The sequence below is a fragment of the Vanessa tameamea genome, chromosome Z (assembly GCF_037043105.1).
Source record: "Vanessa tameamea isolate UH-Manoa-2023 chromosome Z, ilVanTame1 primary haplotype, whole genome shotgun sequence".
In the NCBI taxonomy this organism is placed as follows: domain Eukaryota; kingdom Metazoa; phylum Arthropoda; class Insecta; order Lepidoptera; family Nymphalidae; genus Vanessa; species Vanessa tameamea.
The window spans coordinates 264,651-408,829 of NC_087341.1; the positions used below are offsets into that span (position 1 = coordinate 264,651).

Here is a 144,179-nt window from a genome sequence, read left to right on the forward strand (position 1 = left end):
CGTTTATCGACACTCACACAAGAATATGAGCGTTAAAATGGGTATATACCATATGTCGAAATGACGAAATACCAAGTTACGATTCGCCGTTTCATCCGCGACTGTTGACGTGACAAGCGTGAATTTCCTTGATCCTTTTGTTATACTCGGTCTTTCTAGTGTATGTATATATTGAATTGGTCAAATAAATACGCGAAGAAATATTTGGCTAAGTAGATGTTTCATTGTTATAGGAGTTTCTTTTGGTCGGTCTGCGATCAAAATATATATAAATAAATATAGACAAGAACCTGTTTTTAGACCAAAACAGAGTAATACGCTTGTTTAGATGTTTTATAAAATCAAAGTTCTTATAGAATATACAACTGACCGACAACACTTTAGATAATATATTAGAATATATCTATTTGTTTGAACTGATTTAAAAATAAGTAACTCGTATCGCCGTGTCTGTCTTGGTTGAGGATGTGTAGATAAAGTTTTTCACGACGGGGAACTCTTTCGTTTCCCGGAGCACGGTTTGTGTTCGACGTACTCCGCGGCGTTCATATTCACTACACACGGACTGAATTTTAAGTATTCTATTTATCGATTCTGAATAACTTACCGCAATATTTGCTTAATTATGTTAATTGCACGACATATTTACTGGCATTTTCTGTAAAAAACACTGAAATCAAATAAATATATTATGTCAAACTCGTGTCAAAATAGCTTGATACAAATATTTTGATGTTCTTTAAAACATTAATGTTTATAACAACAAAAACTCTGACTTGAATTATTTTTCTACAAATTTAGGTGAGGCCCAATGGAGAGTATACGAGAAATTTGTTCTAAAATGACTGTCGGATAACCTGCTTCCTTTTTTAAATTGGTTAATATTTATAATTCACAACAGCGACTGTCTATTAGTATCTATTATTTGGGCTATTCATAGAACTACAAAGCCTCGAGAAATACAAAGCCGTATACGGCCGATGAGCGTAGGATTACATAGTACATATGTATGGACGAGCGATTTACTTTAAAATGCGATAAAATTAAACGTATGATATAATATTTAAAAAAAAAAGTAACGTAGAACTCTGTTGAACATTTATTTGAGATGTATTCACAACTGTGTAATTAAGTTTTGGATTATTTAGACAATTGTCAATTTGTGCCAATTATAAACTTAAATATCATTTACAAAAGAAGCAACGACAAAGTTCTATTTTCATTGCCGTACTCTTCCTCCAGACGTTGTGGCGTGTGGTGCCCACACCTAGGTCTAGGCACATGCTACATAGGTGACTATAACGAGGTACCTTTCTTTTGACAAAATTCTCTAGAAAATGTTCGCGTAATATTACGATAGTGATTTCTTCGAATATCCTCGTGATTGACGCTGTACCTACGAATGTATGTAAGTATGAAGCGGTTCTAATTATGTTATTTAAGTTGATAAGTAGTTCATCTATGGAAAAAAAATTGAAAACTCGCATGAAGTCGTTTATAAAAAAATGTCCATAACAATGTAAAACAAAAACATTAAAAGTATCTACCGGTTCATAAATAATATAAGATTATTTTCTAAAACTTAAAATCAAGTCCTCCTTACTGAGCTTGCGTCATGCGAACAGGTAAATATGTATAAGCCGAGATATCCATAAATCGTTCAAGTTAATTAACTATATAATCAGTGACTTGGTTAATAGCATTAGATGTGGTAGTTTTTCCACTCGAGCGCGAATGCTGAATCAACGATCATTCCGACGTCCATCAATAGACATCAGTCGCTCCAAGTGCTTTGTACTCAATACATGCCCATTGATAACACGTACCGTCTCTATCTATCTATTTGGAATTTATTTTTAATTTAAAATGGATAACTATGGTTTCGTGTACGATGAACTACCGGTCCAAAACAGGAAGTTGGAGGTGCGGGATGTGGCTGCTTATAGGACGAGGTTTGCGAACTTTCCGAGCCGGTCCACCGTGCACGCGCCCGCCTCCAAAACAGTCATCTGCTTAAGAACGTAAGTATTTCATGGATTTCTAAACAATACTTATATTTATTACACTTGCATAAAATGTTTTCTTTATCATATAAGACTCGTGGACGTGTGCATAACTCATATTTTATACGTCTACATGTACATAAGCATTTACGTCGTCTATGAGAATAGCTCCCCACCCTGCTGCTTTTGTCCAGAGATATAATTTATACTGTGCCTTGATATAAGACTTCTACATATAATTTAATGACTGAAAACCCAATGATTCACACTGTCCAACCGAACCAATAGCTGGAACCCAGGACCGCTAGAACAACATCGCAAAAACATGTACCAATAAAATGTTTTACGATTAATTCAATATTTTCCGTCCACGATGAGACGATGACAATTACGATTTTGTCTTATCACAAAGACTCTATCGTATCACTTTGAATGTTACCTATATCAGTTGTTAAATTTAAGTGGTGAGTGATAATTTGATAGTGTAAATATTTCAATATATAAATATATTTTAAGACTTTAATATGAGTTTTAAGAGTGTCTAGCTTAATATCTCGGCAATAAATAAGTAATTAAGACTCAGTAATTTGTAAACTTGTTTTGTAAAACCAAAAGCATCAATAATTTGTTGCTCTAGTTTATTTATTTTTAGTTATTTTAGTACTCTGATTTATTTTTCTTAAGAGGTGCGAGATCCCTAGGCCGCGCCCGGGCTATATGCAGGTTGCCTGAGTCGCCTATATTACTTGAGATAATCCGGGACTGATATCGCCTGACGTAAGCGAATCGTTTTTGTGTCCTCTGGGACATTAATACAACGGGAACTTGAGTAAACATGAGATACTTCTTTCTTAGAGTAACAAAATAATTTTAAATTATTGAGGTTACATATTAATATGTATGAATGTTCTGGTCTCATTTCTACCTAGTTTTCACAATTTAACATTTAAGTAATTATTCGTCAAGTCTGTATGACGGGCAATTGCTTGATTATGAAAAGTTTTCGTAAGTGTTTTATAATGATTTGTTCTAATTAATTAATGATTACACAAATTTATAGCTAACTTAATAGCATTTGGGCGTATGAGCTTCAACTAGGTTCCGATCATCGAGAGTCCAATGTGAGGTTAAAGCGGTATTATTATATAGTATTGTTGAGTGTCACTGGTCATTGTTCTTGATGTTATGCAAATCAAACGCTTGCTAGTCTATACCGAAACAAATAGTAGATACTGTTCTGGAGATCGTTGGTGACTGAGATCAGATATTTTTACATGAGACGATCTTGTTATATTTTTCTAAAAAAACCTCAAAATCTAAATTTAAACTAATCTCTCCCTTTATGCATAAAGTTAAATTCAAAAACCGCACTCATATTTTTACCTCCTATGTTTATACCTACAAATATTCTGCAAGTATTATTGATCTCTGTTTTTATTATTAGTGTAGATTGCTGGTCAATCATTCTCATTTAAACGGAAATTATTGATTACTTAGTACGACACAGATACCTACCAACTGCTCAGTGTTTATAAATATTGATCGACGTAGTCAGTATATCATATTATTCAATCTTAGAAACTAGAGCGTTACATTTCTTTTAAAATATTGCTCTTACGTGTATCATTACGTGTTGTTTTTTTATAACAACACCATCTATGTATATGGTTTGTAGTGTGATGTGACCATAAAAATTAACTTGTACCTACACCGTTTGAGCAGTACCTATGTATATCTCTACATTGTATAAAACAAAGTCGCTTCCCACCATCTTTATTCTGTCCGCTTAAATTTTTTTAAGATTTTTTTTAAGATTCTTTTAAAATACATAACGTATTTTAATGCGGTTTTTATCAAAAAGCAGAGGGATTCAAGAAAAAATACATGCGTATTTTCGTAGAGAAAAACCGAGAATTTCACAACAAGATGAAAAAAAGGGTATTTGAGTTTGTGTTTGTTCTGTTGTTCAATTTAAAAGTTGTATACATACTTTTATTGTACACGTATGAAATAGCGATAGGTAATAGTCAACTATAATATTGTCTAGGTAAGTAAGTAGGTATTTATTATTTGTAGTGACATTTACTATATTAATATAATATGGCATCAATAAAAGTCAATTAGTTCAAGTAAATTATATAATCGACTTAAAATTACACGATAAAGTAAAAACTTTACAAAATTTCACTTATTTTCGTAATGTTAAATTACCTAAAGTTTCACAAACTACGCCATCTGTCTTTTTATTGAGAAAGTATTTAAGTTCTATATAAGCGGAAAAACTAACACGGTAACACGGAAAAGCTATCATGTTGTACTAGATGGCGTTACAAGCCATAACTTGTCTGGAATAGGTTTTTTAAACGTTTGTATTATTACAAGCGTGTTTATGGCTAAATTAAAAAAATAAATCTATTAACGATATTTAAAAATAAATTAAATGAATTATTATAAAATAGACGTCTGGCCGCAAAGGACAAACTTGTTTGTTCGTAAAAGATTTTTATTATTACAAAATTCTATATTAAATTTTATTTACACTTTTGTCATAAGAAAATACAAAGATTATATTCATAATATTGAAACTTATATTCATTATTGTATATTTCAAAAACTTACATCTTAAATCGTCATAATTAACTTAAAATAAAATGAATAATGGTAACACACAAACAGTGAAAAATATAAATATTGTATTACTGGCAATATGAACATTTTATCATAATATAAGATTACTTGTTTTGAAAGTTGCAATTTTAAATTTGTAGAAAAATATTGTTATAAAGTTAAGATTTTGTTCGAGTCATTTATATGACCTGTTAATACTTCATATCATACTATTGTATTTATATCGTGCAATTAATTGTAAAGTCATCGAGTTCAAAATTATAACTTTAGTTAAAACCAGCGGTAGTGTTGACTCGAATTAGATAGCCGATTTACTATTTTGCAATGTAATTGTCGTAGGTTTGTTATATCTCCCGGGCTTAGATTGAATAATTGACGTGTCCGTACGCGCATGCGTCTTTATTACGACCAGAAGTGAGCTACGACTGTTCGAAGTCTGACGAAGGTGTTTCTTTGGCACTCGCCGTCGGCACTCTCTAGTGATCAGTGTTTAGTTAAATAGTGCACTTTATACGATCGTGTGCAGTCGCCGGGCATCATATTTTAGTCTAGAAACTACTCAAAACAGTTTAAAAGTTCCGGTAAGTCTTGAAAAGTACAAATATAAACTTTTTGCGTAAGATATTTGGCTGTATTTAACCCGCTTCGCGAGCGACGAGTTCACGTAACTTAGTATTTGTGGAGGGATAATTCAAACTTTTCTCCGAGTAGTGCTTCGTTTTTATGTTTTAACTAGTAACAGCATGCTTTATTTTTGTTCAAATAATTTATTTTTATTTCTTATGGAATGTTAAGTTGGCATGGAACGGGATTGGCTGAAAGATGGTTCTTATACATCCCTCGAACAGTTATTCAAAAATATGACAATATTGAAAAAAAAGAATGCAAAAAGAGTAATCCGGTTCAGAGGAAAAGCTCGGAGGAGATTAGAACCTTTTCTTAATCAGTATGTAAAGAACACACACAAGGCTTTTGCAGAGTGAGTAAAACATTGCACTATTAAACATTTACATTCAAATGCACATTTTCTGCATGTCGATACTGACTAACACCACTGACTAACTTACACCTGTCCATAACTACATGTGGCAATTAGAAGGAATTTGTTGTGACTTATTCAATTGCTGAGCAAAATTGGCAGTAGTTTGAAACACAATGTGCCAACCTCAAAGTGTGCATTTTGTATATCATACACTGCACTATTTCAGAGAGAGGACTTTTGACGAGGCGTTTAAGCAATTCCCAGCAATAATGCCTACCGTCAACTCTGAAGAAACCGCTCTGTTGAGGTGAGATGCTTTCCTAGATATTATTTCATTTTAAGAATGTAAATTTTGTTTATTATTTCTTTGTGTATATTTTTTTTTATAATTTGCCAAATAGTGTACTTAGACCTTGTATAGTTGTGTATTCCAATGTAGTTTTACTGAATTAAAAAGGTGTTGTCATTAAATATGTTATCGAATAATTGTTTATAACTATCTTTTAATTTTTTCTCAAAAAACAAGATGTGGAAATTAGTCTCTTGCCAAAGTCTTAAAACAAAATTAAATATGTAATTATTTCAAATATTCATTTATTTAAAATAATACTAGGAAATTGGAACTGACTCCTGGAAAACCCAATAGTAAAAAAAATTTCAATAACCTACCGCAATTTATTATTTTTAATTAAGTACTATAATCATAAAAAATCATAAAAAGCAGACTTAGTAGTTGAAGTACTGCAGACAATGTTAAACTAATGATGATGTTTAAAAACTTCTGTCCTATTTACTGGTTGTGTTAATGTGAGTGCAAACCACACCTCCGAGAATACATTTAAAATGTTCACTCGTGACAGTGGCAAGCAAACCCTATCAGTAAGGATATTATTGCAAACGAAAAACACATTTCGAGGACGAGATGTCGTTTTGTATTTCATTTACATAATAAAAGATTAAAGTCTATAAAAATAAAAGATTAAAGAAAAAAACAGAGTAATTGAGGCGAGTAAGCCGCTGCGGTACACACGGCGCTGCTAACTAATTGTGTTAGCCACCCGACTGTGGGACGAGATATTTCTTTATTTTTTCATTTATATATAGATATGATTACAAAGTAACATTGTGACTGTCTTATTTGCGTAAAACAATTGACTTCGTTAAGATGCCGGCCACTTCGGCTTGCTTATGGTTTCGAATGGTTTACCCGCTGAACATTTTTATCAACAATTCTATAGATAAGTAACGCATATTCGACATTTGGTAAATTTACACCTTTGGTTAAGCAATAAATGAAGATAAGTTCGTGGCGTTTAATTTGAAAAAGTCTATAGTAAGATATAGATTTTACACGTAAACATAAGTTGCGAACAGAGCCAGATTTGCGGGATAGCAACTCGGGTGTTAGCATCGGGGCCCACCATTAGAAAGGGGCTTGGTAATATGAGTTTTGATTTTTTTAGCTAAGGATAACCAAATTTGTTTACTACTGACTCGAAAATTATTAAATTGATCAAGGGCATCAAAACGCTATAATCCTGGCTTTGGACTAATATTAAAAGTGATTAGTAAACGAACCTGTATATTAGTTGAAAAAATGTACAATTAGGGTAAATTGTAGTATATTTAGACTTACCTAATAATAGTATACATGTGACCGAGCACGAGCAAGCTTAAATACCCTCTAAGTGGCATGCCGCCTCTACTGGCATGAATAGAACGTACTGCGAATGAGTTCCCTCGGTAGAGGAGATGATAACATCGATTTGAAGATCCCGATGGTGTTGGATAGTTTGGAACCACTCGTACATTGACCCCCAATCGTACATTCGGATGCAACAAAATTATAAAATTTCAATCAAATGAAAAATTGATACGATTACTTTTTGGGCATCAAACAGCCGATGAAAATTCGACCCTCATGAGTCACACGTATGAGTCGCGTATATCTGTCCGTCCATCTGTCGTTTTGAAGTTCGCCGCCCTCCCCACCGATTAACGGAAACCGAAGCGAAAATACCATGCCTTTAAATTTTAAACGCGAAATAATAATTTTGATATGGTCGCGTACACACTTGAAAGACAGATCTCTAAATTGTGATAACTTTTACATATTATTTCCAATCTACAACCATATCTGAGTTTTAGTTATAGTAAAACTGACTTTTAAAACTAGAGAACTATAACGAGACATGTCTCGTGAACTTTCCATCTGATATTTCACGATCTTAGAAAATAAAAGGTAATACTTTATAATGAAAACGTTAATCCGATCTCCTGAGGCGCAGCGCACGCTCCACTTTATTACAAGGCGTAATTATGCACCTACGTGTCCACTGCAGACCTCGAGCAGCTTATGAATATATGATACTAAACTACCAACCTGTCCTTGCCATTATAAAAATATATCGAATAGCACGTCTGTTCAAAACGAATGTCTTTAATTATTTACGCAATATGTTGTTCTCTTGACGGGTTTAAAGTTTGGGCTTGGGCGAGTAGAACCTTCGTATCATACAGCAGGAGCGACTAGTACGTTTCTCAATATCTTGATACAAAAGCGTGGACTTCGTAGTTGTTGAGTTTCAGGCAGTATCTTTATGTTACTTCATTGAAACACACTGTAATTAAAATGCTGGAAAACAGTAACTACTGAGTTGCTTGCCGGTTCTTCTCGGTAGAATTTACTTTCCAAACAAGTGGTAGATTTATATTTAATTAAACACTGGAACGTAACGATTCAAAAGTGCTTTTATGAGCGTGCTTGAATAAAGTATATTTTGATTTTGAGTTTTCGAATTTCAATAATTCGAGAGCTTCTGGGCCGTGCTCGGCGTGCCACTGAAATAAGAGTGGAAAATGAAAAATGTCCGAGACATGCAAATGAATATTCTCCTTAAATTTTTATGATTATGGTCGAATTTCGACCAGTGGACGGACACCACTCGAAAGCGTGGCGCGATATAGCATTTGTTAATTTCTACGTAGAATAAAGAACGATTCTATTGTATTTGGTTGCGCATGAATTTTTTTGGAAAAAATAACTGTTGATTCTTGCTGTCAGTCTCATTCTTAGTATAATAATAATAATACATAGTTAATTTGATTACTATTATTAGTGGATTTACCGATAATAATATAGGAAATATATATAATTTTTCTAAATTGTCTATATGTAATGTTCGAGTTTAAATGAAATAGTGCCGAAGCATTGAACGCTGTAAAGCGGAAGGTTTAGAATGGTTTGCGGGGAATACCTCTATAAGCGCGCTTAATTGCTTCGACTTATGACGTTCCACCAGCTATTTCTCATTTCTAAGACTGTCGCTGCCTTAAAGGTTTATCTGTGGATTAACACACTGAAATTTCAAATCTGGAAGCTTTCAAAATGAAACAGTCAACATTTTTTTTAAAATACTTTTTATGCTCTCATCAGACACATCACTTGCGTACTAAAACACTAAATACTAAAATATGAACAAATCCAAAATTTTTCGATATCACGTATCGTATGTTCCAGCGAAATATTAATTTAAAGTATAATATAGCATATTTAATGTTAGATGTAGGCCACGTTAAAACGTGATCCATACGAAATGAGGTCGTTGCGAAACAAAGATTTCTTTCAAACACTCATATGTATTTGCGCCGTATTTTTTTAAACCTGTATTGAAATCACATGAAATTCTCGTGAAAATAATGAACTGCGGATGTATTTCAAGATATTTGAATCGGTTTTCTAATATGAGAGCGATTACCGATAATGGTTGAACGGATGGTCGCGCTCGCGCTGATATCAAGTTACCGGATGATTATTCGTCGTTACATATTGATCACATTTAATATCCAACCGGATTAAGAAATTATGATCACCGAGTAGACCATAATTTTTCGTAGGTCAGTATGAATTACATAAACGGCTTCATGCAATTATTAAAAAAAGGTTTAAAATCGAAGAGCATGGGTCGTGCTACTAGTTCACAAATTGAAAGTACTGTCCCCGGCCTCGTCCTGGCGGAGTGCCAAAGCGCGCGGTCGATTCCATCCCGTGAAAGCGGGCCACGGTTTGCGAACCCGGCTGACGGCGAAGGCTCTGTTCTATCAGATATACGGTGGCCCGAAGCGCAAACTTGTTCTTTGTGCTTATTTAAATAAAAAGACTAATTATTTTCCTGTTCCTGGGTATACTCGTAAGCGATACAAACCGAACACAATCTACTTATCTATAAATGAACAGAGCAAGTCTTTCTGGTTTATTGTACTTAAGTTTAAGCCTGTTAAAGGGTTAATCTATTCCAGAACGAACCGACTCGGATTTCAAAGTACGTACACAGGTTGAATGATCGATGCCTACTGCAAGAGAAGGGCACGTCTTGATGATACGTTTGTTTGTATTTTACTTAAACGTACATCAAAGTGCAGTATTCACTGCACATTAAAGTGACGCGTTAAAGAATAAGCTATAAATACCATGTCAAAGCAACAAACTTAAAATAGTAAATTACGTAGATAGTACCCGTTTCGCCACCAGATGACCTCGCGGTATCTCCACCCACCGACAGTGTTATAATGTTCTGCTGATCACAGCTCCGTGGTTCCAACGAAACCATAGTCCTATTTGTACTTCAGTCATTGCATGCTAATGCTCAATCGATATTGACCGAGTTTTACTCGGATAACAGTATCCAGATTTCATGTTCAACAAAGTCGCTGTGTTAGTGCTTGAAGCTGATTCAAAAACTCATGTCCATTTGGGATTTGACTAAATAACTCGTACAATTATTATTATCTATTAAAGACGGCTTTAATATTTTCTCAAACACTGGAACGTGGAATAAACCCTGCAAATTCTAAGCAATGAACGAGACAAACCTTTTCAGAATAGTTGTTTTTTTTCTAGGCACGATGACTAACTTCTAATTACTAAGTTAATTGGAATAGCGATGAGGTCTCGTTGCGCAACCGAAGCTGGCGTGTAACTGTGGCTAACTTGCTTGCTACCAGATACAGCTTCTGACCACATCACCGCATCCGATACTAACGATTAAATCGCACTATTGAATATCTTCTAAAGACATTTAAATTAAAAAAAAAAGAATATTTGATCATTTGATATTTCACTATACACACTTTTTATACGCGGCGATTGGACTCCGCGTGGGCCCGTCTGGGGAATTATTCAATCGATAAACATCAATATTCTGTTTTGCCTGTAAGATGAGTGGGTCAGTATAATTACGGGCACAAGGGATATCACTTCTTAGATAAACCGGTCGAGCCCGCGGTGCCAAAAATAAAATTAGTTCCTAAAACATCTGTACTTACATTCAGTGTAGTGTAAAGACGTTTCAAAGTCAGTACAAAATAACCAGTAGTGTCCGCGGCTCAGAAACATGCTCAGTGCTTGTGACCTACACAAACGACAAACTCCTGCAACGACTAATACAAGTACGAGCCGAGATAGCCCAGCGCAGAACGCGTGAATCTTAACCAACTTAAGGGCAACTTCAAACACGTGCAAGGATCGATGAGTTCTCATGTCCACCAATCTGCAGCGGAGGAATGCGGTGTAGTAAGCCTTAAACCTTGTCCTAAAGAGGAGAAGAGGCCTTTGCACAGTCGTGGAGGAAATTACGTTACATTTATAAATGATGAAATTGTAAGTTATGTAATACTTACTTGGAATCGCGGTTATCTGTAGTTTGTACTATGTACAGGACTATTTTAATTTTGTTATGACGAACCGGTCATGAAGTCGAGGCAAGTTCGTTTCGAACCTGTGAGGCAGCTGTTTATACTTAAGAGTATAACTAATTTATACTCTAAAGTAAAAACTAAGCAACGGCCAGGAGACATACCACCGCTGAGGAAGATATCTTTTTTGTTATTAAGAAGAGGGACAGAAGACTTGGCCTTAATACTTCAAAAATGATTTATCCCGTTTAATTTATTTAAACCCAAACAACTAACGAATACATCCTCGAAAATAAATTTAATCTACAAATTATTTGTCTAAATTGTTTACATTGTGAATCACAATGTATATAATATAAGCGTTCCTTAAAACTTCGTTGAGTTTGTTACACATAACCGAACCTTTTTAGCCAGAACTTCAATAATAAAATATTATTCGAAACATATTGTTGCTGAAATATTATGCAAACATTAAAACGCTTAACCCAATTTGTAAATTTCGAACACTCGAATAAAAATGATAATTACGTTTATTTAAACATTCATTAATTTCCCACTTTAATTAAAAACGTTTCTATTAACCTGAGTCAGCGTTGAACGTTAGTTAATATTATCCAGATTGCATTGTTTAATTTGCACTCGATGGTAAAACTGTCAGTAAAACGAAATATTTTTAATCCTCGGTCTGTATAAAAGACACAGGACGAGTTACTTTATGACGTATGAGTAATCATTGGCGCACAAGCCAACGAGTGATGTTTGCCAATGGTCGGCACCATTCCGATCTATGCAATCCCTAAAATAAGCATTTTTAGTTAGACCGGATGCAGGGACTGTCCGTTTACACCCCAAATATGAGCTCGATATAGTAATAATATTATAATAATAAATATATTTGCAGTAGCAAAGTTATTTTACTCTGGCAAATTAATTGGGCACCCTTGCCAACGCGTCGGTGTTAGGTCGGTAGTGGGTCTGCCTCGTCTGCGTCACAACCTGGGCTCACTCACCCTTGTACTATAACGCTATAATGCAGACTCGTTCATGGTCATTGGAAGTTCCCCTCCAGAATAATAGTTTTTCTATTTTTGGTCGTGATTTTTTCATTTTATTGATAAAATGTTATTTTTACACTCTTTATTGATCGTAATTATCTTATACATGAAATTTAATTGATTTTAATGCATGTATTCTTCATTATTATTTAACTTACAGAAAAGTAGTTGCACACGCGACCGTAAAGCCATAAAAACAAAGTTAATTAATTTACTCACGAAAAACGAGTTTGGTAGTCAACATCTGCGCCTTTATTTTGCATTTCAAAGCTGAATAAATTGAAAGAATCACTGATGTACATATTTTAGGTTTAAACTAAGCGGGAAGCTTGTATTTATTATCAAAACTCCGGTTAGGAATCGAACTCGCGACGCACGCTTGCGGCATCGCTAGGCGGCCCGTATACCGTTGAGCTATCAAGCGAGAGAAACATTTTATGAAAATGAACGAGTGAATATAGTTTTCTAAGTATATTTACTTGTAGCTATTTATATAAACAGCCGTAAACTTTGCATTTCATTAAAACGTAGTGTTCAGTCAGGCGGCGACCTCGGCCGAGTTATTTCTCAGCAAGCGTGTGACGTCTAAAGTCTATCTGCTTCCTTTCTTCTAATCAAGTTAAAAGCTACGGCGGAGCTGCACGATTTGTACAATTATAGCCTTTATTTTAATCGTATTAAGGTTAATTCAACTTTATCGAAGCGTTCATGCAGCTCCTTGTAACGGATGATTATTGAATACAAAGAGATTTTTCTTTCATTATTCCGTGCCTACTCCAATATTGCTAATAACTATATCTTTAATGTGATACGCCTACGATTTTAAAATATGTTATTGCTTGCGGATTGAATAGAGCGACGGAATTGTAATTTCATTCGGATCGACCAATTAAAATTTCCAGACCTCGATGTTTTGATTGTGATTGATCCATTGTTTTAAATTCAGCTTAACTCGAGTCTCATCTTCTATGCGATTTGTAAACTAATCATAAGTTGAAATAAAATTTGTCAGCGGGAAGTCAATGCTACACTCGAGTATTCTTTCGTGATCATGAGCTTGCCCAGATGCCGAGACGGCCCAGTGGTTAGAACGCGTGCATCTTAACCGATAATTTCGGGTTCAAATCCAGGCAAGCACCACTGAATTTTCATGTGCTTAATTTGTGTTTATAATTCATCTCGTGCTCGGCGGTGAAGGAAAACGTCGTGAGGAAACCTGCATGTGTCTAATTCCAAAGAAATTCGGCCACATGTGTATTCCACCAACCCGCATTGGAGCAGCGTGGTGTAATATTCTCCATACCTTCTCCTCAAAGGGAGAGGAGGTCTTAGCCCAGCAGTGGGAAATTTACAGGCTGTTTATATATGTATGTATGTATGAGCTTATGTTTGACACAGTTCGTGTGCCTTGATTTCATGACGGGCACGAGGTGCTCTTCGTCATCACCCAAAGTATAATAGCATATTACGACGCTTACTTTCATTAGAATGTATCATGTGGTGGGACATCGCTGGCAATATCATTGTAAATCGGTTTTTATAAATTAACAGCCAGGAAAAGTTCCCCGGCTGGACAGAGGAATGTTTGGAGTATATATATATATATGTGAGCTGCTCGAGTGGTAGTTGATATCATCATCACTTACATCAGTAAATGTTGTGATTTCTGCAAAATATTTCCTTCTCAGCCCAGATTGACGATATGTGTCATAAACGAGAATTGACCACGTGACTCCGTTGCTTGCCCGGATCTAAATCCGCTACACATACACGTATGTGGACAATGGGATCTCCCTCTCGGATCACTTTATCACAGATCTTTTGTTATTTATTTGGATAGGTATATATGTATCTACATCAAATATTTTTTTAATAAAATAAACCCCCAACCTCCTTTCGTCTTTCAAAATTTATAAGCGTGTCTTTATTAATAATACATTCTTAATTAAAAAGGGATTAATTTGTACTCGACGTCAATTCGTTCTCCAAACTTGCAATTTACTCACTAACGTTTATTGCGCAAATTTGTTCGAACGGCTAACTCAACTCACTTGGTGGTAGCCACCCAGTCACACAGAAATGCTTAGTTTTCTTGTATTCCGGTTTGACGGGTGTAATTAAGAAGAGAGCCGGTGTAAATGCAGGCACAATAGAGACAATATCTTTATTACTAAAGTGAGTGGCAGATTAGTGATGTAACAAATCTTACAGTGCAGATATCTATGGGAGGTGATGACCATTTTCTTTACGTATTAGGTGGGCGGAAGAACAAATGTGCCACCAGATGTTAAGTGGTCTCCGCCGCCCAAAGATATTGACGCGTTAAGCAATATGCCTTTACATTCCTTATATCGCCTATGTGGCATCGAGATTGTTGGAAACAAACATGTCTCTTGTGCCTGTAGTTAATCTGCCTCGCTAACCTACTGTACTGGGTGATACCTAAAGCCCTACCACCGAGTTAAACCACTGAGCTGCCATCAGGAAGCTAATATCCAGTCTGCCTACCTATGTTAAATAAAAAAACTAATCATCGGACCGTGAGCCCTCGAAACGATTCATATTAAAAATAAGCGCATAACGAACGATACCGCCTACATAATCTAAACTTATTATATTTCATTTAATAAATGGGTACAATACACAACTTCAACAATAGTGTATGTTTCAATTAATCATCATATTCGCTTTTGAAGGTCATTAATATAATAAATATATTTTACAAATAGGATGTGAGATTGACAGACTAAAATGAGAAAGTATTTTACACTAAATTAAATAGAACGTCCAGCGACGGTAAACACGTTAAGTCCTTTACGTTATATCACTTCGTGTCGTCTGAAATTGCGCGATAACGTCACAGAACAGCGACTAAACAATCCTTCCCCGGGGTCTTAACTTTGACCAAACGGCAGAAGCTACAATAACGTAACTACAGTAATATTGACTACTGGGTATCTAACTGTAATCCTTGTCGGAGAAGAATTTTCAATTCTAAGCAAAAGTTCCTTACTTACGTTATGGTTCCTCGTGTTTCGTTTTCTGGTCATTTTATACATTACAATAAGCTTAATTTTACCACCAGCCTGCTGCCAATCGACAGTATGGATGACATAGAGCTGAAGAACATCCAACTCCAGTTTCCGAGCGTACGTCGCTTCAGCGACAGCTCCTGCCAAGAGCTGCGCGTCCATACCGACCGCGGGGACATCATGGTGGCCGTGCAGGGCGACCGGTCCAAGCCCGCCATCCTCACCTACCACGACATCGGCTTGAACTGTAAGTCATTTATACTACGTTTCTGTCAAAGCGAATGTCCTTAACTGCTTTAATTGTTTGTTATAATAATAACTATTTCGCGCTAATTTATGACTATACTATAATATTTTAATTTAAATCTCTTAAGGCAAGATTTGTAGAGTTAGTATTGTGTTCAAGTAAATTGTGGCAACGCAATACAAAAATCATACATACAGAGCAGTACAAAATAATAAGTACTTTTGTTTATTCATATAAGTATTTATATAAATACATTAGTTACGGCGCTATTCGAAGCATTGACCATTTTTGAACCATATCTATCGCAAGTAACGCATCTTGTCGTGGAAGCATATGTATGTATATATTGTCCTACAGCAGGAATATGGACCCCAGCGATCGGCTAAAAGACGAAACTTCTAATTCTTCTGATCTTATACTTATTCCTGGCATGAACAGTACGTGCGTTACAATTGCTAATTATTTTTTACCAATATAGATTAAATTATCATAATTATATCGAGAAGCATCTTCAAATAAAGTCAAATATCGTGTCGTCGTGAATATTTGACTTTATTTGAAATTATTCTTAAACTTTACTTCCTTGATTTTACACAAAGATCGTTTATAAAAGAATAGTTCTGTAATCGTGACGTTTGTCAGATGGAAGAGACCGTTGTTTATGTTAAGTGCAAATTTTTATTCACTCACTAACCGTGTACCCAATCGGATATCCTATTGGGAAACATTGGTTTTTTACTTTTTAATACCGATTTCTAGATTTCTAACTTAAAATGACGAACTTCCATACAAACTTTCAGAGTCATTTTCACCCTCTTAAACGATGAATTAAATGTAACTCATTAACATAAGCCTACCTATTTTCGTATTTCCAATACCAGAAATGACGGCATCCTATACAAACTTCATCATCATTTTGAAAAATCCTCTCACCTAAGTTCTGTAAAGAATTCCCGTGCAATATTTCAGCGTGTTAGACCCACGTGTTTTTCATAATCACTGTATTTAGTTAATCAAAGTATTGGTTATATCCATGCTCTTTTGTCATTTGAATGGAATTTCATTGATTCCTCTGCTATAGAAATCCTGCAGATGGGAATCGATTGTCTCCAAAGTGTTTTTCATCGTCTCTTCAGATTTGAAATATTTCTTCTGTTAAAATATATAGATATAGGAAGTCGAAAGAAATGGAAATCAGTTCGAGCAATGTTTAATGTCTTTTACACCTTTAAAGACGTATCACTTTAAATGTTACCCACGTCAGTTGGTGATTTTAAGTGCTTAGTGAAAAGTAGATGGTGTAACATTTTCAATAAAAAAAAAAAAAAATAGACGTTGGAGTTCTAGTAACCCTGTAGTTTTGGAACGTTTCGCTGTGCAGTGTGCGGAGGAACATTATCGTGTCATAAACTAAAGCAATTGGCAATTCTCGGTCGTTCGAGCGCGTCCATCATCGTTTACAATCATTTTCTCACATAGTACCTCTACAGTAATTGTTGCGGTGGATCACAAAAATCTATTATGATTAAGGACTTAATTATCGCTTGACGCAGGTTTGCGTGGCTGCCTCCCCTGACCATCCAGTGCGAGAGACTTTTCCGATTGTCATACTGAATTAGCTTTTCATCACAAGAACCAATTTAGATCCCCGATGTTGATTCAACAAGTTAAGGCGAGGTACTTTGCGAATCAGTATCGTTTTATCACTCACGTCGGAGGCTCCTGCTAATTTCAGCGCGACTTATGGTGAATCGGCTTTTAATAATTCGAACCTATTTCTTTTTCAATCAGCCGCGTGACTCTTCGATCTTGGTCATTTCGATCAGAGAAAAACGTTCTCGGTATTCATTCTTCCATTATTCCAACAACCTAAAAACGCACAACCACTTACGTTTACGTTCGTAGTACCTGATCAATACGCGTCGTTGAAGTTGCGTGCCGTCTGTGGAGCGTTAAAGCCGGTGACGGTACTCGTATCCAAAAATAACGCGCTGTTTCGATTTTCCTCTAGGCTCAGAAACAGCGACATCAAAGCTAAATAGACCGCGGAAAAAATGCAAGTGTTTTTTTAATATCTATGGATGGTGGTGGACCGCACCATCACGTGGCTCTTTTGCCCGCCTACTAACTTACCTATTGCGAAATAGTATTACCTATTATATAAAAACTAAAAAGAGCTGACTCAATATTATAAAAAAAAAACAGTTTTTCCTAATGTACATATGTACTGTTATCAAATATATTTTGAAAACCGTCATTCATTGTAGTAATTTTACCCCAGAGTAGAATATCATGGGATTTGAAAGAACCTAAAATACACAAGGCTATCTATATCCACCTTAGTTAAAATATTTATTTTTTTACTTCGAATACTGCAGAGCTCGGTCTACTCGCCAATCCATTAATATGGGTGTCCCGAAGGAGCTTAGCATCAAAGGTCATATCAAGGAGTTCTTTTGTTTCTATGACGTCCAATGCTTGCCCATTTAGAAGTCGATTTGTTTTTCTTTTCATACGTTGGGCGTAATGACATTAATACTACATACATACATAAGATATGTTTTTTACACGTGTGAATGAGACACTTACAAAAATTGATTTACCAACCTTCCCCAAGCGAGCCTGTCTTTGGAGTTTTGATCGGAAAAGAGTTCTGTCTGTAGCATGTGTGCACTTAGTAATTCGAAAGGTGTTATATGAGGAGTACAATACCTCGTCAATATTCTATCAATGGCCGCGGGTTGCTACGTTACGGTTATCGACGTAACAAGCCAGTCGTCGGACTTTACCTAGCTCATTAATAGGTCATTTAAATTAATGGATCTGATTATGTTCTTTTTCTCTTTTTATTTCCTCAATGACAGCAATTGTATTAAAGCTCATCATATTTCTGAGACGCAGGAGGTCAATTTGAAACAAATATTTTTGATTGCCGATACAAGAATGTCAGTAAATCAGTTAACCAGCAATTCATTTACGAATCAAGGTTGTCCTCGATATACAGCCTACAGCGACTGATAGCCTTCTTGCGTTATCATTTGAAATCGATGCTCGTTTTACGTCGCTTTACATAATATTGTACATGAGAACGTATATATTTAACGGTATGTTTTTAATCATAAATCATGAATAAAATTTGTTGGCATTGCGTCGTTTCTATTAATATTCTAAGGAAGACCGATAACGGTTTTTTAAAGTAACGGTTCAGAGTTACTGACTGTTTTGATTTAAAGGATGAGTGAGCCCGTGTACACGTACAGGGTAACATCTGAGCGCTCCGACAGCGTCAGCTGTGCTTCGTTTTTCTTGCAGTGCCTTTATGTGTCTAAAGGCGAAGGTTCTGGTTACCCTATTGCTCGTCCAAAATATTTTACAAATTTATTCGAAAACACAAGATTCGCAACAGTCAGTTCAATAATGAAAAAAGTGCTGTTAAAACTTGAAGGGAAAACGGACCGGTATATGAGCACACGTCTTTATTAATATTTTGACTTCAATAACACCAACCCAAGTCTCTGCAGTTAGTAAGTATAGTTTGCGTCTGTTCGTGAATTCGCTTCTTTCTCATTTAAATAATTTATTCCGGGAGATTTTAAAGTAAGTTTGAACAGTCGTGGCGTGAAAACAATAGTAACATTCAATTAGGGCAGAAACGCTGACGCCGAATACATCATGCGGTACATCTACATATACGGTATACGAGTAAAGTAAACAAACGCTTATATCTTTATTATACATAAGCAAAGTTAATACACTTTTTAGTTGGTTAACTTTAAAATAATCCAGTAATAAAAGTTACCATTTACAATTTGATCGGCGCTCTTAGAGATATATTTAAACAAACCACTGTGAAGACGTGGGGCGTGTGCTAAGATGCATTAGCACAGTAGATACCAGATAAAGATATATTATATTCGAATACGGGTTCAGATATTGTCTCTTTATATATAGAATATGTATTGCACTGAAAGCATTTTCCGCGACAACGCTACAACCTTGAGAAGAGCAGAACAAAATACAAATATGCTCGACCAAGGTGCGAAGGTGCGAAGGTGTGCGAAAAAAATACACGATTAAATAGAAAACACACTCAACTCATACAGGAGTAAACTCACATGCTGAGCCATATATACGTGTCCGTGTGTGTAATATACCTAAAATGATTAGACATATTTTGTTCGTACGTGTATTTTATTATAATGCATACCTTCCAATGGTCCTTAATTGCAACCAATGCTTTAGTACAATTAAGCTTAAGGTCTGATTTAAACTCCGCCGAAACACAGCCTAGTCTAAAACGCTTTGGCAATACAAGCTTTTAGTAAAAACAAATTTACTCTTATTTCCTAGACTAATCCTACGCCCGACTCATTCTTAACATTCACCTACCGGGGATTCCAAACAATAATCCGGGTTTTTAATACACCGCCCTGGTCAGATTTTTCTAATACTGAACTCGGAAAAAATTCGAAAGCTTTTAGAGCATTTTATATCGACTTGCTCGGGTGCACGCGATTTTCTTAAAAAATCTTATAGACCATTTCAACTGCACTCTTTTAAAAGAGGGAATATAGACCATGCTCTTTACGCACTACAGTCTGACTATGCAAAGTCGGTCAATCGCTCCCGGCGCGCCTGATATAGAGCAGAATATCGGCATATATATCTCAAAACGTAGAAACAAGGTCATTCGATCCGTTTTTATATTTAGATTAATTTTAAATTGTACTTCGACGTCAATATAACGCTACGGGGGGGAGAGAGATTTCCGGTTCGCTAAACAGTAGCGGGCGCTAGTTAAATATTAAAACAACAATATATTTTATATAAAAAGCGCCGCATGAACGCAATCAATCGTTCAGTTCCTATTCATAAACCGACCTGACGTTTACCCTGGAGCTGGTCAGTGTAGTGTATATTTAGATCACAGCTTGACATATTATTCCTCAACCGTTGAATGGACGAAACCGCAAACAAGCGTCAGTTCACGGCGGACCGAATGAATACAATATGAAGTGCAGGAGTCACCATTATTGCATCGGTGCACACATCCCATTATGTGTCATTTGTCGAGTCATCATGTCTCGGCTACATAATTACGCCTTTCACGATGCGCGCTCCGTATCTATTTTTCTACACTGTTGACCTTTTCTCGTTCGATTATCATATAAATAATAAAAATCACCGACGAAATATCGCCTTATATAACATTGTAACTTCGGGCTTTAATTTATGGGCCGCCCCCGTCTTCGTTGTCGTGTTCGATTGCGGCTTAGGAAACTTATTATGTTTCGAATAAGCGCATTTTTTGTGCAGGTCGAGGACGTGGCATATCATAATATCGAATGAAAATCACGTTAATATTTCCCTGTCGGTTTCAAAGACGAGCAGAATGTTTTACATTGACATCGGTCCCGTTGCTCTATAGTGTTAGGTCCCTATCTACCGATCTTCAGACAAGCCAGTATAAAGATCAGTAATTTCATAGGTAAGATAAACTTAAAAAAGGCGCAGTCGATTATTCTCGACGAAGACTGGTCTACTAAGGTCATATTATGAAGCACTACCTTTGTATGTTCTCAAACAAAGATGCATACTCTATTCCTTCACGATCGTATTCCGATGGGAGATCAATCAAACACGACCGAAAATACTCCAGAACCGAAGACGAAACGTAATCACTGCAGATACGTTAGCTACTAAACCTAGTTAACCACCAAGTGAAGGTAGTACCGACTACAATGAACTACACGGAGTACTATCATTCGATAAGTACAAAGTTCAGATACTAAGGCATTAACCTGAAACGCATTGGAGCAGCGTGGTAGAATCTGCTCCAAACCTTCTTCTCAAAGGGAGAGGAGGCCTTAGCCCAGCAGCGGGAAATTTACAGGCTGCTAATGTAATGTATTGTATGTAAAAGTCGGTATTTATTTAAGAGTATCCTTTAATTACAAATTATTTCAATAATAATCAAAATTGATGTTTGAAATGTTTTTAAAGTAAACTCATAATCATAAGCCGCTTATAATTAAAATTTGACGAGTTGTTCATTAGCACATTACGCGTCGTGTGATATTAGTTCGAGTCAATATTAAGTAGATACTCAAGGACGCGAGACACGTTACGGTAACGCTATAGCACGATTCCTTATTTCGAATATGTTTATCATAAGTATTGAAAAAAATTGTTCTTCGCAGAATCGGAGCCATTACTGGCACTTTTAAATGGAAGTTGGAACAATTTTAGATTTGGGAATAAGTACAATTAATATTTCTACGTTCACCGCGCTTATCTCGGGTACGTTTTGTCAGGTAGCCTGTACATCGGGTGCTGATTTTCTGTTTAACAGACGGGTTGAGCGGTGGCACTGAGTACACTTATGTACCCCTGCCGATATCTAAACTATACAGCTGTGTATTATTTTTGTGGCACATGACAGACGCTCCTTCGTCGTATATTAGTGGAATACAAATTTAGCCCAGTGCAATATGAAGCGTAAGTTGTGATTGAATAGTGTATTCAATTTATTACAACTATTATCTCTGAAACGACTCGACATCGTATAGAATATAATAGAATGTATTAATTATTATTAAATGCTATTAGTTTCGAAATTGTTAATGAATCAAAATGGAAACCGGATCATTTGCTTGACCACAAATGCAAGAATAATAACTGTCAACGGTTTCGTTATATAATGTTCTGCAATCAATACATCGTTTTGCCGCATATCGGCTTAAAATAATGATTCACAAACCTAATGTTAGTGCTGTCACTAATATATATGTATATTATGGAAATAGAATAACTTCTGTCGCATTCCTTTTTATCTTGTAAAAAAGGTTTATTTTAAAAGTCAACTTGATAATGGAATTGGGCGCAACTCGCAGTAATCTTGGCTACCCACTCGTAGCGTGATAGATTTAGTTCGAAGATGTGCACTGAACTATTAGTTTAACCCGACGAAGGACCAGGGCTCCAACGACCATTAGTCAGTGTCAATTAGCTACAGTTTAGCCGCCATTTGCTCAGTCGTTGCGTATGTTCTTATTTAAACGTTTTATATAAAAAGTGGAAATTCAATTTAATAAACTAAATGACTGTCGACGTTGAGTTTATTCTCGATTTTATATACATTTCTGAGCGAAATTTGAGATCTGCGAGATCTTTATTGAACTAAGAAAAGATTCTTATCTGAAAACAGACCGGAGCGTTTCCCTGTCGGTAAGAATTTACTGGAACAGATAAAACCTCTTTGGTAGTCTAGACGCACGTAATAAGCGCTTTACTTCAAGTCTTTTCTCTACGCGTATGATAAAATTGTGAGTAGGAAGAAAGAAATTGCCCCGAGTGCATTCGACACAAAGACGCGTGGGACGTCTTATAAATAGACATCACACGGTTTGGTTTATGAATGAGACACTCATAGAATAAAATTCTATAAATATAAGAAAAACAAATAACTGAACTTGCCAGGCACGTATCCCAGATCCTTGGCAGACAGAAAATGTAGCCGAATTTGGTACTAGCGCCAGACTATGTATAAGACACGTGGCGACATGCTGTAGGCGCCACCGATGGCTCCGCCTCGCGGACTCCGCGATGGTAATGCGCCGAACTCGGAAACAAAAAGGCAGCTGGAGCACGTGACACGTTATGTGAAGCAACGAATCGTGTCGGAATAGTTAATTAATACCAAGACATTACAATTGGGTGTTGCTATACCTAACTACGTAATTGTTTTTTTACGTATAGGTGGCAAACGAGCAGGATGGTCATCTGATGGAAATTGCCTACCACCGCTCATGGAAATCTCCAAGACCTGGGGGCTTGCGGGTGCGTTGGCGGCCTTTAAGATATGTGTAAGCTCTTTTCTTGAAGGTTCCAAAACGTATTGGTTGGCAAAACCGCCCGCGAAAGCTGGTTTCTAAAACTTTTTTGTGCGAGGTAGAAAATGCCTTAAAATCGCGCTATTGTGGTTTTTGGACATCTAAGATGTGCGGATGAAACGAATCGAATCGAATTTTGACACGATGTGAAGTGAAATTTAGCAGCCGGGATTATTCCAAACAGCTCCTCGGACCATTCCCCATGTTATAAACGCTGTAGAGGATGCATAGTGATCCAACATCTCCGCGCAAAATCAAAGGATCAAGCCGGTCGGAAACAGCTTGATTGTCGATAATTCGAGCCTCTCTGCGTTGAATACGGTCAAATAGAAGAAGAAGGTACTGGGGAACACCCGCCCAGAGGTGAGATCAGTACTCCATATGAGGCCGAATTTGCGCCTTGCTTGCAGATCATGCACCTTCGACAACGATATTGATGCATGTTAGCACGTAAGAACAAAATATATTTTTTTCCATCCAACCCAGAGTCTAGAAGTTGGATGTGTGTAAATTCCCGTGTCTCGAGAAGCACGTAATGTCGTTAGTCTTGAGCATGAACTCTTTCCGATCCGGTCCGGTCCGGAATAAATAGTTCACATGTGTTTGCGCACACGCTTGTGCACTAGAATATGTCGCGGGTAGTTGGCTGGTCTTCTTTGAAAATGACCGCCGTGGTTAAAATCTGTCAGGAACGTACCATAATCCTGTAAGAAGACTATTCAATGGCGGGTGTAAGAGACTACTTAGAAGAGAGTATATTTTGATATATGTTAATAGTTAGTTCATTTCTTTTACAAATTATAGTTTTATAAATAACGAACCTTACAGTAGTCGCATATGATGTGTAATATAAACAAAATTATGTCGGGTCGGTCTCGTCTCTCACACCGACGGCCAACTCGAGCACCGCGTTGTTATTATTCAGATCAAATAGAGCGCGTTTCCCCGACTTCCTGTTACACACATCCGTCCCTTTTCACGGAATCACCTCCGCAGATTTCAGGTAAACGAGAGGAAAGATATTCCCCATTAAAAACTACAGGCTGTAGTTTCAGTTCTGTTATTTAGTAAGTTTCATTACCTCCTTTCCAAAAATACATTCTATAGAGGAATTAAAAGGTAGGTATAAGCAATGAGATAATGGGCTCTGGTAAATCGAGTTACTCGTAGGCGGTTATCGCTTGTCAATAACTGATAATTGACTTCGCTGCAGTAACGGCCGAGGCCCGTCGGACGAGTACTGAGCGACACTTGTTTTGATTTTATTAGACATGACGAGATCGAAATTTAAACGACGTCTTGATGATCTCTCTGTATAGAATGGGTGGTATGGTATATCTGAGATTAACAGACCGAAGCCGTTTGGTTTCGTTATCTTGGAGTTTGATACATATGAAATTTGCATGTAGATTTTTTTAAATATTCACTAATCGCCGTGGCGTTTTATCTTATAAACTATTCAACCGGTCGCCATAACAATTGTTATGTATACATAGACAGACAGGGCAAAGATTGCCGCGCTGATAATTTGCACATCGATAGTTAAAACATCTTGTTAATTTAAAACGCTGGCCTTTGAGCAGGACGAATTGCGAGTAATCAGTAATGCGTAAATACATTTCATACGAAATTTGGGAGACATTGATTTCGAAATGTTCTCGACCGATGCAAACGAAAGTCGATCCAATGACCAGATAAAAAACGCGTTTTATTAATTGTCTTATTTTTTATAAAAATACATCGAAGTATAATTTAATGTCGTGTTTATCAAACATGTACCTAACACTAGTCAGGTTACACTTCGAGAAAGGTACCGTCAAATGGACTCAAATTGCCGGCCCCGCTGCAATGTCTCTTTCGTTTTTTGTTCAACACTCACTCGTGTCCACAATAATTGTACAAAGTTACCACTAAGTCGGATGAATGGTGCTCTTACAGGATACGCACGGGACAGATAAACGAACATTTCTATGTGATGGAATATATTTCGTTCGTTGTTGATCATTCGCTAAGTCGGAGTCGACAGGAAGTAAGATAATGATAACTGTATACAATTATACAGCGCATGTAAACAAGGCGTTATCTATTGTTTAAAGCCAGTAATAAACGAGCATTCAATGTCAAGGACAATAAGCAAGTAGAATTTTCCTTGCTCGATGTAAGTGTAAAATAATGTGTTGTATTGCGAAATAGTGACGGTATTAACATATCGACAGTGCCTTTACGTATTAGAAATAACAACTTCAGTCCGGGACTAATCTGCGAAGACGACCCCGCAGCCTCCGCAGGGCAAGCGGTTATGGAAGTTATACAGTTAACTGGCGTTGATACTTCTCGATTAGTGTGGTTTAGTCATTTACGTTGTAGCACCTCTCAGTACGCTGGCGAGTTTGACAACTTTTTGTATGTGCTTCGTTGTTTGTAATTATTACAAGTATTGAAACAATACATCTTTCAAACAAAAAAGTTTCGAGCTTACAATCAACAATTTTACACGAGCATAATATAATAATATGCATTTTCAAAGAATTGAACACAGTTTGGCAGTGAGTGAGTTTAAAATTGTAAAACGTGGGTACTTGTCCTTTATTAAATTCGGAGTACTCAGTACCCTTATTTTATACCACAACTCAAACGATATCTTATGAAAAGATCTTCGGTCGCTAGGAAACGTATCACGACATTCGACCCGCAATCGAGAACGCGCCATTGCTTCAGAATATAAGCTGTCAGCCCCTACACAAAGGCCGGCTCCAGCCTCGCAGCGCCGGACACACGTCGTCTACGTATGTGCGTCAAATATTAAAAGGGTATTTGTTGTAGACGTTATCGACGCGGTGATAACATGTTATTTACGATGCCTTTGTACGCTCACGTTGTCACGCTAAACATTTTATTCAATAAATATAACTGTATTGTAGTCACATCTGCCGCTATTTTGTTGCACTGACAACATGAAACCCTATCATGGGTAAGAAACAACTTGGTAGGAAACATCATGGCATGCATATAAACTTCAGAAATTTATGACAAGATAAAAATATTGTATTAAAATCTATCCATCCTTTGTATAGATAAATCCGGTATCCATGTACTCTTCTATAATAAAATTGAAAACCAACATCTAATTAATCGTCCGTCCGTATATCGTCCTAATTAAAATACAAGTAGATGAACAAGACCCCAGTAAGTATCACCGAAAGAACATGCATCGAGATTTATGAAAATGTTTATACCGCTATATTAGTGGGCGTTTAATAAAAAGGGGGCAGGATCACCGGAACTAAAAAACTTATATTCTTAAATGGACTATTCGGCGTCAATTGCCAGTCTCATACCGATCCGTTAAGTAGCTTACAAGTGATCGACGCACAAACGCCTATAGAAACCAAATGCCACACCATTTCGTTTCTCATCAACGCCTATGGTGACGTCAATGTAAAATAAAATAATATAAAAGTCGGACCGCCCTGTATACAAGTGTCCTATACCTGTCGCGCGCAGTCCAAACCTTAGATCGCAATCAAAATATGGAAGTAAACAAAAGCTCAAATCCGTTTTCCAGTGGAGAGCGATTTCCTGGCTGCCGATTGTTTAAACTGTTCAAAGATTGATAATCTCAGCGCTTTGTGAGTTTTAATGAAGTCGACGGACGAACTAGCTTGCGAGATGCCGATTTTAATTTTATTATATCAGTCTGCATTTTACCCAACTTAGTTTTAAATATTAAACATTTCCTCTCAAAAACTTGCCCGGTTTGCTACGAGTAACCTCATCGTGCGTTTCAAACAAGTGTGCCCTTATCCAACAATTATCCGATTACACGTTACGAGCCGCAGCCTGTGACGTTCTTTGTTTTGTGTGAGAATGTAAAAAAATATTTAAACTCTGGCATCTTAACTTAAACCCCGGTAAAACGGTAACGGTTAAACCGCGGTACATAAGCTCTCGTTTCCTGAATATTCAATTTTGTTGTAAACAATGTCAGACACGTACTACTTATTGTTTTATTATTCGTATATAGTAGACTTGAACCAAATTAAATCAAATTATTCCCAATAATAAAAGGATAATCAAAGTGACATGAAAATAACGTTCCAACAAGATAGGAACTTCAAATTTATGGTTTCCTGAAATGGGTTATTTAGTTTATGTAGTTCTTGCCGTAGTGCAGTACGTACGTAACTATAACGAAATAATAGGTTTATAACGAGAGAGAATTAGAAAATGATAGTACGCATCTCCGGGCCGGTAGCCGTCGCGTCGCGTCGGTCCAATCACGTGACGTCACCGGGCCATCTCTGTCACACGAACAGCGAAGTCTAGCCAGGACCTATCTTAAGACTATTTCAGGAAAAAGATTTTAATGACTATTTTAGGAATCTTACAGAAATGAATATTTTTTGTTGATTGACTCTGAACTGGCATTTTTTTTGTTGTATGTTTTAAAAGAAACACTCGAGTATTAGCTGTTGCGTCTGCTGCGCCTGTCTCTTGTCTGCTTAAGCTGATATTTTATTATCATTGTGTATATTTCAAAAAGGTATTAGAATATAATTTTAACTTAACTCACGTGATTAATAGGAAGTTGTATTTGAGTAGGTAATATTACAAATAAAAATTAGTTTGTTAATTGCCATTAGCTTTAACCTCGCCTACCGGTGAAAGAGCCAGCTTCAGTCTCGTCGTGTTTTATCCACTAAACACACAAAGTAAAGGAATCGTTTGATATATCACTGCTCCATTTTATTGCGGTCGTCCCAGAAACGATTCCGACTTGGCATCCCTATTACGGAGTCTAATAGTTCGCGGCAACCCTTTTATCTATACTACTAACTGCTTTAAATAACTGTACACTCGAACAAATGCTGAACAAAATCTGAATAAGCCTGACTACTACGAGAGTTGAAAACAAACACGCATACATTAGAGCTGAAAGAAAAGCATCATAAATATTATATTGGTACTTTAGCTATTACATAACTGACGTAGAAATGCTTAGACACTGAATACATACCCATAATTTACGCGCGGAATGTAGACGAATGTAAACTATTAAACATTCAAATATAAAATAGCTGATATTAAATGAGGTCATCAATTCCGCAGAATTTTTATGTATATCAGTCGATACATACCATTATTTTAACGACTTTTGTATTGAATAAATATAATAATTAAAAAATTAATTAAAAAACATTAAAAAGTTGGTATAGCAGTCTGCTAAAATGTAAATACAAAACCGTTTCCACAGATTATTATAAGCCGCGGTATCTTTGAAATACATTCTATCCGTTCTGCTAGCTCATAGAAATAAATATGAGTAAACACGAATAAAAACAGGGAATGAGCTAAGGCAACTTCAATTACGTGGAGTATATTTATTTTAGTATTGAAGCAACCTAACTGTAATCGTTTGTATTTCCGTGTACGGGACAGAGTCTAATGATAATACTTCAATTTTTATAAACCGCTAGAAGGTAAAATGGTACCCACGTATGTAGGTGAACTACTTTATTTGGCAAGGACTGGATTGCGTGGTCGGTAGATATGAGAATCCCCGAAGAGGGGTTCAATTTACCGCCGTTAAACTAAAGGCCTATCACACCAGTTCATATTTTCTCCATAAAGGAAAAACTTACAACTTCAAGAATTTTCGAGGAATTTGTTTGGATTCTCTGCTGAATTTCATCTTCGAACATCGCATCAAAATTCCACTACTAGATGTCCGAAAATCCACAACAGTGTTATTTTTAAGACATTTTCTGCCTCGCACAACCACTTTGTGGAACCAGCTTTCGCCGGCAGTTTTTCCGAACCGATACGACTTGGGACCCTCCAAGAAAAGAGCGTACACATTGCTTAAAGGCCGGCTACGCACCGGCAAGCCCCCCGGTGTTGCAGATGTACATGGGCGGTGTTAGTCACTTTCCATCAGGTGAGCCTCCTGTTCGTAAAGAATAAAAAAACAAGCAATCATATCGTCGCGCATAGATTGGGGGAAGGAGTCCACAGGCTCGGATGCCAGCTACTTCCGCTTCAAGATCTCCACCCTTTCTGGCCTCTATGGTAGGTTGTTGACCAACTAGAGAGTGAAACGAACAAGGAATCTGTCGTCTCCAATGTTGGGATTTCTGCCGCGTATCGATGCCTCGAATACTCGGAAAAAGCTTGTACCTACCGCTATATCAGCTACCTACCTGATTGTACCTGACCCGGTACGGGTTTAATGCTGTCGGGCTTGAACTCGCCTTGAAAACTTGAATCTGGTTCTGAGGCGACGGTTTCGGCGACGCTTTGGATGCATTGGTTTTAGATCCAGAATCTCGGCTTTGTTTTGAAAGAAATGCTCTTTTCCAAACAAGTGTAATATACCGCAGGGTATAGATGATACTGTTACGACTATTCTATCGATAAATATTCGACAATCTAGATCATATTAAGAATTTTACTAGGAGAGCTTTATGCAAACCCATCATGATAATGGCAATGGCATGGCAATCTATCAATCATTCTACTGATAAACATCACTACTTGGTATTGCTTTTAGTTTTGGACGGTCGGTGTAATAACAGGCACAAGAAACAACTTCTTAATTCCAGACGTTGGCAGGGCCTTGGCGATGCATGGAATGTGAAATTTTCTATTAATTCCAATGTCGACACAGCCACAGTGGTAACCACTTACCATCAGCTCATTTGCGAGTCCGCCTTGCTGTTAGAAATAAAAAATAAAAAATCACAACGCAGTAGGCTAACGGAATGATTTTATAATTATTATCGCACAATTTATTCCCAACGGGACGAATACATAACCATATTTGTGGACCAGCACGTTTCATAATTATGAACAAGTTGAAATTATTCATGCAAATATCAAATTTGACATTTAAACAAAAATAAACACTACGGCTAGTAGTAGGAGAACGAAATGTATATTCCTAGAACTAGTGGTTGAAGCAATACTCGGGACATTTTATAATACACTTCCCTGACTGCCGTACTGTATAAAACACATTATAATCTAACGATATGCAAGGAAGCAGTTAATGAAGTTAATTAAATTTTTAATGAAAACCGGGACCCTTAACCTACTTCACATCGACAAGCTGAGCTGTCTCGGGTGTTCAAGTCGCAGACAAAAAATCAAATGATTCTCTTTAATTAAGGTCTTTTGTCTAGTTCCTATTAAACTATTTGTTTACATTTGTTCTCGTCGCTTTATTTTATTTGGTCAACACGATACAAATCTTTTGGTGACAATGATAATCCTGGTCAATTAAAATAACGGGGACCACTTTCAAGCATTAGGGTAAACCGTGCACTTTCCAACCCCCTATGCTACTGTGCCACTAATTTGTTGCCAAAAACAGTAGTGCCTTACAAGTTAGCCACTAGACCAATTATTCGGTTAATTGAATACTGCTAACAATTTTACGAGTGCTCAAGAATAATGCTGAAGTATTCAACTATTGAGTACTAACCTTATTGTAGTAATTAATTATTTAATTAAAGCAACCAACTATTGAATACGACACTGGAACTGACTTATTGTTGTATAGTTCACTCACAAAAGCTATTTTACTACAACGACGATAATTTAACACGGAGGGATGCGCCGTCGTGGGGGAATAGATCTATAATTAGCATTAAATGAGGTTTTACAAGTGGCAAAGGGCAAGCATTATTGCTAGCGAATCCGGGGTAGAACATCTCCCCCATAAATAAAACAAGTTTCGAAGTAAAAAAGTCTAAAACTACAACTTTATTGAAGGATAGGACATTGATCTCTCTATCGGGAAGTTGTGTCTGACGATGTAAACAGTGCCCTTTCACAAATGGTTTGTATATTGGTTTAGTGTCATAATTTTCTGTTGAATAGCAAAAATACTAAATGTAACAAATTTATTACTTCAATTGTCAACTGATGTACTACTAAATGGGAAAAAGCGTTGCACCTTGTTGACACTATAAACAATTTTGAAATCATTATGGATTCTAAACTGCAGTGGGCCCTCATGTTCATGGGTTGGCAAGTAGACGAAATGAGATTTGCAGTTTTCGTAGTTAAGAAGATTATATTTCTGCTTTATGTGGATACGACTAGTTTCGACTTCGTTTTTAGTTATTTCCTCAGCATAATATCCTATTCATGTTTTTCATCAGCATTCCGATGTTTATATTGCAGCGACAGTTCGCTTCCCAATATGCAAGCATATTGGGAAGCGAAAAATGTTTTGGTTTGTTTGTAAAAATATAAAAGAATTTCGTAGAAATTGTGACGCACATACCATATCAGTACTAGGAACAAGCATAAGCTAGTAAGGAATCTTGCCCGACTACACAGGGTTAATAATTCTTTTGTGGGGCAATATATACGCTTTTACAGCAGGATCCCGAAAACGTACAAATTTATTCAAATGCTAAATTCATTAAAATAATCAGGAACGAAAGGTTAATATAAAACTATTGGCTTCTTAGATGCTAACACGCCTTGGTATTAGAACGATCGCCTCCAGGCCGTGGCAAACTACTGTATTGAATAAAGCTTTTTGATTTTGACTTAGACCCCGATTTATCATGATCACGATCACGATCTGTATGCACTTTCACCATTGTGTCAGGCCGTCTAATAGGTTATACCGCGAGCATGTCTGCCATCTGCCTTGTAGAGTGCATAATGTGTCCGAAGAAGCGAGGTCTCGTCTTCGACTTAAAAAGGTACTATCGTATTAATATTGAGCTTTTTTGACATGGACAGTATATTGCATCTTCACTGAGTCCGTGATCGTTTTACCGTGAAACTGAAAAAAAATCTTGATTATATTTTAACAAAAACATGACGTATGTATTATATAATACTATATATAAGGCTAGCGTATATGAAACCTCATATCGCATTGCTTAAAGGGTTCCGAGGGTAATAATTGAATTGTATAAATTACACATGGACTAAACAAATAAAATGAGACCACAGCTCGTCAATATTTAAATAGTGGTGTAATGATTATTTCCGGAATTAATAATGATCGACTTTAATGAAACCCTGCTTAAAACAACACAACGAAGCCATTGGCTCAACATAACAAACGCAATTAATTAAAATTGTCGTTTGCACTTTAAAGTCATTAAAATGTAGTAAAAGTTTTATTTCACAATCAGCGTTTTATGTTCCGCGTCCGCATCGAGCGAGCGTCTTATAAGTGATTAGACACCTACGGTACGCCCTTCTGTGCGCTGATGTTACTGAGCTTCTATTTTCGTTAATTTGCGGGAACGGGACTTGCACTGCAATGCTTTATTAAAATTATACTTATACCATTGAAACTAACACTTGGTTTATTTCCCCTCGGTTTATGCAGAAAGTTGCAATCAAATGAATACAGAATTCATATTAAAACTTTATATTTCCAAAGATATACAGTTTATTTTGTAAATTTTATACATATTTAATTTCGTATTCAACGCGAGGTCGCGAGGTTGAAACGAGTTGAAAATCATAGCCGTTCGTCAGATTTGTACTGTTCGGTTATGTCAGATAGCATTCCACCGGTGATGGGGCTTGTGCAGAGCTGTCCAGGTGGGAGTATCGACTCACCGCTCATTCTATGATCAATATTTTGTGCTGATCCAGATTGTCTGAGTCACTCTTCAAACATAAGCACCGCCTTCGACCACTGAATTGAGGCTGAGGTATATTGACATTGTAAGAAGCAGCTCACAGTTATATGCTCTCAGTGTCGGCGACACTATAAGATACGATGCATTCGAATCCTAATATTCCGACGACCTGATTTCCTCTTACGAATTCGCTGATAAATCAAGTATTTTTGTGAGATTGACACCTAGTCACGCTCATATACATACCTACTTATAGTCGCAGAAACCAGACCAGTGAAATACAATATGTTTTTATTAAAAAGTAATAACGATGACTTCAGATAGCAAGTCACGTGCCCCCTATACGGAAACTTTTAGAATATTGTTTGAATATTTATCAAAAAACGTTACATCATTTTTGGCGTGAATGACGTTTATTGACGTCGAAAGCCATTTCGAGTCACATTTTAATATTTTTTGCAATTTGACGATCTTCGTGGTCGAGTGGTGTGTACGCCCGTTTTCATGGGTACACCCCACTCCGAGGTCCCGGGTTCGATTTCCAGCCGAGTCGATGTAGAAAAAGCTCATTAGTTTTCTATGTCATCTTGGGTCTGGGTGTTTGTGGTACCGTCGTTACTTCTGATTTTCCATAGCACAAGTGCTTTAGCTACTTACATTGGGATCAGAGTAATGTATGTGATGTGTCCAATATTAATTTATTTATATTTATAAATATATATGGTGCTGACTGCAACATGCGTAAAATACGTCACTCCATTATGATCACGAGCACAGAAAGCACCAGCTATTGCTCACCGAATAGGCTTATGTTAAATTACTCTAACAAAGTATAATAATAACTGTATGTGTAACGCCGTCTCAACGTTATCCGATACTACACCGGCTTCGGGTAGGGTTTATTAAATCACAGAACATAACATCTTGAGTTCGTATTTTGAATGGCTGATTTTATACATGAATTAAACACAAATTGTCTACATGCCTGACGTCGGCAACGTGGAAACACTTCAGGATATTATATTTCTTTCTGATCTACTATTTTTTGTTATTCTTAAAACTTGTACAAATGGCGAATTAACCAATACTTTTCGTCTTACGTTAACTTCTTATTGAGTACATTCAAAATAATGGAGAGAACCGCTAGCGTTTATTTTAAACAATTTATTATATAATTCGAGAACTTTTTAATTACTCCTACAAAATTAGTTAAGAACTCCTAAAAAATTCAACTTTTCTGTTCAATTAGTTGATTGAATCAATCACGTAATTTAATTTTAGTGACGCATTACGACGAACATCACGTTACGCCCGGGTCGGCGCTGCCATAACGACTAGGGCGATATGCAGTAGCGATCCTACACACTCTTCTCCCGATCGACACACGATTATTCGATGCTAATACATATTGCTATATAAACAATTTTCTAAAAGATTTAACGCTCCGTCTTATTGCCTCCACTGGTGACAGCAAGGCTGGTTCATTTTTCGCCCAAAGAATCCGAATTGCGATTCTACAAGGAAAATTCGCTAGCATTCTTGCCACCATTCCACGCGGTCATAGTTTGTACGAAAGTAAATTTTTAGTATATTTGTTCCGTATATATTTCGTTAAGTCATTATTATGTATTTGTAATGTAATAAATACATATATCCTTGGTAATCATGTCATGGATTTTGACGCGTTTTTTTTAAATAGATAGATTGATGCAAGAGGAAGGTTTAAATGTATAATACATGCACAATATAGTAGAGAAACACTGATTATTTTTGCAAACGCTGGCTGGTACCCTACGAGGTAGATCAAAATATTGTACTACAGTATTGTACACCTAAAAGGCTTCAAAAAAGTCCGCGATGGTATATGCCTATCACTTATAACCCACAATAACCATTTTTTATCCTTACTTTTTACTAGAAATAATTTTCGCAATACAGCATTAATCCTTATCAATAAAACACCTTAAATACATTGTGCGTTTAATATACATAGATCGATATGGTCCTTTACAACATGTAATTAACACGCTTATATTAGCTTCACTTGTAACTATGTATGTAAGAAAATCTTGGAATCTTAATTTGAGCGACTTCCCGGTCAAATGAAATTTTGCACACGCTCTGAGTTCTGATAACAATACATGACTAGCTAAGAAACGTCATTACAAATCCAATATGGCGGCCTCCCCAAGATGGCGGACTGGCTGTTTGAAATCCACCCCCATGATATGGATATCTAATGAAAGGGTTTGCTGTTAGGAATACGAAAAAAATAGTCACGTGACTTAAATCCAATATGGCGGACGTCCAAGATGGCAGACAGGTTATTTGAAATGGGGTGCATGATATGGGTATCAAATGAAAGGGTTTGCATTCGTAATTTTTAGTGCGAGCCAAAACCGTATTTTTTAGTTTTTTAAACTATTATTTTTAAGCAAAACGCTCCATTTGTAATTTTTAGTGCGTGCTAAAAGCGTGATTTTTAAACTATTTATAAATATTTACATGAAAATTTCCGAAAATATTACAGATTTAAAACGCACGGACAAAGCGGTTTGTATTGTCTAATGACTGAAAAACTGTGAACGTTGTAAGACATTCTGTAGTATATTTAGTATCAGCATTGTACCCGTGCGAAGCCGGGGCGGGTCGCTAGTATTGATATAAACGAGGGAGCTGCTATTATTTGATCACCAAATTAACATAATCGCAAAGTTATATTATGTTGGCGTTACAATTGTGTTGCGGTTGCTTCTGTGACGTTTAGAAAGCTCTCGTATTGTGTTAATGAATTCTTGAAACCTTCTTGCTAAATTGTAACATTAATATTTTAGTGAAAAATATAATAATTTTTACTTTGTGATTTTAAAATAAGTTTAAAATTATTAATTTATGAGAGAATCGTCCATTTTGCCTCCGAGTGAACATCGCGCTTGTGGTGTTGTCCTCTAATTACATTAAAAATGTGCAAATAATTAAAAATTCTGGCGCCGTCGGCGTCGGTTTTATTGTTTTTGTTAAAAAATGGTTCTGATTTTAAGAATGATTTACATGAAAGCATGGGCTTTGTACTACTTATACTGATATTTAAAAATATATTATATTTTCTACATATTTATTCTTTTATTTATTATATGACTTAGGCAATATAAGTGGTCACTACCGCACAAACACTTTAAGAAATATGAACATCGGCAACGCACCCTTGCCCCGGGAGTATTTTTATGTTCTATTATGAATAACGTTTACTATAGTTTATTTAACTGTTTGCAACGCCGTAACATATTGATCAAATACGTGCAAAAACAAAACTAAACACGTAGAATAAACATTTACTTACGTGTATCCTTTTAACGGAACGTTCTGTCTATCTGAACATCGGGGTTCGTTGATCTGAACGAAGTTTTTATTATTTTTACTTTAAATCAGGCCCAGATACTGGCGCGCTCGGTGTCGGCGTCGCTGCGACCAGTTTACTGTGTCAAATCTAAATGTAACATAAAATGTAGCTAAAGTACGAAAACTTTCAGTTTTTCACGAGTCATTTGAAATTTCGTTGATTATTATATTTATTAAAAACGACTGTAGATTTTCGTACAAATAATCAATTACTAAAGGTAGTTTTGCGTCCATACATCATTTGATGGCAACTTTTCTTGTTTGATAACTTTCAAGGAACTTTTCAGGATAACTTGCGCTTTGACTAGTTCGCTCCAAACAGCTGAAAATACGACAAAAATGTTTGTAAGCTGAACGACTGAGAGCCCAATACGCTGATGAGTTTTTAACTTGCTTGCTTGAAATGCAAACGAAACGAATATTAATATTGATGTTTAATTTATAATAAAATTAGGTTTGATTGTAATGTATTGTGTGGGGCGCCGACACCGTTCCGTTAAATCACTTACCGTAGCGTGGCGCTTCAGTGCCTCATTTCATATCTGTGTTATTATATATAAAGCGCACACTTCAACTGATCTCCGTTTGGTAATGTCGACTTAACGACAACCGTATTAAAGTCATGCTGTATGAATAATTGCGATTTGATTGAAATTATTCTATGAGTTTGTTATAGCTGTACATCTGCTATGGTAATGTTTGTTAATTTTAGGTATTCAGTTAGGCAGCCAGTGCGTTTCGTAATTTGTCATATACAGTTAGATATAACGGAGGTTGACGAATCTCGTCGACGTATAAAAATATCCTACCGGAAAGTAACAAGATTTCTCATACATAAAAGAACGCTTAATGTCGCCGCGTCTCCCGTGGATGTCTGCCGTGTGACACGTAGCGACACCACGCCATTCATTCTGTTGACACGGGACACACACATCGATAATGATTGCCTTGTAATAGTTAAATCATTTACCACTACAGCAGTAGCAGCAGATTGTTCGTAGCGATTAGTCATCGCAAAGAGTTAGAGGACTGCTATATGAGTATGTATATTTTTGCAATTTAGGAATTTGGACGAGTGTTGTAAAACTCTGGTTAATCTCTGTCTTAATTTTGTTTTTCAGTCTGCAAATGTAATAACCAGCTGATGGGTTTTTATATGTCTAAGCAGATCAATAGTTCCCGGTTGCGATTTCCGGATGGGGCATAAAAAGTTCTTACGATTTAGTCGCAAGAATTTTTTATCAAAATGAAAATAAATAGTTTTACACTTTCTGCTTCGGAACGTAAAGAAAGTCCACGGTCTTACGAATCGCGTTCCGGTTATCTTTAAATTTCATCACATCGGGTTGAGTGTAAGGGTTAAAAAGAGACTGCACTGGTGTACTATTGTCTAAGATGTCTCCCGCCGCCATGACTAGCCGCCAAGATTCAGGAGATGAAATGTAGAGGGCGTGCACACTCATCATATAAATCTCGTATAGTGTGATATGAAAGTTATATCAACAACACACAAGTGTCCGACGCAGCCACACGTGGGAAACTGATATATTAATATATAATCATTATTCTAAAACATCAGTCGTACATTCTTGAAAATCGTATCGCTTAAATCGCGGGCAGTGGAGTAAAACTGAAATATTAAAAGCGGTTTCCTTGGATGTTTTGGTTCGTGAACTGAACTATGAATTTAGAAAATCAACATTCCACCCAAGTTTCATTTTCGTTATGAATCCCAACGACGTATGTTACGTAAGTTTCGGGAGCCGCTCTCCCCGGTGAACACATTTATCTATCTCGAACATCGCCCCATGTACCTCATCCAAAGCCCTTTTTATTCGTCGAAACCTAAACGCGGTAGGAGAGCGGTCTTGGAGAATTACACGCACAACTTCACATCCAGCAATAGAGATCGTATGTAACTTTACATCTTGGTAATGTGTCCTTGTGTTTTATGTTCAGCCGCTTGTTATTTTACGTTTCAACGAATTCTTTTATTCGGAATTACTTATAGTTAAAGAGTTTTCGCTATTTCTGTTTGTATAACTCGTGAGCCTCTGATACAACACACAGCACTTCAGTAGTCCTCCACTACACGGAACAAAGTCTATTTAAGTGATGTATCGCCGGCGTAATCTCTGTTAATTACAAACAGTCGGGCCTCGCGCCTACAGACAAACAGCGGGCGGTGGTCGTGCAGACGTGAGTTCGTTTATAATTACAAATCTGATCTAAAGTCTCCGTTTTAGATGGCTATGCGAAATCTCTAGTACTTTAATTACTCGGTATTAATCTATGAAGTTCTTGTTTATTTTTTTATGTGACTCGAAGAAGACAAGCCAAATAGTTTAACCAAATTAATTAAAAATAATTAATAATTCAATGAAATTGTTTCACAATGTTTAATAAATCCAAGAGAGGTCATATAAATCCATTGAAAAAGTCAGAAAAAATTATTTCCATCATTTCACAGTAATTAAGTCTTCAAATCTAACTGGGATTACTCTCAAGATGAAACTGATACAATAAAAATGATATTAAAACGAGTTCATAATCAACGGTGATATCAACGTCGTACGCACGAAATCAAATTAGCCGAATTGATCTCCTTTTATTTTAAAGTTAACTCAAAGGTGGTGGTGGATGCACGAAGCCCGCGTAATGGACGATTATTTATTAAGTAATTGAATCTAAAAAGTCGAAAGTGAAAACGAAAAAGACCGTATCTGTGCATCGCAATTACTGAAGCTGAACATGGCGCAGAGCAGACCACAATCAAAGTGGAGTGTATGATGCAAATTGACTGCAGCTGTCTGAAACCGCCTTTGATGAGAAATATTGATTCGAAAGCATTCTCTAATGACGCCTTTTGAAAAAGGCCATTTGCTCATTTGCCGAAAAGCTCATATTATCGTATGTTATCATATATTAACATACTATGTGTCATGCCAGATTAATTGGACGAAATTCTATGTAATTTATGCCCCGCAATGTACACTTCAATTAATAATTTAAAAACAATATTTTCTCCGTATATACTATAGATTTATATACACAGATTGATTGTACTGTAAAATGTAAATACTGTAATTGCCTGCCTTCGGCCGAAACTTAGCTCGTCAAGCAAAGATATCAACTAAACTATGTCAATAAAAAGTGCCCGCAGACAGCCTCGATGTCTGGTACGAGTCGTCGCAGTTGCTACTTTTTATAAATATCTTGGGAAGTTTTCACTGAGCCCATGTATATTAATTATCTGCACAAGTACCGCCCTAGGGCTCTTGCTCTTCCAAAGGGTGCTCTGCCGCACCCGTCTCATACTTTTAATAATGCAAACAGCGAACGCTGTCGTCTTGTACCATTTGAATATTGATTTATTTACATTATTAGTTTTATTGGCGGCTTGAGACGGGAGGAGAAGTGACTATAAAAGGTCTCACCCTCCTTACAAGACGAATCAAATCAAACCAAACGTATCTTATTCGAGTAAACTTTACAATAAAGCATTTTGTCAATATTTAAACTCTACCGTCGTGCGGAATACTTTTTACTAGGTGAGAGGGCTTTTTGTTTTGCAATGAAAGAAATGCTTAATATTTCTTACAGTGCCATTGTCTGTTGGTGGTGGTGACCACTTGCCATCAACCTCTAGCGAGATAGCGAAACTCGCAGAGTATATATATTCATTTAAATTACACGCTGTAAAGGGCCATATAGTTCTATATTAAATGCACAATATATTTAAGGTACTTAATTGGATAAGGATTGCTGTATTGCTTGAAATCGCTTCGAAAATAAGCCATTATTTCTCGTTAAAAGTAAAGGATAAAAATTGTTTTTGTGGGTTATCCCTAAGAGATGGACATGTACTATCGCAGACTTTTTTGAAGACCTTTTTAAGGTGTGCAATACTGCTGTACAGTATTTTGATCTACCTCGTAGGGTTCAGACAGAGTTTAAAATGTAAGCGCAAAAAATGTGTTTATTTACGACATCACTTTAGAAACCTCTAAAATAATCAGTGTTTCTCTACAATATTGTGCATGTATTATACATATAAACCTTCCTCTTGAATCAATCTATCTATTTAAAAAAATCCGCATCAAAATCCGTTGTGTAATTTTAAAGATCGAAGCATACAGACGGACAGACAGCGCTAAGCGACTTTGTTTTATATACTATGTAATGATATGAAACCATAACCGGCTGATATCAACTTAAAGCCAAGACTTGAAATGTGGACGTGACTTCCGTTTCATAACGTAAAGGTGCAAGAAGAAGAACTTTCTTAAATTCTTTAAGAAATTATATTTTTAACAGGGCACTGCCCCTCGCACAAGTTCGATCTCGTTCAATCGTTCGCACTGCAATGCAATAAATGTGGTACTGCAATACTGGTACGATTCTAAAGAGGATTATAGTGAATTGTAGGTATTATTCATTTAAAAGTATTGTTATAAGTTATAAACGTTTTTATAATTTATATTTCTTTTATCCGTCTATTCAATTAATTATCTGCTTAGTATTCTCATTCGGGCCTTTCTGAAGAGTAATAGATAATTGAGCAAATTTGCAAGTTTAAAAGAATCATCGAAATCAGTTCACGACTTTAGTCGTACGAAGTTTCCGCGTAACATACACAAACGTGCTTTGCTAACTTCCGTCTATTCTAACTCAAACTATATACATATATGACTATTGTTTAAAATTGACGAAATATCGTACACCGTGTGTACACACGGGCACGTAGTAGCATTCGTCAAAATATCAAAATAGCAAACCATTCCGTATTTATTCGTGACGGTAATACTTCGAAAGTGAACTGAATGCTATTATTAGACGGCATTGAAAAGGTCCATTCTGTAGGACACTCGCCTGAACGGTTCTGAATGAGGATTTTCATTTATTCCGTTCTTATAGATTTTCGGAGACGAATGAAAAGGACCGCGGGGCGAGTTTATGCGTATTTACAACGAATCCGGAACACTTGATGTCAATAATTTTTCTAGTCGCGATCGCTGATTAAGATAAAGAAAACGATTTAGTTTAAGTATTCTTTACAAAAGTAATTGTAACGCAAGCTGATTTAGTACATAATAAAATATTAAAACAATTTCTTACGATGCTTAATATAGAGATAAAGTTTATTCCGTAAGTATTTTTGTTTGTTTTTCTACTTTGCCTCAGAGTTTTTACAATTTGCGAGATGTCATGTCTCATTTACTCTGAGCTGATTTGATTAACGCTTGAGCCGAAAAATGTATCGGTATTTACCATATAACTGTCGAATGTGGTGTTACGTGGTGTTACGTGGTGTTACGTGGTGTTACGTTCTCGATTGGGTTCCGCTCAAGTTATCTGTCTGCCTGTGCAGGCGACGGAAACACCTTTTATATGTTTCCCATTTATTGGGAATGAATTCTTGAGGCGTTATAAAAAAAATTTATGTTCAACTTTAGCGCAACATTATTATATGTAACTTTTAATCGCAACGTCGTTGACACCAAAAACTATGTATATATTTATAAGTTCTAAACAAAGAATTGTAAATTATTTATTGTTTGTTTCCATCTCGGTACACGTCTCGACTATGAGAGGGTCCCAAGAGTAAATTTACCGAAAGCGTTACCTTCGTATCCAACTCCCACACAAACTCGTCGTATTTACATGAGTTCTCGTCACTTCGTTGAGTATTTTGCTATTTTTGCTAATTAATCTTTGCAGTCGTCTGTCGCCACGGCCAAAATCGGTTCTTTTACGCCAATGGATTCTTGATATTATCTTGATAATGTATATTTCAATTTGATTACATTTAAATATCGATTCTGTGGTACTTATTAACAATAATTGTATGGCATGTAGCTGGATATAATTACTAACTCATAGGTTTTTTAAGCAAAGCAAACGTGACGATTGTTTCATTATCAGACATTATTACACTTGCAAGCGCAAGTGTGGAAGTGGCCTAACAAATGATTTCACGTTGTGGTCGCTTCCTTCGCTTCAGCGCAAAGGTGTCTTACATACATAAGTGAGTTCGCGTGGAGGGAGACGCCAGTTATATCCGGTGCTCATAAATAAAGCAAAACATATTCATGTACAGACGAGTTTTCTATATGTTCAAATATTTTGTGAGAATATGTCATGTAATTTTATACATTTTATCCTCTTTATCAATACACGTTGCCGTCGCTAATATCGAGAGTTTTATTCGTCCAAGAGATTTTCTAATTTGCGTAAAGTGAACTAGCGAAATGTTGGACTTACGTCTATCTAGAATCGATTTTCTATGAATCGGTAATTTATGTATACATCCGTCGAAATAAAAAAATATTTGCTCACTAAAGCATCATTTGCCAGCCTTAAGATGTTCAGTAATATACACTAAATTCTAAATTATCTCATAAGTCGAGTCGTATTCAAATCTTTCTGCACTTCCAATTAATTTTATGAAATGAAAAATTACAGACAAATCGTCCAATTAAAAAATCTCTCGACTCTTATTGTGAAGCGTTACGTCCGGCGCCATTATGACCTATCAAGCGTTTTGTACTAAATAACTGTTCGGAATGAATGCGCTCCGCCACCTGCCTTTCGCGTCGCGAAATATTTGCCACGCGACTTCTTAGATTTGTGTAATATGCCTGACATACTAACCCCGCATAGCGAACTCATAATTAAAGCTGTTCGGAACTCATTAACTTAAACTATATAAACGTAGGTTACAACAAACATGCCAAAGTGAATAAATTAGAAGGAGAAAAACGCCTAATGAGTTGGCTCGTAACGAGCCCCGGAAGTGGAGGAGTTTTAAGCTTTATGTCCTGTGGGGGAGAGTTGAGAACTGTTTGCATGTCGACAGATACGAGCTTCCAGCCGTTCTTCAACTACGTGGACATGCGCGCCCTTCTCGAGAACTTCTGCGTGTACCACGTGAACGCTCCGGGCCAGGAAGAAGGGGCCCCGACTCTGCCCGAAGAGTGAGTACTACCTGCTAATTTTATTACATCTACATGTTATGTTACAGCTTCGCGCTTTGCGTTTTTAAAAGGTATGCTCATGGGAAACAACGACATTATTTTTGTGTGTGGGCATTATATTGTAACACATAAGACATATATTTTATTCTAATATAATACGCGGGGGAACTGCACGGACAGGCAGCGGAAGACAGAATATTTGTTAAAGCTATCGAACAACGCTATTATTCGAATGATCGTTCACGTGGCCGTGCGTGCGAACTTCCCTCGCGTATTCTTCCTATTCAGGAAATTTCCGAGTCTGAAGCCGCCCCTGCTTGTTATGTTCTCGCACATAGTCTCTCCAAGGCTTATTGTTTACTCTAAGCTATGCAGTCCTCGTCCTTAACGGTGCGTGTTCCAATTATGATCATTACAGAAACACGTGACGTGACGTCTACCAGATTTGATTTGATTTATGTGTCTGAATTATCCCTCAATTGAATTGATCAAGAACGGTACTGTGAATACGGCACCAGTACTGTCCGCGCGATATTAATATTATAGAAATCAGAAGGTTGTGTGAAAAAAAAAGAGTCGAGAAATAAAAATCGTGTAATAAATTCCCTCGAACTGCAAAGTGATTGGACGTCTGGTAACGAGACTGGCACGAGGCATTTTATCTCGTTGCAAACAAACAATATTCGCATATATTCACCAACAAAAACTTCTACGTCGTTTTCGCTCACGGGACGCTCGCCTCTCTCGTGCGAGCTACGTGACGTGTAATATTTAAATTGCCTTCAGTACCAAATATTTTTTGTCTTTAATGATATAGTAAAGTGGAATATATCATAACTTTTATTATATAACTAGACTTGTGACGTCAGCGTCTTGATCCGTTTCACTTTGCGGCAAAAACAAGCAATTATAAAGTTTTAAAGTTAAAGTATATTTAATGAGGTAGGTATTTCAGAATTGTTTCTTTATTGGAGCAGTAACACTGTTTTCGTTCTTTCTATTGCGACTCCATAGTTACAGTAACGACGAAAGTTTCCCGTGACATCTAATTAACTGAGGTGTCCCTCGTCCGCAGTCGCCAGCTCCTAATGACGTATCGTAATACCTTTGACTGTCATTAGACGACGTTTCTAAAGGATCGGATTTGTACGAAACTTACTATTTTATAAAATATGAATATTAAGACTTTTTAATTCTATTCCAAACGTTTTAAAACTAAATGTGTCGGTGACTACTTTACCGAACCGATAATCCGCGGTAATTACGAGCTCGTGAGGACTCCCTCCAATACGAGGAGCGAGATAGTTTCACAATAACCACAACTTCTCCGTGTCGTCAATTTATATCAAATTATATCAAAAACTTTTCATCGTTCCGTTCAATTAGTCCCCCTTGAAGTGTTATCGAACAGCGCTGTAGAATTTAATACTTAGCCCGAGCTCAGTCTTGTGTACTGGGTTAAATCTGAGCCGACGAACAGTACTTAGTCGTTGTGTAAACTACGACGAAAATATGCAATGCCTTGTATTCATATTGATACTGCAATACCTCGGCTTGTTTGACCTGTAGTCGTAACGCGTGGACAGTTTGTTAGCAATTCATAATAAGTCATATACCCCGCCAGCTCTGCCCGTCGCGACCTCGCCCGCAAAAACTAAACCAAAATATCATTGTAATTTCAAAGATTTTATCAATAAATTTATCTAATTTTATAAATAATCTCTCTCTCTCAGCGGGTCCTAAATTAAGTCTGTGACGTTGCCTGAAAATTAAAACATCAAAAATATCCGAGGACAACACGACTGAAGATATGATTAACTAAGAAGATAAACTTGATGCTCGAATGAATAAAATTGAATAAAAAAAGACAAGCTTGAATTCGAATTAAAGAATAAAATAAATGCAAATAAAGATGATATTAAGATATTTTTTCTAAATCTGTTTTTATATGTATCTTCTAGGACGAAGAAAACGATGTCAGGAGAAGTCGTTATTGTATACAAAGCACCGGTTTGATTTCGCGTCGTTTAGCGCACTCGCGCGCTTGCTAGCGCTGCACTTCGATGCATCTCGCCGAGGCAAGGTTTCTGATCATAGTTTAGTTCTTGCGTCTCTCTCACGTTGCAACGTGGTAGTCCCAGACTCGTGCTGTAGTTGAATGCTCAGAGGCGATGAGGATAGTTAGCGTGTACTGGAGATAGGACTTTAAGTTGACTCTTAGCTCATCAGAGCCATTCCAGTCACGTGATTTTATTATCGTCTAATTATTCCCGAATATATATTTGTTTAAAATATTGTATGTACCATACAGCCTGCTAGCCGCGCGCGTTTCTATCTCTTCCTTTTGCTTAAAAAACTCCTTAATTCAAAATTCAAGGCCTTATTTTGTAAAGCCTATGTATCATAACGCACCATAAGAAATATAACGTCAAAACATGTTTTTCGCCAATGTTTAGTCTATCAGAGGTCAATTACTATATTGTTGGTCTAATTCTCTTCTAAAGCTGCTATTATATATGGACTCTTTATGATTTAGTCACCTTTAACAGACGACAGTCCGCTACGTGTTGATGATATCCGATTGCCGACCTCGATAAACAGTCAGGATAAAGAGAGAGCACCAGCATTTGCGCACTCACTTGACCATATCAACTGCTCAATTCGATAAAGTCTCATTATATTATTATCGTGACTTACGATATCAAAAGTACTAAAATATAACCAAATTAAATATAATAGAAAAAATTTACCAATTAAAAACGTTAATTTGGTATCAAGCTCAAAACTTGACTCGACGATGTAGAATCTATTTGAAATAAAATCGAAAGCTATGTTCACAGTATTCAACTTTGTAGCTGTCCCGTTCATCAATCGCTGTTTTAAAAGGGAAACGGTTAATTAAAAATATTCTGAAATATGAAGCTCATCCGGTTTTATCGCAGGACCCTGTCCTGACAGTCAAAGGCAATCGTGTTATCTGCCTGAGCTCAACTTTAATGCGGAATATTGAATCTCACGTAAAGCTAAAATTAAATCACCTGGCGTTTTTCAGTGAGGTGATCGACGTAGTGAGAGAGAGAAGACTCGTCGGAAGCAAATGATAACTTTTGTTATTATTCTGTAACAAAAGTTATATAGTGCAAACCTTAAACATCGTTATACATTACTATATTAATTATTCACGTAACAATTATTTCGTTTACATCAAGTGTCAACTAAATTAGTTTAGCTCGAGTTCGGAAATTTGCCTTTTGTTAAAATTTAATCTCATCACACCAAATATTTAATTGTTGAAGTTGCTTCACTCGAGAAGTAATGAAATTGGAGCTACGTAAATCACAAAAATCCTCAAAGATAGCGTCTGCTGTAGGCATATTGTCTCGCTGTTTGTCAGAACTTTCCCGCCTCGTCGAGACAATGACGAGCACAATGAGCGTATGCGAGCAATTATTCATCCTGATCGCCAGACCCTTTCAGCGACTCCACCAATGGCGGAGAGGAAGGCCATTCAATGGCAGATAACTCTGACGCGAGCGCAAAGTTGTTAAAACCTTTATATGCATTTATAGTTCTGTCAGTTCGAGGAAGATTTCACTGTAGATCGAGTCGCTGGCCGCAGCCGAGGTATTTAAAAGTCGTGATAACAACTCAAATACTAACGAAGAGTAACCGACTTCCGAGGCGGCGCGGTGAAGCTTGACAAACTAATTTAGTGAACTTTTCAAGAGAGCATGTTTACGAGAATACTCATTATGCAGAATACTCGCACGCCACGTGTGAAGTTCTCGACGCCGTCTGTCGGTTTGTCTACTTCGTTTGACAAAGTTCACGAAACTTTGGTGTCGGTGGGATACGAATGCGTCACCTGCAACGCTCTTTTAAACTATAAACTTAATATTAGAAATACGACAGATGTCTCCTAATACGTATCGTGCGGGTAAAACAAGCTCACAGGAACGTTCGTTTTAGAATAATTAGTATTCGATTTTCTTGTAACCATTTATATTTAACGGCAACTTCTATGTAAACATCGTATGTTGTTCTGAACTACTTATTTAGAATACATAAAACGATTGTTTTAACTTTTATAGTTTTACGTATGGTGCAGATAAAGTAACGTAGTAAATTTTTTATAGATCGCAAAATTAACACATATAAAAAAAAAATTATAATAATTGATCATCATAGTCCATAGAGTCTGATATTTGTAACTTAGATATTTTATTTTAATGAAAATAAAAGGACTGTGTTTCTGATAATTATAAATATTTATTGCTGAATTAACTGAACTTGGGTTATTTATCGACATCTTTTTGCAACCCTAATATCAATCCGTTAATATATGAGATACGCTTATACTCGAGTTGCGGTGAAGCGACTCGTATGGGAAAGTTGCGTTGCGACGAGTAATTAATATTAATCCAAAAACGCAGCGCGGTGCCACAAGCCAGTCGACAAGAAAAATAAATATGAATGCATGATATGTACGTGACAGCGATTATTTTAACATGAGTAGTCGATCCGTATGTCACTGTAGGTTTACAGCTTAGTGCTACAGGATCCTACGTCTTATCTGGAAGCAATCAAACTTCTCAAGTGGATGAACGTCCAGTTACTAGAATTTGAGAATAATTTGTCGTCGACTGCAATTGAGATGATTCAACCTCGACATACATCTCGCTGTAAAGCTGCCTATTAAAAAACTGGTTTGGCTTACGAAAACCTTTTCAAACACAAATAAGAGACGATCATTAAATATCGGCTAATTAATAGTTTTTGTTATTTTATTGTGATTATATTCGGCCAAACTTTAATCTTTTGACCGTTTGTTCATCGGTTCGCCATTCGTGAATCAATTTTGATCTTTCCTTTTATTCAGTCGGTTTTATATTATTTTTATTATATGGGCCGAGCATGGGCCACCTGATGGTAAGTGGTCATCACCGCCCATAGCCCATAGCATTGTAATAATATTAATCATTCCTTATATCGCCAATGCGCCACCAACCTTGGGAACTAAGATGTTATGTCCCTTGTGCATATAGTTACACTGGCTCACTCAACCTTCAAACCGGAACACAACAATACTGAGTACTGTTTGGCGGTATGATGTCTGACGAGTGGGTGGTACCTACCCAGACGGGATTGCACAAGGCCCTATCAGCAAGTTAAGTTCTATATGAGAATTAAAACCATTTAAAAAACACACCACAGGAGTTGTATAGGAATATAGAACTAGTGGATTCGTCACTTGTCACGAGTACCTCAACTTACATATAGCAAGTATAGCAAGTATAGACATAAATAGTTTTAAGTTAGTGAATAAGGACAAACTTACATCACGACTCAAAATTATATAATTAGTTTCAAGTCGCAGCTGTTTAGAGCTATGACTTAATAAGTTATTGCGCGTGGATGTCGAAGCTGGTACTTATATATTCATATATACGGCATATACAAACGTATGTTCGTACATAAGTGAATCTAAGCGAAGGATGCTTTTTCAAATCCGAACAATGATTTTTCCATCTTGTGCTCGGCTATGACGAAAGACATGTCGAGAATACCGACGTGTAGTCTAAGAAATATTGAATAATTACGCTAACCAGCATGTGAGCCTGCACGTTTAAATTTAGAATCCTTCTTGGTAGAAAACAAAACCCTATAAGAAGCCTACTTTAAGGGATTGTTTAGAATTGACTTTCAAATAGAACACTTAATTCTAAAATGTCCCTTACATTTAAAAATTGACAAAATGTTACAATACGAACAATAAATAACTTAACATCCTATGTGGAGTGGTTCCCAGAACACTGTGACGCGGCGTGATGATTTAAACCAAATTAGGCAGAATTACAAAAGATCCCAGCTAAATATTTACAACTTATTTCTTATTTTAGATTTTAGTGTGTGTGCGTCTGTCAAATTGCCTCTATTCCTGATACTGTACATTTCTGTGCAATTCATTTACACTAATATGACTTCTGATTCTCAAGCAGCATTACAACGGCAGTATATTAATAATTGAAGAGAACTGTCGCTTTAACTGTTTCTCACATTGGCCTCACTTATTTTCTTACATGTGATAGTTTGATATTGTCTCGTAACTTGAAAATGAGAACACTTCACCATTTTATTTTAACAGAATCTACGTGCTCCGGTGTGTGCTTGTAAGGGCCCTGGGGTTTGTGATTCATAGGATCTTAGGTTAGAGGTATGAGACGATGAATACTTCCGCGGTAGTTTTGTCCTAAGGGTTTGTGATTTCTTAATATATTCATTAAACGATTTCTCCATTAATAACACATAAATAAATTCACATAGTTAATACAATACCGTTGAAGCTGCTCTGCCCCATACAGTAGCAGAACATAAACGTTTTTTATCGTGTCTATTTTTAGCACTAATTTTAAAAGCTATTGCGCTAGTCCAGATAAATCACAAAGAATAATCTTTAAAGCCCGAGGATTAACCTGGAAATTTTATTCCTACTCTGAAATTTAAAAAATTGATGAAAGCGAGTATTTACAAAACTTTATCATATAAAAAATACATACTACTATACTACTATAGCCTACTACTTCGTTGATTCTTTAAATGTAATAGCCTTAGCCATATAAGCGTACGTTTTGGATAAAACACTGTCATAGCCATTGTGTATAATATATGTATATATATAAACTCACCTCGTTTGGTGCTCTACCTACTAGTGAAATCCGCGTCAGAATCTGTCGATTGGGTCAGAAGAATTTAGCGGAAAATGCAGACAAACGCAGAAATCGACATTGTTTTATATTGCTTACAGATTAAATATTATTTATTTTAATATTTTTATTTAAACCGTTTTAAATCTCTGATGGTAAGCGATTGGTTTATATTCTACCGTCAACCAACTTTTGATGTCTTAGTTTAGCTGGCGGATGTACCGCCGACAGGCTGCATGATACTACAATCAGTCTAAAGGAAGCTGAAGGCTCGGAGCTGATTATAAATAAAATTACTCGCTAATACCCATTCTATGAATTTGAAACTTGAATACAACTGGGTGAACATTTTACAGTTGACCGACTGTTGAATATTACACGCGCTACACGTGCGACGTGGCGACGCACTGAGCACGTTACATTACATTACCAGTTTGAGCGTCGGCCTGTCGCGCACTATCCACAACCGCTCGCTTCATTCTGCTATTATGAAATTCAGATTCAAATTTAAAATATTTATGAAGTACATTAACTTAATTGGCGTAAACAATCTACCCGCGTTAAATCAGGAAAAAATATCTCATACATTTTACAACATTATATGTATTTGTCTTTCGATCTATAGGAGATCAAAGTATGTTACAATCTAAAAAGTATTCTATCTGACATAACATAAACAGTACATCATACATTAGCACAAAAATGTAGTTAAATCACAATATAATACCAACCGATCAAATTGTTATTAGGTTGATTTGAGTTGAGTTAACCCCCAAATTATTTAAATCAAATCTCGACAAGTGTGTTCGAGTACATAGTAGCTTATTTTTTATTACGTGCGCGTTCAATTCGCGAATGTCATAAAAGTACGAGGTATCGAATACGAATTTGTGACGTGCTCGTATTCGATACATCACAAGATATCAGCATATATAATATCGGAAACCATGTACAAAATTCAGTCGAGTAGCTTACCACGATTGTAACACAACCGCGTTCATCCTGCTGACCACAGCGTACAATCTCGCAGACTAGCCATTCAAGCGCAGAAGATATTTAGTGAACAAAGATTTGTTCTGTATTCCCTCATACACAAAACCCGAAGCGACCGTCGAGTCCGGCTTGAGTTTGCTTTCAGAGCAGACGAAGCGTGACACTACTAAATTACTTACTCAAGGTTTTATTGTAAATCTATATAATCCCAAGAACTCCGGAGCTGCAGCCTGTATGAACTATATCACAAATTTAACAAGATTTTAGTACAACATCATGTCATCACCGCGATTGGGCGCACTAGAGACAGACAGATATCTCCTAATACAGTTAAATTTACGAAACAGCAACTGGACGGAGTCGTTGAATTTTAAATTTCAGTCGTAACCTGCTCCGTTCTGATACTTTAACGTTTGCCAATATTTTACTTTTAACGTTCTTATTGCGCGCCGGCGGAGTGGACATTTTGTAATGTCGAGTATGCTTGATTATTTTACGATCATTTTAATTAATTTTATTGGCAATTTTTTTGGACATTATATTTATGTATTTGTAACTTCGTAGAAATTAATAGTTTTATTTTAGAATAAAAGTATCACAGTCTTATGATATGTATTTTTCCATTATCCAATAGCGGGATGTAATACAACCTTTATATGTGCGTATATGTACCACCAGTTTACACCAATCAACGAATTGGTCGTTGAGTAAATCTGTAGCGCGCAAATGTTCTTTGTAACTTTGTAATCTTCTGGCTGGCGGCGCTGAAAGCGATGATTCCATCCTACTCCCACGGATATCAAGCACAGATTCTGAAACTATGCCACATGCAGTGACAGAGTGTGTCCACTGCCAAACTATATCCCGCAGAAGCGGGCGCTTCGGAGTCGTGTGCGCGACAAGCCTTAACCATCGCAATATATTTAAAAGGTTAATGTGGTCCAAGTCCAGTGTTTGCTTTCAACAAACATTAGAGCTAGAAGTGCGCATATTCCGAAGCTATTTCGTGCCAATTCCTCAAATAAAATTTTATACTTAATTTAAGACGTTTTAGTTGATTTATGGTAAGACTCTTTTTATTAGTATTTTATCAAAGTAAATAAATGTACAATTTTGGAGACCACCTTTCCACTGGCAGCTTGGCATGCGCGCCGCGTGCGATGGCTGCGTAGATGTTAGGTAGGTATCTTTCCCGCTGACCAACTGTAATTCATTAAATAATGGATTGTATCGGATGTATTATTCATTATCGGTACAAAAACTTTTCGTGTTTTTCAACGAAGTGATCGTTTTGTTCGGAGCGCGAAATGTTTTCGGTAATTTAGGCCGTATGTCCTTGAGATCGCGAACGAGTCGGGGCGTGATACTAGTATTGATTTCTTTAAAGGCAGGCGCTGTCGACCAACGCACCACGCAAATAATGTTATGTACAATTAAGGCTATCGCTTACCCTAATTTACTTCGTAGCTTTAAACGTATCTAATTCCGTTTTGAATGATTTTGTTACTTTTTATTTGATTCCATATTCATCGGCGACTTTATTTTCCAAACACATTCACGAGCTTAACGTTATAAACAAAATCAAAAATTATAAAGGTTTAACAAACTGCAATAGTCGATTGAAGTGAAATACAACAGGCCATGATTTATCGGTGGGAGTCGATAGCGTGTTTTACGTTCGGGCCCCGGATCCACTCGGCGATCGATGTTAACTTTATTTGTAAATTTGCACACAATCCAGTGTGCGAAGCGCACATTGCGAATATTTCGACTCAGTGAATCAGGCTTAATGCTAAAACGATCTCAATATTAACTCGAACACGGCACTTTTTATTAGTCTGCAAAAATAAAATTGATTTTCATAGCGAAACTGAAATCTTCGTTTGAATGCATTTAAGTATTATTTCAATACACATCGACGTTAAGGCGGGGTTCAGAATGCGAAACATAGCCAGCACATAAGATAAGAAGTTTTCACTAAAAAAAAACCTTTTCCTCTAACTACGATACTTAAATAAAACTTTTCCACGGTTATATGAATTATAATAATATTCTCTACTGAGGAAGGTGAACACGACGAAGAAGAACTATATGAAAACGAGAATATTAAAATGGTAGTGTTTTGAAATCGACTGAACGTTTAATATTAAAGTCGTCTAAATATTGAGCGACTCGTATCAAACTTCTATATTAAATAAGATGGCTCTTGAGTGGAGTGTAGTGACACTCGAAGGTGTCTTCGTCGCTGCACAAAGGATTCAGACAGTTTGACCAAAGAGCTCGGGTATTTATTTACAAAAGTCTTAATGAGGGAATGAATATTTCATTTTTCTTACACTTCTATAAATATCAAACTGATTTTTATAACCTCTGTGACTGAGTTTATTATGTACATTTATTATTTGAATTATCTTAGTTTGCAAACTAGTCATTAACGTTCCTTTAAATTTATTAAACAAAAACAATAATACGCAGTATAAGAATAGAAATAAATGGTGCTGGTTTTTTTATTTAAAGGCATGCATGTGTCACTTGAAGTTACACTCTCCGGGCGGACCGAGACGTTTCTATTTTAGTTCCACAGTGTTCTACAGCGTGCCTAATAAATAAAAGATTACTCTTGTATTGAGATATTGTAAACCTCACTGCACACGGTAACAGCGTCGAGCAACGAGGCTCAATTAGCTCGATGTCATTCCAACTCCACTGAAAACTCATCTTCATCAGAAGTATTTAGATTCATAAAATTTTCTGTAACATTAAATTCTTCAGGGTTCGTAAAATCAGCGCTCCACGGCGGCGGCGTGCTTCGCTGCCGAGCTATCTTGCTTGAATATTATGTTTTACTAGCTAGTCTGAATTGTATTTAATCTTTATCTTTTTATTATTCAAAATTATTTCATCAGACGACAATTCATTAACTCCTAAAGTTAATGCAAATAACAGTTTTTATACATTTTGACTTATTATATTAAATTAATGACAACTTGTGTCCAAAACTACCCGAACAAAGGTTGAGCACATCGCTCAGTACGAGGACCCCGGTGACCGACTCGGAACATGTGTGCGTTAAGACGCCGCGGACATGAAACTAATGAAGTTGAGTTTACATTGAGCCACTGACGAGGTCATTGTTAGCTTCTCCCCTCGACAAATATCTTGTAATCGTTAATTATATTGTTTATTATTTCGAAACTATCACCTATTAGACAACTCGGTTTCTTTGATAAAACGAAAAAAAAAGCTTCAGACTTAACCTTCACAACAATGTCAATACTCCGATTCACATCAGAGCTATAAAATATTTAAATAATAAGCCGATCAAGTTAGCCCGAAAAGTTGGGTCCATAGAATAAATGTATTGTACCGACACGAAACAATTGCCATTGGTGATGTACGTGTACGCCGAGGTTCTGATGAGTTACGCACAAAGCCACATTATTTTCATTAGTTCAATTTACTAAAATTATATTCGAATGTAATTATATTGCACATGCGTCACTATTAGGTCATTTTGGATTTTGGATTGAATGGATTGGATCATGTCATTTATTAATAATAATATTCAATGAAAATCAACGAATATGAATAGGTATTACGCTTTACTTCTGTATAATCTTGTGTGAAATATTATGTATCGTCCAGTTGTCACGACGAAGCATTCGCTTTATAAACTATACACAACTCAGCTGCGTTAAATAATATAAAGAACCTATTATACTCAATAGTCTAAGTATACTTAGAAATAATAACTTTGTTCCCGCAGGTGCAGCTGAATAAGATAAATCAAGTGTGATTCGCAATGAACCGCACGTGATGTTCGATCGCACGTCGTAACTTAATAACAACCAGTTGTTTTACTAAGGCATTGCGCTCGATTGCATCTAACACTGATAACGATATACCGCTGCAGCTGTATCAATATTATGACGTTGATTGTAGTTGAAATGCGATCCCGTAATTAATAATATTGTTGCTTGCTGCCCGCTCGTGGATAGGGTGGGTCAAACTGCCGACTATTTATAAGTACGGGTTGGTGAATACCCATAAATAAATATAATAATAGTGTTGACGAACAAAGTCATCTGTGCTTTTCCGTTACAGCGTTTCAAATTTGTAAAAATAACGGTACTATGTTAACTGATCTTATCTAGTTCTCGGGACAAAATCGCCAACCGTCGGAGTATCGGGGCTAAAGGTTCGTCTTAAAATTTTTAATTGTGTTTATAATTTTTTTTAACATTAAACTAATAACTAAGTAAATAGATCTGGAACACTTTCAACCGAGAACGCAGCGCTTTTAGTCACGGTATTTAATGTTTCTTAGGGTACTGAAGTAAGAGGCTTCGCCCGCGTGTATATTATCTCTTTCCCTGGGTTTTCATCGAATTCGGTTTAATAGTTTAACCGCGAAAGCGTAACTGATACACAGAATTACTTTCGCATTTATGTTATGACTATAGATTAGCTCGCCCACTCCATAATCACTATATCTGTTTAAATTTGTACGAAATGTTCGACGGCAGTGGAAAGTTGATAACACTAAACCAATGGTCATCATAATCAAAGCGAATCAAACGAGCGTTTCAGACTCTCGAATGTATAATCAAAAACATATTTTCTTATGTTTCTCTTTAATTTTTGTTCTCATAATTTGCCACCGGCGAATTATTCAGAGAGATTAATAGAACATTTAAAATTTTAATGACCATTTAAGCACTTTCGCGTACGCAAACTGAGGACACCAATCCCTCCGACTGGAGCCGTCCCCTCGGGTTAATCGCTTTCAGTCTAGCCTTGAACGGTTAATTCAAGGTAATCTGTATTTTAAAACTTAAATAATTAAGCAGAACAAATCTTGTTCCATAAATATTATACTAATAATGAATTAAAATGGTACCAAAATATTCATAAGGATATAAATAATTTCTTTAATATGTCTGATATATTTGACCTCCTAATAATTATGACCTGCCAACTATATTTCAGCTACAGCGTACCTTAAAACTGTGCAGAAGCTCACTATATTTACTCTCATTGTCAGATAGCACACAGATCAGACCCGACACGACCAGGAATATTCGGGTACGTAGTACATCCTCGTGGAAATTCCTTGGTTTAGAATTGGAAACCTTATGATATGAGGAGGAGATCTTATTATCTGCAGTCTTATAAACCAGCCACTCGACCGGAGAGACGCTGACAGCAGTCCGAAACTTATGTAAAAAATATTACGCCAGTAATTTTTTCAGATTCATGGACTTAGTTTCAATCGTTCCCGTAGCCCGCACCTTGCCCCAGTTCCAGACCATTATCATTGTTTTTCAACCTCATACTTTGTTTTATATTTTATCTAACAGTTACTAAATGATTACTAAATGTTTCATTGAGACGATCCGATACCTCCATTTGATTTTAGGTTTCCAAAATATATGGTATGATTTCTTCTGTTGCACAAATCGTCATCGATTGATTTCATTTGCTATACCTTAATTGTATAAATTAACGAACCTTTTTATGTTTTTACATTTGCTGCTTTTACGAATGCTTATATTACTCCAGTCAAGCGTAGAAACAATATTGTGTTTAGATAAATAAGTATATTAGTGAATAATATGAGTCAGGCGCGCTTCCTCCGACAAGTACGGTCTCGGAATGCAATAAAGTCGCTAATCTCTCTCGTTATCCAATTCCGTCCTCCTACCTCGGAGAGTATTAACCCAACCCTAGTAGACTAATCATATCTCTTCAACGTCATCGTTATTGTTTATGATTAAATTCACTCGGTATTTAAATATTAGATTCTCGCCAGTGCCTTCGAAAAATCCCTTTTTCAACCATTTTTTCAACCATGCTAAAAAAAATTTCGAGCATGTTCAGTGTCTTTCCCAAAAAGAGGAATGTATCGGCCCATTAATGTTCCACACGAATAAAAGTCTCTTAAAGCGAAGAGTTGAAACTCATTCCACTAGACTACTCGAGTAAGTTTTGACGGATAAATATTTAGCCGAATCTAATCCTACACACTCCGCTATCCTAACAATTTTTGTCATAAAACTATTTTTTTATGACCGTTATTATTAGTCATGGATACCAATTTTAATTTTCGAAATGAGATCAGACGGCAACACTACCTGATCACGAGTAAATATCACAAGTGGGAATCGATCATTCGGCGACATGTCGAGGACCGATCTGCGGTTCTCGGTTTACTTTTGGTTCTAACATCGAATCTGGTATATTTACCGTAGAAATCTGAATCGAGTGTCAAAGGTTACTAATTTCCCGCGAGAGACGCCGCAAATAATGCTCCGAAATGTCCCTTAGCTAAAAACATATGCACGGATCGACGACTAATATCATTTGGTATCATATGATCTATGTATGCTTACGCTTCATTTGTAAGTAGTAACTCAGCCGTGAATTATAGTTGGTACGTTTGATCCTTGTATAGTCAGTGACATCCCGTTAACGTCCCGGTTCCCTGTTAAAGACCTGCCCACCGTCTTTAAGACAGGTTTCGCGGGCGGGTGTTTATTTGCCCCAATGAAACTCAAAACTCCGCTCGCCCGAATTGGAGTTGTCTAGGTCTTAGTACGATATTACAGTCTTACATTTAATAGCAGATATTTTAATTTATTATTTACTTTTAACTGCGCGAAACCACGGGATGCGTGAGTGGTATGTGTATTTATTGGTCTCCTGGTCCTCAACCATCGACCCGACATACCGATATCTCTAACTACTATAAAAATAATACATTAAATACTAATACACTTATAGTATGTCCGACTAACTCTCGAAGAAATTCACATCAGATTAAAATCTTGAAGAAAGCTTAGTACAATATTAACAAACCGATTCAGCAAACCCCTCGATAATGCTTCGGAACCTATTAAATGGGCATTACGCGCTTTAAGTCTCTTTACTGAATTGTTATGATGGAAATATGACCGTATATTGCCGTGTACTCGTAATCCTCGTCGACGTTTCCTTTACTTGCAATATTATTACAAAATAAAACCAAAAATATTTTACGAACTTCTACGAAAATGTCTACGATATACATACAGACATAATATCATAAAACAAAAGGCCTCCCGCCGCATCTGTCGGACTGTCTGAACGCGATAACCTCAAAAACTACCGAACGAATTTATATACGGTTTTCACCAATGGTCCATGTAGCTGGTTCAGGTGTGATGGCAGGATTGTTGAAGAAATGAAAATGTAGTGACGAACCGTAGAGGTTCACGATAACAATCTGCCTCGCGGTGCCTGCGCTGAGTAAAGACTGCGATTTAAATAGACAGATAACCATTTCATGACACTCCTGAAAGTTAAACTAAATGACATGTGTTTTTTAAACGTTCGTGTTACATACATTCTGAACAAGTAAGTTAAAAATAAGCAAAATTAGAAAAGCTTGAGTAATAAATCAATGTGTTGTTTACGTGTTTGTTGCTAAGTGACAACGCAATAAAAGTATACTGCAGAATACTTTTAATTGTAATTGCTGAGGTTTGAGCGAGACAGTGATATGATTACCTCAGGGTAGAACGAGATAGATGTGTTGTAGGATAAATATATAGGACAAACCTTCTCAGTACCGTATGTAAGCGGAAAGAAGGAGTTACACGTTTATATTTATTTCTTGTATTAATAATATGTATACCAGCTTCTAAGGAATATTTTTGTTTATTCTTCTGTATCACAAACATTACATTATCAAAAATATATTATGAAGCAGCAGTTTATACACCTATTTCTTTAAATTTATCATGTAATGCTGTCCAAGAACTCATGTTGTAAATAGTATGAGACATAATTTTGCAGAATAAATACTATTTCAATATCTGCTGTATTACCCCATAACAACATTCCATATGACATAAGACTGTGATATTTACTAAAATAAAATACCCTAGCAGTACTTATCTCTATGAGTTTCCGAATTGTTTTGATTCGGAACTAGCACTGTAAGAAAAATTAACCATCCCCTTCTCTAATGCGCCACCAATATTTGGAAGGATTGTGTGGCGGTATAGAATAAGCCCAGGTAGGCACTTGCTTGGGCAACATTGCACCGATCTCTGTAATAATGCTCAGAATACACCGCCGTTCATATAACATGGCTACGCAGACTACGTATTGATTTATAATATCGCTTTCATCTAAATCTAAGTAATAATAGTAATAAATTTACTTTGAACCCGTTTCATGCATCCAGATATCAAATATAATATTAATAAGTATTAAAACTAAGACTATCAATTGTTCGTACATACCATAAAATGTCTGAGGTGAGCTTAATGTAATGAGATATATTTTTCCTTTTTAGTGTGAATTTTGTACTTATTGAATAATTGATTCAAAAAATTTAAAACACGTGCTATTTGAATAAAATAAAAGCATTCTATTAATAATCGTATCGTAATACGAGTGTTATCGAGAGAGTTTTGGACTTGTACCGATTTATAACGTGCAAGGATTGCATGTGCGTCGGTCGTCAACGGACGTTGGCTGCAGCTCAATACATCGCGTAACTTATTACGTCCAACGACCTCGCACAACACTCACGACCCGCACACTACATGCCTTTCTGCGAAGGTCCTGACTCTCGCCAATGACTACCCGTTCCATGTCATAATGACTTATTACATTTTTAATTCGATCCTTTTTCTTTTAACAGTGTTTGTTAGATGTTTAATAATCACTCGATCACAACGAGATGAATACTTGTCATCCTTTATAGTCTGATATCGAGATCAACGTACAGATACATGTGTATTTCTTTTCAGAATAAATCTTAGAAAGCAGATTGCATAATTGAAATATTTCATACTGCCGATTATGTGGCGTACCTACCATCACAATAAACCAAAGATCTATTTAAGTACGCTAAATCCGGATCACTGTGACCAGTTGAAGTTCTCGACAAAAAGGATTTTGCTGACATACCAATTTCAAAACAATCTAGAAAAACGAGAGTTAAGGTGTAAGGACTACCTTCAATTCAATAATAAAAGTAAATGCATCTTATGTAGTATATAGTATTAGTAGTTATATAATAATTGTATCCTCAGTAGTGTTTCTCGGCAGGAGGGAACGCTGCTAATGAAGCTATGATCCTACGTTTCTACATTTTTCTGCAGAAGGGATTTGTGCACTTTATAACCTGAGCTGTATAAAAATAATGATAATGTAAATTTAAATATATATTTGACTAGTTTTTGCCAACGGCTTCGGTCGCGTTTTTATTTTTTCTAAATTTCAAATTTTGATTAAATTCTTTGTTACTTTAAGTAGTAATATCAATAGAAATAGTATACATAATATTAGTACATAGTACATTATGTTATTGAAGTGCGTTAAACCGTAAAAGATTATTTCAGATTTTTCGTTCTTACTCGGTAATAGGAGCGGATTAAATTTGTAACTTCTATTAACCGATTGCACAGAATATGTACGATCACCTCCAGGCCTTGTCGTTGAACCCACCATAAAATAAAACCTGCTTTCTTTAGTAAGGTTGTGCTAGTTGAGTATAACGATGGTATTACAAAGAGTTATATCCCCAACGACACGGAATCTGACAACAGATATATTACACCTCAGGAGCGCAACTCTTTCAACCATTCATTTAGGTGAACGTACTTTAATATCACATTTAACCTCCCCTGAAAATATATTCACGCTCAGGTTTTTTATCACGTTTTGAAGTTTACCGTATGAAATTAACGTTGGCGGAATTATGCGCGGCCTCGATAACCGATTGGAAGCTCATTTATAAGGATTACTAATGTGACGTCACAGATCGGCCGTCGTGCATGATTTTAACTCTTTCGGTAAAATAACAGTTGTATTGAGGTTCAGTGTATTTAATAAAAACTCAATTATTATTATTTCGTACATCTAATGATACGAAGCATGAGAGAGTGCTTTTTAATATGGCTCTTAAACATATTAAAATTGTTTTATGTCAATAAAAAAGGTTATCCCTTTCTTAATGACCCAGGAATTTGTAAAGAATATCCAGAGTAATTAGTACTGAAATATCCGACTCTAAAATTCGTGTAGTGCTTGTAAATATACAGGTATACTATATCGGAGCGCAGCGCGCATCGATCGAACGAAATTCCGAGTAAATTTAATCAGCACCTTATTGGCAGAATCATATTTAATATAATTAATTTATTAACAGCACACGGCATACGTACTTGACGACATCGAACAATTATTTATTTATTAAACCGCCTACTCAGGACGACTTGTCCCTTTTTGTTTGTCACTTTTCTTAAAAGACATGACCCCAAAATTGCTGAGATTTAATATTCATAATTTTAATGAATGGAACTTTTATTTATGGAATCGTGCGCGTGTTTATTATATTTTCGAAAATAGATTACTTGAACATCTCCGGATTAGTATTAATTTTCAGCATTTGACCGAGCCCTTTGCTTTTTACTTGATGACAAGCTGTGATTATGTACGCTTTTATATGATGTCACTTTAACGCGATCCGTTGATGCCTTTTGTTGACATTTTAAAATATCTTTTTTGCGTACTTGGTTGTATGCTTTCTGTAAAAAGGAGAAAGTTAGGCCGTTGACTCTGAAACCGAAGTCCTTAAATATAACGTACAAAGTCAATACTGAAGAGAGTCGCACGTACAGCATACGTAGTACGGGAGACATGCGTTTGCAAAAGACAGGCTCTGACAAAAACCATCTTAAACTTGTTGGAACACACACTTGAGCAATATTTCTGACTGACCATACTATTTTACTTTTCTATGCGGTCGAATATAATAGTGTTTCTGCCAATAGTACAAATATAGGACATAGAACGGCGATAAACCTAAATAAATGACTACATTAAATTCCCTGAATTTTAGTTGTATTCAAAGTTAATGACACAACTAGAAAAATAGTTTTTGACTATATATCCTCGAACTAATGCAAGGAAAATTATCGATATATTTATGTGAATCTATTTTGGGAATTTTTTCAACAAGGCAATATCTATCTCATTCAAAATTCGCGACGTTGGGGCTGCGATTAGGAACATCCGGGGATGTTAATTTCGTTCCCCTGGACTTACGTCGGCGACGTTGGGGCTACGATTAGGAACATCCGGGGATGTCAAACTTTTCCAATTTCGTAGCGCTCCCAACCGACTCGAGAGCTCCTTACTCCTCAAAACCTCATACGTCTTCACTTCATTACATTTCTAATACAATTCATATTATTCATATTATTTCACGTGCTATGTGGTTGTCATGTTGTTGTATCACAGCTCTTAAAAGGACGGTCCGATTTTGATTTGTTGTTTTTTTCGTATAATAGGTATCTATTGAGTAAACTAAGAGATTTATCTATATATAAATTTATCGAATTCGACCAATCTATCTAAGCTTTTTGTCAGCAATGAGCGCAGAATCATGTTATTACCTTCTGCCATGATCTTACATCAACCGAGGACGACATAACATGAAGTAAAATATTCACTAACAGAAAAATCCTCTTTAGTTAAAAACGAAATGTCTGTTCGACCAACCTAATAGTTTGCTATTTCGATCAAGACTTTCGGAGATGGCGAGATGTACTCGTGCATAAGAAAGGAAAGTGGCCGCCGACTAAAATGTGTCAACACAGAGAACAGGCGGAGCGACCGTTTGTTGAAATCATACATTTGAATAAATTCAAAAAATAAAACTTCAAAAATTACTATATTTAAAAATAACTCGATTGATGAACTATGCTACTGCATTTATACATCGTGCTTGTGTATTAGCGTAACGTAAAATGCCGTTGCGTCAGCTTCGGAATTTCGCAACTTATTTCGCAAGTATCTCCGAGAAGATCGCAGAAGGCAAGCTTGCGGAAATACTATTTAGATTGTTAAGTTTGCCGTAAGTATTTATAAGACTTGTCTATAGTAGTTACTAACTATTTAAAAGCTGCCGCCTGATTTACAATAATGGCGCCCGTTAGCGGGTGTGTGTGCGTGCCTCTTTACTTTCGAAGAGCACGTTTGCAACGAATTCCACATACTGCTTGTATGCGGCGAACAGACATGCAGGTTTCTTCACCCCCAGCTGAAGTTACTTTAAAGGAAGGCGCGCTTAAATGAGTGGGAGGTGCTTACACGTATGATATCTTAGTGTGCGTAATACGACGTTTATTTGTTAAGTTTATATTATAAAAACATTATCTTTTTACCGTGGGCGGTGGAGTGAATAGATCTATAAACATTTCCCTCGCGACTCGTGTCGCTGGTAAGTCTCCTCCGTGACAGGACGTGTGACGTAAGCGGCGGGACTGACGTTGCTTTCGGGTCATAATGAGGAGTTCCGGACTGTGGAGTCGCTCTGACACAGTCGCCGTCCCAATTACAATTTTATTAGGCATCTCATCTTTACATGTGCACGACATGCAAGACGTTAGCTGCCCATCCATATTATATTACTTATATATTTTATCAAACAGTGGGAAATTGTAATATTGAGTTCATAATGTCTCTTCAAAATTTCATGTCGTTTGCTCATTTTGTTATTTTACAATACATGTATAATTAAAAGAAATCTCATTGATATATTAATGTTTTAATAATATTAATTATTGCTCTCGAAGGGCATTTATATAATTTGTCACATCAGCGTCAAACAAGTCTCCTGTCTTAACTTTGAAATGAACTCTATGGAGATTGTAAAATATAAGTTCCAGGATGATGGCATGTTTGCTCGAAGGAGTGCGCGTGCGTGTGTATCCACACTTTGCGTAAATTAAATAATATTGTTACATCATTAAAGTCCTTCGTTTATTTATTAGCGATAACACCCAGACGCAGCCTCGCCCGCTCTCGGAGCCAAACGCCTGCGACATTTCTTTTCACTGTTTCAAGTGGAAACATTAAATATGAAACATTTGTAACTTAATCAAACGAATTTAAAAAATTGCCGAATATTGTTTTACCACATTCATAGCATATTGAGAACACAAAACTCTTCTGAGATTCTAGAGTAATCTACTTTTTTTATTTTTTACTTGAGATATGGAAACGGTCACCAGGTGAAGTGATATCTTACAGGTTCAAAATACAAATGTTTATTGAAATGATTGTGTTCCAACTGAAAGTTCTCGATACTACTAAAATCCTTCTAGGTTACAAACAATGTATCGGCTCCCGGTCGCAGTCGGGGCGGGAATAGCTGAGGGGGCTGACGTATCGTGTATCAAATATTGCGAGACAATTGATTCCAACCCAAAGGATCGAACAGAAACAATCAAAAGTGATTAGCTGGAAATCGAACCCGAGTTTGATGCAAATATTAACAAATATTATGAAAAAAATACAAAAAATAATTCATCTTTCATATTGACAATGATATTCCTGCACGGGTTTGAAAAGGCAGGTGTTCGATGTCTATGAAAATACAGTCGATATAATATGTACATGTCTGCCGACTCCGCCGTCGTTCTCGAACAACTAAACTTTGCTGACTTCAGACGCCCGGTTCCTTTACAGAATTATTAATGCCTGTGCCTTTTTCCCATTACGTAACAGTCTAAAGGCCAACCAAACGAGACGCATTCACTGGAAAAACTTACATGATATATTTTAACGATTTTAAACTAAGAAAAAAATAAATTGTTTTGAGAATTCATACGGAAAATTAAAATATGTTTTATCCACCTACTGTTTTATCCACCAAAGACGCCCGCTCGACCAGTACGTACACCCCGTAACTGGGTGAGCGACCGACAAACATATATGAATGCCCATTTCATTTGGCTTACCTCACCTCAATTTTATTACGCCACGAGCGCGCGCCCTACACGCCAGCGCCGAAAATTATGTGTTTCTTTCCTTCAGGTTAAAGCATTTTTGTAATATTAAAACCATTGAATTATAATCTAATAAAAAGTAAATGTCGACTGATACGACAGTAATAGATGAAATATTTTTTTCAATAATTAGCTGTTCTCAGTCGGCTGTCGATTAAAACTGCCAGCCATAGAGCCGGGTCAATGAAATCAATATAAAATGTCAAAAGAAAGCTAACAAAATAGAATGTCATCGTAAACTGTTTTGATGGAGGAGGGTAGGTGAATAAACTGCAATAATAGGCCACCGACGCGACCGTCTGGCGCCCGCCTGTCGCACACGGCGCTGGTCGAATGTGTGTCAGTCCACGTAAAGAGTTCGGGCCTACCTTACGATTAAAATAATTGTCATTGTATCACATTAAACTGTTCAACAAATCCGCGTGATATACATACGATATTTACATTCAAATTTGGCGCCCGACAAGTCTTGTAAAAATGACGAGGAAAGAATTTTATTTCGTAATCATTTAAATTGCTACGTCGCTAGCACAGTAGACAGTTTAATAACGAATAAATAGAAAACGTATCCATCCGACTAACGTAAAATGCTTTGTTATTCTGTTTTAAACGTGGCGGTCTTGTGATATAACTTGCGATAGGGGATAATTTTTCTTATGCAAACTGGTTAGCGGCTTACATTCCCGGCGACTACCACTGCCTGTATTAAGGAAGAGGTTACTTATAAATAGTTCTAATGAAAGTCCTTTTCTAAGAAGTGGGTCCGTGTTTGGTACCGCAGTGTTATGTAACCGCCGCTCGATAGAGTCTGCTTCGGGACGGCACGACGGCTACTGACTTACGGCGTCTGGCCAAGACTGCGCGGAACTAAAGAGAATCGCTTACCGGAAAATTGTTTCATTCCCCTCACTAATTTTAATGATGTCCCGAAAACACAATGCGAAGTAGATGCAAGCAGTTCGCGTCCACGATGTGCTCTGCCTGAGTTTACTGCGCGCGGTACAAATGTACAATCGACAGCAGGCGCTCTTTGAATGACGTTTATAAAACTTATTTAGAAACTCGCTCTATACAGATTCAAAGCACTTCAAACCGATCTTCGGCTGAGCGCTCTAATCTCTTGAAGCAAGTATTCTCTTTCACCACTTTACAGCTTAAGATCTCCTTAATGCTCTAGTACTTTGAAAATCAATTTACAAAACAACTGCCGTATCGCCGCGTCCCAGATAACTACATTCACGACTTCGAGAAGACAATAACGTTAGAAATTTAATAAATATGAAAATTCCATTTGAATTCAATCACATCTCTGTAATTTAGAAGCGGACACGTGAGATACAGTGAACTAATGAAAGAAAGCAGTCGATCAGCTGTAAGGTTAAAATAAATGAAAATAAGGTTCGTACAGTTGGCGCAAGTACCACTATGTATGTAGGGTGGCGGGTGGCGCAGTGTTACGTAACGTAGCCAGCTCTGTACGGCACTTACAGTGGCTACATTGTAAGGCTATGTACATTCGAGACCATTGTATCGGGAGATTGAATTTAACTCAAATTATTCGTTAAACGCTGCGAATTTGTAATACGGAGACACAAATAATCAAAATTCCAATGGATATTAGGACTGCCCGTTTCATTGGCTCAATAGAAAATAATTATCAATAAATAGATATAATTTCCCATATAGATAAGTTCGGATTGACGTATTTACATATCCTAGGTAATTTTTGGATGCTGATTTAGATAAAAGAAATATTTTAAAAAGGCCCGAGCTCGATGTTCCAAGTTCTAGTTGATAACGTAATGAGAAATGTTGAGTGTGAAACGGTTATTTTGAAAAGGAATTGTAAAAAAAGTGAACAACGTGTTGAGGTCGTTGTTTCACAAATTGAAAAGTTCATGCAATGACATTTGTTACAGTTACGTATACCCCACCATGGAGGAACTGTCGAACCAGCTCAATTACGTGATGGTCCACTTCGCCATCAAAAGTTTCATCGGCTTCGGCGTAGGCGTAGGAGCGAACATCCTTGCAAGATTCGCTCTCATCAATCCTGAGAAAGTAAGTATTTTAGTACATAAGCTTAACTTAAAATTGTCAATACTGAGATACGTCGTTTGTTCCGGCAGCGGAACAACTGCTACTCCTATTGTAGAGTTTATCACTCCCACAGCCAGACAGTGACGAGTATTGATAAGGTTTCGGCATGCCTTGTGTTAACAAAGCCTGCTGGGTGACACGCGAGCCTATTCATTCGTTCCGATGCCGCTTCAACCAAATTGGAAAGGATAGTAGTAGGATAATTGAGGCAAAAGTTAATTGAAAATAATCCTAAGTTTAGAAAATAGAAACCAACTGCGGCAGTTGTGATTAGTTGGCAAAGTAAACAGAAATGGTAAAGTCGGGATGTTCCAAATTATTTCTGTAGGTGGAAATAAACTTTCACGATCCAAGTATTTCGTTCTAGATTCATTCATGACGACTGGGATACTCGCTTAAAATATAATCTCATCTTACTATAAGCACAGTTGTGTTAAGTCTGGTCGCGCACAGATACGAACACGTTCACATAAAATGTAGCCATTAGTAAGCGCAAGACGCTTGGCAACCGTGACAGCTCGGAATCAGGCCAAATTCGGAAATTGCTATTGCACACTAAACGGATCTTGAAATACTTTATTAATTCGTCGTTGTGGTACGAATACCTCGATATTCCCATCGATAGCAAGAGCAGTAGTCCTTTCAAAAGTTTCATAGCCGTTGTAAATAGCTGCATAAGTTTATAGTTGGACATGTAACGCCATCTATCCGACGGCTGAGGAAACTAAAGTTTGGTACGTACCGGCAGCGGTAATTATAAATTTTTAGGTCCCGATGGGATTTCGACCAACCGACTTTTCCTACATATAATTTGTAATGACGGTTGGTGGCTAATTCTTATTTAACTGTTAGGTCGCGACGAAGGTCTAAATACAAAAATAACGATTTTCTATAAACTTACACATACACACACAATTTTATCTCTCTGCTCTACTTATCGAATTCTCTGTACAACACAGTAAGATTTTAAAAAATATGTTGGAACGATTTTTTTTTAATGTTTTAGGTTGACGCTCTAGCCTTGATCAACTGCTCGTCCACCCAAGCGGGCTGGATCGAGTGGGCCTCGCACAAGATGAACTCACGCGCGCTGCGTTCCCGCGGCATGACGCCCGCCGTAATCGACTACCTCATGTGGTACCACTTCGGCAGGGTGAGTGTGCGGACAGGCTGGCGTTATCTTGGTACCTTGCTAGTATGTTCTGCGCTCTCTCGCATTGCGGGTGTTTTGTCCATATAATGTTTATGCGAATCAGGCCAATGCGAAATATTTGTACACCAATAATTGTATGTCGTGTCACCGAGAACACATGTGAATATATTATTTTGATGTTCCTCATGAGCTCGCTGTTCCTTGTGCATGGATGGATGTTTGATTGAGTGGTTATTTTTATGTTTCAGTATAGTCTCTGTTTTTGTTAATATTTTATAAAGTATTTTTCTGTATTGATTCCTGGCAGCCTCCCATAGCTGGAATATTACATTTCAAAATGCGAAATTCAGCTCTGCAAACATGAAACGTCGACTGGTGCAGTTTTCGAATATCATCTTATATTCGCGTGCGAGTCTCGTCTACTGCAAAATTGGAATATTACGCATAGGAAATCAACACGTCATTCCTCGTTACCGAAGTTTAATAATAATTGTTTTAAACGAGTTCGAAGCGAGTGAGTGTGTCAAATTGATATATAGAGTTAATCGGTGCGCGGTGGTGTGCAGTGTCCCGAGGAGCGCAACCCGGACCTGGCTCAGATGTACCGCACGTACTTCCGGCGGCACGTGAACCCCGGCAACCTGGCCATGCTGGTGGAGAGCTACGCGCGGCGCAGCGACCTCGGCATCGCACGCGACTCCGCCTCCATCCGCGCGCCCGTGCTCAACCTCACGGCCGCGCTCTCGCCGCACGTCGACCAGACCGTCTCGTTCAACGCGCGCCTGCACCCAGCCAACTCCACCTGGATGAAGGTACGCGCCGCACTGCCCGTCACTCGCACTCTACGCCGCCTCGTGCGTCTGCACGACCGGCGCGTCTCAATGGCGAGCTGCTCTCATACTAGCTTTAATTTCGTGCTGATTTTATTGTCGGCTGAGACGAGCGGCCTCACAGTTAAACGCTTGTTTTGATCCAGTATCGCCGATATCAGGCTCGAAACGATGGCGATGGTGATACTGTCCCTTGATACTAAAAACCGTAACATCGACTCGGATAAGACAGCAAAATGACATCGTCGCACTGACGTTCACAATAAGCCCCGCTGTGTACACCGCTCTTAAGTTGGAGTACCGCTTCGCATGACCGCTGTGAGGATAAGTCAGTGTAGTTACAGACGCGAGGGACATCACGTTTTTATAACATTTAGATTTTCTGCTATGAGCTGTTGTTTGAACTTTCCAGATATCCGACTCCGCCATGGTGCTGGAGGAGCAACCCGGCAAGATCTCGGAAGCCTTCCGCCTGTTCCTGCAGGGTGAGGGCTACGGTAAGTGAGCTGATGCGGCACGGACGCATCTACGTGTTATAACCGATCATTTTGAGGTATTGCCAATTTGAGTATTAAATTAAATGTTGCCATACTTTTTTATATCAATTATATTGTATGAAATTGATTCTTGCATAAGATTTTTCTATTATTATAATAATGTAGGTAGGAGATAAATATTACAACTAGTTTTTGTCGCGTATAGCATACACTTATTTTAATGTGAATGAAATTGTATTTATGTTTCTGTTACTGAGCAGTAGTATTGATGTTCATTGCTCGTTTTGCTCCACGAAATGAACAACGAGAGGTTCCAACAGTCATTGTATTGTACGGCTGGAGGCCGAGGTCGGATCCCGAGAGCCCTTGTTACACTACACTGGTCTCATAATACGGAAATAGTTATCTCACTGTACGATATCTAGTTAGTGCACGCGATGACGCTTACAACCCGACCAATTCGAGAAGTCTGCGATGCAATGCAATTGGTGTTTATAATGCAATCGGTCTGAATGGCTTCTTTCTTTTCCACCGTTATGTTTGAGCCTGGATTTGCCTTGAGTTAGCGGCCCCTGACATGGTACGTACTAGCGGACCGCTTGCTATTATTCGTCAACAACTTCAATAGTTTGTGTGATGGTTTATTGAGTATTTTCATATTGTACACTGTCGTCCGTAGATTTACTTGTAACATTGAAATAAAACGTTTTTTAAGTATCGGCTTGGGATGCTGTCCCCTTTTGTATATTATATGTATACACATCGGAACCGCCGCCGCCTTTAAACGCTTGCGTTACAATGTTACGAATGAATAAGTCTCGAAATGTTTTATTTCTGTTTATATCGCTAGGCACTATGAATAGTATCGTTTAGTATAGTATGGCCACAGACGAGCTCGCATTCCACTTTGTGTTGCCACCACATTTCGCCCGCGCCGCCCCCGCGCCGCCCCCGCGCCGCCGCCTGCCGAGCGAGGCCGGCGGTCGTGCGCGATGCGCTCTAGTTCCGCGTCTACATCGAATATTCAAATGTCGCCCTGCAGTACCTACACTTATTAATAATCAATTATTAGAGAACTGGAACATCGTTTATCTACTTAAAAATTTAACGTCTTCAAACAACTCGAGCGATTACGATGTGTCAATGAAATTGTTTGAGGTTATATTATTCAATAAAATGGATTGGAAACTGATTGGGAAAGGAACAGATGACCAAATTGATTTATTTTATATAATTGGATTGAATTCTGTTTCTTTAGTAAAGCGAATTGACTATTCATAGCAGCGTACAGTACGTATGACAGCAACCGCGTTGTTTGTTAACGCGTTCATACGCGCGGACAATTCGAACGCGATACAGAACACCTTACTAGTTTGTCTCTTAGATTCTACGATAATCAGCTCTTTACGTTTGTAACCGTCTTATTAATAAACGACCCTAAACATACTCGGCTGCCGGTTGTGGTTGTGATCGTTGAAGTATTTTTATTTGTAACGAGTTATACGTCTCGCGTTGGCCTCTTGCCTGACGCGAGTATATCCAACGAAACAGTCGAGTAACGTTTTCCCTCGCACTCGCACCGAGTCCGGCCGGGTTGATATCTGTATACAATATAAAATATATTACAGTATAATTTACCGCTTTATTTACATTTATTCAGAAATATCGATCGGCCGGGCTGTGCGCTTAAATGTAATGTCAAGTTTATCAATAAGACGGTAAGTAGTTGCGAACACCTGTTTTGCCAAATGTTTATATTTTAGACACGCTTTACTTTTATACGAGTTTTGTACACCACGTGCCCGCGGCGAGCGACCGCCCAGTGCGCACGCGTCGCTCGCCGCGTCGGCGCGCGCATGTTTGATGTTCTCCTCTCTGTTCCCGCTCGTAGCCGTGTTGGCTCTGCACAAACTAGCATCGACCGTGAGTAGGCCCGCCTCGGTCGCCTCTATCGCCTCTATCTCAGCCACGGAATAGCCGGTATTTTGTTGTGAGCCTTGTAGACAAAGTAAGTTGTTTGGATACTTTATTTTCATCCTTTTCCTTTGGACGCGTTTTATCTTTAACGGTGCTACGTGCTAGCGAGGTATCAGTAGCGCTGCTCGTATGTACTTATGCGAAAACACGTCCAAAGGGTTATATTAAATCGGCGCCACGTATTCGTGTATTGTAAATCTTTGTAACTTAAACACAAATTACTCTTCGAATACCCGCCATTGGACTACGTCGGATGTGTGACGCAGATATGGAACGTTTACTGAAGTAGGTCCCACCGTCCACCCGCACTCGAGCCCGAGGCGCCCTACCGGTGTCCGAACGCTATCGTCACGGCTCGGTACTGTTGGCGGACGGTCGGCCTCACTTGCAGTCGCCATGACACACGCGTCACGTGGCTGCTTATAAAATGAGTAGACTTCACGTGACACATCGTGTCGTGCGCGTCAGTTTCATTTACACAAAATGTAAACACAACAAAGTCGCATGATGATCTGTGACCGCGTTTACGTTACTGTTGACACAGACTAAATAAAACAGCCCGCTAATACTTTAAGTTGACGTTTTGTTTACACTTTGCACAACTTACAATGTTACCAAACTATAGTGCGCACGCAGTGCATGTTTAAGTTATATTATTATTTTCACTAATATCAAAATGTTCATAGATGTGTTTTCATAAATATTGGGTCCTTACAATTTCTAACGTGACTCTGTATACTGCGAGGAACTACCTCGCTGAGCATATCATAGAAGAGTCTACATTAAATAGTCTTATAACTCGAAAATAACTACATACGCTTGTACGCTCCCGAGCTGGCTTGCTTATTTAAGCGAAATACTAGCGACTGGGACGCGAGTGACCTGTGCCCTGTAAACACCCGATCATCGCCGTGGCGTTGTCGTACTAATATTGCAGTTGAATTTCTCCTCAGCGATACTAATCGTGGTTGGTTTGTGGTCCGCAGTGGCGCCACTGTCGCCGACGAAGATCGTCGCGTTCCGGCGACTGTCCGACGCGGGCCGGCGCCGCGCCTGCCGCCACTCGCCCGTCATCCGCATCACCGAGAATCCCATCTCCGAGGCGGTCGTCTGCTAAGCTGCCGCCCGACCTCCGCCACCGCCCCGCCCCGCCCCGCACCCGCACCCGCACCGCGCACCGCTCGGCTCGCGCGCGCTCACAACACGTTTCTTGCACATCGTTTTGTTCGTTCAAGCGTTCGTTCGAAAGCGTTTAATTTCCAAATCTCAACAAGCATATCTGATTTTCGTCAATTAATAATTTTTGATCGATTTATATTTTGGATTAAGGTTGAGTTTACTCGTTCGGATTAGATTTAGGCGACTCGCTTGCGGCTCGAGTAGCGATACGTATAGGAGCTTTAATTATTTATTTTAATTTAATTTAGTTAAGTAGGAATACCGCATTCCCGTCGAAGTGTTATGGAGGTCGGTAGAGGTGAACGGTAAGGTCCGCTGCTGGAACGTATAATTGTAAGTGTACATATGTCGGAGGGACAACAGCTTAGGTTAGGAAGGACGAGAGTGACGCCGGAGGGCCGGCAGGCAGTGGGCGAGCGGCTCGGGTCGACGCGCCGTTCTATATCACTACGGTAACTTTTGAGACCATTTTACTACAATCACGATTAATCTATACATTAACGTCGACTGCTCGTATACGACATACGGAGTGCGCAGGCGGACACGACGACTCTCGCGCCGCGGGCCGGCGTCTGTGTCTGTGCTGTGCTGTGTAAGACCAAGACATTTTTGACGATTCATTGTTCGAAATATTGTTATAGTTCGCAGATTTTTTTACAAGTAATAATTTATCAGGTGTCAGGAGCGCGTTTCGTGGTCCGATGTTCAATACCGAGGCCAGCGTCCGTCGGATCAGCATTCGTTATTAGTGGAGCGTGTTTCCCGAGGCGGACACGTGTAGTTGTGCGCACTCGCTTCGAGCAACCGAGAGTGCGACTTAGTGGGAGCCGTTGGTTCCTCTCGTAGCTATTCCGTAGCTATTCCGTAGCTATTCCGTAGCTATTCCGTAGCTAGTCCGAGTAGTGTTATCGCCGAGTGACGCGAAGCGACGCGCGTTCGCGAACTACTTTCCCGGCAATTCTTGAAGCTTCGTAGAAGTACACTTATATAAATATTATAAATTAATTTTTAGAATCTCAATTTCCTAAGCTGTTTTGTTTTTATATATTATGTTAACTTGTGTGACTTTATTATGAATACAATAAAATGTGATTTTATAATAATTAATGGCGTTTCATTTCCAGACACCGACCGCTCGACGCGGACCACACGTTCTGAACGGTGGTAGCTTTATGTTTAAAATGATTCTGTGAAATGACAGTAGACAGTCAAGTGTGATTGAAAAAGCCTGTTTTGACCGATACCTTACACTATGTGATAAATGATACACCAGCAGTACTATGACAGACGGATATATTTATAAATCGTATGCTAATATACAAAATATGTGTTATAAATACGTTCATATATTGAATATCAATTCACCGTAGATTACGTAACGCTCGATCACGTGAAGAGAACGAGTGAGTAAATACAATCTAACGTACGGTAACACAACCACTGTAAATACATCTCACAGTTCCATGCACGCCGACCGGGTATTGTATTACCGCTATAAATCCTCTCGCGGCGCTCGCGTCGCACAAACGCAACGGAGCGCGTTAAACGTAACAGTCGAATATTACAGTATCGCTAGCGCACACGGGCGGCGAGCTAACCGTCCGTCGTCTACGCGGTCGTTACGGATAAAGTTTGTCTTCATTATCACAGCGGGCGTCCGCGTCGACAATTAGCCAGCCGGCAGTGTGTTGCCAGTTTATCATCTTACAACATTTCATAATCTCAAATACATAACGACTTGTTTCCTTATCCATTTCAAGTTAATTGTTTGAGGTTGAGGTTACGTGTCGAAAGCGGTGCGTATGAAACGATGACTCCGTTCCCGGCAGCGCGCGTGAGCGTTCGCTGCCCGTTTTACAAATGCGTTTCCATATTTGTTATCATCGACAACTCGTGTGAAGCTTCAACCACAAACATTTAACCGCTCCAAGAATCAACAACATCAAACTAAATCCAATTAGAATCTTCGGGTTTCGAAGTATCAGAAACGTTTCTACAAATATCGTAACATTTATTACAAGTCTGGAAGAAATCCAATAATACGACAATTATGTTGTCGAGAAAACGATCACGAGCATGAGTGAATTACAACAAACATAATATAATTAATATACACAATTCTCTTTTTGCTTAGTAAACAATTATAAACTACGTATGCAACATGCGTGTAACTTGTATATTGTGTATTTATTAAGAGTAACATACGGAACCTAGCGTCAGCTCAACGCAGTTCGAGACTTCCATCGTGGCTCTGCTCGGGCGAGACAGTAGATACGCGACATACCAGAACACGAGCTAGGAGCTCTGACACGTGGGCGGAATTACGTGTCTCAGCAAATATCGTCAAACACGTCCCGTCCACATCGCCGTGATCGGACGATCCATGCAAGTGCGCGAACACGCCACGCCATCATAACGCCATCCGAGGAGCCGCCGCGGGAGTTCTCAGTAATATATGATTAACTAACAAGGCCGAGTCGCGAACGACAACATCTGAAGTTTATTTATCAGTAAATACAGATCGGAAGCATCTCCTCGCACGCGCACTGGAGAACAGCGATGAGTATGAGATAACTCGCAGTAGGCTCATCGCCTGCTGCGCCGACTGCTCGCTCGGTGTGGCCGCAGCTTCAGTGGCCGACGCTGAGCACACCGACCTCACCTCTGCGGGCATTTCAAGCATTACCTATTCAGTAGTCCGACAACTATGAAAGATGTATCTCGTAATGCGGGTTACGGGCTCAGCCCGCGCTGTATCCTTCACTAATTCACGCTCGAAGGAGTTGTCAGTTAAACGATAAGATAATCGCAATCTTAGATGTGGCGCGCGTACAGACCGACCGCTAAATATAAACACGAGGAGACGCGGCTCCAGCGGCCCGCTGCTGTTCTGAGTGATCACGCGACAAAACGGCTAACACTATAATAAAGTATAACTAGACGATTCTCCTCGAACCGGACAGTTAGTATTCAGCGAGTAGCGACTCGCTGGCGAGGCTTGTCACGAATACTACGAACAGTCTCCGTCAGGTGTACCGGCAACAACTATAACGACTCCATCGCGCCTCGTATTTTTCTACACAACTATTAACACTCGGTACACGTGATATCAACAGATTATTGCTAGTTATAAAAATATGTATTTCTGAAACGAGCTAGCGACGTCTAGGCGAGCACTGGCGAGTGAGCACTGCGTCTTGGTTATGGTATCAATGGATCATAACGACATTCGCGACCAACGTTTAAGCTAATGACCCCGTCGACGCTTTCATACAAAGTGAAGACGACCGGCCTCCACGGGCACCCGGCGCCCTTCGGCGGTCTCCGACTCGACGTGCCCTCTGATAAATATCATTGCCAGATCCGATCGCGACCGAAGCGGACTCGTCGCGTCGTAGAGACGTCGGCGTGTTCGGGGTCGACAAATGAAATACGAAGCGCACGTACGAGCGCCCCTCTTCGCGCGCGAGCTGTCGGTCGACAATACGAATACGTTATTTCGGCACCTTTATATATTTGTACTGATATCTTATAAAATATACTTTACAAAAATGTATATTGTTACAATCAACATGTTTCTTATGTGGTATTACATACGAGATTAGTACTAACGTCTAGTTCTATATTGAGGAACAAACAAGAGCGGAAGCAAGCGGGTTCGCTTAAGTACGTGTCGATCGCAGCCGAGCGAGCGTGCCGAGCGCTTACTGCGCACCGAAACACTTTACAGCCGGATCGGTTTGTAACAATCACATCACCAGAAGAATTTCAAATACAGTCAGCAGTATATTAAACTCGAATTCAAAACATTAATCACAGTATAGCTATATATAGCGTTACATAAGCGATATTTATCTACAAGACTTATCACACATATGTGACAATATATTTGATTACAAATCTACTCGTCACGAAGTCACTTATAATACACGTACATACATATAAGTTACATGTGAGAATCAAATATTTTATATGATATCCACTACACACACACACACAGTGCATGCTTGCTTTCAAATAAATTGAATTCAACGCACATCAAGTCATACGAAGAACAGTTAATTTCATAATGTCACATCGCACACGATTCTCTCGTGATGACTTCAAATCGATGTAAACCGCAGCTACTGAAACGAATAACACCGGGCCACGGGCGGGTGCCGCGTTACGATTCCTCGTTAGTGTAACGGGGAAGACAGATGCTGTGAAAGGCGATGTCGTTAATATGATTCCAACGGAATCGGTTAAACGCGCATAATTTCGCTTGCTTCGCTCCCGTCGGTTACGATTACGCGCAGTTCAGTTCTCCGGAGCTGAACAACGCGTTGACATCAAAATGTAAATTATATCAGTATTCAAATAAAACATAAGCAATGGTCTTAAATATAAAGTTAAAATAATGGAATTATGAGATTTCGCTTCGCAACGCCAGCCGAGCGGGTCCCCCCCCCACACCGCACGTCGCGCCCGCACTTTACAAAATGATTTATATCTGTTGTCCTCTTCACACTACGGGAGCGACAGACTTTTCTATACATATGTTACAAACATTTAGCTTAGAATACAATACACACTTATAAAATATATTGGACTTGTCGTTTAATTACAATTTAATAAATCATTTATTACATAATAACTCGAAAGTCGAACTGTCAGTATTTCACGCAACGCCAAGTCGCCAATGCACAGAATTCCGCTTAACTAGATAAATGTACATGTATACACAGACGGAGGTCGCACAATCCGCAGGGGCGGCGTGCGGCGTGCGGCGTGCGGCGTGCGGGGCCCTCGGGAGGCGAGTCACGTGCTCGGACGCATTTCGAAACGTTGCAAGCGACTCATGTTTATTAATAAAACGATGTTCATTTTCAAACAGATTAGTCTTATTATATCATAGATTAAGTGATTACAGGTGCAACATAATCAAGTTTGTATATAAAATTTAAAAATGCTATTATATATATGTAAATATATATATTATGATAGATGTATATACAGACACAGAAACTCAGTAACTCATTTATATAGATAAATCTTACGCTTTAATGCTTAAACATTCACTCGTGTGAGTAATAACAATTTAACTAATTATGTTAGTTTAGTAATCAACGCATAACATAGACGCCCCAGACAACACGCGGCCGCGTGCGGGCGGTGCGCCGGTACGTGACGGGAGGGGGGTCGGTGTAGTGTCGAGCGCGAGGTCCCGAGAGGCGTCGTTCGGTTCAGTTGTGGAAGATGATGATTAATATTATCGATATGATGATGATGAGGATGAGCGTCAGGTACACTTTCTTCTTCCTCAGCTTGTTCTGAAATGCAAATAACGTCAAATCATTTCGTTTGCAATGTTGAATCATCAAGTTACAAAGTTAACTTAAATTGAAAGCTACCGGCGATAAACTTAATAATTAATTTTAATTAGAAAATCAATGAATGTGAATTCATAAATTAGGTAGGCAGACGTGCAAATGGGCACCTGATGGTCAGTGGTCACCGTTGCCCACGGCCTACAGTGCTGTAAGAAATATTAATCATTCTCGAGACCGCCAATGTGCCAACACTAAGGGAACTAAGATGCCACGTGCCTGTCACACTGGCGCGGTCATTTCGGTGAAATAAGTGATGAGTGTCATCGTAACCTTTATTTTGTCCTTGTAGTGTTTTTCTGCGTGTGGGTTATCGGCTATGTATTATTACATAACATTTAAATTTAGTAAAAAGTAAATGTACAAAAACTCAGCAAACTGTATTAAAACTTCCTTCATTGGCTTCTAACCGAGACCATAATCGAGCGTCGTGAAATACATCTCGGATAATCGCTCAGGCAGGCAAACCTTACAGTATGAGAGAAGAGTTACGTAATATTCACAAGGCCCGAGCGAGCGGACCGCCGCGGCCGCTGTCGGCGCCGCACGAGCACTGAGAATAAGACCAGAAGTCTGTACCTTGTAATTAGCGGCATGGGACAACTCGTGCGCGGCCGCCTCGACGTTGTGCGACGCGCACTCGACACTGGACTCGATGGACTCCACCACCGCCCCTTGCTCGTGGATCATCGTGCCGAGCTCCTTGAAGATCTGGTTCACGTCCATTATGTCGTTCTGGAACACGATACGCGACGCTTTATACTTATGTAGATAGGGCTTCACCCAGCGGTGCTGCCGGCCGCCGCCGCGCTGGATACGCTGTTTGCGTTGCGACAGCGGGCTATTCGTACAGTTTATAAACCTAGCCAATATATGAAAATATATATTAAAATTTAAAAAATATGTTGATTGACACTTCATAATTGTATCTTTTAAGATGTTGACAAATACAATTTTATGTCAGCACGCTTGCTCTCCCCGGAGCCTTACGAAGTGTCATTTGGTTCTGCATTAACTAGTGGTCTCAATTGAGTGACTTTTCGAAAGAAACTACCAAATGAGTGAACGATACACCAATGCTTTTGGTTGACGTCCGCTGCAGATTATCCACCTCACACGTGGCGCGCTCTGCTTCGAGGTCCAATGGCCGCCGCCTACGTCGCAGTCTACGTCGTTATACAAAGTAAATGGACTCGATATATTATAAAAGCGCGCGCTGTTAACGCCAGTTCACCTCCAGCTGTCGTATGTCTCGCTCGCGCTCCTCCAGCTGCTGCAGCTCGCGCTGCGACTGCATCGACATCTGCTCCTGCTTGCGAATGGTCTCGCCCTGATCGCCATCCTTGACTCCTCCTACAACACACACTCAATCTATTCAAACTCGTGTTACTGCGTCTTCCCGATCACAATTACTTTTGAAAAAATATTTTTAGATTACGTTTTTCTTATACATATGTTGCCCCGTGACATTTCACATTTCAGACACACAGGTCCAATGTTCCTGTTGCTATCAACGTCTGATTACAAAACCCAAGCGCAGACAAACATGTAGTTTTGTTTATACCGTGACGCTCGGCGTTACACGGGGAGGCATCAATAATTGTAGGAACCCGTGGAAAAGGTAATCTACTTGCTAAACAAACGGCATACATAAAGGTAGTGAAACTCTGAAATGCATTGAAACCGAAAAACAGTTATTATAGCGTTCCTAGCAGGGCGTTCGTAGAGTTTTGCGGAGAAAATGAAACAAAACGTCACGTCGACCGGCCGCGACCAGTGAGCGGAAAATGAATATTGAAGACTGACCGCCCATAGCGAAGGGGTCGCCGATGTTGATGGTCTGCGCCTTCACTTTCCGCACATCGTCTTTCGTCTTCTGCGCCGCCGCCCGCTGAGTCGTCTGCAATGGGATTGTTTACGGATTAAGATCCTCCTCCATGAGCCGAAATGGCCTAGTTATTAGAACGGGTTCCACTCAATTTTCTTGTATTTAATTTTTTTTATAATATTATAATTTACCTCGTGCGTTGTCGTGTTTCTTTACGATGTCCTTTACTATTGGCTGTGAAGGACATCTTAAAGAAACCTGAATGTATCTAATATCAGTGACTCCTACACATGTTTATACAGCACGGTGGAATAAACCCGAAAACGGCTCCTCCGAGAGGACACATTAGACCAGTAATGAGACATTTAAAGGCTATTTATTACTTTACTTTACTTTCTTACTGATCGAAATCTTAATTTCACCAGACCTTAATTCCCCAGGACTTTCCTTATTACGGATTACACGTCCCGCTTCATATATAAGGAGAAGCATCTCTTTAATTGACTACAAACAAGTTGCCAGGTGGGTTGGCGTTTTTGATCACTGCTCGAGCAGAGCAGACGCGGCAAAGTGCCGCCCTTAGATCGAACTTCTCTAGACTATGACTTTGTTCAATAAATGACATTCCAATGATCAAATTGTGTTTTATTTCATTACCCTTTATATTAATGTAAAAAAAGATAATGTTTAATTTATTAATGAATAATCGTATGACGGTTAATGTTTACATATTACTTTCAACGATGAAAGTCATTTCTGAAGAGGTATTTACGTGATAAGAATTGCGCAGCAGATATACTATACGGCAGGAGTCATGCGAAGGGAACTCTCTGAACCCTATCTCCTACAGTCCAATGGCTTATTAACATAGCTATGTTCAGGTTCAGCTGAACCCGCATAAGCCATCTATTTTACCAACGAATGATTTTTTAACTTTACATCCGTAGGTCCGTAGTGATCATAATCACGATTAAACTCAGATCAGATTGTAAAACTAAATGCATACGCAACTCGCGGAAGATTATATTGAAGCGAAGCGATGCACATTTTTATAAATACGTCAAAAGTGTTTGATTAATGACGAATTAACAAATCGTTAATGACTACATGCACTAGCGGGAATTTACGAGTTAAATCTCGTTATATTTGAGCGGGCGCATTCAGCATGACTTCAGCCCATTCGTTTCAACTAATAAACTAGTTTGATTAAATTATTCAATTTGGTGACTTTAGCGCACGGTCGCCAAATGTTTATCAATAATTTATATCAGCAAAGTTAAAAGTGAAATCATGATTATTTACATTTTATGTTATAATTGTATAAACGATAACAAAACTTGATTAATATTAACGACTAGAAGATTTTAACAGCTAAATGTACAGTTGGTTCAATTAAAATAAATTTATTTTAAGTCCATATAAATATAAATTACTAATTTACAGATAAGAATCAAAAACACATTTCATGAGCTTCAATACAATTTCATCAGGTAGAATGTCAATTCTTGCAACATAGTATTTTTTAAATGAATTTATAATTTTTGGTATGTAACGCAATAAAATTTCCTTTATATTTTAGCCACGAATTTCAAATGATGTTCCAACTCAATATATAGTTCCATAATTTCGAACGGCAATCTCTATCACAAATGTAACTCAGTTGCAAGTCTGTAGTCAAATGGTTTAGTAAATACTTTATGAATAAATCCGGTTTCTTTGTAATTTATGATGCTTTTAGTATGTAAACAAATCTAGAAAGTTTTCTTATAACCAACTTTAAATTACCATAATAATTTAAAAATTTACAAATATTTATAATTTAGATGAAAATACTCTGGCACTACACAGCCTCAAGAGCTAACCTTTAAGTACTGGGAATAAGGCTCTGTGCCTTAATAAAGCATGTTTAAATTTTTTTTCATGAAAATTAAACAGTATATGTATTATAAATGTGAAATATGAATTAGCAATAATACTGGCATTAAACTTGAAGTTATGGCGAAACAAAATCACCAGTATTTTGTAAAATCAACCAAGTCACCACTTCTATTTCATAATTTTAACATTTAAATAAAATCTTAGTCTGTTATTTTAATTAGTACAAATGAGTTAAAGCCGAGATACAGCTAATTCCTGTGTAATTAGTAGTTCTGCATTTAATTTAATCGTTTGAATCATTGTGACAATGAATTTATAAAACTTACCTGGAATGCATTCAGTGTGGTCATGTACTCATCACTGAGGCGATCCCGAGTGAGCATGTTTGCCGGTATATCAGATCTCAGCTTCATTAGCTCCATTATCATGGAAGAAGTATCTTTTGCCAACTTCTGAGTGTAATTTTGTATTTGGCGCCTGCATGATAAGAATTTCATACTATAATATTTTATAGTTTTCATAGTTAAACTATAGTGTATATTATAAGTGTATGGTTATTGTATGTATATATACATTCAACATGTCATAAGAGCATATAAAATATGTTGATTGCAATGTTATTGTATATCTATTAAAATTATCATAAGTTGTAAATCATCAAGTATGAAGAATTGATTATCAGTTAATTACCCACAACAAAAATATAATATTTCATTTTAAATATCTATACAAACTTACAATTGGTTTCTAAGCTCCTGGGAGTCCTGCGGAGTCTGCAGCTGGTTGACCATCTTGGACATTGATGAAACTGTCGAAGAACAGAACAGAGCATTTATCATATTACAACTCAGTAATATTGTCTTGAAATATTGAACTAACAAAGAAATTAATAAGAATTGAACAAAGCAAGTATTGCGCCATTACATTTGAGTATGATTTACATACAAATTTCGTGTTTTTATTGTCGATTTTAAAAAAATATGTAAATAACTAGAGTATGAAATCTTACCATTTTGCGATATCTTTTTAATATTGCTTGCTATTGTTTGCGAAAGCCGCTGAAAATTATCGTTATCTTCGAACGCTACACCTCCCTGGTATGACGATTCCATTTTGAATCTAACAAAATATCAAACAATAAAATCAGATGAAACCTACTTGAATATAATAAAGAATACACTCAGGTATAATATAATACATATTTTACGTTTTATATTTGTTATACTCACCTGTAATCTAATTACTGACTTAAAATTATTACTTATGACGTTCGCTATTTACCGTGTCAAAACTTGTTTATCGAATACAATAATATTAGGATACGTTATTTTTTGTGATTACTATTCAATAAAATGTTTTAAATCAATTTCGAAATACTTATACACTTAACGATAGGCAGTGTCTTCTAAATTTTCAACAAAAATATATAATATTAACTATGACGTTTGACAACTAAAAGTGATTACTTTTTCTTGATTAGTGCTAGTGACGTAAAGTAAAACTGACAAAGACCATACAGACTAAACATGAGAAGAATACGACAAAAAAAAACTTATCGTAGGTCAATGGCTTACAAAGTATAGATATGTTATATTCGAACAAAAAACCTAATAAATATTCCACGGCAGCACACGCAATGTTTTACATTAAATGTAAGCAACTTTTTATTACATTGCTGCGTTGTGTAAAAATATGGCTTATTAAACTTTATACAGTTTATTATAGTTTTGTTATAAAAAAAATTGCAAATTATTATTAGACGATGTTTAATTAATGATAATACATAATTATATTAATGCTAAACATAGACAAAAATGAAGCTTGTACTGCGCAACTTTCAAATTAATGATCGGTCATGTTAAAGACATTACAAAAATATAAAATGAAATTAATAAAAAATACTAACTTTAAATAATACAATAATTTAAAAAAAAAATCTAACGTCTTTTTAACATTTGTAATTGTACTAATTTGCCTTTGAAAAGATTTAAGTATTTAATTTGTTACAGGATGTGGAAAGTATTGGTAAATTGAAATGTATATCTGACACAAAAGATTCAATATTCTTTTATAGTTTCTGTAATTTAGTATCATAATAATTGTCTATGGCATACAGCTAGTTGAGTTACACAAACACGTATACAGTTTTCAGTTTTACCTCGACCTCTTATATTATGTAGACGTCTGCATCGTCGTGGCTGTTCCAGGTTTTTATTTTAAAAATCTGTTAGAATTTTCCAATCGCGATCTGAATTTTGTTTTGTAAATAGTACGGTCTATTTACAAAACAAAACAATGTGAGATTTTGTTTTGTTACAGTGAACATACATAGTGCTTTGAAAAACCGTTCATTTATGGAAGGCATAATTGTTGTCCATGGAGTACTTTAAAATTGGCGAAATGTGTGTACAACAGTGTAATGTTACAGTGAGCAATGGTGTAATTATATCAAATTACAATATGATGTTGAACGAGACAGGCAATTAAATATATATCAGGTAAGGAGAAGATGGGCCGCATCACAATGTCGATAGTCGATACCGTTGTTTGTGTATGGCCGTCATGGTGTTATTATTCATGGCTTTTGTTTGTCTCATATCAGCTGGCCACTTGATACCACCAATACGATGGATCCATCAATGTTTTTGCAATATTCTCCGCCCACGGGGCTACCCCAGGAGTCGAAGTTGGCTACCTATATGGTGAGTAATTTAGTAATATATTTATGTTTCAAAAACAGTTCCTGTTATAATAAAACGAATCTTGCAGAGCCGTTCCACATCAACACCAACCAGGTCACTGAACCAGGCTATGAGTAATCTCAGTATGGAGTCATCACCGACTGCTATTAAAAAAGTAAGTTAATAGATCTTTACATTAAATACCACAATTTCATCACATTTTTAAGAGCCTTGTGTGAGCCTGACTGGTTGAGAACCACCCACTCATTCTACTGCCAGACCGCAATACTTAGTATTTTCGTGTTTAGGTTTGAATACTGAGCCAGTATAACTATATTCTCAAGTCTCCTAACCCTTCCCTACATCACCAATGTGATGGATTAAAGTTTCTTATGGTGCTAATGTCTACGGGCACTAGTGACTACTTACAATCAAGGTGGCTCATTTGCAAGACGAGACCTCGAGGAAAATATGCTTTTAAAAATAATAATTTAAATATTATTATGACTATTGGTACAGCTTCTCTTTACAAGAGATGCATTCAAACTGTTTTGAAATGTTTTTTTTACAAACTATAGAAAAGTTAAGAGACGAAAAGCAAAAGCTTACCAAGGGTATCTTTTTGGTATATATATGCTAGTGGTAGGCATATGGGTAATGCAATGGAAAAAATTAGATGAAAATCATTAAATATATTATCAAAAGACTTATTGCTGAACTCGCTACTGAGTAATAATAAACATGAATGTACAAAATAAATACCCGTGCAATGTACATGCTATTATGCTATTTAAAAGTTTGATGGAATCATTTTTTTCTAGACGATAATCACACACCCTCCACCCCCGATGCCTCAGCCGATGCCACAGCCACCGGTAATAAAACTTTAAAACTCTTATATTATGATGAGATTTGTTAACTAGTAGGTCTAAGAAGTGGTTTAATAAAATATAACTGTCTCAAAGCCATTGTACTAAAAATGTTTTATTTTCTTTGTTCTTCTGCCTGCTTTGTTCCAGCCAATGATGACGCATTTGCCTCATCCCCAGGTAATTTGCTACTCATATTATAAGCAGTTATACAAAATCAAAAAATATAATTCTACTATATTCATGTAGGCTCCTGTGAGAATTTTTGGATTGTGATTTTACAGGATTCAATTAAAATAAAGCTACCACTTTTGTAATATCTCATGTTGTAATGTCTTTTAATTTAATTTTTAGCTTTTGATGGTAGCTTCTTCTCTGCGACTTTAGGGTGCTTAAAAGTAAATAGTCAAAATAAAAAACAACAATGATATTTAATAGAATATATTTAATGTTCAACAATGTGTACGCGTGCGTATCGAAAACTTCGTTTCTAATAGCCAATGTTGTTCTCTCCCGGGACGCCGCTGCAGGCGATTCTCGCGCATGCACCACCCCCGCAGGTACACCCCAGTCGATACACCTGCAATGCGTCCGTCTAATTATAACACGCGGGACGATATCGATTCCATCCCGGCGTTTTATAACGCCTTGTTGTGATTGGTCGTTATGAAATTAATTGAAATGACGTATGTAATGTTACTCGCTTATTATCACTAATATATTCTGCAATATATTGTGAATATTGAATATTACGATGTAGTACACGTACTGTGAAGGGATTGAAACCATAGCTCTCCGAACGATTAGTCGCTCGCGAAGATGAGCCGGAAGCTACGCTAATATTCACGAGTTACTTTCAGGTTTATTGCAAGTATAATTAGAACGCAATGCAGGTATGTCGCCGATATATTGGTAAACTTCCCCGGTCCCTTCATGAGACACCCCATCGTTACTAAATGCTGACAATTACCATCACTTCGAACATTCGATAAAAGCGAACTTGATTTCATCGAATGAATATGAAAAGTTATATGAATACTTAATGCCTTTCAGAATCGTAATAGGAGCTTTAAAAGTATTTACATTTTTGGTAATATGCCCGCAGAGGAGGCGGGTGCTCTTACATACTTAGCTATTTGCTTTTGAATAAGAAATGACTAATGGCCAAATTAGACAAGTGTGAGCCCCCACACGACGCCGTCCCGGGGCGGCTATTAATGTAGTTTGCTTACTAGACCTGGGTGTAAACAGATGCTGATCGGCGAGTTCGTGCCGATCAATTACTTCAACCCACCACCGATGCCCTTGCCTCCGGAGTCTCCGCAGAGCTCCCCGCCGAACCCGATGGTCATGCCGCCCATCAACACGCAAGTGCACCAGGTACATGAAACATTCAAACCCTCTATAGTTGTGGTTGTGTGTGTACTGTTGATTGGTTTCTTTGTTCGACTCAACGTATATTTGTTCGCAGGAGAATGTCGGTGGAACCACTTACTTCTATTCCACGAACCCCGACAGCATGAACGCTCCGGGACTCAACGTGCCCCCTCTCAATCCACCCGTTGGCATGGGTAAGTAAAACTATGTTTTATTATAAATATGCCTTCCTACACGGACACAAATTCAAGATGCAACTACCCTCTAGCTAGTCTCGTAACAATTACGAGTTGATGTATTTTTTTCATTTTCTCGATATAAAGGTTTAACAACAATATAATATATATTTTGTAGTGATTATGACTATGAGACATCGCTAAAGTTGTTAGTGTATAATCTGCTTGTTTGGTTCAGCACATTTCCACGCTCTCTCGTTTCAGTTAATGTAGCTTGAAAAATAATTGTGTGCAACAGGCGGGTCGTAAATGCATGGAGACATTAAAACCTTGTTCAGTCGTCTAAATAAATCCCAGGAAGCCTCCGGGGTCATACGCCCACCGCCGCCCACCCCCGCCCACTCGGCGAGCGCGCGAGCTATTTCCATATAAGGCAATAACTGCATCGTAGTTTATAAATCAATACAGCGACTCCCTTGCCCCACAGTGCCGGAGGGGTGCATCGGGGTGCCGTCGGCGTACGCGTCCCAGATGTACGCAGGCGTTCCTGCGCACTTGCCTCCGATGCCCGCGCAAAACAAGCCAGGTATGACCTTTCGACATTTTGCGTCCTCGCCCGGCCGTAAGGCTCGGTACACACGCGGTCGAGTAGTTAAGGCTCGTTACACAAACCTGCAAGCTGATTAATATATGTTATATGAATTCTAGGTAAACAATGTAACATGTTAAACCTAATTGAACCGGACTATTATAAAAATGTTTTCGCGAATTTCATTAACAATGATGCTGAGCTGCGAATATAATATGCTGTGCGCGACTTTATTGAGCAATGCTTTGAAAATATTTAAACATTTCGAGGGTGGGAAATTGATTTGATGTCGTTTGGTTTGATTGAACTGATACACTGCTGGACCATCCAACCCGGGTTGCATCCTCACACCAGATCGCGGGGTTACGCCTTGAAGATCTTCATTTAATAAGATTATCTTCACAATGAACTACTTGGATTCGCTTCCTATCAATGCGACTTTATATATAGCGTTTAGTGCATATCGTCCGAATGTCTTCAGCCGAAGTCTCGATCCTTCGGCGCGGGCCGCAGGTGCGATGTGTGTTCGTCTGTATAAGAGAATAACCGTCTGCATCTTAATGCCGTTGCATTAAGATGCAGACATTAAGATACTGTTATACAATAATTCGATAAAGCTTATTAAACAACTAGGTCGCGCGTAACTTCCGACTTTTTTGTGTAGGTTTAAAATATAAAATGGTTTTAATATTTTGCAATGCGAATAGCCAATGCCGCTTGTGTGTTGCGACAGGAGATTCGAGACAGTTTTTATTCTTTTCCAACAGCTAACTATCAATAATCGTAAACTCTTGACAGGAAAGCTATTTTAATTTAATATGGACCCATTGGGTTATCCAGATGGGTTGCGAAGGTCAACCGGCTATCGCTGGGCGACTAATAACACCCGCATACAACAATTGTTGTATAAGTTTTAGGGAAGAAGCGTTATTATTGCATATTATTCTCCGAGGTGAAACATTATTGCAGTGGTGCGATTACAACAATAGCCAAATATTAATCACCTGAATATGTCAGCAGTGATTGTAAGTTATCCTATTACTGCGCTGATAGAAGTCAGCCGACGCAAACTCGACGCATCGCAGAAAAGTTCCAGACTCCCTCGCGATGTTTTCTGTCAAACTTGAAATCAACAAATTCACGAGATGAATTATTTCACTTTAGTATTATGGGTGTGAAGACTGCTCTGTTACCAGTAGCGTCGAACGAAAATACTCACGCTGTTATTCAAATTCAAACTGCGATACGATCAATATATAGAAATAAGTTAAATTGAAGTGTGCCGGTTACATCGAAAGAACTGCCTTTTTAAGTTTAAATTGAAAATATTGAAAAGTTAGTCAAACCAAAAAAAAAAAAAGCGTTATTTAGATTTTTGTCAGTCTGTCCGTGGGAAATCATTGCAACGGGTGAAAATAACAAAATTTATTGCTAGAGAATGTTTTTCTGAGGCGGCGGAGTTAACGCTATGTTATAATGCTACTGCTATACAATCTTTGATTTCCTTTCCCTGCGAAGGCGAAGATACTTACCCGTAAACATATGAAAGTATGTGCAGTCGCTGAAGTAACACACGACTATATACATCTCGTAGTGGACTTGCAGTTAATGTTCTAATGTCTGCTGTGTTAACGCTTCTCTATGGCGTTGCGAATGTATGTAAAAGCTGTAATCACGGAACTGTCTAGCGAATAGTGCTGCAGTAATTGCGCAATTATAAAAACTAATATGAGCTTAGCCTGACGCACGAGGCGGATTTGTAACCGTGATTGAAGTGAGGAAGCTTCGACGAGTGAATAACGTTAGTTTGGCGTTGAATTTGTGCCGCGAGCGGCCGTAACCGCATTTGGGGTCGCCAATATTGCAACGAGCTCGTAGTGCGAACTATTGAATTTATACGTAACATAACATAACATAATCAGCCTGTAAATTTCCCACTGCTGGGCTAAGGCCTCCTCTCCCGTTGAGGAGAAGGTATGGAGCATATTCCACCACGATGCTCCAATGCGGGTTGGTGGAATACACATGTGGCAGAATTTCGTTGAAATTAGACACATGCAGGTTTCCTCACGATGCTTTTCTTTCACCGCCGAGCACGAGATGAATTATAAACAAATTAAGCACATGTAAATTCAGTGGTGGGATACCCCGAAGTGCTTGATAGTTTTCTAAGTAATGTAATAGTTTTATAAATTATATAGCATTATTAAATGTTCTCTGTCATCTAAGTCGGCGTCGCGAGTTATGTGTTAGATATAAGTTGCTGTCGGCTTGGAAAGTTAAACACCGATCCGGGAAAAAACCGGTGTGTTGCAAAAATTGAACTGCCCTGTGCAGATGCTCGGTGAAAGTTAATCGGCGCGTGTAACTGTGCTTTAAATATTTCATCTGGGTGATTCTCTTTGATTCGTTGTAAGAGTAGAATTATATCCCGAGTTTTTATTTACGATTGCATCAGAAGTTACGTTACAATGTTTTCTTCTCGTCCTGGCAGGTCTTGCCGCTACATTCTACACGCCCGAGACCATCCGGTCGGAAATCTATCAAAGAAATGAAGACGTGTTCCTGCAGCCGGACATACGTCAGTAGCCTCTTTTTATTTTATTCAACGCTAGGAACTGATTTTTAAATTTTTTTTTTCGCGTTCTTTTTTCTGATACAACGCAGAGCTGCCCGAGACGGTGGAGATGTACGCGGAGCTGACCCCGCTGGAGGGGAGCAACGCGCACTCGCTGGCCACGTCCTACCGCGCCACGCACCGCGTGAGCGGCGAGCACTACGCGCTGCGGCGCCTGCACGCGTGCGCCGCGCCGCCCGCGCTGCTCAACCGCATCGAGGCGTGGAGGAATGTCGACCATCCCAACGTGGTCAGGCTGCACCACTGCTTCACGACCAAGGACTTCGGGGACCACTGTGAGTACATGGCACACTGACCACCTATCATATATTAAACGAACAAAGTTGAAAAGACTAAGAGCATCGTTTGTTCAGCCGTGGTGCTCGTGTACGACTATCACCCCGCGTGCATGACTCTGATGACCAAGTACTTGGCGACCGGAGCGCCCGGTGGAGTGACCGATGGCAACGGAGCCTTCCATGACCCGTTCTCCTCAGACCCGGATGCGCCAAGGCCGTACACGCACCAGGTAAGAACAATCTCTACCTACCTCATCCTCCAACTTTAGATCGTAGTATAGATTATGAAATTTTCATATTGAGCAAGCAAAATATAAAATAAATCGTTTTGACTATAAGTTGAAGAAAATTATGCTTCAAGTTCTCCTGTTTAATAAGTAAAGCCTCTAAGTTCATCTCAAAATGAATCTCCAGTTCCCTCACATCAACACGCGTGACCTGCTGACCGATCGTTGTGTATATTATAGTCAGGAGAAGGTTCTCCTTCAAGAAATAATTAAGAAACTTGACAAACATTTAATAACAAAAAAAGATGACCATATTATATTTTATATTTTTCTAATGTGGGGTACATTCTAGCGTTTGACATAACTGTCAGTCAGTTGGCCGACAGTTAGCGCGACTGAAAGAGTGCGCGCCGCACTTGTCGTTTAAAACGGATTCATCGGTCGGAATTTGATAAAAAAATAATTTATCATTCCGTAGTGCAGATATCGTTTGCAACAATCGCATTTGCAATCTCTATAAATAAATCGCAATCTCGAAAATCCGTGTTCTTTGACATGTCCGTCGTACGCGCCAGAAAACAAAAGTAAGGATGCTGTGTATCATAAAGCTGAGAGTATATTAGTATGTTATGTACTTTAATTCGAATTATATATTCATAATCAAGACAACAAGACAGGACAGGACGTCCGTCGGGTCAGCTAGTTGAATATAATTATTGAACCTGTTTTAACGCGCGGCTTTGCTCCCGTTTTTTCTGGGATCGAAAATAATTTTCGTTCTCACTGCACACGGAAGGTGACAAACCAACAAACACTCGCATTTGTAATATTAGAAGGGATTTAACTCTCCGAGTCCTCTATATCATTGACATTTATCGATAAGAACGCCCGTCCTCTGATATCAATTTTTTTTTTAATTTATTTACTCTAGGCCTTATTGTATTTGTACGAATATATTTATTTACCCGATATCGTAAAATTTGCATCGCACGTCTGGTACATATCACATCGTATCCGGTATTAGAACCTCGGCGTCCAATTTTATTAAATAAAATCTAACGATTCAAAAACGTTTTAGTCATTACGTGTAAAATATTTTCAATTGAATAATGTCCTAGAAATTTCTCAATTATTCAATCTGACCGCAAGAGTTTAAGACAAGGAGGCCGCATGCCACGCTTACACTTGAAAAAACTATGTGTAACTCACAGTGCTAGCGATAATCGTTTTGTTGTGGGTGGATATAGTAGACAGACGAGAGTAGGTTAATCACATGGTCCGCTCCACCGGTACCCAGACTGGTCTGCCTACCGGTGACTAGACCAAATTTGAATTCGCAGCTCCCAAAAGCAAACCATTTTGGTGAGAATTTAATAATTTTGATAGTAAATGTAGCGGAGCATTGAGGCCGTATAACGTAACTTCGGACATCCTATTCCAGTGGCAGGAGAGGTTTAGATAAATAAACAACTTTGACCAGGAATGGGCACGACGTTGTTGGTCGAGATCTAAATTAGTCTGTGGTATTTGAGTTTGAAGTTTTGAGATTTGTACTGTGATTACTCACATGACCTCGCTCCGTTGCAAAGTGTGAAGTGAGAAAATAAATTCCGCCGGCTTACGGGCGCACGCGCTCTTCATGGCTCTTCCTCCACTCCGACAACGACCAACGTCCGTCGTGGATTAAGACGACTTTCACCGAGACCTTAGGCGGTGTTGCCATTTCGATTTTTCCATCGACCGACGCTATTAAGTTTCAGGTTCGAAAATAATATATACCTAGCCTTTGTTGCTCGAAGGTTTGCGGCCTGTCCGAGAAAATGGTAGACCAATATTGTTTTACTTTAGGTGCTTGATCCTGCATAGATACGTTTATAGATATGTTAAAGAAGGCAACTAGTTCCTTCTAACAGAATAATAAAATATTCTTGGATCTGCGCTTCAAACAAAAAACAAGGAACATCGGTCCACAGACATAAATTTTAGGCAAATATATATTGGTGATATTTAAAAGATTGATTATTTTCGAGATGAGACCGCAGTACTAGATGTAACCCTCCGTTGGTATTCTCTCTTGTCATCCCTTACAAGTATAAGACTAAGACAATTTATTTCGTTTACTAGGTTATTTTATAGGGTATATCTTATATTATACTTTATGGTACATTACTCAGATATGTATGTTGGGGAAACAGTGACAAGTATTCTTTAGATGTGACTAAATGTGCCTTCATGTCTATGTGTTAATTGTATGTATGATGAAATAATGTAACTAGGTTCATGGCCGTTCCTCTCGGTAGAATCTACACTTAAAACTGGTGAATGAATTTAGAAGTCTCGCGTATTGTTGATGGTGTAACTATTGCAATAAATAAATAAGTGATTTCCTCCCGGTTATTCTCATTTGATATACCGGTGTTGTCTTGTAGTACTTATTGAAATCTGATCAAGAATGTATTTTCAGGCTCTTTTGAGATTGCTGAGGAAATTTTTAACTCGTTTATGTTATAGGGGATATTTTATGTAAACGACCTTAGATATGAAAAATAAAGATGAATTTAATTCGCATATTAAATACGGTTAAGTCAACATTCAGTTAAATAAAGCCTGACATAGTTTTGGATCTCTAATGAGATGGTTCATTTTTAAAAATGGAAAACTTGAAGTGAGTAACTCGTGGTACAGAAGAATGCGATGCTTCGCGCCGTGGCGTGCGGCGCTCTGCTGCCCGAGGCGGTGCTGTGGAGCCTGCTGGTGCAGCTCACCGCCGGCCTGCGGGCGATACACACGGCCGGCCTGGCTTGCAGGTAAGTGACCTCGGTTGTTCAACGAGATACACAATAACTATACAGGTTGACTCGGATCGGATCACCTTGAATATATGCACAGACATGCTTATAAAACTACGATAAACTCAGTCACGACTTTTAAAACTTATGAATATACGTATTCTACAATTAGGAGCCTCGACGCCACTAAGGTGGTGATGAACGGTTGTCGCATCCGCATCGCCTGGGGCGGGATAGCCGACGTGATCCACAACAGCAACGTGGACATCACTCAGGTACGACAGGACTTCGACCAATATTACGAGCAAAGGTCCAATATATTTTATTAAATGGTAAAATATATGTAACGAAGGCTCAGCAAGAAGACATGACTGCCCTCGGCCGGCTCGCGCTGGGGATGGCGTGCCGCACCGTGCACTGCGACAACCTGAACGCCTGCATGGATCTGGTGGCGCGCTCCTACTCTGCGGATCTGAAGAACCTGATATTGTAATTACACACGAACGCACATTCTCTCATTTCACTTCGAATGTTCGGCCACGAACACTCGACTGCTGTCGATAAAGCAACGCCTCAAAGAACATCGAATGTGGAATATATTGGTATCTGCCGTATGGGCGTGGCCTTTACATTATTTAAACATTAATTTTGATAATTATTATTTAAAAAAATCACCGCTTGGACTAAAACCTTAACAAACGATTAATGTCGATTTTAAAAAAATATCTTCACGGCGTCGCCGGTGAATTGACTCCGTAGTAAATTGTATTTAGTACTGAACAATCAATGCTGATTTTTTTATTCTGACCAGACGCCATGACTCCGTATGTCAGATGCCAATTGCCTAATTGGAAAGCGAGGTCGCCAATGGTTTAATTATATTTGGTGCGTATTGCCAGATACCTGCTGTCGGCCACGACGCGACGCTCTGTCACGGATCTGATGCCGATGATAGGTGCGCGATTTTATACGCAGGTAAGCGCTAAGATTTGGATATATTATTAAATAGCAGTCGTCTAGTTTGATATCCCTCTGAAACGATTCGATCAAATTTTATAGAAGTTAAGAAATCGTTAAGACTCTCCCCGCCACCAACTCGGGGAGATACCGGAGTATTTCTGACTAATTCGAATGAAGTAGTGGGATTACATTTTATTCATACGAAAGCAATAAAAATGTACTTCGAATTCATTTTAAACAGCTCGGACGCACCTACAATTAAGCAATTGTAGGTTCGTCCGAGCTGTTTAATAAGTTTTAAAAATCAAGGATTTCGACATCGCTCATAATCCAAGAAATTAATTTCAGGGCCTTAATCCGTCACAATTTCAGTGTTGACGATAAATATTTTTCAAATTGTCTTGGAGTATATTATAAAAAATATGAGACTTGGTTTTTGTTTTAATCTTAAGCGTAGATCTGTTTTTTATCTTAACTTAATACTTTAAATTGTAATTCTTCTAGCTGTAACCGTAAATAAATAGAAGAATTTGAATTTGCCACACTAATTTATATGTCAAGTGACATCAATTATGTTTTGCTGTTATAGCGTAGTCTGAAATAAAAAAGTTTTCGACTTAACAGGTTTTTAAGGGTAATTTGCACTATTTCATTTATGGCGGAGTTTGACAAAAAGCATAATGGAGATCAAGATTTGTTCTAAACGTGTAGATCATCGGTTACAACTTTAAGAAAACTCGTTTTACTGGGATTTGGAACTAGACGACTCATGGTTCGGGAGCTGGCGAAACTTCAGTATATTCGGGTATGCTCATTAAAGAACGAGAAACGAAGAAAGTTCAGTTAATGAACGCTTTTTTGAGTTAAGGCGCTTGAAATTAGAAAGAATAAAATAGGGTACTATAAAATATTTGCACATGTCTGCCTCTGCGGCTTACGAACAAAATCACCCCGGAAACGAAGAAAATCAATTCAGGACCGGCGTTATCGCAGAACGTAGTGGGGACGGTAAAAAGCCGTTCGAAGTCATTTGCTCATTGTTCCAGTCCATTGGCAATTTAATTATCTTTGGGTGCATGAATTCGAAAAAAAAAACAATTTTTTGCTTACTGCTTTGAGCTTTATAAAAATAAACTTAGGAAAAAGGACCAGAGTCTGGCGTAAATCGTTCCTATCGATTGCTTATCTAATTTTAATATTTTTAAAACGTACATTTTTAGTTAAAAGGTAGCGACGATTTTTTAAAAAAAAACTAACCGCTCCTCCAGAAGGCAGACGTGCATAAGTAATATAGCACTCCTCTTTTCACATTTTTGAAGCGCAGCGCGGATACGCTGACGGACCATCGGCATTGGAATTCAGAATGTCATATAGCGAACAATTCAGATTCGCCAAGTTTGCACTTACAAATATTTCTAAATAAAAAAAATACTCAAAAAGTAGATAGATCAGTACAACTGTGGATCTGTGGACTGTGAGCCTGGATGTCTGCTGATTTCTGTCATATTCAGAAGGAATCAGAATTACAGCATAAGAGGCAGAACGTACAGAATGTTTTTTCGCCAGCGCCCGGCCCCCTTTACCTACTCTGGTTGCACTGCTTTAGACACGCTGTCATCTGGTTTCTCAATAGAAAATGTAAAGTTTGATTCGTTAATAGCAAATGATAGATTGAGTCCGCTGTTCGATTAACATTGCATTGATTGACTGCACCTGCCCGTTATTTCATATTTGTTAATAGAATTGTATTTGGTATAATGAGATCATGTTATATATAAATAAAGTGTACTATTTCCGTTTTTTGCAGTTTTTTCGAGGAAGTAAAACAGTTTCTTTTTAAACATATTACACAATTTTGTTTAGTTTTTTTCTTTTTTTATTAAAAATAATAAGCTATAATATATCTCATGCCATAATTCTTTTTAATTTCAACCTTTGTATTTCAGTAATGAATTGTTAAATTCAAGTTTTTATAATTAAGAAATTCTTTTTTATTTTATTATTACGAAGATATATCGTAAATTCGAAAATGAAAGAATGATTTAATTTTCACGTCATATATTTATCGCGGGACATTTGCTTTTATATAATACTAAAAAAAACTAAAAGACGGCTTTGCCTGCCATCCGCCATGCCCGAGGTTCATCATCTATTAAGGTAACATCCACACAAAACTAAGCATAAGATGTCTGTGAGCATCGTGACTTGATGTGTCGCTACAAGCGAAATTTGTGTCTAAATATATGTATTCTGAGAATACCCCAATTGGTATGATAGTCTTGACTAATTGAGTATTGGCCTCACCATCAACTTCGGAACCATTTTATTAATAAATATGGGGTAAAATCGCTTTGCATGTTATCCTACGTTAAAGAACAAGCACAAAGCCGAGTTCCATTGGCAATACTTTCGCGAGGGTTCCGTCGCGTCGCGTCGGCGACAACGGTACTCGGCTTTGTTATTGTTTCGTTTTGTCGGTGTGATGTCTGTAGCGTGTCGTGTGTTATGCCGTGTAGGGCGGGAGGTAGCGTGGCATTTCGATAGTTATTTTATGTCGCTTAATTTTTATTCTCAACGATAACTCAAATACATGATTCATGAACAAACGTAGCGTCACTGAATACACAACACTAAATATTCATTTAAAAAAGTTGATTCACATCGCAGTTACGACAATGGTAATTGGGTGCCAACGTAACAGCGTTGAGATGGCCGGGTTCGAATCCGCGGTCGGGACTATAAATCTTTCCATGAGATCGTATTAAACATGCGCTGTTAGACAATGACGATGATAACTTTACCACTTGTTATTTTTCAATATTGCACGTTGTGGGGCAACCAGACCCTCCGCCCCTGGAGCAGCCCAGGCGTAGGACTCCGTCTCCTTACCCAAAAGAAATAACATGGAATAAACATTTTGCGCCATCAAATAGTATGTAATCTCATCGCTACCTCAAGTATAGCCATATCACGTCACATTACTGTGCACAGTAAACGCTACTATATCTGTGTACGTATGTGTAAGTGATATATCTATGCTGCGTACGCATGCATTTGAGTATTAGAAGTCGTCATGAGAATTAAGAAGAGGTTAAATAACATGAAGCGTTATTAAGGTGGAGGCCCTCGAGAGGCGCGCAGACGCTTTCGAGGAGCAATTGGCCCGCGAGATCGACAATGGTCGCCTTTTGCGCATCCTTATCAAGATGGGCGTGGTCAACGAGCGGCCCGAGTAAGTATCCATCCTGAACCTTGCCGCGCCAGATAATGATTCACTCAAAACTGGCGCTTAATAAGAAATGGTTAGAAAAAATGAAAGAACCGCACTTGCTAAGAAAAACGGACACGATCCACCACGTGCTTCCCGTTCGTAGAGTTTGTTACTTTAAAACTTTAGGGTCCATATCTAGATATAACTGTTAGCAGGCTGAACTTGGACGCGAGCTGGTCGGAGACAGGGGACCGGTACATGCTGAAACTTTTCCGGGACTACCTGTTCCATTCGGTGACGGCGGATGGTCGCCCTTGGCTCGACCAGGCCCATCTCGCCAGCGCCCTCAACAGCCTCGATGGGGGCTCGCTCGCCAAGGTACAGTCCACGATCCCTCCGCACAAGGTGCAATAACTCATCTTATTAGGTAAATGCGGCTAACGTAATGAATGTCGACAGGTCGAGCTCATGTCCCGCGACGAGCAGAGCGTTCTAGTAGTCTCCTATTCGGAGCTGAAGCACTGCCTCGAAGCCGCTTTCGAGGAGGTGATGCAAGCGGCTGGAGCAGCTCCCTAGCCCACGGCCACCGGCTTGTTGCCGGCCTAGCTTTTTTACCCAGCCCCGTACAGAGTGCAATGCTGTTGTCTATGCATGTGCTTAACGGGGTAAACTGGGCACCACCCAACTACGACGAAAGCCCCTTCCTGCCGCCCATAGACGAGCTCTCCTTATTAAATATATCGTAAATATCGTATCGCTGTCTCAATTAGCGCTTCGGCGTATTCAATGTCTCAATGTCTCAATGTCTATTACATAATCGTACTCATATAATTATTAACCATACTATTAAGAGCTGCGTGTAACACTCCGGGGGCGGAAGTGAAAGGTCGGTCGTATCTGGTTGTGCTCGGAGGGTGAGCAAAGTAACTAACAAACAGACTCTGTGAAGTGCGAGGACGAAGAGGGCGAGGACTGTTCATACTAGCAATAGACTGTAAGCATCCGGCGCCCGGCACCGTCCGGTTAGGAATACGAAATTAAAATGTAACTGTGTTGTAACGCGATCTCATTTATAAACGCGAACTTGGCCGCGATCTGCAATTGAGTTTATGTTTATGTCGCCCGTTTAAAGCTTTAAGTGTTCGAGTATAGTTTATCGATATATCCTACTGAGTAGCCGCCTGAAGAAACACCGCAAACATGAAACATTCCAAAATGACCCAAACCAGTCGCGTGCGTCGCGCATGTCGCGGAGACGCTCACTACTCGCTGCTAATTGCTAAATGGCGTTTTTCAAGTCGCTACAGGAGGTAGTCCAGGAATTGTATGTTAGGATGTATCACGTAGGAACAATACATAATATCTCAATGTTTTAATGTTAGTCGATTCTTGATGCCGACGACTCTCGTCGCTCGTCGAGTGCGAGAGTTCACATGTGTCACTTCAGTGTTTCACTGAAGGTTAAATGAAATGTATGAAATGTGCATTCGATGTCCAATTCAAGTTAAATACTCGGTGTTATCTTTACGTATATAATAATCATCAATGTTTTAACTATTTAATGCGATGTAAGTGTAAACATTCTCATTCTACAATATATTATACTAGATGGATGTCATTTATGTTTATTTTGAAATGTAATAGTACCGATAACAATACTATCCGTATCCGATTGCCGATCCAGTTAGAGACGATCGCTCTGATGTTTATTTGAAATTTTAAAAATATTATTTTATAATAATTTTAAGTGTATATTTTATTCTAATAAATAAAGTATTAAATAAGCGTGTTTTACTGCTGTCTCCGCCTCTATTTACTTTACTTATTTTGGGAAATATGGAAAGTTTTTTTTATTGCCACACAATACAGCACTATGCAAATATAATTAATTATTTTATTAAATAATTTTTCACGTGTAATTTGTATGTTCAGAAAATTATGAATAATCAATAAAAAAAATTATTAGACAAACATTAACAAATAAAAATAAATTCAGGAGATTTGAGTGATAATAAAAATTTAGAAGACGACTACACTATATTATATATATTTGAAACGCACACAATGCTTTTTATTTACCCTGATATACAACACTAACCTGGATACTCTTTAAAATGTAGCTTAAAGTAAATTGGTATTGGTAAAATAAATTGGCCTGACTCAAGAAGGAAATATTATGACAGTGAAATATCACTGTCATAAAATTAGTTTAATCAGTAGATTAAACGCAATGCCGAAGGCTTAACGAGCTTTTCGAGTTAAGAGAGTGTGTTGCTGCCCCTTTCAGGATAGCTGCCTATTGTATTTACTGTCCCGCCTAGGAAATTGAACATCGAGATCTAAAGTTTTATAAGCTACCCAACAACCGACGCAGGCAGTGCTCGATATATGGTTGACTGACTTCGAACAGGTAAATTTAGTATATTAATTATGTCACATATGACCAAATCTGTGTCGAGAAAACCGAAGTATCTGTTTATACAGCCATTAAAAACAACCAAAAGACAGCTAGTTTCCACGGCGGTTCCTCACACTTAAAGTGCAAACATTCTAGGATAACAATCAATTCTAACAATCTCGAGGCTAGATTCAGAGCCTGCTTGTGAAGACTCGCCCTACATGATAAACAAAAAACAGATGTAGCATACCAACTAATCCCTGGATACAATCTTAAGCATCATGCTGTAGGCATGCATACAGGGAATGGAACTCTATTCCGTACTTTGCAGTACCCTTCGGTGGCATGTCCCAGCCTTGGTCGATAGAGTGCTTGCTACCAAGCTTGGGCCATGGCATCAGCGTCTCGTGATGTAAGAAACAGCGCATTTAGCAAGCTACAGTCAACCCTACGTATTAGACTGTGTATCCTGTAAAAGGCAACCGCTCATTTAATTATATAGATCTTCTAACTTACTTCTTGCGTAGATCTGTGGAAGCGGTTAAGACCAATGGAGGATAAATTAGATGATTTTGATCGGGTATCTTTAAGGCTACCTTCCTACGGGCTTCCCGGGAAATTATGCAACTGGATCATCAAGTTTTTGTCGTCGATGATGTAGGCTTTTACTGAAAAATTACGACTCGAGGCTGTTTTTTCTGCATATCGGTGACATATTGTTGGCAAAACAGCAATATGCTTTATAAGTAAAATAACAATTACCAGTCACATACTAATTCATTTTAAACTAAAGAAATGTATAGTGAAGTCGGTTCATTCATTAATTGTTGGTGTGCGGGATCTATTTGAGTCTGTCTACGACGGGTCCCTTGTACTACACATTATTGAGATTTAAGCATTTATTTCTTGACAAATAGTATATTTAAATATTCTACAAATAAAAAATGTTGTGATGTAAAATAAATATTGTCGTAAATTTAGTAGCAACAATACAGCGAGTAATCGGTATTTCTGGGCTGTTGGAAAAGCTGAAATATCTTGGTGGTAGGGCTTTGTGCTAGCATGTCTGGGTAGGTACCATACACTCATCAGATATTCTACCGCTGAACAGCAGTACACAGTATTGGTGAGTGATCCAGTGTAACTACAGGCACAAGGGACATAACCTCTTAGTTCCCAAGGTTGGTGGCGCATTGACGATATAATAATGGTTAATATTTCTTAAAGTGTTAATGAGTAGTGGTGACCACTTAACATCATAGTCCAAGAGCCAGTGATCGGCAGACTTACGGTATAGTAGCAAGCTCCATATTACTGCCAGGTATACTGCTTCACCTGCTGTTGGTGAAATGAAGGTTCACTATTCCCATCGAGGGTTCCTTTGAGCGTGCCATGGAGTCGAAAAGCATAAAAATTATCTTTCAAAACGTGATCGGAGCAAGTCTGCCCTTTTGATATCTTAAAATATATAAAAAAATATATAGAAAACTTCAATGGCAGACACTTACTCCGGTTCCTTCTATATTTTTTATAATTTCAAAGCTACTTAAATTTGACAAAAAATTACGTTATTTCAGCAAGGCTGAAATTTATATATATTATTTATATTATTATCATATACATATATCCATAAAAGCAGACACACAGGTCGGTTCTAAGACGCAGGCAGACCACATAATAGTTTCTCAGTCGTGCTAATAAAGGTGCATGATTTCGATTCTCTCACGGTTCATTTCGCGAAGACCTAGTGTTTCAGTATAGCTGTAATTTATATATATTATTATTATATACATATATCTATGTCACAAAAAATTACGAACATCTAGGCGAACTAACCTGTAGAAGTTTACTTGGCTTCCATGCTTTCACTGGATGCGATTATAATCCTTCATTTTATAATAAAGGAAAAAAGAGGCCTTTTTCTTTATTAAAAAAGAACACCAGTTATCAAGAAGCTTAATGATGCCAGATTTCAGCTGTTCGTTAATACATATAAGGCTACTGATATCAACGAACGATTTAGTATTAAAGTCCGTAATTTTGATGGGAGCTGTTTACCACCGTGCAAGAGCGAGCTGTGGCACAGTTCTTACGATCAATATATATAGAAAATATTTGGAATAATGCTGATAAACGATGCCCGTCAACATTACAGCCGGAAGAGTATGGGTGGATTAATTATCAAAAAAGATATTCCTTCAAATGGTTTGATGGGGATCAACTGCCAGCTTTTCTGTTCCTAAAACTTAGAAGATTTAAAGTGATGCATGTGTTAGATTTCTTTATAGAGACTCAATGGATTATGTCAGGATATTTTAAGATAATTTCTATTTCTTTATTATTTTATTATATTTTAAGGTTATAAGACAATAAAAGATTATATATGAAACACAAATATTTATTTAGCCATTATAATAGCTGTAGTAAACGTAATATTGTATCAATTAATAATTACAATAAAACCAATTACCTTAATCATAATATACTTTATTCAAGTAGGCTTTTACAAGCACTTTTGAATCGTCATTTAACAAACTATTTAAGTAAAGCTACCACCGGTTCGGAATGTAGATTCTACCGAGAAGAACCGGCAAGAAACTCAGTAGTTACTCTTTTTCAATATCCAAAATTACAATCATGTTAGTTAAATACAATTATTCTAACTTTGTATATATAATACTAACTTTATATATTGATAATTGCAAAAACACAATTCATATATTCATCAATAATTTAACAAGCAATAACAATTATATTATATCACATTATTATATCGTACCAGCAGCTTGCTGGTCCAGGATCAAGTGAAAAGTAAACGTAAAATAAAGTGTTGTGTACCGAGCTTCCATCACTTATATAAGCCTCACTACAAATCGCGTGACTCACAATATTGAACAGAAAAGTCATAGTACCCTCTTATTTATTAACAATGTTATCAATACAATTCAAAAATAACTTAAATTAAAATATTATTATTACATAATTGATTAAAACATACAATACATAGTGTAAGCCTTGTTTGTAATTGTCTAATTATTTATTTATTTCTTACTTAATCTGACACATGCAATCAACGGAAGTTGGTTATTGGATCTAGTACTGACAAAGAACATTGAATCATTTTGATTTTTATTTAGCCAATGTAATTTTTTTCTTCTCTATTTCAATTTCCAGTTGTACGTTTTGTAAGAACAATATCAATATCAAAAATATTATAGTTGTAAGTTATTTTTTTTATTTCTCTATTAAAGGTATATTGTCTATGATTTAAAATAAAAGTATTAAAAAATATATATTCCCATACATTCATACTGATTCACTGCCATTCACAATGAGGGTGAGAAAGTCTGCACCTTTATTAGCACGACTGAGAAACTATTATATGGTCTGCCTGCGTCTTAGAACCGACGTACGTGTCTGCTTTTTTAGATATATGTATATGATAATAATATAAATAATATATATAAATTTCAGCCTTGCTGAAATAACGTAAATTTTTGTTAAATTTAAGTAGCTTTGAAATTATAAAAAATATAGAAGGAACCGGAGTAAGTGTCTGCCATTGAAGTTTTCTATATATATTTTTTATATATTTTGAGATATCAAAAGGGCAGACTTGCTCCGATCACGTTTTGAAAGTAAATTTTTATGCTTTTCGACTCCATCAAACGCTCAAAGGAACCCTCGATTGGAATAGTGAACCTCCATTTCAACAATAGCAGGTGAAGCAGTATACCTGGCAGAAATATGGAGCTTGCTACTATACCGTAAGTCTGCCGACCACTGGCTCTCAGTCTATCAGGTGGCCCATTTGCTTGTTCACCTATCTATATCATAAAAATAATCAACGTTCCACCGAATTCTACAACTATTACGATTACGACTTCCAGGGTCGAACGAATCTCCATTCAGTTCTTTCCAAAAGTTTAAAGAATAATTGTGCATACAATTATGCTTGTCCAAATTATCCAGTGTTTTTTATTTTATTACCTAGCCTAGGCTTATATTGAAAGACAAATATGCAAAGAAGCATTAATTGTTATGTATGTCTGTGTCCTAAGAAGAGCCCTATTTTTTTGGATTCCTCTGTCCCATTAAAAAATATCATTCATACATTGTAAGTATAAAGACTTTTGTTTCATAGTATATTTTTTTTAATAAATTAATATAACAAATATGTTTCAACACTCCTGGAAACAAACATAATTAAGTTCTGCTGCTGTTAACAATCAGATTTCAGAGTTACTCTTGATAATATAAATATGTCCAGGTATTGATCGAGACACCCGATACAGGGCACTAGTGTAATGTATTTAGGTCGACCAATGAACGTCGAACAAATAAACAGCATCATGGCCACTTTGCAAACAGCCGACAACGCATGTGCAGGTGCACCAGGGGTCACCTCGATTCTAGGAATTACCACTGCAATATATTTTGTTGGACCAATTGAAATCGCACACGCAAACTGCACCATTTTGACAACGCATGCGCCGTGTCTACTACTGCATCGACCGTTTTCTTTGTTACTAGCTACTACTAGATTCCACGTTTATACACAATATTATGAGGACCAGCTCAAGATTTAATTTGAAAATTTTAAAATTCGCGTAAATCATGAATGTCAATAAAGAATATATTCTGATGGGTCAGTAGCCAATCCTTTAAAATCTGATGTTTGTTAAAATAATTTCAGCGCATATATCGAGTTTGGCGGCTTACGATTAGACCGTGCCATTTATAGTAAGGATATTTAAATACCAATACTTTTAAATAATATATTTAATGATGATTACAGACTCCTCGTGACATGATTATTCGGATCGGTGGTTTGGGTGTCTTTTCTGCCTCATTTTTTCTCATTAAATATTGTATTTTGGCTTTTTTTCTTATTTACCCATGCTGAGAGCGTCCAGTGAGTTAATTAGTTAGTTCAACCTACTCAGTCTTGAGCTACGCGCTTAAACTTAGGTACTCCACGTTTTTCAGATACCTTTAATATCCGTTACAATGCTACGGTGCCACTGCTTTTTAGCCATTCTTTTTTCCTTCAGTTTTAATATAATATTATTTTAGAAATATGATCCTGGTCTTTTAAGAAGTGAGGCCGATCCCGTTCAATTTAAATGAAATTAAAAATATTTGTAATTGCCCGGCTCGAAAATTTTGCGTAGAGTATTTTTTTTATAATTTTTTTTTTTTGTTTCAAGTATGAACATTTGCAACGGAGAAGTAATTAAAAGTTATATTATAATTGAAAATAATATAAAATTATATTAGCCCTATTAATTAAGCATATTTTTTTTTGTTTTCGAATAAATGTACTAGAAAACTTACTAGAACGATTAAACTAGAACGCTAAAACCTAAAAGTGGAAAACTAATATCCAGTTATGATAAGTCTTAGAATATAATATATCATGAGCTAGTTAATACTACTAATTTTCTAATAACCTTTACATACTAATAATTATTATCATGTACCATCTCGGTCAAAAACATTATAACTTACTTATTTATGATTACTTATCATGTGGCTTTAACTTTTTAATTGTTTGATATTAAATGATCATTGCTATCCATAAATTGTATGAATATTTCTTAAATAGTGAAACTACTGGCAACTATTTGATCTAATATGTTAAGTTTCTTGTGCCTGCTATACCAGTGCAGTGCTTAATGCAATTGTCTATTCACCCTTCAGAACTTGATCATAGCTATATATTTGGCACTAATAAGTATGTTAACTTCCTACAGAAGTTAGGCAGTTGAATATAAAAAATTAAATAGATTTAGTGTTGCCGTCAGTAAAGTAAGTACATAGAATTGTAGTGTACATTTTAAACGAATTCATCTCAAATAAAATGAGTTATTGCAATCTATTTTCAGGTATATTCTATATCGAAATAATCTAAATAGGTAATCACCGGGTTTACTTTTTACAAATTTTAAAATTTTCTTTTGCATTCATAATTATTATGTACATATATTAAAACAATAGGACTCATTGTCAATGCCCAGATTGATCGATATGCTGAATAGTAATCATTACAACACTATATTTTGATATTCTACTAAAATAAATAAAAACTGTATGTTAATCGCTTAGAAGATGTTCATTGGTCAAAATGAATCATTTAATTGGTTTTCATTTTTGTTGCGAAGTGAAGTTGTGAAGTTTTAATTCAATAAAATTTTGGCTTCACTTATTATTATTATTATTTTATTCTGACTCTAATTAACCGTAAACCATTAATATATTGAAAAATACAGAAAATCAGCTGTTGTTATAATTTTATTGATTTGTTTTACTATTCATAATCGGTAAGGAATGGTTATAATACTACAAATTAATATAAAATATTTTTACATTAGCAGCGAGAATGTCCTACTTCCACAATATGAAATTGCAATATGTGAGTGGCAACATTCGAGAAAGATCAATAAATAAGGCAGCTAGAGATAGCGTAGAAGCGACGGCTCTCACGGTAGTCGGCACTTCGGCAGTGCAGTTCTACTTTCAAACATACATTAGAGTGATTCGTATTAAGTCGAATTTTACTGTGTAAAATTATAAACTTTAATTATTTACTGAATAACTGAATGAGTGGTAATTGGTTAAATAAGTTATGCCGTAAAATGTTTGTGTTTTCAAAATCAGGCATTTTTTTATTTTGCAAGACTTACCTGTGAATTAGTTCGTTGTGACTGATACACTGTTCTAATTTTATTTAGTTTAAAAAGTGAAAACTGATAAAACATCAGAAGTAAAAAAGTGTATGCATAATACTGAAACAAATACATTTTCCACCCCGCTAAGGACACTATCTGACTATTAAGTATATTCGTAATAGAAACTCATGTAGTTGGTAACCACTGGGTACATTTTCGACGCGGTCTCGACACTATAAAGGAAGCGCAATGAATACTCCTTGCTTTAGTGGGGGCTCCGACAGGCTTATTCACGAAGCCGATCAACTAATATCGTATATCGAAAGAGGCTCCACAGTGCAAAAGTTTTATCCTCGTAAGCGTCCCGAGCGTCGCATGTTGTCTGTGCGCCGTGAAACCCACCAAGTGATCTGGTTCAGACAAGGAACCCTGACCCGGAACGCTTTCGAAGGTTCCATAGACATTCGAGATATTAAAGAAGTGAGGATTGGTAAAGCATCAAAAGATTTTGAGAAATGGCCTGAGGAGACAAAGCGACTGGAGAACTCTAAATGTTTCACTATTTACTATGGCACAGAATTTAAACTGCGCTTGTCATCATTTGCAGGTAAATAGTTTGATAAGTCACGGCCAAGTTCTGGTAATAATAGCACTATGTGAGATATTGCTTTATTGTCTATATTTGTCACGGTCAAGGCTATGAGTCCATTTGTTATGCTTTCATATAGACGTACATATGATTTGGCACTTAAAATGAACTCTGCTTACATTACAGCCCAAACCGATAAGGAATGCGAAGCTTGGAAACAAGGCTTAAGGTTTCTCATTGAAGAAGCCATTAATGCTTCATACCCTTTACAACTAGAGAGGTGGCTGAGAAAAGAATTTTATGCCATTGAAAACCACAATGAGAAGTTAGTATGCTTATATTATATTTTGTTCAAATTTGTTTTTTTGCTTAAAAAATATTACCATATTTGATTAAATTTTATATTGAAATATTACAAATGATAATTATTTATAGTAGGTTCTATAAAAAACAAATAATATGAGAATTATGTTATTCTATATATAAATAGACAAAGACAAAATAGTTAAGTTCACTTTTCTTCTTGGGTGAATCAATTTATTTTTGCAATTATTTGGCTACTAGTGACAAGATCTCTTCGTCATCTCTTGTCAATAAAAGTGATGAAAACAGGACATTTTTTGTTATCATTCATATTGCATTTAGAGCATATCATAGACATTATTATGCTTATATTGTGAAAATTAATTACTTTTTTTATTTATTTAAGAAAAACATTATTAATTTAATTATACTAATTAAGCAATATATGTATACATATATACAATACAAGCTTCAATTATTTAATATAACTATGTGAAAATGTAACTCGTTGAGAATTGATAATTTATATAAATGAAACCAGAATTGTTTATGAATGAATAATGTATTTCCTTTGATCAGAGTAACACTGAAGGATGTCAAAGGATTTTTACCAAAAATCAATTGTAAAATTGCAACGAGTAGATTAAGGGATCTGTTTCAAGAGATTGATAACAACAGGAGAGGGGAAATTGGCTTTGATGACTTCTCTTCCCTCTACCACAGACTTATCTTTGATGAAAATGTAAGTTGTGTTCTTATTTTCTTTGATATAATCTTTATTAAAGCATGTGCTTGAAATGGAAAAATTGCTTACACATAAGTTACTTACTACATTGTCAATTTTATAAATGTAGGGGTAAATCCACTTTACAAACCCTTCTCATAATATGCAATATGTTGTCGGCATATTAGGAAGAACACAAAATAACTGGTAAATATTTATTTATATAGCAATAATAATTTATTAATAAAATAAACTTTTTTGATTAAAGTGAAAGAGGAAATGAGTGAAGGGAAACAACAATCTAGCAGACTTTGTTTGCTTCTTTGATGTTTATCTATATGATTGTTTTTATGAATTGACTAAAAAAAAGATTATATTTTTATGATGATAGTATCAGGTTCATCATTAGGCCACAAACAATAAAAATCTGCTTATAAAGCTTGTTGGCAACCTGGTTTCTTAACTATCTACTGGATTTGCTAAAATTGTTGTAAAGTGGCTCTTACCCTCAACTTTCCGAACAATGTTTTCTTCATATTTGTTGTACTTCAATATATTTATTTGCAGTAGAGCTTGAAAATGCTTTAATGTATAGAATAATAAAGCAAAATAAATGTTTATGTTGCCAGTTGCCAAGTTATTCTGTTATGAATGATTTTACGTTAAAGCTTATGAATTATAAATGTTACCGACAAAATTTAACTTGGAAATTGAGTACAACTTATTTATTTGCTTCAACTATACCCATAACATGTTAAAGAATAACCAATGTAGACTACTAAAGACTATAAACTATGAAATAATGCATAGTAAGTATCAGCCACACAATATCAGGCTTCTGTAACGGTCACCAATATCACCTTTAGGAAATTGCTGGTTGACACGGTAGGATCTCGAAGGATTAACGTCTATTAGTTTTTGGTAATACACACACACAGAGTAAAAGTATAAACCTTTGTTTTTCTGTTCATTGCTATTGGGTAAGCTTTATCTTACAATATTGTTTGATATCACCAATAATACTATTTCTTTTGAACACATACACTGATATTTAAATTCAACAAGAAAAAAGGAACTACTTTTATAATAATATTATTAACGAAAACCTTCTTCGAAACGCGTGGTACATTCTGGTATAAGTTTTACGGTATATAATATAGACTTACTTTAATAGTTCTTTCAGTTAAGCGTTTCAAACAAAACGTCTCCTCATTTATAAGTATTGATGATAGTCGGTAACATTTACTTGTAGTATAAAAGCTCGCGCAAAACCGAGGTATAGTAGCAATGTGGTTCATGTTGTGTTTGTGCCGATACGAATACTGCAACGCAACGCGACCTATCCACAGAACATTCAAGATATATTTGACACGTACAACCTCTACTGTGTCAATGGTACATCGGTATTGTTGCGCGATTTCCAAAAGTTTCTACTAGCCGAGCAGAACGATCGCCTCGGTGAAGATGAGGTTCGCTCCTCACAGTTCATTAGGGACTACTTGAGAGACCCGCAGAGAGATATATACGAGCCCTACTTCAAGCTGAACGAGGTGAGCGATCAACAAGCGTAGGTTTACGTATGTTGTTATGTTTATAACTTTACTGAACTTCATGAATTATTCATTACGTATGTATATGCCATTTGCAGTTTGTCGAAATGTTGTTTTCTAAACAAAATTCAATATGGGACAGCAAAAATGATTACGTAACTCAGGATATGACGAGGCCCCTATCCCATTACTGGATCGCATCCTCGCACAACACGTAAGTGTATGCTATGATAAGTTTAAGATAGCCAAACTCGAATTCAAAAATGTTTAATTTGCATTATTTCTGTAGGTACCTCACCGGCGATCAGTTTTCAAGCGAATCGTCACTAGAAGCGTATGTGAGGAGTCTGCGGGCCGGCTGTCGGTGTATCGAGCTAGACTGCTGGGACGGCCCAGATGGAACCCCCTTTATTTATCACGGGCACACGCTTACCACTAAAATTAAATTCATGGACGTTCTACGTACAATTAAGGAACACGCATTCGTAACATCAGACTATCCTGTCATACTGTCGATAGAAGACAACTGTTCTCTTCCGCAACAGCGGCGCATGGCGGGCGCCTTCCAAGACGTTTTTGGAGAAATGCTTTTGGTTCAGCCAGTAGAGAAAAATGAAACGAAGTTGCCTTCGCCGCACGATTTGCGTAGAAAGATCATTTTAAAACACAAGAAGCTTCCAGAGGGTGCCGAGGAAACTTCGTTCGCATTCCGTCAAGAAGAGGGCAGGGATTTAGATCTCCGTAACACTATAAAAAATGGAATCCTTCTCTTGGAAGATCCCGTAGACAAGGAATGGCATCCGCATGCCTTTGTGCTCAGTGATAACAAGATGTACTACATGGAAAATTACACTAGCCACGATGAAACAGACCTCGACAGCGACGGGGAACCGGACTTAGAGATAACTGCCGTGTCTCAAAACGAGTTGCACTTCGCTGAGTGCTGGTTCCACGGGAAGTTGGCCGGTAACAGACAAGAGGCGGAGGAGCTCCTGCGGGTCCATGCGCATCTCGGAGACGGCACGTTCCTGGTACGCGAAAGTGTCACTTTTGTCGGTGACTATTGTCTCTCATTTTGGAGACAAGACAAGGTTAACCACTGTCGGATCAAGTTGAAGCAAGAACGAGGTGTCACAAAGTACTACCTTATTGACTCAGTTTGTTTCGACAGTTTGTATAGTCTCATTACGCATTACCGTCAGCATCCCCTGAGGAGTCAGGTTAGAAGATTCCCGGTATTTATGTGCACTTATATTGTATAAGGGTTATTTGATGTTGACTTTAATGGTTTTGTGATACACATTTAATTGTTATGTGTAGGAATTCCTGATAACATTGAAGAAGCCGGTGCCTCAGCCCAAAAAGCACGAGGGCAAGGTGTGGTGGCAGCCGAACTGCTCCCGTGCTCACGCCGAGGAGCTGTTGCGGAAGACGAACATCGACGGTGCCTTCCTCTTGCGGCCCAGCGAAAGGGAGCCCGGCTTCTATGCGATCAGCTTCAGGTACGTACTTCCTACCTTCCTTCATACTGCTCGCTTTGAAATTCGCAGAAAAATAATTGCGTTGCCTAATATTTCGCACTCGACTCAAACGCCCTCCCGCTCTATAGAACGGAAAAGGAGATAAAGCATTGCCGCGTTAAGCAAGACGGCCGGCTGTTCACGATCGGCACATACAACTTCGAGAATCTCGTAGACCTCGTCTCCTACTACGAGAAACATCCTCTCTATAAGAAAGTGAAGCTGTGGTACCCGATCAACGACGACATCGTGAGGAGAAATATGACGGTGATTATAGATTCTAGTAGCTGCCGATATTCTTAGATAAGCTAACGTTTGCATCGATATCAGTTCAATTTTCCTATTTTTGTAAAATATAAAATTTCTAAGATCATAAATAATTTCTTAAATGTTTTGTTTGCGTACCGAATATGTATGTATGGCGCGGGTTCATAATAAATTCATCAACTCGCAGGAACCAGACGACAGCTCGGTGTACGGAACACCTGGTTACATGGATCCTGCATCATTTATTTCCAAGGTAATAAATTTGAATATACAAATTGTGTCAGAACTTTAGTTACCGTCTGATTTCATTTATTGATCTGAGCTTGTTTTGTTGAATCTTTATTTTATAATATTCGCACTTTGAATATAGGGTTGAATTTGATTACGTCGGTATGTATTTGTTTTTAATTCTCCGAGGAAGTTTATCCCTCTCAAAGGTCATTCCATTACCGAGCGCGGAATTTAAATAATGTTTTCTTACTGATGACGTAAGTAAGGTACGAATATATTGTGCAGGTAAATATTCCTGCGGTATTCGCATGGAGGCGGGAGCCTCCAATATTGACGATAAAAAGTATATCATTATTTTAAATCATGAAATAGATAAAATGCGTAATTTTAATTTATTTGAATAAACATCTATTATATAATGATATAGTATATTATGATTTGTATACACAAACAGCCCGTACTTTTTATGTATGATACAAATAAGCCTTATTAGTTTTATCCCGAGAATACAATTCTTGTATTTATAAAGTCGGGTGTCTATTAATATTATGTATTTGGTTGATTTCACAATTTTCATCAAATTTGAAAAGTTGGATGGAAGATAGAAATAGTTATGTGACCGATGCTCTCGCACCAGGTGACGGTGAAGGCGCTGTACGACTACCGAGCGCAGCAGGAGGACGAGCTGTCGTTCTGCAAGCACGCCATCATCACTAACGTGGACAAACCCGACGAGGGCTGGTGGCGCGGCGACTACGGCGGGAAGAGGCAGCACTGGTTCCCCGCCAACTACGTGGAGGTGATCGAGCCGTCGCACGTGCCGGACATGGTGAGTGACTCGGTAGCGAGTCTTGCCCTCGCATTCAACAAGCGTGTCACTGTCAACTTACTGAGTTTCGTCGTTTTATTCTAACAGACCAATATCGACAGCGAGACAGCAGCTCTCGGAGCTTTACAGAAAGGTGTAGTAGACGTTCTCGGCGCCGTGGTGGAGCTCGTAGTCGGCGAACAGAGCGGTTCCGCTCGTTGGATTGTACGTATACAGAGCCCGGCTCTGTGCGCGCCCTTCGACATGGCGGCGCCCACCCGAGAAAACGCGTTGGAGTGGATGTCCGCGATCAAGGAGGCCGCTCAAAGCGCCAGCGCCAGGTCCCTGATCAACAAAAAGATGGAACGGACTTGGCGGATCGCAAAAGAAATGTCCGATCTTATCATCTATTGCCGCTCGGTGACTTTCAACGCCGAAAGACTTCGGAACGGATTCGTCTATTACGAGATGTCGTCCTTCCCGGAGAGCAAGGCCGAGCGACTGATGTGCCAACAGGACACCAGCTTCTTCACGAAGTACCACGCGGTGCAGCTCAGTCGGATCTACCCGAAAGGGCAAAGAATCGACTCGTCGAATTACAACCCGATACCTTTCTGGAACGTGGGCTCGCAGATGGTGGCGCTCAACTATCAAACGTCCGACAAGTCCATGCAGGTCAACATGGGTAAATTTAAGGAGAACGGAAACTGCGGGTACGTCCTGAAACCCGAGTTTATGTTCGACGAGGGCTACAATCCGTACGACAAGGGCAGCATCACAAAGAGAGCCACCCCGATTAAGGTGATGCTGCGGGTGATCGGTGCGAGGCATCTCTGCAAGACCGGCCGCGGGACGGCCTGCCCCTTCGTCGAGGTGGAGATCATCGGTGCAGACTACGACAGCGGCATTAAACTGACCACGAGAACCATCAGTGAGTATACCCTCTGTAAACACGATACGTTCCTCGTTGGCAATCAGTGTCACGTGGGTCATCTCGGAGTCGGTGAAGGAAACGATCCGTACTACCGCGAGGCGAGTAATGTCCGCAACACAACATAATCATCCTCTTAATTTTCATACCTTTCGAATATCACCGTAACCCTGTAAATAACACAAAAATAGTAACAATGACTTTGATCTGATGAACACGACGTCTGCTCTCTCTCTTTCTTCCTTGAATTTCTACTGCAAATATTTATTTAAATATGTCTCATGTGTTTTTAATGAATGACTTTATATATATATAATTAATTTTGTATATAATAATGTGTAGTATATATGTGTGGCTTTCGACGTAAAGACGAGCAGAGTCCAGGAGATGTCACAAAAGCACTGGAGGTTCTACCGAAAGAAATTTGCACGCAAAAGCTTAGGTCTCGCAACTTTCAGCGAATTTGCCGAAAATGTATAGCAATGACCGCTAGCACTAACACTGCCAAGAGGAGAAGCCCATAGAATATTTCCTTATACCCGAGACGGTCTTTTCTCGTTTCAATGAAACAACAATTTCGAAGTAGATTTCTTGTAGTTGGTCTGTATTTTAATATTTTATGTAACGGGCGCACATTAAACACAATCATGACAGTCGACGACGCATTAAATTGTTTATATGTAACATGAAGCGGATACCGCCACGATCACACGATCAAATCTGCCAGTAAAAATTCTCCATTTCACAAATTATATAGATTTCCACGTTATGATTATTAACATTTTAATATCAAAGTCTTGTGTTTTTCACTGTAACTTCAACTTGGTCAAATTTTAGATCGAGTTCACCGCGGATTCGGAGAAGGCTAGGCGTTATTTAGCTAGAAACTCTTAGTCCTATGTTAATTTTAACCTATCATAAACTTAATGTCTTTAACATTTGATTTTAAATTAACTCGACGAAATAATCTCATATTTTCAAATCAGTTTTTTTTTACATTTTAAACGAGTTTGCGGCTTCAGACTCTTGGCATCTAGCCTACTCCAAATCTGTGGTGCCTACTGTACTAACGAGGACTATTCTGTAAGAACAAATTTGAACCTCGACGTTGTTTTTGACTATATTATAATCCTGTCAGGGTACGCACATCACGATGGCGTGTCACCTTAAGTTGGTTATCTATATTTTACGATCGGGTCAAGCTTCGAGTGTCACGTTTGTCTCTTACGGAGTAACTTTGACTCATTCCGACACATATCTGATGTAAAATCACTAACATTTTGTCTGCAATATTACTTTTCACTTTCAAGGTGAAAAACTTGTGTCATTAAAAATTACTTGTGTGTCATATACACAAGTAATTTTCAAAGACACTAAGCTTGAACGCACGTAAACTTACCCGCAACAACTGAGGAGCGCGACTTTGCGTACTGTATGTATAATAATTTATCGTGAGTTATTTAAATTCAGAAACATATGATGTTAATATTTCATCTTGAAAGTGAAAAACTTGTATCATGATTTTTCCTAGGCCATCGTTTCTCAACCTGTTCAGGCCCGAACCTCCAGAACGATTTGAGTTCGTCGCATCTGTTAAAAGTTCATTCGACACTATTTTCTCAAAGTTCTAACACGCTTTGCTAAGGTGGCCCATGGCTCTCCATAGTTACAACGGCTCAGTAACTCTTTGATCTATTTCTTACAGTTTAGTATCGCACCATTCTGAGGTGTTCTGATTGTCGTATTCTGTTTTGAGGAGGTTCACTATCTCTGTGTCCAAATCATAAGGAAGGCTGCCTTAAGTCAGATTAAGATAGCGGGAGCGCGTTTATTATTTAATGTATCAGTGTGAGGGTCCCAAGGTTGGGAGACATGGTCCTAACTTGATTACAAACTGCATATATAACATTTGACTATAAGACATGTAACCAATTAATATTTTTTATTCGTTGTAGGGCGAATTGTAAGGTTGTTAAAGCGTTGTTGTGACGACGCAGTGGGTCAGTTGTTTACAGTTAGACATTACTACTTTTCTTTTTTTTCTTGTATCGCCTTGACGTTCAGTTCCCGCTTCTCATGGTAGCTTTAGACATTAGTCGTTGTGCACGGTAGTCGTGTCGATGTTGTTCGCCCCACTGTGACGGTTCTGATGCCCACCGATGCCTCCTCAGATGACAACGGAATCAATCCCGTATGGAATACGATATGCGAGTTCGAAGTGGCCAATCCGGACCTCGCCCTCATAAGGTTCTTGGTCCAAGACGAGGATATGTTCGGAGACCCAAATTTCATCGGCCAGGCCACCTTCCCATTCCGCGGCATCCGTTCCGGCTACAGGAGCGTCATCCTCAACAACGCCCACTCGGAGGAGCTGGAGCTGTCGTCTCTCCTCGTCCACGTATCCTTTAAAGAAAACTAAATACATCAAGCATGAAGGCAGGTTTCCGGTCTGTTTTGTAACATAAGCGTTCGTTTTGTTCTGTTATTGGTGGGGAGCGTGGTGCTGGAAGAGTGAGCCATTGGCGCAGTCGACAGTTGTATCAAAATTTCTATGAGCTTCATCGTAATTAGTGAGAATTATTATAATGTGATGTAATATTTATTTGTATACAGATCTGATACGCACAAAAAAGCTTATAATAAGTGTAAACAAACGAATTTAATGAATAAATCCCGGCAGACTGAGTCTCTTTGTTCGTCTGGTTGTATTGTTTGTAAGGGACGTGCAAAGATATATTTTGATTCAGTCGGATGTTATGTACACGTGCCGCGGAACTGAGATGCCTCACTTAGCTTTATATTTTGAGTGAATTCTGCGAATGAACTCACTCGCAGGCAACTACTATTAAATAAGTATATTATATTGTATTCTTTAAAATAATTTTATATAATTATATAATTTTTGATATATTTAAAACACTTTAAAGGTGACTTCTCTATTGGAAAATAAATTATTATGTAAGAAATAATTAAACCCATATAATATCATGTATCTGTAGTTTGTTTACTGCGTCTGAATTTAGTGTTTTTAGTAGAAAATAATCTTTACAATTATTTCACCGTGGAATCATTTCGTTACAACAAGTACTTCTGTAATAATGCTACGTACTTGCGTATACGTCTATTTGATTATAACAGGACAGTGACTATTGTTACTGGCAGCGTGTTGAGTAATTTAGAATTACTATAACAAGTATTTCAAATTCATTCGAAGAAAATTATAACAAAATATTATTACATTTTGTAAAACATAGTTTCGTTTTCATGTAACGAAAATGTGTTACGTGTTTTGTATATTGTTCAATTTGTAAGCAATATATATAATTATGTCGACGTATCAAATATTTTCATACATACTTTTATATGTTTCAAGCGTAATCGTCTTTTTAATAATCAAGTTAAAACTATTTCTGGATTCTGGTCAGTGTGAATATGTAACGAAAGAACTTATGATGGAAATACGACTTGTATTAATAAGACTAATCGCTTAAACTTGAATAAAATTATACTAAACGAACGTTCGCCTAGACATTGACTGAGAAAGAAATTTGAAAAGAGTGATCGCCAATATAATTGGTCATTTAAGATAGGTGCAGCGGCAGCGGCGCGATTCTGTAAGGATTCACTTCGCATCTCGCTCGTGAAATGTTGTCAGCCGATTTACTGTGATACGCCATTTTGATACGTGTGTCCTATCAATTTTATAATTATTATAGTCAATGTCGCGTATCACTCTGACATTCCACTCTCGTCTGTGGTGAGTTTCGAGTTTCTTCTTACAGAATAGCCCTGCGCGTAATGTAGCGGAATGGATATATAAACGATAAGAAAGTTAAGCATTTCGCTCACGTGCTCTGCTATATACTTATATTGTATTTTATTAGATTAATTGAACATATATATACTACGTCATGTGAGAAGCTTGGTTTTGTTATTATTTACACGGATTTTGTAAATTCTTGCACTGAATCGAAAATATGAATATGATGCCAGTGATTATGAGTACAACTCGACAAGCTTCGTCTATTATATCATAGTCTCGATGGAACTTTTGAGGAAACCCTCACGGGCCACATGCAATACGGACGTCTGGGTAATAAGGTGGAAAGTAAGAAAATACTCTCCCGTTAAGGAAACGGTTACATTAAATTCGACTTAGCGGTACGCAGTAACCGGCGAATGTACATTTGACCAACGAATCGGATACTTCGTGTAAACCGATAAAGTGTTTATTTAAAAATAAGGAATGTCGCCACAAAAAGAGAAGCAACTCAGACGGCGTATTTTAAGACATCCGACCGGGAACGTTTCGGGATATAAAACATTAACAATTTGCAACGAAATGTTATTCCTATGTCCGTCCGTCCGACACGTCGTTCACATATTTAATGCATTTGTATCGATTATTCAAATGAGACAAGAACCGTCCGCAGCTGCGAGGCGAGTCCGTCCCGGGTCCCGGCGTGATCAGCGCTACAGATCATTCGCGTTATATAATATATGACTACACTCGGGTATCGACTGCAACACGCGGTAAAAGTAATTTAGTCGGTAATTTAGTCGGAAAACACTTAAATATTGATCTTTTTATTACAAATTTTCAAAAAAGAAGTTCGTATGAAATATTTGAATAGTAGAATATGATATAATAGAGCGGCAAACGTCCGCGTTCGGTTTTTCAAATATTTTTCATGATTTAGGAAACGTGCGACCAGAGGGCAGCGTAGGCTTAGCGTTTCAGTGCAGGAATGTTCTCGATCCTTTAGATTGACACTTCATTTATACCGTCGAATACATTTTGCCTCTGACATCATGTCCTTATGAATATTTCTATTGAAAAATATATAAAAACTAATTGACATACTAGTGTCATCTACGTGTTTAATCATAATAAAATGTATCCTCATATAATCAAATATTAAAAAAATGAGTACATAAATAAGTACATTATACTATTTATAATAATATCTATCAATAACATTTCAATAGAATTTGTAGCAAGACCGGTCTTCAATAATCCTTCCCCTCAAGCAACCTGCTCGGAAGCGAGTTTAAAAGGTTGCCAAATACTTAATACATTTAAGTATCAAAACAAAAGTTCTTCCTCAGTCCATTTAACAACTGAGGCTGCCGTCGTGGATCCGGGACGTTTTTGATACAGATCCTATTGAAATTAAATAACGTAAGATTCGTGTTGCGGTTTCAATGGTGCTGTTTCTGTTGTACACAATACCTAAATCAATATGGCAGGACTTCGATATTTTCTATCTTGAGTATTGTGTACAAAAGAACCGCCATTAGTGTATTTTTAAATTAAGGTACTTCAAAGATTTACATTTTATGACAAATATATAACGCGAGCCATGCTTTAACAAAATGTGCCAATCAAAGTAACCATGTGCTAAAATATATATTTAGTTACAAATTTCAGTACACTTGACTCAAAACTTAGAGTGGTTTGTTCTAGCTCGACGTGAATTTGATCTGTAATTTCAGTTCTGATGTTATTGTACACAATCTCCTTATTTAACAAAACCTAAATTCTGTGATGTCAGCTTAGAAGGTAGTAAGAATTTTAGTATTCTCTATTTAGTTCAGACATTAGAAAACTTATTGCGTTTTAGTATAAATAATAAATTTCGTAACTTCCTGTGAGCACGTTCGGAAACAACAACATTGCCATAGGGCGTGCTACTGTGTACGTATCGTCGCTCTTGACGTTCCACCGTGACCACTTGCATGTATTCTATCCACATTATCTTGATCTTAATAAATGTTCGTAATGTGTAGTATTGTTAAATAAAAAAACATATAACCAAAAAACAATTATAATCTAAATATAGTGACATACATTTAACCATTATATAATGTTAATGTGTGTTATTAGTACAATATACGCCCGACCCGTCCAGCTCAGACTGGCGAGGTTTTAATGAATGCGTGCGTTTATCGTATACGTACTAGTATTCTGTTGCATTTTTAAATATCTAATTATATCATTTTAAACTGACTAAGTTTTGACTGCTGCTTATAATAACAAATTAATTATAATTTAGCTAATTGTTTAAATACATTTATAAGTTTTTCAGCTGTGACTTCTAAAAATGTATTTGTTTTTTTTAATTTTCTTCGCAACTAAATTTGAAACGTCGCGCAGCTTTGCATTTATTTATTGTATTTAAATACGATAGTTTACTCATGTTGTCTTTATTAAATAAGTAATATACTTGATGTAGATTTAGAAATAAAGTAATTGTTATTGTCTCAACCATTTTATCATTTCTTCAATCATCATTCAATGAATAAATATAAAACGACAAGAATGTACTATAGTACCTGTATATTCATTTTGACCCAAGACTTGTTACTCACGAATATTTGACATTCCGTAACCCATTAGAGCAAAGTTTACACGGAATATGTTGACATTAGGTACTATGGCATTACAGCTCTGGAAACTTTCCAGTCCGTTTATATCGGTCAGTACTTAGAAGGACTTTTCCTAGGTAGCTGTGGTTATTGTTTTACGGCGAAGATTCGGTTGTTATTGAGGAAATTGCGACCGAAGCAGATCTGTCACGCTGATTATCATTCATCAGTAAAAAAGAAAAATTAAATCCCAAAGATAGCTCTGCTACATTACATCAGATAATACATACAATTGTAACATTATCCTGTTTTGCTTAATTTTCATGACAGAAAGCATTTTTATCAGAATAACGAAAATGTTATAACATAATTATTCTACATTTGCCGTAACTAAAAATATCAAAAACGATTCACTCGAACCGCAATAGTTCCAAGTAAAGATCTTTAAAAGAAGGAAAGTAATTATTTCAGTCTGGATAACAAAAAGCTAAACTATAAACATTTTTTACTAAATTTTATATATAAATATTTTGACTAAATCTCACTATAAAAAATTTAGTTTATTAATTGTTTTCATACATTAAATAAGTACCTATAAACATAATCTATCAGCTACTTTATAAAATTATAGGTTTGTTTACTCGTACCCCGTCGATTTAAATTATCGGAGCGACTTAGCCAAAAATTAAAATCTAATTAATTTGTATATTTTTATGTCTTTTTTCTTATATTAGTCATTTTACACACTAAGTCATCTTGTAAGCGTAAGGGCAGAGGGGCGCGCCTTCGTGATTTAATTATACAATCGAAGCTTGTTTTGGTGTTGATAAATTACATTATTATTCAATTAATTTTTGTTTCGAGCAAATTAAAGTTCGATAACTTTTTCTTACAGTAAAACGTAAGGCTATTGAGAAATAATAAATTGAATTGAAATTTAAAAAGTGTAATAAACTATATAGTATAATAGTATCAACAACTAGTCTTTTTAAAAAACTTTGAATTCATTAAAATAGCGTTTAATACTTTTAATTTTAAACGATATTCTCAAGCGTTTGCTGATCACTTGCTAAATGTTTTATTCATAGGTTTTGAGGGGAGGTTTTTTACAGTGACTGAAATTGAATTACGTAATTATAATAAAGATGTAATATAAAAGTGGATTGACCACGTTTAAAAAGTAATATAATAAAATTTATAATATTTATTCAATTATATATAACCAAAAATAATAAATAATTATCGCGTAAATTTTATTATAAATCTATGAGAGCTACAAGATATAAAATTTGAACAATATCATTGTGTCAACACAATATGTCATTAAAATTAAATACCTAGTAATTTACTTTTACTTCATAAACGTATTTTATGCAAAATTATAAAAATACTTGCTATTATTATTTTTGGTATGGATAAATTTTATAAAACAGTATTTTTTAAAATCTTAAAACGACCTAGCAACACTATCATTTTATCTGTGACGTTTTCACGCGAAGTTATTTATCTACCGGAGTCCGGAGACAATTTATTTTATTACATTGATTTTCTATTGTGTATAAGTGATAACGTTTATATCAACCTAGCTGAATTAAAACTCAAAACAAATAGCAATAATTCTTATTCTTAATATAAAAATGTTATATGTTCATTTTAGAACTGCCCAATGGCCGTATCGTTCGAGTGTCAATAATCAATGTTTGGCCGTGTGGGATTAAATCGAAATGTTTCTATTCAGGAATGTGATTATGGACTGTTTATGGTGGAGGAAATGTTTACATCTGTTGATACTGTTCATTTTCTTAAAGTTAAATGTTGTTAGCGGTGAGTATTGAGTTATACATTTATGAGGCATACGATTACACATTATTTATGAGGCTGGACTTGCTCTCGACACATAGATTTTCTTGACCGTAACTTAAAAGCAGGCAAAACTTAAAGCAATCAATTCTCATTTTACCGTCACAAAATTTTTATCTTCTATAAAATCTAAACAGATACAGACCAACGAATTTCGTTTTGTACAAAAGTAGCAATTGATTTCAAGTATGTTAATTCTAAATGGTTTGAGATATACGTTTAATAGATTACATTCAGTTATACATTAAGAGAAACATTTTAATTCAATCACATACATCACTAAATAAGACAGTTGATCAAGTCACCATGTCACAGCAGTTTAAAATGATGTATTTCTTAAAACAGGGCTGAAGTGTTACTGCAACAGTGACAGCCCTAGTTGTCCAAACTCGACATGTGAGACGGATGGATTTTGTTATGCTTCATATGCTCAGGACAACGGAGAGCCCAAACACACCTACCAGTAAGTAGAATACATTGCCACTATTTTGTTTTATATAGTTTTGATTGTGATTATAATTTTTCTTAAAATGATCTGGGGTTCATGTAATCAAAATTACTGACTGTACCTTCTACAAACTCTCCAGTTGGGTCCATATCATATCTTTCAAATACTAAATTCATTGTAAATCTGTTAATATGATGTTTGTAAAATGCACAGTGCAGATGAAATAGTTGAACATATGTTTTGAGGTACATATTTTGACAAAATAAACTTCTCTATTTGATAAAATCAATTGGCAAAACATCAACACAAATCTCCATTAGTTTAGGTGGCTCTGAGGTACAAATTTTAATCAATTTATATCAAACCGTTGACTTGTGTAGAGAGGTGGCCTTAAGCTGTATGCAAAGAAATGTAGCCTTCCCTCCAGACAATCCAATCAAATGCAGACATCCAAGAGCCTATTGCTGTAGTAAAGATTTCTGCAATTCTGATGTGGTTTACCAAGAGAAATTCTATAAAGTGCTGCATGCGTCATCCATGGGTAAGATGTACTGCGCACTTGTGGGCGTGTGATATCGACTTGACAATGCAAATGATGAGTTTGTTTGATGTACTCTTAGAATATAATTGCCTTGCCATTTATGACCTCTAAGTTTTGTGTTGAGATGCCAATATTCTAACAATATGCTTCCGAGTTAGTGATTTGAATATGTACCTACTAAGCGAGGAGATGACTCTCGAGCCGGCCGACTCGTACCTAGTATGTTTGAATGATGTGCCGTAATCTTAACAAACACTATTTTCCGAGTGTGCATTGGTTTTGCTTTAACATACTAAACATAATGTATGGTGGTTCCACTTGCGGCGCAGCTGTATCGAGCTCAAAGCACTGATACCCATCGAGCACCCCTTCAGTTGCTCCACGACGAGAACTAGAAATGAGTCGGTGGTGATAAAATGTTGTAAGTCGCGTGACATGTGCAATCGAGATCTGCGCCTGGAGATACACACGAAGCCGCCAGGTAGGAGCGACGTGGAGGTAGCGGAAGTAGCGCCGGTAGCGCCCCGGTGCCGCTGGTGTGCGCGCCGCCGGCCGCCTGGCGCAGCGCTGGCGCGACTCCGGCCGGGCGGCGGCGCGCCTCGGCTTGCTAATGGCACACGCTGCATGGCTATTTAAATCTTTTTCGTTCTAATCGTACTAAATTTTCTTTTCTTATCTAGTACTGCACCGGCATTGATCACGCTGTAGGGCACACTCGAATTTACCTCAAACTAATTCAACGATTTGTGGTATAGATGTTGGCACCCGGAAACGATTTTTCCTCCCGGGGACAGACCCATTTGGTGCCGCGAAGCGGAGGCCTCAGATATTTTTTGCTGCGCCACGGACTTCTGTAACCGTGACTTCTTTTCAGGTACGGAAAGTGTAACGAATGTGTCGTCCGGGCGTCCATATGGGTAGCTTGGTATTGTGATGTCCGATGAGCATACTCCGATACTTGTGTATCTAATGGATAATAAACCATTGCATTTGAAGATTACATTAATCATCTAGTTTAAATATATACGAATCAGATGGTTGCAAAAGCATGGGCTTCTTAAAAACAAGTTAGAATGGGGGAAACATATAATTATTTACTTGTCACTTAGTTATAAAAATAGGCAAAGCAAAACATTTTGAATATTTAATCCAACCGCCATAAGTAGCCAATCGAAGTATCCGAGAGGCAAGTTCCTCATTAAGAAGCACACTTATTATAACCGTTATCGTTCCGACTCGTAATCATAAAGACGATCGTTTGAACGCTCTTCGAAACAGCTGGAGCACGCGACGTGAGTGATCTACGCCGGTATCTTCTTTTTCAGCATGACCTTATTTGGTACTAATCGCATGTTATAACCATCTACACACTCGAACACTTTGCCGTTTGAGTTTGCAGACGAGGGGTTATCGGGATGAAGGTTTCTAATCGTTTATAAACACGCTAAATTGTACATAACATATGTTGGGAGAAGCGATCCGATGCGTATTAATCTCGCAAATAATAAATGCACGGTAGAGCTACGCGACACGGTATTGAGGAATAGAAACGTGTTTTTGCTGGTGTGGTGGAAGCTGTCTGTTGTCTAGATACTAAACACTAGTTTTAGTTGTTTCGTACGCTTACTGCATGTGGGTGCACAGTGGTTCATTGGACATTTTAATTACTTTGTTGTTTTATTCGCTTTTTAATTTTTATTAATATGTTACTATTTTATTAATTAGCTATGTTAGATATGTGCCCTTCCTAAAATGTTGTTCAATTGTTCTTTAAATGAACATTTAACAATTGTAGTCTCGATTCGTTGTCAGCATTTGGAGCGAACGGAAACGCTCATCTTGTACGCATTCGTTTAATTTGAAAATAGCTCGCTCCGAGTCGGACCGATTCCCGTCCGCGGCTCACAATGTAAGCATTCGTATCAAGGGCGCCGGCCGCTCTTGAATATGGAGCCCCAGCCGCCGCGCTCCTGATATATATGCGCAATGTTTATTAATTCCCACAAGCTCACGGCTGGCAGCCAGTCGCTCGAGCCTGTAAGACTTCCAATGGCCGCCGACCGAGCGACCCTTTCTCATTCACTATCACGATAAAGTAATTATGAAACTAGCGCTCGTATTAGATGTCTCGCACGAAATGTCGGGGCCGGAATAATGTGTGTCTGTGTGTGTGTTAACATAAAGAGTCGAGTCCGACAGCGACTACATGGCAGCTACTTCCGTGGATCATGGGCCTCATGGTGCTGAGCGCGTGCGCTGCCATCAGCTTTTGGTGGGCGCGTCGTTCCCCAAAGACGATAAAGCGCGAGTCCAGGTCGCTATTCGCCCCGGAGGACTCTTTTTGCGAAACTCGCCACCCAATGATGACCGCTACCATACGGGATATGATCGAGTTAACCACTTCAGGCTCCGGCTCCGGTGAGAAACTGACCAAATCTATCTTTTAGAGCTAAAATAACCCAAATAGTTTAATCAAATCGGCTCCTACCAATTCCTATAATGTTTCATATTTTATGTTGATCTGTATTCGACTGAATCGTTACTAATGCCTTAATCTGCGTCAGGGCTCCCTCTGCTGGTGCAGCGTTCGATAGCTCGTCAGATCCAGCTGGTTGACATAATCGGCAAGGGCAGGTTCGGTGAAGTGTGGCGCGGTCGCTGGCGAGGCGAAAACGTCGCCGTGAAGATATTCTCGTCGCGCGAGGAGAGCTCCTGGTTCCGGGAGGCGGAGATATATCAGACCGTGATGCTGCGCCACGAGAACATACTCGGGTTCATCGCTGCCGATAACAAAGGTGACGCGACAGTGTCGAGCGTTGTGTTAATATGTATGAGCTCTCGCGAGCCGCACGGAGGCCTTTGTTACGATTACAATAAAATTACATTATTCACATTGTAGTCGCTTCGCTTATCAATTTATCTCGCGTTCCGAGGACACGACTCGACTTGGGCGACTCGTTACATTTGTAACGGAAGTATGAAACATAAGACTAACATATAACCGACAGACAACGGCACCTGGACGCAGCTGTGGCTGATCACGGACTACCACGAGAACGGCTCCCTGTTCGACTTCCTCAGCGTACGGACTATCGACGCGAACACTCTGGTGAAGATGGCGCAGTCCATCGCGACGGGGCTGGCGCACCTGCACATGGACATCGTGGGCACCAAAGGTAATGCCACGCAGTCAACACAGCCGAAGTGGCGTCCGCCGCGCTGTCGTTGTCTGGATGCTTTATATTCTCGCGAATTTATCTTTTCTGTGTATTGAATGGCGCGTGAGCTCCGCGCGCGCGGTCTGTGCAGACCTGTGCCTGCGTCGGTCGCCGCTGCCGCTCTGAAGGTCATAGCAACTTGCAAATATAATACTGAAACGCTGTCATAATTAGTATTCCAATTTTGTTTATTTATATTTACTGACAAGCTCCATCTAACTTAAAAATTATTACGATAAAAAGACTCAATTTTGATTTGATTTCGTGTGATATTCGTGCTCCCGTGATAATATTTGGAATTCTGACGCTCGGTCGATTCGCAAGTTGTCCGTCGTCCAGAGCGCGCGTCTGAACTAAATATTATGTATGTTTTTGTTATTTCTAAAATGCTAAAAATATCTTGCTACCTGTCTCGGCTTCGCACGGCCGGAGTTGAGTTTTTACATATTTTTTTTAATAATGCCAAGCGATTTGTCTCTGTTCCATGCTAATCTTCCAGACGCCTCATGTATTTTTCCCTGCATGCGTTTATTTAAATATATTGTAATGTCTTGCACTGCCGGCTCAAGTGATAAAACGTACGTTATGATTAAAATTAGTATATTATTCTGATAAACGCTTAGAGTTTGAAGTTTTCATTTATTATGTCACGTTTTTAATTTACGCGAATACGTCTTTATAAGTATAAGAAAATCGAAAAAGCTTAATGCCAGCAAAGCGAATGCTATTTTAATTGTTTGTGAACAAAATTCATAGTTCCAAATAAGTAGCTACTGGTAGGAGTTAGTTGTAACCGTTCTTAGCGCTCTGCGCATGCCCATGGCCCTGGGTGTATGGCCGTAGGTGCCGCCACTTGTCCGTTATGAATTCATTTCTTATCATATCTTAAGATACATCAACATTTATACAAAGATCGTGTCTTAAATTAAATTAATTTGCAAACATTTCATCCCAGACGGGTTGTACTGCTACAGCTTTGTTACTAATGTAACCGGCGCGAGGGACAGAACATCTTAGACCTTGCAGCGTCTCTGTCGCTTAAGATAATTTCAGAGCGCTTATTCCAATTGCCGCTTCGCAGTTTATGTCATGTTTAAGCTTGTGTGTGTGTGTAACTGCGTATGCGTGTACAGTCACAACTACAACTATAGTCAAGCCGGTCGGTATAACGTCTGCATATATCATATTTACTGCGGGTTTTATTTTGACTTGATTAGAAAATAAAATGGCACACGAATCATAATATATTAATGAAATATATTGCATATCCGCATAGTTAATAAACAAAAATAAAAAATAAGTAAAACCGATTCGACTGTCAAAATTTTGAAAAAAATAACTAAATTGTAATGAATCGTTAAAATACGATTTTGATTCGAGTCTTTGATTACTGAAATACATCAATCAGACTCTTGTATATCAATGTTTTAGTAAATATATTTTTAATTTTAGTAAATAGTGAGTTAATTAATGAATATAAAATATATTTTATAATTTCATATTGCGATTGAAATGGCGAAACATATAAATGCGTTACATGTACCGCGATGGCGAAATTATTTTTGTTTTGAACATAATATATTATTTTTAATATTAATGTATGGGATTAATTGTATTTTTTTACTTTTCCAACTTAAATAGACTATGACTGACTTGTATAGATATATAAAAAGTCAATTACAATGTAGCTTTTTGAAAAAAAAAACATTTTAATAAACGCGCCACAGCACACGCAACTATAAATAATTATGTGCTCATATCGGATGTACACAGGAAAGCCGGCGATCGCTCATCGAGATCTCAAGTCGAAGAACATCTTGGTGAAGTCGAACCTGACGTGCGTGATCGGCGACCTCGGGCTGGCGGTGCGGCACAACGTGTCCAACGACTCCGTCGACGTGCCGTCCACCAACCGCGTCGGCACCAAGAGATACATGGCGCCTGAGGTATGGCCTTATTATCTAACTGAAGCTCGGTTGCGGTCTTTACTGTACTTTACATTCGCACGTGTCCGTTTCTTTAATACGTCCGACGAGTTCTCGCCAGTGCGTGAGCGAGTGCCAGATACGTATATAACTATGTATGCAAGGGCAATTTTCATCGCGACGCCCATGAGTTGACCAAGGATGATGCTCTATTTTACTGATACCAAACAACAACGATGAAATATGAAATTCCCCTGCAATGATCAATCAGGTGCTGGACGAGAGCATGGACTCGCGGCAGTTCGACCCGTATAAGAGATCGGACGTGTACTCGCTGGGCCTCGTGCTGTGGGAGATGGCGCGTCGCTGCGGCTGCGCGTGCGACGACTACCAGCCGCCGTACTACGACTGCGTGCCGCCCGACCCCGCACTCGAAGACATGAGGCGCGTCGTTTGTCTCGAGAGGCGGCGGCCCGTGCTGCCCAACCGGTGGCACTCCGATCCGGTTAGTGCCTCTGTATTATTTACATACGTATATATTGTAGCCTGTCCCTTTGGCCGAGTGGCATGGCACAAGGCCGCAGATCTCGAGGTTCTGGGTTCAAAGCCCAGGTCGGGCCGACAAAAAGGGTTTTTCTATATAATTTCTCAGGGTTGTTAAACCCGAAGTCTAGAAAGTCACTGCCGTGTCTCGGAAAGCGCACAGGCTGTTGGTCCCGTGCGTAAACTCTTTTCAGACGTGTCGGGTGTGCCATCCCATCGGGTTATGAGGGTCCTGCGAAGTCGGTTAGTCTTTCTTGAGCTTCACCACCGTGACCGAAATCGGTCAAAGCGACTTCATCGTTATATTGATGCTTAGGACGTTCTCAATTAGACAGCAGATGGCAGCGCGGTCAATGTCACGAGTATAATTTATGCGAGTTAACTGAGGATAGACAATGCTATTTGATTAGAATGCAGACATTTTTACCGCAAAAACATAGGTTAGAAGATTGTTGTAGATAACCCTCACTTGTATTCAGGTCCCTGCTGAACAATAAACGACCTCGCTTTCCGATCCGATCCTTTGCCGATCCACTGATAACAAAGGTCGAACCACGTGTGACCCTCGCGGTTGTGTAACAAAACAAAACGAACAATAAGACTGGTTCGAACGTACTCACGGCGAACCAGAACGCCCTACGTTTCAACCAGCAGCTCATTACTTCACGAGTACCCGACCGACTGGTTAGCAACGAAAGCTTCGTGATTAAATTATATTTCGAGTTTATTATTCGAGTCACATTCAATTAAAAGTTCAGTCAATCGATTGCAGTGTTATTTTGTCGCGAACGAATAAGGTTATTTTAAAATTCTTTTCAACTTCACATCGGTGATGAAAGGTACACACCTCATACCTACTACCTCAGTATACATTCACATGATGCACGTCTGCGCAGGTGCTGTCGGCCATATCGAAGGTGATGAAGGAGTGCTGGTACCAGAACCCCGCGGCGCGGCTCACAGCGCTGCGCATCAAGAAGACGCTCGCCAACATCGCCACCGCCGACCATTTCAAACTATAAACGGCCCCCGCTACCGTCACCATCGACGACGACAGCATTCATCGCCTTCGACCATTCGACTTAGTCTATAGTGGTACCATTAAAGAATATAGATCTTTAAAAGTAGTTTAGTTGGGGATATTTTAAAATATTTAAGATGGAAAATTTTGACAAATTTTAGAAGTATTTGATGATGTAATTCTTCCGATAGAGTCGTGTGATATGTCTGTTATGATGAACGTTCGACGGTCGCGTCGACGTCGAAGCGACCGAACGCGTGCTCGCCCAACGGCGCCGGGTGGTCACAGGGTGCTTAGAAATTGTAATTGTTGTATTTTGTAAGAAAAGAAGGTATCCATCTAAAATTTAGATATATTTAACAAAATTAAAGATATTTAAAGTGTCTATATCTTTGAACGGTTCCGACTATTTTAATGTGAAATTGTATATAAAATATAGAGGTCGGGATTCATTTAAAATGAATAAATTTATCGTCGAAGAAGTGACCGTAGCCGGGGGCCCGGGGGCCTGGGAGATGGGGAGTTGGGTCGTGGCGAGTTTGGCGACGGCGCGTTCGGAGAGCGGTCCCGATCCTACCTCTTAGATTATATTCGAGTAATATCAAAACAAGCATTTATTATAGTAACGTGTTATGGACTTGAGGTTGTAGTGATATTTTTTCGTTACCAAGTACGTAGTTTTTAAAAAAAATTTAAGGTTCGATTTCGTTTATATAGTAATAATAATTGCGCATAATATACATTTTATGACGTATCGCATATATTTTTTCGATTTTTATTTTTGGATACTATGTTTTCTGTGATAGGACGTCATCGCAGCTACTGTTGTAAGTCTCGCGCGTCCGCCGGCGGCGCGAGTTCGGTCTTTGTTATACGATTTTATTTTAATTTTAGTTCGTCGAAGTTTGTACCAAATTTATTGCAACGTTATACGTCCTCTAGCGGGGGGCTCGCTCCCGCTACGAGGGTTCTGTACCTTTGAAAATTGTTAATTATTAGTAATATTATGTGGGTGAGATTCATTGAGGACTTTGGTTTCAAATTTTATCATATGTATAGAGCCCCGCGTCGCGCCGGCGCCGCGCCCTCGCGACCGTCATACAAAAAAGGCGACGCTAAAATATTTTTGAGTCTTTTTATAAAAAAGTAACTTCTATTTCTAAAACAATACTCTTAAGATTAACTTCATATTCAAAACAACGGTTGTAATAATGAATTTGTATACCCGTGTCGCGACTCGCGGCTGGAACTCGTGTCGGGCGCGGTAGGCGCGTCCGAGGGTGCGGGGCGCGGGGCGCTGTTGTTTAGGCGAAGCTGACTTAGAGTATATCGAGAGAGTGAAATTTTTTACATATTGGTTGATGAGTAAAATTGACATATTTTCTTACTTGTTCGGTAATCGTTTTTTCGGATATTAAGATATTTTGAATTTGTAAATATTAACGAGAGTTAGTCTACTATATACGATCTACTATTTGCATAAGAGTTTTTATAATCACGTAGATTTGATACGTTTATGTAACTTTTTTTACAGATAAGTATAGGGTTTATTTCTTTTTATATATATTTGTATAAGTTGACACGAGCGACCGTCTGAGTGTGAGTGTAACCGCGCCACGCGCTTCATTCGGTTAACACGCGCTCTGAGCACTACCAGGGTGGGCGTGCTTTAGTTTGCTGGATACGGCAACGATTTACACTTAGTCCTTTGAAAGAGTTCGTAGAGGTTCGAGGTGTTAACCGCTGTCGTCGCTTGTTGAGTTAATGATTTGCACCAATCCGCGGCCTCCGCGGCCACCTCGACTAGTATTCGACTAGCGTGCGTGACGAGCGTGACGAGCCCGGCGCCGCCCGAGCTAGCCGAGGCGTGGGCCGCGGTGTTTGTACTTATGAGAGTATACGCGTACTTTAATATCCTGTCCATCCAGCTTTATATTGTATTTTTTTACGTTTATTTGTAAAACCAAACTACCCTCGTGTTTTACACATTTTTACAGTCTTTATTATTGTGAATTATATTTTTGACTAAACATTGAACTTTGATATCTTTTAAATACTTTTGCGTTTTTGCATAAAGATTCTAACAAACTAGTTTTCGATAATATTGATATATGAAAATAATAGCAATAATGTGGTTGATCAGTTTATAGTTCACGAGTCTTCCAATCGAGATGAAGTTCGATATTCGATTTCGACAGTAAAAATAAATTCTAAAATAAAAACGTAACCTTCTCGCTGCGCGGGCGCACGATAGCATGTAAGGGTAGGCGGTAACTTTGCATCACAGAGTTTAGGCAGCTATTCTCGAAGCATTATCATATTGCGTTTCGTGTTCTCCCGACCGCGGCAACCAAGCAATACGGGATCGAGTGATGTGAGTTCGGTATCGATGTCTGTGCAGAGGTATTTATCGCATTATATATCAATCACGTGAGCATTTAGTTGCCTTTCAGAATTGTACTCAAGAGTCGAAATATACATTATTGTATTATTATTATAAAATATTACTTTAAGTTTATAAATATTTAAAACGTTTCGTCGCCTTACGCCTTAGTCATTAAGGAATACGTAATTAGTTCTTTAGCCCAACATTGACATAGGGAACTGTTATATTTTAACTGTATACGTTACTTAGATACCGCTGTTTTGTTTCGCGGCAGTCGCCGGCTGGCGGCACTAGTCGTTTCCGAAAGAGCGATGTGTTGTGTATAGATGATTCTTGTTGAAAATAATATAAATATTTGAAAATGTTGACTAACATAGACGTAAAGCATCCAGCAGGAACATTAATTGTAATCGTTAGTTTATACGCTCCCGCGGGCACAGAGACCACGGAGCCCGCGACGTGACGACCATATCATGTTTTGCGGTCACGGGATATTTATTATTATTAGGAGTACGAGTACGAGTACGCAGATCGCGCTTCAGGCGCATGCGCCGTCTGGGGAGCCAGTACCAACCAATTCTCAGTCGCGTAGGTTCGAGCCCTTGTATTATATGTGATCGTATTGTTTCCTTACGTAGCCGTACGTGTGCGATACTTGAGCGATGTGCTTTTAGATTAAATGTTTGGCGTTTTGTGTTGAATGCGAACATGATGTGAATGTGGATATTACATTGACGACGCGATTCCTTTTAATATTGTGACTTGTTTCCGTTCGGCGGCACATGCCAGTAATCACATTAGATGTTAGAAGGGTGGACGTCGATGAAATTAGATTTTAGTGCGTGTAAAATTTAGTCTCTTCGCGATTAAGATCTAGATGTCTTCGGTCCTAACGAGTAATGTTAACGCGATAAATGATTTCTTACGTTACAAATGTTTCGAGGGCAGCAAACGGAGAGCGGCGAAGTCGTCGCCGGGTCGGGGCGACTTCTGTTGAATGTTAGATAGAGGTGTAATTATAGATTTCATTCTTATTCATTATTATTCTGCGTTATTCTCGTAATATTAATATTGAGAGTTAAATAATTTAGATTAGATGTAGGTCGAGTTGTAACGTTCAGGCGTCAGAAGCGTTTTGTGTCGTTTTAAATGAGTTTCGAGGAGCAATACCGACGAGTACAAGACGACACGGTCGTATAGCAACAGCAATAAGAAGCGGCGGCCGCACGGGCCGGCCCGTCGCCACGCGCGGCGTGACCCCCCGTGCGACTCGCCTTGTGTACCTACCATTATTTAATTGTCGCATTACATAAGATTTATAAAATTGTTTCTGGAGTGGTATAATTAATTTAATAAAATAAAACAAGTGTTTTTATATTTGGTCGTTTTATTTCACCCCGGCTCGGACTATGTGGAATGTGGATATCTGGATCGGGTAGCTGGTCAGAGGGAGGCACGCGTTTTAAATTAATGATGCGCCTGTTATTGTGTCTACGGCTGCATAAAATTAAAGGTTTTTTTTTAAATACATATTCTGTAATATTATGTTTGGTCCAAAAAATATGTTACGTATTTGTGAGAAACTGTGATACTTAAGACAATAAACAAACACAAATTCCTTAGTTACGCTCGTCTGCATTGGCTAGTAAAAATTAACCAAAAAAGTTTTCCGAACCGGTTACTACTTTGACTGTCCAAAGAGTAAGTATTCAACTTAATAAAAAAAATTAGCTTACCTACTGTCGATTGTAAAAAAACAATTATGTAATTTATTTTTTCTTTTATAGTCAAATTTAATATTTATTTGAACCTTTAATAAACTGTAATTCTTGTGTGGAATCCATCAATCCTATTTTATCATGTCGTAATATATATACTCATTATAAATGCGAAAGTAACTGTCTGTCTGTTATTCTTTCACGGCCAAACCGATGCGCCGAATTTGATGAAATTTGGTTCGAAGCAACCTCGAAGTCTTGAAGGCTTTTGATGCCCAACACCTGGCTAAGACGAGGGTGATAACTAGTGTCCAGGAAGCGCAATTACTTGACTGTTCGCAAACTACATTTGAATATATCAATTAGTTATAGGCATACATATTACATACATCTGTATAAGGTTATAGAAATTAGTTTGTGTTGTTTGAACTGATGATGATACTGAGTCAATTTTAATGAATTTAATATCGCTCTCCTTTAACTAAGCGATCAAAGTTATATTTTTCAACTTAGTAAAGTAATTTTAGATTTTCCATTATTCTCGAGTTATTTTAATAATAATTTAATGTCAATCTGTACAAATGAAGGATTTGTTTTAAGTTGCTATTGTTTTTTTATATTCTGTGAGAAATAACAAGCGATTAAGAAATATAGAAAATGTTTATTAATACCAAAAGGTACATAATATAAAATACATAATTTCACTATTTGACATCTAAGTTAGCAGCAACAAGAAGATTTAATTCAAATTTATTTTTTGAACATAATTATTCAAAATAGTAATTGTTTCTTTTTTTTCATTAGTATCATTTGTAAGTTTGTGCTAATAACTCTATTCTAGTCTAGTAAAAGCAATCAATAATCATTGAATCTTAAATATTATTTATCATCTATACATCTCTTACATACTAGTAAAAATAAAGTCTACAAACAAGTTAAAATCAGACAAAACTGGACGGAGGGGTTGCAAAATAAAGTTTGAAGTTTAAGCATATGAAACCTTCTGCTCATAAGCTTCGTCTTCATTCCAATATTCTTGGTCTGCGAATGTACTGTGCCGGAGCTTACACCAACGAGCCCCAAATCTCAGTATCAAAATAATGACCATCAGTACAAACATTGAAAGTATGGCAATGGCGGGATACATCATGAGAAAAGCCATCTTATATATCACTTTCTCTTTTGTGCAGTTCGAGGTATTCTTGAGAGGTTGTCAGGGGCTGCCGTGAAATTGAAGCTGCTACTTCTGAACCGTGCCTGTGAACTTCTTGGTAATCCTCACTGTGGAATGGATGCACGTACTGAACCTGTTGGTATTGGCTCTCGAGTTCAGTAAAGTCCAGTGGTGGCTGTTTGTGTGGTGTTGCCGACCAAATAGATACAATCCAGCGGTTTCCTATACAATAGATAAAATTTCTAAATTAGTATCACAAGCATACAGTACAAATAATATTAAATCATTTAAATTACTGCCAAGAATAGAGAGATAATTCACCCGTGTGTCGATCCAGCCAATAGTCGGAGTATCTGGAGCAGCAGCACACGACGTTCAAGATGAGCAGAGCTCCGAATATAATCGAGCAGATCGCTATAGCGATATAAAACGGCGTGAAGTCGCCCACTTTAGAAAGAATTGGATTTATAGCTTTGTATGTTCCATTCCCTGTAAAGTAAGCGTGAGATTCATATGCCGACATTTTCGTATTAGAACCTGCCGAAGAAAAAATATGCTTCAGGGACTACGCTTCAAAACACCCAAATACGCAATATATAGACTGATTACAGCGAGTTAATTATGAAAAAATAGTAACACAACAATAGACACTTTCATATTTAGGGCGTGGTAAACAAAACTATCCGAGAAATTGAACTGAATTAACAAATCGGATGCATACTTCTATATTGAATGTATAAGAATAATCACAAAAACACGATAAAATATTACCTTCTATTTGATAACTTAAAGCTTGTTTCACTATTTCATGTAACGCGACGGTTGCCGTTTTCCAACTGTAAAGTGCAAATTGACAAGTGACGCGGGATGCCGATGTCGAACGTCGTTGTCGAATGCTTGAAGCGGCATTAGTCTATGGTCTTACTAAAGTCACAAACTATAGTTTAAATTTGAAACGAATAATAGAGTTTAGTCTAAAGATACTTGGAAATAATGTCAAATTAACTAATTAAGCTGTGTTAATGTTCGTTATTAATAAATTATTTAAAGTTTTTCGTTTAAGTACTTTCTTAAGAATTATTGAAGTAAAATTAATCATTGTTACTTAATTATACTTAGTATATATTTTTTTTGCAATTTGAAACTGTTGATATATTAATTTTATTTCTACCTAACCCTTTGCATTACTTATTGACAATAAAATAATTCTATTTTTACATATAATCCTCATATGACCAGAGATTATATATTTAAATCATTTAATTACGTGGAATATGTAACAGTTTTGTATTGATGTGTAACATAATATTTCCTCTTACTTTCCTGCAACCTCTGGGAGTAATTTCGTGAAAAGGAACGGAAGTGTGTATCAACAAAATTGGACTAAAAAGAGAAGGAAGGAATGTTAAAAATGAACAACTTTCAAACCAAGTTTAGTAGGTACTGCGTTTTCTTGTACTTGATTTGTATTATAACTAATTAATAATACAATATATTAAGTAACGAAGTTTACTTAGTGGTAGGGCTTTGTGCAAGCCCATCAGATATTCTACTATATATTCATTTAAATAAAATAATAATATATTAAAGTAAGCATTCATAAGGATTTTTGACTCGTGATTTTACAGAATAGTACTAAATGTAATTACAATTAAGTGACAGGTGGGTTTTCACGTCGTTTCTTCATTAGCCCTAAAGTCTCTTCCGAAAATTTGGGTTGGCCGGAGTGTGGACTTCATCAGACTTCATCATTTGATATTCAGAGCGCCTCGGATAAGTCCGTGATCACTACCGGTATTGAACCTGTTGAGCACTGAGACGTCTCTGAATATATGCCTCTTGTCCGACATGATGAAGTCGATCTCATTTTTGGTCATAGTGTCGGGGCTTTGCCACGTCCACTTCCTTTGGGGCTGCTTCTTGAAGAAGGAGTTCATCAAGAAGAGCCCCTCCCGTTCGATGAAATTGACAAGCATTTGCCCCCTATGATTTCTGCTTCCAAATCCATGGGGTCCTACTACCGATTCGCTACAATTCTGTACTCCCACTTTAGCGTTGAAGTCCCCCATGACAACGTTGTAGTGGGTTTTCGTGGTGGAGTGGAGGGCCCTCCATATGTCATCGAACATTTCCTCCACTTCATCGTCCGAGTGTGTCGAAGTCGGTGCGTACGCTTGCACCACCTTGAGGCTGTACCTCTCGGTGAGCTTTACAATGAGGTACGCTACCCTGTTCGACACACTGGAGATTTCCATAACGTTGTTAGCTAGGGACTTATTAACCAGAAACCCAACGCCACCTTGGGATTGTTGGTCTCCCTCTCGGAAGTACATTAGGTGGCCCGATTCGAGGGTTACGGTGTCCTCTCCCTCTCTACGGACTTCACATAAACCTAATATGTGCCACCAAATTTACCCAAGTTCCACCTCGAGTTGCGCTAGTTGCGAGTCAAGCCGAAGCGTGGGTCCGTTGTACGTCGCCAGGGCCAGTCGGTTGTGGTGGTCTCCCGCCGTTACCATCGTCGCCACCATGACGAGGAATAGCGGCACCGACGGCAACTGGGGGCCGTGGCTTACTTATGTTCAGCATTTGTAGGTATTGCCCATAATAGCCACGCTGGGCAGGCGGGTTGGCGATCGCAGGACGCAGCTTCTCGGTGACGCTGCTGCCCGTCACCGGCCTGTGGTATTTAGCTACGCTTATTTTTGATGGTTATACCGCCATCAGTCGGTCGCCAGAGCCTCGTTTGCTGGTCGGCAGGATGCACCACGAGCAAGTGAGGTTGGCTTGGGGCGATAAGGTGTAGTTTGCGCCCCCTTACATCCCATATTTTAGCACCGAGCAGCTATTCTTAGTACCTTTGTGTTCCGGTTTGGAAGGTGAGTGAGCCAGTGTAAATATAGGTAGAACTGGCACAAGGGAAATAACATTTTAGTCCCCAAGGTTGGTGGCGCATTGGCGATGTAAGGAATAGGTTAAATTTCATACGGCGCCAATGTCTATGGGCAGTGGTGACCACTTCTAGCTCGGTGCCTGCTTTTTCGTAAATCTACCTACCTACCTATTTTCCCTACTTTTAAAGATTTACGGAATCCATGGTGGCTATTGGACATAATTTCTAACATGGTGTTACAGACCTGATGGTAGCACTTAAAAATTAAACAATTTGGAATATTGCTTTTTTAAAAATCCAATGATACAGTTTCAATTTAAATTTGGCCATCCAATGACTCAGGTATCCACCTGTATTAATTATAATTTAATTAGTTATGCTATACTACGCTATAAATATATATTTTGCACTTAGAGCTCGCCGCCTTATGATGATTCTGATGACTTTGAAGACAGCGTAATGGGTTACCAGGTGTAATAAATAATAAACAATATCACATTTATTAATTCATTGTTATTTACACATATATTTACATTTATAATAAATACACAGAGGAATAATGAAAACACAACATACAGATTGTCTTAACACGGTTGAAAGTCTTAAATTTATTGCAGTTGCATAACTAATGACGAATACATACAAATAGACGTGAAAACACCTGCCACCTTGAAAGTTTAAATGAAATTTGTGAAATACTACGAAAAATAGAAAGAAGAAGTTATGTCAACTAGCATGTAGTTACAGAAATAAGAACGGATCCTTACACGATGACAGGCCCTTGGTCATTGACACGACGCGCCACGCGGTAAATAGTCAATTACTGTAGTCATAGTTCGCAATGCACTACGGAGTTTTAACATTTTGTATTAAATTCTCATTTGCACTGACATTTCAAAGGCAACCTCGAATGACTCCTAAATTAAAAGATTCAAACTGTACATAGCATAAAAGAGGTTCACGTCATTTCCGTAAAATTTTTACTTAATTTATAAAATATTTAGGAAGAGATCGAGTCAATAATAAAAAAACATTGAGTTACTTGAAAGAAAGAATAAATTAATTGATTGGATAGATTTATGATAGCTAATTAGTCTACTATAATAATTATTTTAGATAGATATTCGTATTTATGTACAAAAACGTATTAGACGACGTTTGAATATAAAAATTACAATGTCCATTATTTATCAGAATTATTTAACAATTACATATAATTAACATAATCGTACGTTGTGTTTAGGGTGAGATTCGAGTTACAATATAAAAACTTATTCAATATAAATTAGGCGTAAGTGTGACTATCTTTGTTGAATTCCTGCGCGACCTGGAAATAAATGGTTCACATTTTAGAATAAAATTATGTCGTTCGAAATGTTTCAATGACTGGTCATAGTGAATTAAAATTAAGCAATCCCTTAGTAGCAATCAAATTTATTTATTTAATACTGTTTACTATAAGTAAGCTGATGGATTACCAATGAAAAATCGGCTTAGCATTTGCCCTGGGACGACAATGGCCTGACACGAGTGATATGTTAAGTTCTCTCTTTGTTTCTCTTATCCACTTTTGTTGAAGTTTAAATGCCAACGTCAAGGGATTGTGTATTAATAAACTTCTATATGCATACAACACACACGTACTCACCCGGCGCTGCTCCGCTTGCCGGACCTCGACTAGTGCCCGTCTAGAGTCCTGTTTACTGGAAACCGATCATTTGCGATCATTATGACAACAAATAATATAAGTCGCCTAGCACTTATAAAATATACAAAATTATTTCGCTCAGCAAAAAAAAAATTGCGCGCGCGAGCAAGGGAGAATATTACCCATTTTAACATTATTAAAAAAAAAAATGTATAGATATAAATTCGCATCATTCGCATTAGAAAGATCAGTCATTTGCTCAGTTGTCAGTTGCTCTTATACGAGGGCTGATGTACTATCGTGGTGACGGTGAGATGGTACTCACAGCTCTTCCTGTCCGCTAGTCGGTTCCGGCGCCGTTCCCTCGTCAGCGGCCGTCGGTTGGTGGTGGAGGAGAGCACGAGGCTCTCGATTATCTCGTCCTCCGGCGCAGTTGTTCCGCTGAACGGGTGCAACATTTTACTTCATTAATTCACATATTCCAATAAGAAAAGTCTATGACAACATATTGTTGTTCTAATTAATAATCGTTGACTAAATACGTTTGAATAATTTTAAAAAAAATCGTCATAGTATTTAGCTGTGTTTAGGAGTCTGTTTAACTTCAATGAGCATTTTTAGACTAAAGTGATTTTTTTTATATTTTTGAACTTTAATAATATTTAATAAAACCCCCACTCATTATGTAAGCTGATCCGTCTACATCGTCTATAATAAGGTGTATTGGTACTGACTTGCGCGGACGCATGGCCGGTTTGCGTCGCGAGTCCATCAGGTCTCTGTCGGCGTCGCTCTTCAGCAGTTCCTTGAGCGCGCTGTCCGCCATGTGCTCGCCCTTGCTCGCGTAGTTGCCCACCTGTGACATAACCACACGGTCATACATATTCAGTGACAAGATTTCCTATTACGTCCTAATCCCCACCTTCCCAGCCCTCCTCACCCGTTACGACGAAGTATCGTATAACACATAAAAATCTTACGAGTAATATATACAACCAGTTACATACAACTTTAATATGTCTAGTTTTCGTTTAAAAGCAAATAAAGTCCTTGGATACATATATAAGTGTGATGTTTTCAATAGGAATGTCTTGTAGTCGTATTACACGTACGTCAATGATCATCTTTCCTCTGGTCTTATTTCTCTCGCGATGGTTGGCTCTCTTTTCCAGCTGCTGTAGCACCCTCTCGCGCGTCGTGCGGTACTCCAGGGCGAACTCCGCGATTACCTTCAGCAGCTCTGAGGGTCTGGTCTTGGAGACGTCACCCACCGGCACGCCGAGGTAGAGCAGGAATTTGTTGTATCTGAAATTAATATTTAATCTAGATTTAGACACCGGTCACTAATAAGCATTCCATCGTAAAGTTCAATGCAAAATTTTTATCGTCAATTTAGAACCAAAAATAAAACTTTAAATAACATAAATAAAATCATGAACACGACACGGACTGCAGGTCTGTGAAGACAGTACAACAAAAATAAAAATAAATATAGTATGTTGCGAGATTTGAGTTCCTTTTAATTTTTTTGTTCCATTGATGTCAGACTTACCGGGAGTCCTTTGAATCATTTTCTCAAACAAATACCCAATTACCTGCTCATGACCCGCTTCTTTACGATGCTGAGTAAAATTATGCGCTCCGCAGCATCAGTGAGGAACTCGTTGATCTTGGTCTTGAATATCTGCGAGCCATCATGTTTAGCGACCCTCTTCATGTGATCCCAGGAAGCTTTGCAGTCAGATTCCAATTTAAGGAGATTTGCGCTGAGCACTTCGAAGTCAACCTTTGAAGCGCGTATAACAGGACCGACCTAGCAGAATTCGCATATAAATTGTAAAATGCTTAAAATATAAATAAAAGTAGAATTTCGTTTAAATATATGTTTCTGTAGATATAAATTATTGTTTTATATAAAAAGTCTCGTGTACCTCACTAAAGAAGTCGGTGGTGTCCGGGAACTTCTCGATGATCATCTCGCAAATATGGTACAGCAGTGGGTGCTTATGAACAGTATCTTTAACCTCCATCACCTTAGAGAGATACTCCAACCGGAATCCCTTCACCTGATTACCGTTCAAGAAGCTGCCTACAGATCTCAGTGTTGAAAGGATTACTTTAAATGTTTTATTAGCTTTCAGCAGTTCTATGCCCTGCTTTAGATCCATTAGAGGTTCTGCTATTTCTTTCTGTAATGTTATATACATCACAACATATTATTATGAGAAAAAACAATAGGTCGACAAAAATATAAATATGTTTACGTAATTTTAGTATACAATTTGTTAATTTCTCACCTCTAAATTATCAAAATCCAGCTTAAAGACCCAAAGCTTAAGTCTGGACGACAGCTCATTAATAGAGGCCAGGGTCAGGAGAAACTGTTCCGCACAGCCCAGAGGTAGATCGGGGTTTGCGAACTGGAATAATTTTTAATAAATTAATAAACAACCTACATATATATATATATATATATCTAATAACAAATTATATTAAATGGAACACACCTGTGCCTCTTGTATTTTGACCTTCTCTTCGTGTGTGGGGAGCATTGTTAGTAATTTCTCGATCCCCTCCCGGCCGATGACTGTCGCGTCCATCTTCATTATCGCTACCTTGATGGTCTGCGGTGTAGGCAACTTCTTCATGGCTATGCTGATCGCGTTCGATCTTTTTGTGTCCAGAATCAGGTTTCTCTTTGGCTCCATAAGTTTCTATGTTTGTAATTGAATCGTTAATTATATATACATTATGATATATTCTAAATAAATTTAAAGAACATAGGGTCAGTAAAGGTTGCTCAAAATGACTTTTGATTTACAATTTATATAGAAATTTTATAAGTTTAAATTTTTACACTATTTAAGAGTTTTATATTTATTTAAATTCAAAATTTTTTATAAGATACACGAATAAATAACTTGGAGTTACTTACTTCCTGTTGCGTCGAAGAGTACGATCGGTTACATGAAAAATAAAAAATATAGCGGTTATTTCAGAATAGAGTTGGACAGTGATTGAGTAGTAGTATAAATACATATCTTCTAAAATATTAGAGATATCGCATTTTCTCACTGCACATTTTCGCTTTACTTTTGTTTATTTTAATTAATTTCATCGTTTATTTCATATTTTTTCACATTTTAATTTATCTGTTATAATTTCGCTAAGTCCTATCCGTTACGTAGTATTACATTTTTTCATATAAAATTTTTGTTCGATTTTGACCGCAATTTTTCGTGAATCCTACTCGGATCCACCCCCAGATCATCGCCCCGCAATCGTTTTCTCGATTTCCGCTCGGGAAATCGAAAAAAAGGAATTTCTGTCATTTGGTATATTGATTCAGATGACGGTGGCGGTCCTCACGAGGAGCGGAACGGGGCCCCCCCTCTCACTCATCGAGAGAGGCTCGGGCTACGTAGTGGTGGGGTGGGGGGAGTACGTTGTCGTCGGTACGTCCTTCTCCCCTAACCGTAGCTTCGCTGAGTTCGAGACCTATCTCGGCTTAGAGCTGAGGCCAGGAAGGCCAGGGAGGAGCTTCTGGCGGGTCTCAATCGAGACCCGTGGGGGCGCCCGTACCGCGGCGTACGCGGGAAGTTCCGCACTCAAGGCGCCCCCGTCACCGAGACGCTGCCGCCGGAACTCCTCCTGCGCCTGGTCGAGGAACTCTTTCCCCATCCAGGCGAGCATGTCTCTCCGCAGATGGCCCCCCGCTCCGTGAGCGAAGACGCAGTGGCTCCACCACTGATCACGGAGCGGGAGATGGAGATGGCGGGTCCGGATGGGGTTCCCGGGGGTTTTTAGTGCGACACCCTGGAATTCCTGGGTGCAAGGCTTCGGGAGATGTTCGACGAATGCCTGTGCAGCGGGCAGTTTCCGAAGCCTTGGAAAGAAGGGAAATTGGTCCTGTTGCCGAAGGAAGGTCGGCCGTTGGATTCTCCTTCGGCATACAGGCCAATAGTGCTGCTGAACGAGACGGGCAAACTCTTCGAGAAGATCCTCGCAGCCCGTCTCGTTCAGCACCTCAAGGAGGTCGGTCCAGGTCTCTCAGAGGCTCAGTACGGGTTCAGGGCGGGCCGGTCGACGGTCGACGCCCTGGACGCCCTGAAGACTCGGACGACGGAAGCGGTGGCCCGGGGGCAAGTCGTCCTGGCGGTGTCGCTCGACGTGGCGAACGCCTTCAACAGTCTCCCTTTCGAGACGATACGGGAGGCACTCCGATACCATGGGGTGCCGACCTATCTCAGGAGGCTGCTGGAGGCGTACCTCCAGGACAGGGAGGTCCTCTGGGCGGGGGTCAATGGAAGGTTGGTCCGGCGTCGGGTAGGCTGCGGCGTTCCACAGGGGTCGGTTCTCGGCCCAATTCTGTGGCACGTCGGTTTCGACTGGTAAGTACCTGCACGGAATAGCGCGGCGGGAGGTGTCACCCTCCTGCCACGAGTGTGGTGCGCCAGTCGACACGGCGCACCACACCCTGAGTGAGTGTGCTGCGTGGGGGCCCCAGAGGCACACCCTGGCGGCGACTATGGGCGGAGACCTCTCGCTGCCGAGCATCGTCAACGAAATGCTTGGTAGCGAGACGTGCTGGTCGGAGATGCGCTCCTTCTGCGAAAACGTGATGTCGCAGAAGGAAGCCGCGGAGCGGGAGCGGGAAGAGGATGCCGCTGCAGATCCGCTCGCCGAAGACGACCGGGGAGGAGGAAGAAGCGCTACGCGCACCTTCTCCCCCCGCCTCAATAGGCGTCGCAGGGACTAGGG

The 144,179-nt window shown here is 38.1% G+C and overlaps 7 protein-coding genes across 21 annotated transcripts in view; 4 read left to right on the plus strand and 3 right to left on the minus strand.

Moving 5' to 3' along the window:
* The first annotated feature begins 1,628 nt into the window (after positions 1–1,628).
* On the plus strand, positions 1,629–73,913 carry LOC113403975 (protein NDRG3). Of its 4 annotated transcripts, XM_064220536.1 has the most exons (11): positions 4,889–5,212; positions 5,427–5,610; positions 5,840–5,920; positions 15,448–15,641; positions 43,412–43,529; positions 66,996–67,137; positions 68,183–68,329; positions 68,896–69,141; positions 69,572–69,656; positions 71,548–71,664; positions 72,620–73,913. In XM_064220536.1, the coding sequence occupies exons 2-10, from the start codon at positions 5,432–5,434 to the stop codon at positions 71,631–71,633; spliced, it is 1,278 nt and encodes a 425-aa protein (XP_064076606.1). In that variant the 5' UTR covers positions 4,889–5,212; positions 5,427–5,431; the 3' UTR covers positions 71,634–71,664; positions 72,620–73,913. The 4 variants fall into 4 exon arrangements, with proteins under 4 accessions (XP_026500466.2, XP_026500464.2, XP_064076606.1 ...); XM_026644679.2 differs by lacking the exon at positions 71,548–71,664 and having other exon boundaries at positions 4,879–5,212; XM_026644684.2 differs by lacking the exons at positions 5,427–5,610; positions 71,548–71,664 and having other exon boundaries at positions 4,895–5,212.
* Positions 73,914–77,779: 3,866 nt separating this feature from the next.
* Syx7 (Syntaxin 7) lies at positions 77,780–83,377 on the minus strand. The gene is made up of 8 exons (XM_026644685.2): positions 83,117–83,377; positions 82,897–83,006; positions 82,626–82,695; positions 82,214–82,364; positions 79,988–80,081; positions 79,416–79,534; positions 78,761–78,916; positions 77,780–78,124 (listed from the first exon to the last, which is right to left on the minus strand). Exons 2-8 carry the CDS (start codon positions 82,997–82,999, stop codon positions 78,038–78,040), a joined length of 780 nt encoding a protein of 259 aa, XP_026500470.1. The 5' UTR covers positions 83,000–83,006; positions 83,117–83,377; the 3' UTR covers positions 77,780–78,037.
* A 584-nt stretch (positions 83,378–83,961) lies between these two features.
* LOC113403972 (PAN2-PAN3 deadenylation complex subunit PAN3) lies at positions 83,962–99,466 on the plus strand. Of its 10 annotated transcripts, none has more exons than XM_064220528.1 (21): positions 83,962–84,094; positions 84,207–84,385; positions 84,490–84,589; positions 84,657–84,743; positions 85,390–85,443; positions 85,588–85,617; positions 85,968–85,997; positions 86,689–86,817; positions 86,909–87,008; positions 87,478–87,576; positions 90,074–90,160; positions 90,247–90,492; positions 90,571–90,725; positions 93,408–93,529; positions 93,684–93,786; positions 93,864–94,000; positions 94,411–94,486; positions 96,279–96,291; positions 97,588–97,703; positions 97,895–98,060; positions 98,142–99,466. In XM_064220528.1, the coding sequence occupies exons 3-21, from the start codon at positions 84,515–84,517 to the stop codon at positions 98,426–98,428; spliced, it is 2,112 nt and encodes a 703-aa protein (XP_064076598.1). In that variant the 5' UTR covers positions 83,962–84,094; positions 84,207–84,385; positions 84,490–84,514; the 3' UTR covers positions 98,429–99,466. The 10 variants fall into 10 exon arrangements, with proteins under 10 accessions (XP_064076598.1, XP_064076595.1, XP_064076597.1 ...); XM_064220525.1 differs by having other exon boundaries at positions 85,588–85,616; positions 85,943–85,997; XM_064220527.1 differs by having other exon boundaries at positions 85,588–85,616; positions 85,943–85,997; positions 97,898–98,060.
* Positions 99,467–106,547: 7,081 nt separating this feature from the next.
* On the plus strand, positions 106,548–116,653 carry LOC113403969 (1-phosphatidylinositol 4,5-bisphosphate phosphodiesterase gamma-1). The gene is made up of 12 exons (XM_026644663.2): positions 106,548–107,358; positions 107,527–107,665; positions 108,223–108,385; positions 109,717–109,917; positions 110,016–110,131; positions 110,207–111,137; positions 111,238–111,419; positions 111,527–111,704; positions 111,892–111,957; positions 112,573–112,764; positions 112,852–113,674; positions 115,846–116,653. Exons 1-12 carry the CDS (start codon positions 107,001–107,003, stop codon positions 116,091–116,093), a joined length of 3,597 nt encoding a protein of 1,198 aa, XP_026500448.2. The 5' UTR covers positions 106,548–107,000; the 3' UTR covers positions 116,094–116,653.
* A 4,862-nt stretch (positions 116,654–121,515) lies between these two features.
* Positions 121,516–133,362, plus strand: LOC113403973 (TGF-beta receptor type-1). 3 transcript variants are annotated; one of them, XM_064220535.1, is made up of 9 exons: positions 121,516–121,867; positions 122,249–122,366; positions 122,732–122,892; positions 125,077–125,310; positions 125,457–125,687; positions 125,901–126,068; positions 127,884–128,056; positions 128,307–128,540; positions 129,475–133,362. In XM_064220535.1, exons 1-9 carry the CDS (start codon positions 121,768–121,770, stop codon positions 129,598–129,600), a joined length of 1,545 nt encoding a protein of 514 aa, XP_064076605.1. In that variant the 5' UTR covers positions 121,516–121,767; the 3' UTR covers positions 129,601–133,362. The 3 variants fall into 3 exon arrangements, with proteins under 3 accessions (XP_064076605.1, XP_026500460.2, XP_026500461.2); XM_026644675.2 differs by lacking the exon at positions 122,732–122,892 and adding an exon at positions 123,222–123,373; XM_026644676.2 differs by lacking the exon at positions 122,732–122,892 and adding an exon at positions 123,648–123,766.
* Positions 133,363–134,344: 982 nt separating this feature from the next.
* Wrm1 (wurmchen 1) lies at positions 134,345–135,780 on the minus strand. Its single transcript, XM_026644686.2, has 3 exons — positions 135,649–135,780; positions 135,199–135,414; positions 134,345–135,099 (listed from the first exon to the last, which is right to left on the minus strand). Exons 2-3 carry the CDS (start codon positions 135,398–135,400, stop codon positions 134,867–134,869), a joined length of 435 nt encoding a protein of 144 aa, XP_026500471.1. The 5' UTR covers positions 135,401–135,414; positions 135,649–135,780; the 3' UTR covers positions 134,345–134,866.
* A 3,115-nt stretch (positions 135,781–138,895) lies between these two features.
* Positions 138,896–144,179, minus strand: part of Fhos (Formin homology 2 domain containing) — a 78,585-nt gene continuing 73,301 nt past the window's right edge. The window contains exons 11-20 of the mRNA XM_064220270.1: positions 142,354–142,356; positions 141,926–142,132; positions 141,716–141,838; positions 141,350–141,607; positions 141,014–141,231; positions 140,531–140,723; positions 140,153–140,274; positions 139,744–139,859; positions 139,419–139,473; positions 138,896–139,097 (exon numbers count right to left, since the gene is read on the minus strand). Coding sequence (XP_064076340.1) covers positions 139,448–139,473; positions 139,744–139,859; positions 140,153–140,274; positions 140,531–140,723; positions 141,014–141,231; positions 141,350–141,607; positions 141,716–141,838; positions 141,926–142,132; positions 142,354–142,356 — 1,266 coding nt within the window. The 3' untranslated portion in view covers positions 138,896–139,097; positions 139,419–139,447. The remainder of the gene's footprint in view (positions 139,098–139,418; positions 139,474–139,743; positions 139,860–140,152; positions 140,275–140,530; positions 140,724–141,013; positions 141,232–141,349; positions 141,608–141,715; positions 141,839–141,925; positions 142,133–142,353; positions 142,357–144,179) is intronic.

What these genes read in the sequence shown, in the direction of transcription:
- LOC113403975 (XM_026644679.2), top strand. Translation starts at nt 5,432, where the DNA reads ATGGAACGGGATTGGCTGAAAGATGGTTCTTATACATCCCTCGAACAG. An exon ending in ACACACAAGGCTTTTGCAGA is followed by an intron (nt 5,611 to 5,839) that starts GTGAGTAAAACA and finishes GCACTATTTCAG; the next exon opens with AGAGAGGACTTTTGACGAGG. An exon ending in CCACGACATCGGCTTGAACT is followed by an intron (nt 15,642 to 43,411) that starts GTAAGTCATTTA and finishes GCATGTCGACAG; the next exon opens with ATACGAGCTTCCAGCCGTTC.
- Syx7 (XM_026644685.2), bottom strand. Translation starts at nt 82,999, where the DNA reads ATGGAATCGTCATACCAGGGAGGTGTAGCGTTCGAAGATAACGATAAT. An exon ending in TAAAAAGATATCGCAAAATG is followed by an intron (nt 82,696 to 82,896) that starts GTAAGATTTCAT and finishes GTTCTTCGACAG; the next exon opens with TTTCATCAATGTCCAAGATG. An exon ending in GAGACATACGACAGCTGGAG is followed by an intron (nt 78,917 to 79,415) that starts GTGAACTGGCGT and finishes ATCGTGTTCCAG; the next exon opens with AACGACATAATGGACGTGAA.
- LOC113403972 (XM_064220525.1), top strand. Translation starts at nt 84,515, where the DNA reads ATGGATCCATCAATGTTTTTGCAATATTCTCCGCCCACGGGGCTACCC. An exon ending in GCCCGCGCAAAACAAGCCAG is followed by an intron (nt 87,577 to 90,073) that starts GTATGACCTTTC and finishes TCGTCCTGGCAG; the next exon opens with GTCTTGCCGCTACATTCTAC. An exon ending in ATGGGGGCTCGCTCGCCAAG is followed by an intron (nt 98,061 to 98,141) that starts GTACAGTCCACG and finishes GAATGTCGACAG; the next exon opens with GTCGAGCTCATGTCCCGCGA.
- LOC113403969 (XM_026644663.2), top strand. Translation starts at nt 107,001, where the DNA reads ATGAATACTCCTTGCTTTAGTGGGGGCTCCGACAGGCTTATTCACGAA. An exon ending in ATCGCATCCTCGCACAACAC is followed by an intron (nt 110,132 to 110,206) that starts GTAAGTGTATGC and finishes TTATTTCTGTAG; the next exon opens with GTACCTCACCGGCGATCAGT. An exon ending in TTCTATGCGATCAGCTTCAG is followed by an intron (nt 111,420 to 111,526) that starts GTACGTACTTCC and finishes CCCGCTCTATAG; the next exon opens with AACGGAAAAGGAGATAAAGC.
- LOC113403973 (XM_064220535.1), top strand. Translation starts at nt 121,768, where the DNA reads ATGTTTCTATTCAGGAATGTGATTATGGACTGTTTATGGTGGAGGAAA. An exon ending in GAGCCCAAACACACCTACCA is followed by an intron (nt 122,367 to 122,731) that starts GTAAGTAGAATA and finishes TGACTTGTGTAG; the next exon opens with AGAGGTGGCCTTAAGCTGTA. An exon ending in AGAGATACATGGCGCCTGAG is followed by an intron (nt 128,057 to 128,306) that starts GTATGGCCTTAT and finishes ATGATCAATCAG; the next exon opens with GTGCTGGACGAGAGCATGGA.
- Wrm1 (XM_026644686.2), bottom strand. Translation starts at nt 135,400, where the DNA reads ATGTCGGCATATGAATCTCACGCTTACTTTACAGGGAATGGAACATAC. An exon ending in TTGGCTGGATCGACACACGG is followed by an intron (nt 135,100 to 135,198) that starts GTGAATTATCTC and finishes TCTATTGTATAG; the next exon opens with GAAACCGCTGGATTGTATCT.